Genomic DNA, 144179 nt, shown 5'->3' with positions numbered 1-144179 from the left:
GAAGGAGTAACTGCGGATGTAATCTCGTGATACAACGTTAACAAGTGAGGAGTTGTTGCTTGTGGAGGAGCAAAGAAAGTGGTTTCTTGAGGTAGAATCTTCTGTTGAAGATACTGTGAAGATTGTGGAAACAACAACAACCAAGGATTTAGAACTTAGTTGATAAAACAGCAGCAGGGTTTGAGAGAACTCTAATTTTGAAAGAAGTTCTGTGAGTAAAATGCAACCAAGCAGCATTGCATGTTATGGAGAAATCGTTGGAGAGGAAGGGTCAACCAAGTGGCAAACTTCATTGTTGTATTATTTTAAGAAATTGCCACAGCCAGTGCTTGCTCTGGCAGCACGTATACTAAAATTGGAAAGATACAGAGAAGATTAGCATGGCCCCTGTGTAAGGACGACATGCACATTTGTGAAGCGTTCCATATTTTTAAGTAGTTTTTGAAAATTAAAAAAAAAAAAGAAATTGCCACAGCCACCCCATCCTTCAGCAACCTGAACAGTCAGCAGTCAGCAGTCACCAACATGGAGGAAAGACCCTCCACCAGCAAAAAGATTAAAACTCACTGAAAGCTCAGATGATGGTTAGCATTTTTTAGCAAGAAAGTATTTCTTATGTACTTAATTTTTTAAGAAATTATTTATAAATTAAGGTATGTACATTGTTTTTTTAAACATAATGCTATTGCATACTTAGTAGACTACAGTGTAGTATAAACCTAACTTTTACTGAAAAACCAAAATATTCATTTGACTCACTTTGTTGTGATATTTGCTTTATTGCAGTGGTCTGGAACTGAACCTACATTATCTCTGAGGTATGCCATAAAGTCTTTTCCAAGCATGAAAAAATAACCTAAAGGCATTTTTAAAAGAGTGATTTTCACTACATAAAAATCTAAAACACACCATAAACAAAGTCAAAGACCAATGACAATGGGAAAAATATTTAAATCACATATGGAAAATAAAGGGCTGATATTTATAATATCCAAAGAAATTTTACAAGTCTATAAAAAGATAACTGAACAGAAGTTTAAAGAGACATGAATTGTGTATTTATAAGAGAAAAATTACGAATGCAAATAAAAATACACTTCAACAATTAAAGAAATGTAAATGAAAGCATTTTTTTTTTTGGCCTATTTGATTGGAAAATGTATTTTTTTAATTGACAAAATGTCCAGTAAGTTTTGTTGTAAATGGAGTATAAATTAGTGTATAATTTTAGAAATAAATTGGCAACATTTATTTAAAATGGGAATGTGGCTTCTTTGTGATTCAGAAATTGTATGTTTATAAAATTACAGGTTTACTCCAATAACTGCAAAGGTGTATGTACAAGGTCATTCACTGCAGCACTGTTAATTAAATGAAACACTGGCAACAATCAATAAGGTTAAATAGATTATATTCATGCATATGATAGGATAGAGTTAACAATGCTCTGAACTGATGAGATCTGCAATGGGTAGTTGCTTAATTGAAAACTTTAACATGGGGAATCATAAAAAATGAGTCATATTTACTTTCAACATAAAATTTTCACCTAAACTCTCTAAATGTAAAATCATTCATCAGTCCTTTTTTAAAAAAATATTTATTTTTTAATTTATATCCAAGTTAGTCAGCATATAGTGCAATAATGATTTCAAGAGTAGATTCCAGTGATTCATCCCCTATCTATAACACCCAGTGCTCATCCCAACAAAGTGTCTTCCTTAATGCCCTTTACCCATTTAGCCCATCCCTCCCACCCTCTTTTTGATTGCCAAGTAATACTCCATTGTATATATATACCACATCTTCTTTATCCGTTCATCAACATTTGGGCTCTTACCATACTTTGGCTATTGTCAATAGCACTGCTATAAATATTGGGGTGCATGTGCCCCTTCGAAACAGCACACCTGTATCCCTTGGATAAATACCTAGTAGTGCAATTGCTGGGTCGTAGGGTAGTTCTATTTTTAATTTTTTGAGGAACCTCCATACGGTTTTCTAGAGCAGATGCACCAGTTTGATTCCCATTAGCAGTGCAAAAGAGATCCTCTTTCTCTGCATCCTCGCCAACATCTGTTGTTGCGTGAGTTGTTAATATTACCCATTCTGACAGATGTGAGGCGGTATCTCATGGAGGTTTTGATTTGTATTTCCCTGATGATGAGTGGTGCTGAGCATTTTTTCATGTGTCTGTTAGCCATCTGGATGCCTTTTTTGGAAAAGTGTCTATTCATGTCTTTTGCCCATTTCTTCACCGGATTATTTGTTTTTCCGGGTGTTGAGCTTGATAAGTTCTTCATAGATTTTGGATACTAGCCCTTTATCTGATATGCCATTTGCAAATATCTTCTCCCATTCTGTTGGTTGCCTCTTAGTTTTGCAGATTGTTTCCTTTGCTGTGCAGAAGCTTTTTATCTTGATGAGGGCCCAGTAGTTCATTTTTGCTTTTGTTTCCCTTGCCTCTGGAGACTATTGAGTAAGAAGTATTGATCAATCTTTTGATGTTAAGAGAAGATCTTTTCTTTGAGTAAGGGTTTGCTGACTAGAGTTCCACTCACCTTTCCTGCATAAGACCTATGATGTCTCTGCTCATCTTCCCAATCTTGTGTCCTACCTTTTTCCACCTTGCTCACATTGGCCTCCTCTAAGTTGCTCCAGATGCTAAATTCCCACTAAATGGTCTCTGCAGTAGTTATTTTCTCCTTTCCTTTTTCTGCCTCTTTGCACGATTGTCTCTTTCCCATGCTTTAAATGTCATTCTAAATGTCTTTTTAGAGTCACCTTCTTTGATGACCTCAGTATATCACTAGGGATAATTTTTCTTGCAGTAATTCTAGCTTAATTGACTTATATTATAAAAATGTAATTTATTGTCTTATCTATCTATCTATCTATCTATCTATCTATCTATCTATCTATCACCAGTCATAGATCTGGCCTAAGAATACACCATAGCCATAGTTTAAACTAAATGACCAAGATTTGTCTTCTATTTTTCATCCTACTTCCTTAGTGTTGGCTTGATTCTTCTCTTCTTTCCAACGGCTGTCAACAACTCATGTAACATCTGGGTACTAAGATAAACACAACTTGACTCTGATGGTCCTTATATGGGTCTTGTGCTCGTTTATCTTAGGTCATTTTTCCAAAAGCAGAGTCTGATGCATGTGTAAGTGCTCTATAAGAAATACCTATAAAGTGTCAAGTATCTTCTGACCACATAAGAAACTAGCAACCACTAATATAGGAAATTCACAAATATGTGGAAATTAAAGAGCATACTCCTGAACAACCAATGTATCAAAGAAGCCATCAAATGGGAAATAAAAAAATCTTGAAATAAAGGAAAATGGAAATACAACATACCAAAACTTGAGGGAAGCAGTAAAAGCATTTCTAAGAGGTAAGTTTATAGTGATAAACACCAAATTAAGAAAAAAGGAAGATCTTAAGTAACTTCAGGGAACTAGGGGGAAAAAAAGAACAAACTAAGCCTTAAGTTAGCAGCAGAAATAACAAAGATCCGATTAGAAATGAAATAGAGACTAGAAAAACAATACAAAAGAAAAAAAATAGAAAACAATAGAAAAGAACAAAACTAAGAGTTGTTTTTCTTGAAAAGAGGAACAAAGTTGACAAATCTTTAGCTAGACTAAACAAAAAAGAGAGAGAAGACTTAAATCAGAAAAAAAAAAAAGCAGAAACATTACAGTTTTTGCTACAGAAATGCAAAGGATTGTTAGAGATTACTGCAAGCATTATACACCAACAAAGCCATAAGATAACCTAGAGGAAATGGATACATTCCTAGAAATAGACAACCTATTAAGACTGAATCATGAAGAAGTAGAAAATCTGAACAGATTAGTAATGAGTAAGGAAAGTGAATCTGTAATCAAAAATCTCCCAACAAAGAAAAACTCAAGACCACAGGGGCTTACTGGTGAATTCTATCAAACATTAAAAAAAAAAAAAATTAATACCAGTCTTTTTCAAACTTCTCCAAAAAGAAAAAACTGAAGAGAATGGAATATTTCCAAACATTTCACAAGCCAGCTTTACTCGGATAGACAGACAAAGACATGACAAGAAAACTATAGGCCAATATCCCTGATTAGCATAGATGTAAAAATCCTCATCAAAATACTAGCAAACCAAATCAACAGCACATTAAAAGAATCATATGCCATGATAAGTAGGATTTATCTCTGGGATGCAAGGATGGTTCAACATATGCAAATCAATAAATGTGATATTAACATAAAGGATAAAAATGATATGATCATCTCAATAGATGGAGGAAAAGCATTTGACAAAATTGAGCATCCTTCCATGATAAAAGCTGTCAATATATTAGGTGTAAGGTAATGTATCTAAACAGAATAAAGGCCATATATGACAAGCCAACAGCTAATGTATTCAACAGTGAAAAGCTGGAAGCTTTTTTTCTAAAATCAGAAACAAGACAAGGATGCCCACTCTTGCCACTTGTATTTAAAATAGTATTCAAAGTCCTAGTCAGAGCAGTTAGGAAAAAAAAGAAAAAGAAAGAGAGAGCATCCAATCAGAAAGGAAGAAGTAAAATTGTCACTGTTTGCAGGTGACATAATCTTGTATATAGAAGACCCTAGAGACTCCATCAAAAAACTGTTAAAACTAATAAATTCAGTAAAGTTGCAAGATATAAAAACATAGAAAAATCAGTTACATTCTATACAGCAACCATAAACTATCTTAAAAAGACATTAAGAAGACAATCCCATTTATAATAACATCAAAAAGAATAACATACTTAGGAATAAGTTTAACCAAGAAGGTTAAGGATCTGTACACTGAAAACTATAAAACACTGATGAAAGAAATCAAAGAAGACACAATCAATGGGAAGTTATCCCATTTTCATGCATTGCAAGTATCAATTTTGTTAAAATGTTCATGCAACCCAAGTGGTCTACAGATTCAATGTAATTCCTATCAAAATCTCAATGGCATTTTTTCACAAAAATATGAGAAACAATCATAAAATTTATATGAAGCCATAAAAAAAAATCCAAATAGTTAAAGCAATCTTGGGCAAGAAAAACAAAGCTAGAGGGATCATACTTCCTGAGTTCAAATTACGTTACAAATTATAGTTATCAAAACAGCATGGTATGGGGCATCTGGGTGGCTTAGTTAGTTAAGTGTCTGACTTGGGCTCAAGTCATGATCTTATGGCTCATGAGTTAGAGCCTCGTGTCAGGCTCTGTGCTGACAGCGCTGAGCCTGGTGCCTGCTTCAGATTCTGTGTCTCTGTCTCTATCTGCCCCTCCCCTGCTTGCGTGTTCTCTCTCTGTCTCTCTCTCTCTCTAAAAAATAAGTAAACACTAAAAACAATTTAAAAAAATTAAAAAGAATCCAGCATGGTACAGGCATAAAAACAGATACATAGATTAATTGAAGAGAATCAAGAGCCCAGAAATAAACCCACTCATACACAGTCAACTAATCTTCAACAAAGGTGCTAAGAATACACAATAGGGAGAGGATAGTCCCTACAGTTAATTGTGTCAGGAAGACTGAATACACACATGCAAAAGAATGAAACTGGACCATTTTCTAACACCATACACAAAAATTAATTCAAATGGATTAAAAACATCAATGTGAGATCTAGGAGTATAAAACTCCTAGAAGAGAACATGGGAGGAAACCCCTTAGCATTTATTTTGGCAATGATTTTTTTTCAATTTGACACCAAAAGCACAGGCAACTAAAGCAAAAATAAACAAGTAGGACTACATCAAACTAAAATGTTTCTGCACAGCAAGGGAAACAATCAATGAAATGAAAAGGCAACTTACAGAATTGGGGAAAATATTTGCAAATCATGTATCTGCTAAGAGGTTAATATCCAAAATATGTAAGGAATTCAAACAACTCAGCAGGAAACAACAACAACAAAACAAATAACCTGACTAAAAACTGGTCAAAGGACCTGAACAGGCATTTTTCCAAAAGACATACAAATGGCCAACAGGTACAGGAAAAGAAGCTCAACATCACTAATCATCATGGAAATACAAATCAAAACCACAATGAAATATCATGTTGCACCTATTAGGATGGCTATTATAAAAGTAAAAAGATAACAAATGGTGTTGAGCATGTGGAGAAAAGAGAACACTTAAACATAGTTGGTGAGAATGTAAATTTATACAGTCATTATGGAAAACTGTGCAGAGTTTCCTCAAAAAATTAAAAGAAGAACTACCATATAAGCCAGCAATCCTAATTCTGTGTATATATCCAAAGGGAATGAAATCACTATCTTGAAAAGGTACCTGCACTCCCATGTTCGTTGCAGTGTCATTCAGGTAGCCAACGTATGGAAACAGTCTACATATCTGTCAGTGGATGAGTGGATAAAGAAGATGTAGACTATTATTCAGTCTTAAAAAAGAAGGACATCTGGGGGCACCTGGCTGGCTCAGTCAATGGAGCATGTGGCTCTTGATCTCATGTAAAGATGAGCTCTTGATATAGATGTAAATAGTACTTAAAAAAAAAAGTAAAATCTTTAAAATGAAAATTACATTTAAAAAAAAGGACATCTTGCCATTTGCGACAACATAGATGATTTTGGAGGATGTTCTACTGAATGAAATAAACCAGACAAAGACAAATACTGGATGATCTCACTTAGATGTAGAATCTAAGTAAGTCAGACTCAGAGAGACAGGGAGTAGAGTGCTGGTTATCTGGCGCTGGAGGGTGGGAGAGGTGGGGAAATGCTGGTCAGAATACAAACTTTGTTATAAGGTGATTAAGTTTTGGAGACCTAATGTGCAGTATGATGACTATTAAAGTCCTTCCTTCCTCCCTTCCTCACATATTTGTGAGGGAGAGAGTGGAACAGGATAAGGAAGGGAAAGATACTGAAGAATTAAGAATCTCAGGTCAATTCTAGCCTTGGCATGATGCACAGAGGGACCATAAACCACAATGCAAGGATAATGTAGCTTTTTTTTTTTTTTTTTAGTGTTTCTTTATTTTTGAGAGAGAGCGACAGAGTATCAAAGGGGGTGGGGTGCAGACAGAGAGAGAGGGAGACACAGAACCTGAAGCTCCAGGCCCTGAACTGTTAGCACAGAGCCCTGTGTGGGGCTCAGACCCATGAACCATGAAATCATGACCTGAGCTGAAGTCGATCACTTAACCCACTGAGCCATCCAGGCACCCCAAGGGTAATGTAGCTTTTTGTGTCTATGTATCAGTCAGTTGTTGGCTGAGGACTGCTCCCAGGTTGGGCAGATTCCATCAGCCAGGGCAATGAATTCTCTGGAGACAAAGGGCAGGTGTGTGCCTTTCGCAGTCAATATAGCACCTGGGGGATATGTGTGCTGCCTGGCAAAGGACATCTGAACTGGGCACCACAGCATCTATCACACCATTGGGGCCAGGAAGATTGCTGTGCTAATTGGTTTAAGCCAGTGAGAGTCCACTTATGGAGCTATGGATGGGGTCAATCCCATCCACCCAATGTTGCTGAAAAATTCATGATAAGTGTAAGCATGGAAAATGGGGAGAGTGGATGGTGATCAGGTATCCAAGATATGTTCATATACTTCCTACTCTTAATTAGTTGTTGTCATATAACCCTGTTTATTTCCTTCAGAGCACTATCCATAGACTATAATTCTTTTAATGATTGCTTGATTGCCTGTCTGACTCCTAGAATGTAAGTTCCAGGAGGATAGGAACCTCAGTTGTTTTTTGTTTTGTTGTTGTTGTTGTTGTTGTTGTTGTTTATGGTTCACTGTTGTAGCCTAAAAATCTATTGGCATGTCTAGTACTAAATATGTTGGTTGCCTTCCAGATAGTACTCTAAATGTGCAAAGGCACCATTATAAGAAGGAAAAATGTGTAGATAAAGAAGATAATTCTACACCATTAGTTCTCTAACTGTAGTCCCCAGACCAGCAGCATCAACATCACCTAGAAACTAGTTAGAAATGAAAATTCTTGGGGCGCCTGAGTGGCTCAGTCAGTTCAGTGTCCTACTTCAGTTCAAGTCATGATCTCATAGTTTGTTTCATGAGTTCGAGCCCCATGTCAGGTTCACTGCTGCCAGCCTGTCGGTGCAAAGCCAGCTTCAGATCCTCTGTCCCCTTCTCTTTCTCTGCCTCTCCCTGCTTATGCTCTCTCTCAAAAAATAAGTAAAATATTTTTTAAAAAAAAGAAAATTCTCAGGCCCCACTCTGGACCTAATGACTAAAAAACTCTAGGGGTGGAACTCAGAAATCTCTGTTCAGTAGGTCTGCCAGATGATTTGGATGCATAACAAAGTTTGGGAACTACCAGTCTAGAACAGTTTGACTAAAATATGGGATTTATGCAGGGTGGGTAGTGGTAAATAAAGTGGTAAGAAAAATTTAGGACCATATTATTATCAATTTTAATGTAGTAAACAAGTACCCTATATGCTGTTGATTTGTTTTTACTTTTCTGAAATAAAACCTTTTGTTGGAAAAGCCATGTTCTAGACACCCTTGTTGGTGTTTGGAAGGTAGGAGTGGGTGGGATTAATGGTGTTTTGGTTTTTCAGGACAGGAGGGGATATAATATTCCTGATAATTCATCCTCACCCTTACCTTCACCCACAGGCAGCTCCTTGTCCTATGCACACAATTTCCCTTTTTTTTTTTTCAAGTTTATTTATTTATATTGAGAGAGATAGAGACAACACTTGAGCAGTAGAAGGGCAGAGAGAGAAAGGGAAAGAGAATCCCAAGCAGCCTCCACACTGTCAGTGCAGAGCCTGACCTGGGGCTCGAACTCACGAAACTGTGAGATCATGACCTAAGCTGAAAACCAAGAGTCAGAGGCTTAACCGACTGAGCCACCCAGGTGCCCCACAAAATTTCCTTTTCTTTATTCTTTTTTAAAATAAGTTTATTTTTTAGCATGATTTTAGACTTAGAAAACAATTACAAAGATAGTCCAGAGAGTTCCCATATAGCACCCTACCTAGTTTCCCCTATTATTAACATATTCATTTGTGTGGCATATTTATTACAATTAATAAGCCCATATTGATCCATTATTGATCCATTATTCTTAACTAAAGACCATATTTGATCCAGATTACATTAGTGTTTATATAATGTCCTTTTTTTTTTTTTCCTGTTCCAGGATCTACGCAGGATGCCACATTATATTTAATCACCATGTCTCCTTAGATTCGTTTTGGCTATTACAATTTCTCAAACTTCCCTTGTTTTTGACGATCTTGACAGTTTTGAGGAATACTGTTTGGGTGTTTTGTAGAATGTCTCTCACCTTGGGTATGTCTGACGTTTTTCCTAACAATTATATAGGGTTTGGCTCTTGGTTACAAGATTAACAGAGGCAAATTGTGTAATTTTTGGCACATCCTATCAAGGGTACATACTATCAACGTGATTTATCACTGTTGATATTGACCTTGATCTGAAGCCTCAGCTAGGGTATCTGTAGAAAGAGGATGGATTTATGAAATGGTACACAGGGAAAGTTTTCAGAACTTGAATTTTACTTAGATTTTGGGAAGATGTTTGTGGTAATGAAAAGGAGAGCAGGAGCCAAAACCTTTGCTTAGGGTGCTTTTCTAGTATGCGTGACTGGGCCCATGGCTGGTGTTTGACAACTACAGCAGCTGGTCTTCCAGGTAAAGAAATTTGGTCTGTAGTCAGTTTTCTCCTTGGGACCTGGGGAGAGTTCGGGCAAAGAGTGTTTCATGGTTGAAGCTCTCAGTGCCCTGGAACACAGGGGTAGAGAATGTGATTGGTACAGAGGCCCTACTGGCTATGTCTGCCAGTCAGATCAGCTAGCACAGTCCTTCCCATAATGACTTAGACAGTCACCTGGAGGTGATATCAGGACCTTTCTAGGGCCTTAGGCTCTGGAGGGATGAGTCTGGGGATATTCCGCAGTAATATCCCAGCTGCTTAGTCATTTGAAAAAGCAATGGATGCCTGAAGTCAATTAGGAGATGTATAGCTGAAATTTTCCCACAGACAGATTGGCCATCTATTTCATAAGACAAATTTGACTATAGAAAGAATCAAAGGGCATACATTAAAATATTAATATTGTTTATCTCTGGGTGTGATGGGTTTTGGGGTTGTATGAGTTTTCTAGGGCTGCCATAACAGAGTACCACAAACTGGGTGGCTTAGAACAACAGAAATGTATTGTCTCATAGTCCTGGAGGCCAGAAGTCTGACATCAAGGTCAGCAGGACTGTGTTCTCTCTGAAGACTCTTGGGAAAGATCTTTCCTTTTCTCCTCGTAGCTTCTGGTGGTGGCCAACAATCCTTGGTTTGCAGCTGCAACACTCCAGCCTCTGCTTCTGTCATCACATGGCATTCCCCCTGTGTGTCATGGCCAAATTCCCTATTCTTATCAAAGCACGAGACATATTATATTTAAGGCCCACCCTAGTCCAGTATAGCTTCTTCTTGATTATATTACAACGACCCAATTTCCATTCACAGGTCACTTTCACAGGTTCTAAAGAGACATGAATTTGAACAGGGGTGGTTGGTATTTTCTTCTTCATATGTTTCTGTTTCACTTTGGTTTCTTTTTGCAACTTACATGTGTTACATCTATACCAGCAAAACAACAACAAAAAAAACAAGCAAACACACAAAAACAAAAAAATGCAATCCCTACCACGAATACTCTGAAAAATAATAGAAACTGCATTTGGTGTAGGGGCCAGAGCTGTCCTGGAACATGCAGGAAAGGTTGCTTATGCCAATGATGGTATCCTGTGCCAGGAGGCTTCCTACATAACCCAGCCAAACCCTGGTCAAAAGACACGGAGGGGTGCTGGGGTGGGATGCCTGGGGAAATGTTTGGGCATCTCTGCTCAGGCCAGGGCTGAGGGTGGAGGCTTCTCTGTCTTGCTGTGGGCTGGGCTGCTGGCTTCCTAGATATGGGGCTTCCCCAAAGAGATCATTTAGGCTTCCTGTGGCAGCACCCCCTTCCTGAACAAACACAGGAGGGCAGCTTCAAAAAGTGTGAATGTGATAACTAAAGCCACATTCACTCTGGCTGGGTAAATACTGCCTGGGAATCAGTCGCTGTTTTCCCAAACTTTCTTAGGTACTGGGGCCCTGCGGGGAGGTGACTTCTCTCATGACAGCCACACCCCAGGTCGCCCTTTATTAGTCACAGCACATGCTTTACTCTGCTTGGTTATGCTCCCCTGACGTTCTGCACGTCCCACCATCCAGCAGTACGTGTTTACCCTTCCCCAGGGCTGGTTGGACTGAACAACATTTTGTGCAACCCGTTCTAAAGGAGCAGCTGGGAATCAGGTTTAAATCATAGATATTCAGCACGGCAGAATTAAAAATCCCTTAGACGCTTTTGTTTATGGGTGCCAGGGAGAGAGAGCAACCAAGGGAGAAAGAAGGAATTCTTAGTGTGTTTCATTTAACCACAAATTCTGTCTGCTTCCTTCAGAAGGCACTGGTGTCCGACTGATTTTTCAAATGTAAGAGCATCCTGTTTGGAGATGGGGGCTTTGAGTGGATAATGCTGGCTATTAAGGAACAAAAACAACGGGTTCTTTAAGGGGGGGGATGGGCATTCTTCAAACAACTGTTCCTAGGCCTGAAAACTCTCTTAGAATGTCAATATCAAGTTCAGTCCCACGTGACTGAGGCAAAAGGCTTTCATCCTTTTTCTACACAGCTATTTAACCCTTTACTAGGGTAAAGGACAGCCACAAGAGAAGAAATAAGACTTCTCTTCCTGATCCACATCTAGCCACAACTGATGGAGGGCTCCCATTCTGTACCTCCCCCCCACCCCCAGCGCCATTGTTCTCCTCCTTTCAGAAAAGAGAAAACAGACTCAGAGAAGTTGAGTAGCTTGCCCCAAATTGTAGCTGTTGGCAAACTTGAGCCTCCATCTGAGTGACTACAAAGGCTGGATTCTTGACCATTACATCGAGCTGCTTCTAGAGAGGGTGACATCCACCAAAGTGTCCTCAGCAGAGGCTCAGGAGAAGAGCAGGCATTCACAGATGGGAGTTGGATATGCTTCCATTTCTATCTTTACTGTTCACTTACTGTGTGACGTTCCATAGCTCACTTACATGTAAGTTTGGTGTGTTTTCTTCCAGCATTAAAAAATTCACATGAATATTATATATACGGACTTTTTGTGTGGGCATGCTTTATAGAAGTGGGATCACGCTGCGTGCATTATTTTGCAACTCAACTGTTTTTCAGTCAATATATTTTTGAGATTTACCCATTTTGACACACATAGATGTGATGGAATCCTTTTAATGGCTCTCATATTACTCCATTGTATGAATGTACGTTTTATAAATAAGTGCACTTAAATTTTCAGTTTCTTGCTATTATGAACAATATTAACATAGATATACTCAGGACTCCCACATTGCAGAGCCCTGGAAAGTTCCATTCCCATTTCTGTGTATGTAACTTCTGAAGTTCTGCAGTACATACTCGGTGTACCTTGCTGTACCTTGCTGGTGTCTCCTTCCTTCATTTTCTTTCTTTCTTTTTTTTTTTTTTGTAAACAATATTTATTGAGTGCCTAGTGAACCCAGGGCATTGTTCAAGTGCTTTGCTTGTATTAATGTATTTAGTTCTCCGCAAAGTCCTAAAAAGTATTGTTTTTACCATTCTCATTTCTCAAACAAGGACGGTGAAGGGCGTTGAAGGCATCTGTTGGCTCCGAAAGCTGCAGAGCTGGCATGGGAACTCGGACGGCCAGGCTCCGAGTGCGGGTGTTGAACCATTACACTAATTCTCCATTATGTTTCACTCTCTACTCGGTTGATGTTCACTCTCAACTGTACCCTGGAGAGTAGGGACCATGGGGGGCCGCTTATTTTGCATTCCAGTGCCCAAGCATGCCTCACCTCCCTTAGGGGCTCAATAATACTGTGTTTATCATTTTACTCTTTGTTCAGTGCTCCTTTCCTAATTCACATTTCCTCTTTCTCTTCCCCATCTAGCTCTTTCCCCTCATAAGCATCCTTTCTCCTGCCCTCTCCCCATAACATGGCTACCCCACGGCTTACAGGCTTTCAAAGATGACAAAGGCACATCACAGGTCCATCAACAGGAAAGCTTTATAACTTGCCCTATTTGGGAGAGAATATTTTACCAAAGGGCAAAGGAGGACTTGACTTTTTTCTGCCCTCAGGAGGCCCAGTTTTGCAACCCTGTAGGTCTAGGGCTGAACAGGAGGCACTGCTGTGTTCACACGTTCAGTCAAGAGTACTTCTAATTCTGTCCTTCAGCCGTCAGGCACGTAGGCAATTTCCTCTTATAAAGTTGGTGGTTGTAACTAAACAGGTGCAGATTTGAGGAAATGCAGGCCGTCTCCACTAAACCCCGGCTGCCTGTGCGATTAGGTTGATAAGGGACTTCCCCCTCCCCCCTAATGTATTCACCACAGCCCCCCTCCCCCAGTCTGCCCCGGCAGGAGCCCCCGCAGCTGGGCCCCACAGCCCAGGCGGGGAGGAACAAGCGAGTCGGGCCAAACGTGAGCAGGCGAGTGTGCGGCTCAGAGGAAAGCACACAGGGACAAGAAGGTCGAGTTCCCGCTGGGGAAGGACCACCGTCTAAGGCTCTGTCCTTCCCTTCACCCTGCCGCCCCTCCTTCCCGCCAGGCCAGCGCCGAGGGGGCGCTCGGCGGAGGGAAGGCGAACCCCACGGCCGCGTGGCTTTCCCGACGGCTACCCCCTGGGCCCCTCGCTCCGCCTCGGCCGCCCACGCGGAGAACAGCTCGGCAGATCCGCCCGCGGATCTGGGCGGCGGGACGTGCGGCTGGCCGGCGCGGCTCCAGGGAACCCTCCCCGGGCTTAGGGGTGCGGCCGAGCGCGCTGACTCACGCTCTCGCTACGTGAGCGGCGAGCCGAGCCGGGCCGGGCCTGGCGGGGGTGGGGGGAGGGGGAAGGAGGGGCCAAGCCCGCGCCGCCCGCGCGCCCTTGTGGTTCTTCGCGGGCAGCTGCGCGGGGCCGCGCCGCGCGCCCGCCGAGGACTTCACCCCCCGGGCTGGCCGCTGGGTGTCGATTTTGATCTTTACGGCTTTATGGCCGCTGCGGGGCTGTGATCTTTGATCCGCAGCGAGGGCGCCCGGCAGTTTCTGCTAGGCAGGGGCCGCCAGAATCACGTTAGGTTCGCATGGGCGCAGGGTTTAGCCTCTCCTTGCTCCTGGGGGAGTCCACTGAGGCCGGAGGCCCGGCCTCTGGGTTTGCACTTAACAGCATCTTACCTAAGCAAAGAGCCATCTAGTAGTCTACGGGCGCTCTCGCACTCTCTTTGTTTCATCTGATCCCTAAAACAACCCCGTGACATGGGAAAGATAGGAAGGGCAGGCACTGTTCAATCCATTTGACAGATGAGGAAATCAAAGTGTATGTTTAGGTATTTTATCCTTTGGTAAGAAAACAGTTGGCTGTACCTTAGATGTAGAAGTACTTAGTTCTTGGGTAAATTTTATTGCTGGAATAGCCTATTTTAGCATCGTCTTCCGTTCTCCTATGTTCCCTGAGAAGACCAGTTAAAGAGGGAAAAAGGGGTCCTGGGAGTGAGGGGGGGTGCTCTGGGGGAGGGAGAGTTTATATTAATAGGTGAAATTGTCCCGCTGTCTACACAGCTGTTACCTTTTTGGTAGGCTTTAAATGGACACAGCTGAGCTTACAGTAAGACCAGTGTTCGCTGAATAACTGGCTAGTCCTTCTCAAATACACCGAGGGTGTCCTTGGATGCCTGCCATGGATGAAGGTCCTGCTGGTGCGGTGCACAAGAGCCGACCCCGAGCACTAGGCCCACCTCTGAATCTTGAGGCTTTGGTCATTGCCAGTGACTCTGGGCAGTGTGACTGACATCATTGAGCTTCCTCGCACTTCGGGTTGCTATGAGGTTCAAGAGGAGAATGTATTCGAAGGAGTTTCCTTAACTACCATGGCCCATAGAAATGAGAGGCGGGATTCTTTTCCTTGGTCATACAATATCAGGGGTGAGAAGGGAGAGACATTGTCCACTTCAGAAAAATCCGTGTCACTCTTGTTTGCTCATCTGGGGTAAACCATGGAGAACACTGTTTCTATAGAGTCAGTAGGAACAAAAATGAGTTAATTCTCATGGAAATTTTGCCTTTAGACGCAGAACACTTGGTTACAGGATCTTGACTACAAACACAGAGCTAAGCCACTTGTAGAGAGCACACACCAGTTTGCCTACTTTGTTTTTGTCTTGATTTTTTGTTGTTTTGGAGGGGATGGGGGCTTGCCAAAGTCTTTCTAGATTATAAAATTAATACATGATTTTGTAAAAACAAACTAAAATATAAAGAAAAAACCTTTATAATCACACACACACACCAATAATGTTAGCATTTTGGGTATATTTTCCTACGTATTAAAAAAACTCATTTCAATACAATTGGGACCACAATTTGTGTTATATTATTTACCTTGCTTAATGTTATATCATACACATTTTCCCATGTCCTTAAACCTTTATTGGTCAAGTTATGAACGTATTATATTTTTTCAACCTTGTTAGAAGTTTAGGTTGTTTCCATTTTTTGACTAAGCAACACTCTAATGAGTATCTTTGTGTATAAATATTTGACCATTTTATTTATTATCTCCTTAGCATCCATTTCCTAAAGTGGCATTTTTCGCTCCAATAACATAAACATTTTCATGATGAGATCACATTGCCAAGTGGCGATTTCCATGAATGCAGGGACTGGACCGGCCTTCTTTATTGCCGTATTGCTGGTATCCAGCATGGAGTTGGTTAATGTGCAGTGTTGAAGGAATGGACGCAAGGAAAAAAATCCGGTTTACAGCAAAACTTGCCTAGGAAATATTAAAACTAAAATGATCTTTCATCCAGCTGGTTCTAAGCAGCTGAGGCTAATAAAGGGCCTTGAACTCTAAGGGACCTCCCCCCTCAACTCAGACCCCATCTCAGGACCTGCCTGAAGACTGAAGACTCTTCTGAGGGGTGAGTAATGGCGCTTGTTGAAACCAACTGCCTACCCAGAGCGCTAGTTTTTGGTGCTTAACTAGAGTAACCTCCTGGCGTTCCTCCTTCCTAGCACTTAAAAGAAAAGAAAACAGAACAAAACCCTGACTTTTCCTTTAGGGTACTATTCTGCAAATGTCTCCATTGGTGTGTATTCCCTTGCCTGGTAGATTCGTTGGCTCAGCTATGATTTAGGACGAAAACAAAAAACAAACAAAAAAAACCCCTCAGGTGCTCTTGGTTTTGATTCTTTGACAAACGAGTATTGTCAAATTGAAATACATAGAACTTGTAGCACTCTACAATTTTTTTTTTTTTTTTTTTGCACTCTACAATTTTTCTACCCGGTTTCTAAGTGTGTTTCATTGTTCCTTTGCTAATATTGCATATTATAATTTTCATAACTTTTGTTACTTAATGGATTAAGATGTGATTTTTTTTTGCCTCCTAAATGAGCTAGACTGAACCTTTTAATACAAATGTTGTGATTATCTGTTTATCTTTTTATTTATTGAGATCTTAGTGATTTCTCAGTTTGTGTGACCCTTTTATATACTAAGGATATTGCAGAGTAAATTCTTCATAATATTTTTTAACGTTTATTTATTTTTGAGAGAGACAGAGAGAGAAAAAGCTCAAGCAGGGGAGGGGCAGAGAGAGAGAGACAGAGAGAGAGAGAGAGAGAGAGAGAGAGAGAATCCCAAACAGGCTCTGTGCTGACAGTGCAGAGCCAGATGTGGGGCTCGATCTCATGAACACTGAGATCATGACCTGAGCTGAAGTCAAAAGCCAGATGCTCAACCAACTGAGCCACCCAGGTGCCCTCTTCCTAATATTTTTAAAGGGAAGCAACACCAGGAAGATCCTGATGCAACACATTATTTTGATGTATTAAACCTTTGAAGTAATTGTTTAAATTACCTCTTGCTGGAGGTTTTCCTAGGTGGAATGGGTGGTCTCTAGCCCCTGGAATGATCTAAGTAGAGGCTGTTTGATCCCTTGGGAGAAACTGAAACATCTAAATGAGAGGCTGGGCTAGTGATCTTTAAGTTCTCTTAAAACCTAGAAAGTTTATGATTCTATCATTTGTCCAAGGATATAAGGCTAATAAGGTTTGGGGCTAGTTTTCTTTCTTTACTTTGTAAAGTCTGCCAGATCCTACAAGAATCAAAGGATGATTTCTTGAGGCAATTGCCCTTATGTATATTTTTTGAGAAAAGCCCAGGGTGGTTGAAGGGTGTGAATGTGCTTTGTATTGCAGCTGTACCCTGGCCCCTTAGGACTTCATTTATCAGAAATAAACATGCATTAAGGGGCGCCTGGGTGGCTCAGTGGGTTGAGCTTCCGACTTTAGCTCAGGTCACGATCTTGCGGTCTGTGAGTTTGAGCCCCGCGTCGGGCTCTGGGCTGACGGTTCAGAGCCTGGAGCCTGCTTCGGATTCTGTGTCTCCCTCTCTCTCTGCCCCTCCCCTGTTCATGCTCTGTCTCTCTCTGTCTCAAAAATAAAGGTTAAAAAAAAAAAAAAGAAAGAAACATGCATTTTTACCAAAAGTTTTTACATGAAGAACACTGATTTTGCAATCTAATTCAATTTATGGTTTCTTCTATATAATAAGTTTAGAATTATATTTTACATATTTCTTCCTTATTAAATGTTCTTTATTATTATAGATTTTTACATATTTACCTACACGTAACTAGCATGGTTATACATAAAAACTGTGTGTACTGTATTTTATTGGTAATATGGTTGTTGTTTTTTAAGGCGATTGTTTATGTAGTTTTTGGTTAAGTGCCAACTTTGGAACTACTTTCAACATAAAAATTAACTCCACTGCGATGTCCGTGCAGATTTCTATTGCGGATGTACTTGATGGCTGAGTCTTGACACAGCCTAAGCGACATGGATTTTACGAATGCCCTTGTTATGTGATATGAGAGCTCCGTGTGTTCCGACAGCCCTTGTATTTCCTTTATTGGAGTGCTCATTACTGAGGGAACGACATATTTAATCACCCATAGGCTACAAGTTTAGGAGGGAAGGGACTTGATCCTGTTGCATCCCTAGCACTCAGTTTAGTGCTTGGCATTCTACAAAGTCTTTGTTGAATTGAATCAAATGTGATAAATCACATGCAAAAACTAGACATGAAAGTGTGCAAGAGGTTATGGACTGAGTTTGTGCTGAGAAAGCTGAGGGTACTGGGGGCCTGCACTGGGGTAATGGTTAGACCAAGCTAAATGATTTGAGCACCTGTAGGAGCTAGTGGTTACCCGGCATTTCACAGGCTTTACCTCGTGTAATCCTCACAACGTGACTCTTTGAGAGTTTTTTGTCTGTTTGTTTTTATGTTGTTTTTTACAGAGGAGGTTTAGAGAGGTTAATTAACTTTGTCAATAAGTAAATGGAAGAATTGGCATTTTCTTTGAGTTTATGCTGGCTTGGACATCCAGGCTTTTTTCTCTTGGCCAGGATGCCTGCAGTAAGAGTAAGCAGCCCGGTCTTGACTGGGGCAGAACTGGAGAGGAGAGGTGTGTTGATTTAGAAGAGGCCTTTGTTCCCTCAACCTAGGTGCATTTTGTCTTTGTATCTCTTCTCTCCACACCCTTTGGGTTCTGCATGCCCTCTGCTTCCCTTTTTCTCCAGAGGCAGGGCCCTCATGATGTTCCTCCTTATAGGGCCTCACCTTATCTTCCAAACAAGCCACACATTCTGTCCTTCCCATCCAGCTTTAGTCCTTGGTATTCTTTTTCCATTTCATCTGATAAACTCTGCTGGAAAAGAAGGGGATAATTGTTACAATGTTTCCCCTCCTCCCTATGTGCTCTGTTAAATACAGATACTAGTTGTAGGGATTCTAAATTTGGCGGGGGAGGCATCTGGGCAGAAGGGTATTTTGTCTCCAAATAAAACCATAGAAGACCCCCCGCTTAGTCTCGGAGCAGGGCACAAAGGGCCCTTAGATCTCCGGATCAATGATAAGAGCCAACATTTCATCTGTTCAGTATGTCTACATGAAGGCCTACTGAGAACTACTGTTCTAGGTGCTTAATGTAAATTAACTCTTTAATCCTCCTAACATCCCAATGAGGTAGGTGATAATGTCCACATAGTTGGTGAGAGGAGAGTTGGGACCAGAACCCTATGGGTTTGGCTCTACAGTGCTAGGGACACTCAGATCTGTTGGACGAGGTGGAGAGGCAAGGTGAGAAGGCCAGAGAGAGGGAAGTTGGGAAAGAGTGTATCAGAAAAAGAGAAGCTCTTAATGGCTTAGGAATTTGATTGAAGATGAAACAAAAAGCAAGGTCAGCCAGTGAACCGTTTTTGAAATCCATTAAAGAGGTAGTTTAGACCATTTAGAATGGGGAAGAATTAGGACCTGTGCCAAGGGGTCAGCCACAAATTGTTGAGGCCCAAAGGAGGGGGAATACCACTGGGTAGGGATCTGCCGACTCTGTGGTTTATTACAGGTAGTTTGCTATTGAGTGGAACTTGTTGGAAGCACAGCCAACCAGGAGGGAGTGCAGAAGGAGTCTGCCAAGGGATATTGTAAGGGAAGGTTCCAGGCTGGAAGTGTGAGCCAGAAGGAGGGAGGAAATGAGCTTTCCCTAGCGGGAGGATTTCACCCAAATGGAAATCCAAATATGGGTCTCCAAAAGCTGGAAGGCTGCAGGAAGGGGCCTGACCTGTCTGGGAATCCCAAAGACAAGATCATTCCTAAACTGAGTCGGGGTGGATTCCTGGGAAGCCTCCATAACATTACAAAGTATTAAGTTCTAAGCTGTAATAATTTCTCAAAAAAGTAAGTGTTTCTGGAAAAGAGATTTAGAAGGTGTGAGAGAAACATATTCCTGGGTAAGTGGCTGAAGGCAGGCAGCCAGGCCCTCAGCGGTATTCTGTGCCAGGGTGATCCGTCGATTATTCTGGTTTGCCTGGGACTATCCCAATTTTTGCACTGAAAATCCAGCCGCCTGTCAAAATACTCCAGACTGCTCACATGTTACTTCTTGATAGAGGCCTTCCCTGGTCATTGTCTGAGATAGTATTCCACCCCATCCCCAGTGGTCATATCCTGATCCCACTTATGCCCTGAAATCATCTTTGTTTATTTGCTTACTGTCTCTCCTCCAAAACTAGAATGTAAGTTCCAAAAAGGCAGGGATTTTGGTTTGTTCACTGTTATATTCCCAGCACACAGAACAAGACTGGGCACACAACACATGCTCATTATATATTTGTTGAATGAATGATCACTGTTTAAGGTTTCTAGTACTCTGCTCAACTCTGGATATACAATGGTGAGCAAAACCAGAAATGGTTCTTGCACTCATGAGGCATAGAGTTTAGTGGAGGAGAGAGAGACATTAATGACATATTTCCACATATACAAGTAAAATCACAACTGGGTTGACTGAACAAATGAATAGGAGCCTGAAGGAGAGGTAGGTACTGATGCTCTGAGAAGGTATGATGCCAGGTGGAGTCTGGGGCCCTGGGCTCGGGAAGCTTGCCCAAGGAAGTATTGATTGAGTTGAATCTGAAGGTTGGAGAAAAAAATGCTTTCTAGGAAAAGGAAATTGCACATGCAAAAGTCCTATGGCAGATTGGAGCAGGCTTGTTTGGAGAACCACAGCCATGCCCTATAGTTGGCGTGCAGAAAGCAAGAGCCGTTGTGGTACCCTGTGAGGCCGGGCTGAACAGGCAGGCATAGCTGGGCCCCTTGGGGCCTTGTGCGTTGGAGGCCTTGCTGAGGATTTGGCTATTTTTTCCTCAAGAATGGTGGGAAATCATTGAAGAGTCGCATGTGCGTGCGTTGTGTGTGTGTGCGAATGTGAGATGATTCACCTTTTGTACTTTGAAGCAAGCATTCATTTGATGGGTTCCTCCATCCCAGTGGCGAAATGGTTAAACTAGGCAGGGAGACAATAATTAAAATGTTCATAAGTATAAAAAGGTACCTTACAGTCTTAGTTCTTTTCTTCTTCTGTCTTTTGTTGGAGTAAATTCCTGTGGCCTTAATAAAGGCACAACAATGAGGGGATCAAATTTGTGGCCAACTAATTTTTTGAGGAATCATTCTAGAACTTGACACTCCGTAAAGAAAATAAATTTGTGAAGCTACTTTTTTCAAAGCACTCTTCTAGGCTCTGTGGGAAGAGATGAAGGAAACCACATGAATGTTCTACCCCTTTGGGGAGCTTAGATGTTTAATGATGGGTATGCAAATGAAAAAGGCACAGGATAGACCCAGAAACAAGTTCTACAAGACCTGCTGCCTGGAGATACTTGGGCACATGTTAATGTACAACCTCCTGAGAGCAAGGTCCGTTTCTAAATCATTTTTGTTCCTCCCACAGAATTTAGCTAAGTGCCTTGCCCGAGAGATGTGTCAAATGAATAAAGCTGAGTCTGATCACCTCAGCAGAGAACAATCAAGTCATTAAGCAGATCCGACCTCTAGCGATCCTTCCATTATAAAAAGTACTTCTAAAAAATGAAAGCTTCCTGACAACAGTTTTGTGGCCATTTTTTGGTTGCTCACTGTGTGTGTACCCAGTGCCTAGTATATTGTCATTCAGTAATATTTATTGAGTAAATGAATTTAGTAGCTTGAGTGAGAAGCTCTGGAATGATCTGAGGACTTAGTGAGAATTGGTTAAGTAAAATAATGGTCCCTCTGTATGATGGGATATTATTCAGCATCATATCTAAAGACATTATTCAGCATCTAAGTTGTCTTGTGTGACAGACAGAAGGCAGGGTAGTGAAAGCATAGGCTTTGGAGGCCCACTGCCTGGAGCGGAGGCCCAGTTCTGCCGCTCAACAGCTGTGTGACCTGGGGGGAGTTATTTAACCTCTCTGTAATGAGATTTCCTGAGCTGTACGGTGGGTATAGTAATAGTACATACTTCAGAATTTTTATGAGAATTAACGAGCCGATACGTAATGAGTTAATATATATAAAGTATGTAGGCCAGTGCTTGCTCTGTGGGAAACACCCAATGAGTATTAGTTCTAAGTGCTTTACACATAGTGACTCTTACTCCTCACAACAACTCTATGAAGCATGCACTGGTCTGATCCCCCCATATTTTAGTAAGTGATACATTACAGTTATTTCTCTGAATGTGATAGGTAGAAATTGGGACAGTTTTGTGAAGAGGAATGGCATTGATCTAATTAAAATTTTTTTAAATGTTTTATTTTATCTTTGGGAAACAGAGAGACAGAGTGCAAGCAGGGGAGGGGCAAAGAGAGAGGGAGACACAGACTCTGAAGCAGGCTCCGGGCTCTGAGCTGTCGGCACAGAGCCCGACGCGGGGCTCGAACCTACGAAGCGTGGGATCATGACCTGGGCCGAAGTCAGGCCCTGAACCGACTGAGACACCCAGGAGCCCCTGACATGATCTAATTTAGGTTTTAACAGGATCCCTGTGTCTGTTGTGTTGAAAATAGCCTGAGGAGTGAGGAAGGGGCAAGGCCAGAGCCAAGGAGACTACTTAGGAAACGCTAGCAAGAATCCAGGTAAGATATGCTGTTGGTTTGCGTCAGGGTGGTAACAGTGGAGGTGGTGAAAAGCCATCTGTTTCAGGATATCTTTTGAAGTTATAACTCCATTCCAGGATTTGCTGATGGAATGGATAGGAGGTGTGAAAAAGATGAGTCATGGGTGACTACATGACTTTGGATCCAGTCAACTGGAAGGATGAAATTGCCATTTACTGAACAAGGAAAGGCCGCAGGAGAGTGGGGTTGGAAAGTATAGTTTGAGATGCCTGTTTGTCACCTAAGCTGAGATGATAAGTAGTCAGGTGGAAATAGGAGTCAAGAGTTCAGGGGGAGAGTTCTGGGCTAGAGATAGGAATGTACAAGTCATCAGCCTACAGATGGTATTACAAACCGTGTGACTGGATAAGATCACCAAGGGAGTAAGTAGAGATGGAAAGCAGAAATCTAAGGGTTGAATCTTTAGACATTGGGAGATGAGGAACCAGCAAAGACTGAGGTGGACCAGCCGGTGAGGCAGGAGGAAAACCAGGAGAATTTCAGATCCTGGTAGCAACTGAAGAAAAGATTTGAGGGTTTTTAAAAATTTATGTATTTGAGAGAGAGAGAGACCGGGGTAGAGGGGCAGAGAGAGAGAGAGAGAGAGAGAGAGAGAGAGAATTTTGAGCAGGCTCTGTGCTCAGCACAGACCCTGACATGGGGCTCGATCCCACAACCCTGGGATCGTGACCTGAGCCGAAATCAAGAGTGGGATGCTCAGCTCAGCTGACTGAGCCATATAGGTGCCCTGAGTGTGTTGCATGTTTTTAAATTTAATCTTGGAAACATCCTTGTCAGGTGCCCCTGGATTCATGTCAGTGGTGTCAGAGGTGGAGGAACCAGGGCTCACCCAGGTTGGGCCCAAGATGCATAGTTTGTAGCAGAAATGGGATTGGAGACCAAGTTGTCCAATTCCATGTCCAGTACCCTTTTGTTGCACCACACTTCTGCACCACTGTTCCCTCTTGGTCAGAAGAGGGAGACTTGCCACGTCTATTTTATAAAGTTACTCCCCACCCCCAACCTCTAAAATGGTCTCTTCTAAACTAGTCATTCAACTTGTGTGCCTTGGAGCAAAAACCTATTTGGTATTCAAGTAAGAGCACTATAAAAGAAAAGCAAAAAAGGAAATAGGTTAGACAGCACCATTGTCAACAGCTGAATGATATGATAGAATTAGTGTGGACTGCTTAGGGATTTCAATCTGGAATTCCCTGGCCCCATGAGAGTTAATGGGAATGATTATAAGTTCTGTGTTCAGGCCACAGACGGTCAGTTGTATAGAGGTGTGTGTGTATGAGAGAGAGAGGAAGAGGAGCAAAATCTTGTCAACCTGATCAGCGCGTTTGTGAACTGACCCAGGAGTGCCTGGACTCCGGTAGGTGCTCAGGACTCTGCAGAGAGAATCCTGAGGTCCTAAGGATGAGAAGTGGCTGAGGTGGTCCCACTATGGAGAGACAGAGCAGGGGCAATGATCCATTCTCTGCTTGGTTCCTGATCTTTATAGAGAGGAGGGTGCTATGGTGAAAGCCGTCTGGGAATTTAAATGTGCCTTCGCTGCTCCACCTTCTTCCACCTGTCAGTGGCATGAACTTGGAACTGGGAAAGCAGAGTGGGACACAACGGTGAGGGATTCTTTACAGTGGCACTGAAGTATCTGTAAGAGCTGGGGTGCTAAAAAAAAAAAAAAAAAAAAGAATGAGAACAAAAAGTTCAGGATAGAAGGGATCAGCAAATAGCCTGGTTGAAACTAAGGACATGGTAAACTGGGAGAGAAAAGAATCCGTTAAGGAGCTACCTGAATTTTGGGGGAGGTAGGCTGTGAGGCAAGGCGACTCAGAAACAGGCTTTGACAGGACAGAGGGATGGAGGCCGGGATCTGTGGTGTCACCATCAGTGGCCTCTCTGGTCGTTAACAAACTAATTCCAGCTGAGACGGCACCCCCAAAATTTCCTGGGAGGGTAACCCAGGATTATTTAAGCTGGCATTGTTTCTTAGAGGGTAAGCAATTTATTTTAATTAAGACTTAATTTTTTAGAGCAGTTTTGTGTTCAGTTTTAGAGCAGCAAAATTAAGGGGTAGGTACAGAGATTTCCCACATATGCCCTGTCCCTATACATGAATAGCCTCCATCATTATCAGCATTCCCCAGCAGAGTGGTACATTTGTTAAAATTGGTGAATCTGCCCTGATACATCATAATCCCTCCAGGTCCACAGTTTATGTTACAATGTCATTATACACTCGTACAAACCCACAGACCATACACCAACCACCAAGGGTGAACCGTAATGTAAAAACTGGACTCTGGCTTAGCATCTTAGTTTTGTTAATTTGTATATATTTAGAATTTTAAGTATTTGCAATATTTAAGGGAAATTAGCCCATTTGAGAAATGGTCAGTTTTAGATGCCAATTTAAAATATGTAATTAAGAAATTGATCTAGGTTTGTGATTTTTATTTTTTTATTATTTAAAAAAATTTTTTTAATGTTTATGTATTTTTGAGAGAGAGAGACAGAGCATGAGAGGCGGAGGGGCAGAGAGAGAAGGAGACACAGAATCCAAAGCAGGTTCCAGGCTTTGAGCTGTCAGCACAGAGCCCGATGTGGGGCTTGAACTCATAGAGTGAAAGATCATGACACGAGCCAAAGTCAGAGGCTCAACTGACTGAGCCACCCAGGTGCCCCTAGGTTTGTGAGTTTTAAATTAAAACATTCTAAAGTTACTATCAGTATTAGAATATTTGAGAGACTGTAAGGTTTGTCACATTTTATTTTATTTTTTTAAAAAAAAAATTTTTTTTTTTTCAACGTTTATTTATTTTTGGGACAGAGAGAGACACAGCATGAACGGGGGAGGGGCAGAGAGAGAGGGAGACACAGAATCGGAAACAGGCTCCAGGCTCTGAGCCATCAGCCCAGAGCCTGACGCGGGGCTCGAACTCACAGACCGCGAGATCGTGACCTGGCTGAAGTCGGATGCTTAACCGACTGTGCCACCCAGGCGCCCCAGGTTTGTCACATTTTAAAGTTTATTTTATTAGAGCTGTAAGAGATTTTTAGACAATTGATGTACTTATAAAAGATTAAGTATATTATCTCTTACATATTAATATTCATGTATTAAGTATATTTTATAATTTAATAGTATATAATAATTTAATATTTAAATTATAACATGTATTATTTATATATTAAATATTAAAAACATACACATGGTTTAAAATGAGTGAGGTTCATAAACTGAATCTGTAAATGGAATCAAACATTAATTTGAAAATCTCTTAAATGTGATTAACATTTGCTACGTTTATGAAGATTAATAATATCTCTAAATTGAACTTAAAAGTTTAAGGAAGATCAAGATTAAAAAAAATTTTTTTAATGTGTATTTATTTTTGAGAGAGAGAGAGAGAGAGAGAGAGAGAGACAGCACAAGTGAGGGAGGGGCAGAGAGAGAGGGAGACACAGAATCTGAAGCAGGCTCCAGGCTCTGAGCTGTCAGCACAGAGGCCGATGCACGACTTGAACCCATGAACTGTGAGATCATGACCTGAGCCAAAGTTGGACACTTAACTGAGCTACCCAGGTGCTCCAAGATGTAGATTTTTAAGTTTGTAACTTTAGCAGATTGAGGATTAAATTTGAGAAATCAAAGTAGCTCTCTGAAATCTTTTCTGTATAAAGAGAGGGCCTTGAGATTACAAAAAAAAAAAAAAAAAAAAAAAAATCTCATCATTCTATCAAGGGTCTGGTAGCAGCTCCCAGGTGTCTTGTCCCTCCCCGTGTTCAGTAGCTCTTACTTCCAGGTAGCCTGCCCTTAGAGGACAGCTGGCTAAGGCAGGATCCCATGGGGGAAGCCAAGGGCCTTGATGTCTGAGAGCCCTGGGGAGGTAGAGGCAGCTTTGCTCCCTTTTAGCTCAAGGGCGTATTGATCTGCACCCTGGAGACTGGGCAAAAGGGCTAAGAGATATAAAGACAGCAGGGAAAGCAAAATGCGAGGGTAGACCACAGGGTAAGAGGCAGCGCTGGAAACAACAAAGGAACCAAAGATGGTAGAAGCTGTGGACACACATTTAGGAGAGGATTGTGGCTTAAGCACAAAACCAGCATGGTCACTGTCTCATTTTATAGATAAGGAAACAGACTCTAAGAGATTAATGACTCACCAAGATCTCATGCCTAGTCAGAGGTACAGATGAGACTGAGGGTTGGATCCTTTGACAACTCCTAGTTCAGGATTCTATTTAGAGCCTTTCTGGGTATCTAATGCAGGGTAAATTGTTTTACTATCTTTACTCTTGATGGTCAACATCAAGGCAGAGCATGGGTTGGTGGTTCAGGTTTTACAATTTATGTGGAGGGCTACTGCCTGACTTCCAAGGCTTTGGATAGAAATTAGTTTTTAAATATACTCACCTCCTCCCTGTAGACTTTGAAGTCTCTTCTGGAATCTGGGCCTGAATCCTGGGCCTTTCAAAGCAACCCAGTTCTGAGGGGAATATCCTCAGGATTAAGATGTCTTATCCTGGTGGAGGTCTTAGGAGGAACACCCTTTTGTTCCTCTGAGGAACCTGTGCAAAATGCCAATATGGCGCATCCAGCTGGGATAGGTTCAGGTGGGAGTGGGAACAGGAGCAGTTTGGGGAATGGGCCTAGTGGGGAATGAGGGGCCAGTCAGTGTATCCTGGAAAATGGGAGGTTTCTGAATAAGGGTGGGGATAGAAGATCTGTTTTAGCAAGGCTGCCCCTGAAAGTAAAGAAATGGGGAGAGGCCCAAAGCAGGTGTCCTTGAATTTCATCCTCCAGCCAGCTCTCTCAGGGAGGAGCTTCCAAGGGATTTCCCTGAGGTGGGGTGAGGAAGCTCTGAGTGAGTGAACATCTCTAGGGAAGAAGGGCAGTGATGCCATCAAGGATTGTATGAAGTACAAAGGGGCCCTCATTTTGCATGTTTTTCCCATGGCCCTTACCACATCTACTGTGTTTAATAACATGCTTCATAACTGGGCGGGTTTGCACAACTATTGTAGTAACCTCTCTAGGGAGACAACGTAGGCAACAGTATCCCCATTTTCTGACTGACGAATCTAAAGTCCCAAAAGGACAAAAACGTGCCTAAAATAAAAAACCTAGGAAGAGGCAGGGCCTGATTTCTGAACCTGAGCCCACTCCTCCTACGCCTTTCTTCCATTCTTCTTCTTTTCCTTCTCTTTTTAAAGGCTTTATTCGTTTTTCTTCTTTATGGAGGCAGTATATGATCCTTGTTAAATGTTATTAAATATATTAATATGGAATAAAATATAGATCAAGAAAATAAAATTTGAAAAGAAAAAATTATAATTCTGCCACTTAGAGATGATCGCTATTAACCCCTTGATGTATGCCATTTTGCATTCTTTTCTATCTTTACTCTTTTTTTTTTTTTTTAATTTTTTGTTTACTGTGGTGCCTGGGTGGCTCAATCAGTTAAGGGTCCGATTTTGGCTCAGGTCGTGATCCCACGGTTCACAAGTTTGAGCCCTGCATTGGGCTCTACGCTGATAGCTTCGGAGCCTGGAGCTTGCTTTGGATTCTGTCTCCTCTCTCTGCCTCTCCCCCACTCGTGTTCTGTCTCTCTTTCTCTATCTCTTTTAAAAATAAACATTAATACAATTTAAAAAATGTAAAGTTTTTGTTTATTTATTTTGAGAGAAAGAGAAAAAAAACGAGTGGGGGAGGGGCAGAGATGAAGAGAGAGAATCCCAGGCAGGCTCTGCACTGTCAATGCAGAGCCCAATGCTGGGCTTGAACTCATGAACTCTGAGATCATGACCTGAGCCAAAACCAAGAGTCAGATGCCTAACTGACTGAGCCACCTAGGTGCCCCCATTTTGCATTCTTTTCTATGCATACAATATATATCATTATCAGTATGGTCTCATACAACTCATAATTTTTATAACATACTTTTTTCTCCTTGTTTTCTTTCTTTTTTTTTTTTTTTTTTTGCATTGGTCCAGGGAGAGGGTAGAAAAGAGCCTTTAGAGTAAACTCTTAAAATTTTTTTTTGACCAAAGTAATGTATGTATGTAATAAAAAAGTCAAAACAATACAACTCTTAAATCAAGAAATGTTTTCCATGCCCATCCTACCCCATACTTGATTCCATCTCAGAGGCAACTACTTCTAAATCTTAAAACTTTCTAAATAACAAGCTTATACTGCTGCTTGTCAGTTTTTCAGGTTTAGATATTATGCATTGACTTCCTCTCTGTATGATGGTTTGGTTTCTTACTTTTGTGTCCCCCTTGTCTCTTACTCTTCCTTTCCTCCCTTTCTCCAAATATGGTCATAATACTGGTAATATGGATTAAATGAACATTCAGTGATCACATTTCTACAGGCGTGTAAATATCATTAAGGCTGAGCCTTATAGGGTACTGGGATTGTTCTTCCTATTTTATGTAACTCTTTGCCCCTGGAGTTAATACTTGACTTATTTGTGTTTTCATTTGCTTGGTTTACTTGCTTTGTTTTCTATACAGAGCTCTCCCACATAACTGTTAATCACATCTTGATCTATTATTATTTTTCTCAAGAGAGAAGCCTTCTAGAGGCTCCTGTCTCCCTTCCCCTGTCAGGACTGGTGGCTCTCCAGAACTGCTACGTATTTTCCTCACCATTACCTTGGACTTCCCTCCTCTCTCCTGATTTGGATCTCCTAGTTCTGACTCCTGTGTCTTCTTATGTCTTGGTTTACTCTCTTGGTTTTATTGTATATACTATCCAGCAGTGGCCTGAGACTGCTTATATGCTTTTTACCTTACTGCATATAAAGTTCACCCTTTTAATGGATGAGGAAATAAATGTTGGTTTTGTTTTCAACTCAACTCAAACCAAGAAAAGGAATTCATCCCACGTGGAGCCCAAAAATTCCTGTTCCCAGAATTAGGGTCAAATTTGTTTTCTTTTGAAATTCAGCAAGCTTTTTACACTTGGAAACTTTGATTTGCATTGACCTTAATCACAAGGCAGTAGGAAAAAATAGAAGAAAAATCTTTATCTGAAAATCCAAGCTGTGACTTTCCTTCTATCAGAGGAAAGAATGGCATAGAGTTTGCTCAATTTAAAGAAAAGGGAAACTCGAACTGAGTATCTTCAGCCCACCCACAGTCTCCCCACTTGGAGACTCTGGTAGGCGATGTGCAAATTGTCACATGTGGCTGGCCTGGCTCTTTCCCAGATTTCTGCCCTGTATGTGGCCTGTCAGCTCTCAGATGTGGTCTGTTGCTTCGTTTGCCACATTTTATTTCAGTAAAGCATACAAGCCTTGGACAGGTGCTGGGGATATTGTGGTGGCTTCTGAAATCGTTTCCCAGAAGGCAGTGACTCATCACAGGAAACCCCTTTGTTTTCTCTCTGACCTTCCCTCCGTTTCCTGCTCCACCCATCTGTGCGTGAGTTTTCACATTCCTCACCAACAGACAACAACTTATGTCTAACTTTGGTCAAGAGTGGTAAGTGGAGATAGTTTTGGGAGTATGTTGGGACCACCTCTTCCAATAGCAGTGCCCATAAGGGCAGCTGGCATGTTCTTAATGCCTTGGCATCTCCCCATTGAGGTATGGGTCAATTTCCATTCTATGACTCCTGGAAAATCCCTTTTTCTGTGTCCCTAACCAGATGGACTGTCACGTTGTAAAGGAGGTGGATTGGCTGTCTTAGGCTTTGTAATCAGTGACTGCTTTTGTTCAACTCCTTTTCTAGAAAATATACATCACTGTACACTTAGTAACAAGCATTTAATTGTTTTTGATGGATGTGAACTAACTCAAAGAGGATGGTTGCAGTTGTTGACCCACAGTGCTTCATATACAGTCAGGGTCTTCAATGGATAAGTGTTGAAATGAATCTTACAGTTCAGATTCCTACATGTTTAGAGTTAGAAGGGAAGTTAGAGACTATCCGGTTTTGCTTCTTCATTGTTTTTAAAGTTTATTTATTTATTTTGAGAGAGAGAGTGTGTGTGTGAGAGAGAGAGAGAGAGGGAGAGGAGCAGAGAGAGAGAGAATCTCAAGCAGATTTCGTGCTGTCAGCGCAGAGCCTGACATGGAGCTCAAACCCATGAACTGTGAGATCGTGACCTGAGCCGAAACCAAGGCTCAGACGCTCAACTGACAGAGCCACCCAGGTGCCTCAGCTTTTTCATTTTATAGGCAAGGATCTTGAGGCTCAATGAAGTTACTTTCTCATGGTCACCCACTCAGGTCCTGGCCTCGTTGGTCCTGGCCCTTCTGACACTGTCTATATGCTCATGCCTGCCTCTGTGGGGCTCTCTAGTTGTACTCCAGTCCCCACTTCCAATTGCTCCCCTTCTTCACTCTCTACTACCTTGGAGCCTTCAGCTGGCAGAGAGACCCTTCTGAAAGGTCTCACCCTTCCTCTGTCACTGGATTCCCTGAAGTCCCTCCATGGCCAGGCCTTTTTCCAGACTGCAGGCATGTTCAGACTACTGACTTTGGTTTCCCTTGGCTGAGAATCCATGACTTTCCATGAAGAGTGTGTTTCAAAGTAGTTCTTCAAAAATTCAATGGCACAATACTCACTAAAGAAAATTTGAAGGCACAAACAAGTGTTTTTTTAACTTTTCTGGTGTTTTCTTTGGACATTCCCCACCCTAGCCCTCCCTTCCAAAGAATAGGTTGGTTATTTGATTTGTTGTAATCATCATCTTACTCATTCAATTTTGTATCCCGCTATTTTCCACTTGTGTTCTTTTAGTATAACTCTATGGGAGAAGGATTGGGAGCAAATACTAGTCTGCTTTTTTATGAAACCTTCTATTAGAACACTGTTACTTATTTAGAAAAATAGGTTCCTCTCCTTTTTGGTTGGGCAAACAATAATGTTCATGTCCACGGCTATTTTGAGGGGACAGGAAACATGCTCCTTATATCCCCTACATCTTCCTATCTTCCCCACTACCCCATATGGGGGAGCTGGGGTTGAATTCTCTGTCACTGCCAATGGGACACTGTACTTCCTGATAGTCTATGAACCAGAACTCTTCCTCTGCCACCACATCCATGTTCAATCCTTATTTTTTTTTTTCTTTCTTAAGTAGGCTTCGTGCCCAGGATGGAGCCCTCTGTGGGGCTTGAACTCATGACCCTGAGATTAAGACCTGAGCTGAGATCAAGAGTCAGATGCTTAACCGACTGAACCACCCAGGTGTCCCCACATTCAATCCTGTCTGCTAGTCTCCATGACGGTAAGAGCTTGACCCCACCCACGATGTTGACCCGTTTGCCATCTCTGATCTCTTGTTTGTTGTGAAGGAATCTGTCATAAAATAATCATCCATGAAGCCTGCACACTGTACAACTCTGTGAAATCAGCAACCAAGTCTTCCTTAAGTCTTTTGCTTGTCTCTATATCACCAGTATGATGCCCAGCATACAGAAGACACCTAAGAAATGTACAGTGGGTGAATGAATGGGTAACTCTAATTGTGATTGCAGAATTTTGGTGACTCCAAAAGCGAAGCCATAACTGTGATGGGGACATTCTCTCCAGAACATTTCCTACCACCAGGGAAAAAACAAACTGAATCAAATACTGAAAGTCAAGAAGGCTGAGAATTATCTTGGATAGGAATAATGGTCCCTGGTTTCTCAGGTTCTTTCTTCTTACTTCTCATAGTCCACAGACCATGCATATCACAAAATCCTTTTTATCATTTAAGAATCTCAAATGCCTGATTTTTCTTTTGTTATTCTCCTTAATTTTGAAGCAAAAGTGGTTTATTTCCCAAGATAGGAGCAGCAAGCTCCACTTTAAGGGAAAGCCCAAATCTTCATAAATTTTCTTCAACACCTCAAAATCTTGGTCATGGGCTAACCTTGCTTGCGACGTAGAATTGTTTCTCGATGGAAGACTACTCGGCAGTAAAAAAGAATGAACAAAGTGGTAGATACAACAACCTGAATGAATCTCAAAATAATTTTGCTGGTGAAAGAAATCAGAGCAAACATCAGTGTATACTGTATGATTACACTTCTATAAAATTCTAGAAAACGCAAACTAATTTCTAGTGACAGATAGTGGTTGCCTTGTAGGTGGGATGGGAATAAGTACGAGGCAGGGATTTTTTATAAAAGGACACCGGAAAACTTTGGGATGTGATGGGTATGCTCATTATTATGACTGTGGTAATGACTTCACAAGTGTGTGTGTATGTCACAGCTTGTCGAGTTGTACATTGTAAATATGCAAATTTTACTGGATGCCATTTATACACCAATAGAGGTGTTTTTAAAATTGTTTCAAAGAAATGGAGTCCTCTGCCCCACCTTATATTTCCTACCTCACTTTCCAGCTTCCTCCTACTAAAAGGGCATCATACCCAATTTTGTTCCTAACGTGCAGTCAGTCCTTTGTTATGATGGACACTGACAGTTCTTTGCTTCTTCTGGAAGTAAAGAAAGTATTTAAACTGGGTCATTGTTGCCTCCCACGTGATTCTCAGCCCCTCTAGAATGCTATAAAGAAGGTTGCCCTCTTCTCCTGTCTGTAGCCATTTAGGGACTGCCCCCCTCTCCCCCGCTCCCCACCATAGCTCCAGTGACAGGTTTTTGAACAAACAGCCACTGTTTGTGTAGCTGGCACTGGCATTACTGCAAGCCTGGGTGGGCCATGACTTCCCAGACCCAATGATAACCATTCTCAGACCTTTCACATGTTTTGAAGATGCTCTTCAAAATACCCATTGGTTTGTTCTACACAGGATGGCCTGAGACAGTGACCTGCCAGTGTTTGCCTGTTCCTTCTCCTACATTTCCTTCATCGCTCTCCAAGGTGCCTTAGGATTAGGTAAGGTCTAAATTAGTAATAAGAAGTGCAGACAGATCTCCTGAGGAAGTCAGCATTATTCTAATGTTAGAGATATTTCTAGAACCTAAGGAAGAATTGGGAATAAGACCTTGGAATATACAGATGTGGGATGTCAATAACCTGCTGAGGTGTTGGCTCTTCTCTCACCTTGCATAGATAAGAGGTTCAGGGTTTAGGTGGTTGAGTAGCAAAGCCCTCAAGTTAGAGCAGGGCTACTCACACCTGTGCTGGTCTGGGAACAAGGTAAGAAGTTGAGAGCAAGTGTTTAGAAACTTTTATAGGAACATGCTAGCATAATTTTATAACTGTTGGACCTAATAAAAAAAAGTTGGGCTTATATTTTGCATGCCTTTTACTTTAAACTCTTTTTTAGCAATTTATTTTTATTTTACAAAAGTTGTAGTTCATCGTGGTTTGGAAATTACAAAGAAAATGAACTGGCTCTTCACTACAGATCATTTGAGAACAACTGAGCTAGTTCCATGGCCTCCGGAAGGCGGTTCTGGACAGCTTTCTTCCAAAGACGTGGTGGATGAGCTAGGGAGAGATGTGGACAGTGCCAGGGAAGAGGAGGACAAGGAGTCTCCCTCTGTCTGTAGTTCCTTCTCCTTGACCAAGCTACACACACATCCCTGGGAAGCATTACACCAAGAACAGCCACAGTTGAGACAAAATTGGAGGGGACCGCAATAAGAAGAGGGACAGGAAAAGCTGTGGTTATCACCTGGAACTCCTGACTTATGAAATGTCCTTTATCATGGACTTTAGGGGCAGGTGGAGGAAGCAGCTGAGAAATAAGGATTTGAGGGGAACCAGAGCTCACCACTCAGCAGTCTGGAATGAGCTGAAATTGTGAGTCCCACTCAAGAGAATTCCCTACGTTTAAGATGCTTATACAACCCAGGAGGAGGAGGAGAGAGGCTGTCAATCATTGCCCTGTAATACATGCAGATACCCTGACATATTCTTGTGGAATCACTGACTGGAGGAATCGTCCCCAAAGAAGACAGAGAGGGACAGAAAAGCTTTAATGAAAAGAGGTGGGATCAGAAAAGGGCTAAGTGTAAAATGGCTTCATTATCTATCTTAAAATGGCGAGTCTTTACCATCATATTTTAGAGCTGTCTGTGCTGGTCCCTGCTCTGTTTTTGTAGTTAATCATGGTATGAGGTGATACTCAGTTTCCCAGGGGACATGAAATAGACTATTGACCTGCTGGCCTTTGAAGCAGTCAACCGACAACCCCTTTGCTATCCCATATCCTGGAGAGGTGGTAGGATGAAGATACCTTTGTCTCGCTCGTTGCCTCTCTTACATGACTCAGTATGCCTTCCGTCACTGTTGCTGACGATGATGTGCTCCTTGACTGAGAGGAGAGAATCAGGTTGGGTGGGTTCCGGCTCTTTAATGTGAGAAAAGCTTTTGTGTCTTAGCTTTGGGAAAGAAAGGAAACACCCAGTCCTCTTGTTTTTTTGTTAAATTAGAGGGTGCTTTCTGCCTTGTAAATTCTCCTGAAATATATGTTAGCTTTGCCTTGGTGATGACGCAGACATGTCTGAGTGTGCCTGCTGTGTGGCAATGCATTATTTCTAGTCCGAAGTGTTGGGTCTCAGGGAACGTTGAGATTAGACCTTAGTCTCATGTTGGCTGGTGGTATGCCAGAAAGAGGGGCCTGCAGCATGGTGGGCTGTATCGTAAAGCAGAAGCAAGCTGGAAAACTCGGCTACATTTTCTCCTGTGCCAAATCCAAGTCAGTGACAGTGCGGTCATAGTTACTTACATTCAGGGATGCTTCGCAAGGTCTGGACCCAACTGCAACGAGTTTTAAAGGACAAGAGTAACATGAAGGCTGTTACCAGCTACCAGACGATGCTATAGTAATTTGTAAAGCCAAGCTGGCCCCTTCTGGGGCGGAAGTGACTGACTCCCTCGATCAGGGAGACCAGGCTGTGGTTCTAGGTCTTTACTTCTCCCAGTTTCCTGCCCTGAAATAGTCAGGGATGGCCTGAAATAAAATTCAACCCACATCCATTGCCCCTGAAAATGTATAATCTGTTTGGCTAACAAGACTGGTCCAGTATGAAACAATGTAAGAAAATATTAGATTGTGGCAAAGATTACAATTTATACAGGTGTTTCAAGCAAGAGGGGCTGATGTGGGTTTGAGGACTCAGGGAAGGTTCCTGGAAGAGTAGGGCTTGAACTGGCACAGAGTCCTTCCCTCCTTTGGAATGGGGTTTGCATTCTGGACTTAACGTTGGATGAATAGATAAGATCTCTGGGCCACAAGATGGGGAAAATAACCACTACGTCCTATACTTTCTGTGAGCATTAAATCCTAGCTGAGTAAGTGCTTAGTAATGTTCCCTCTCTTCCTTCCTTTCCATGGCTGCAAGGAGTTCTTCTGGGATGAATTCCTGGGAATGGTTTACCAATTTAGATGTGAAGCTTAGATTTGCAAGATTGTGATTTCTCCCTGTGGGGAGGCAGTGCCATAAACAAACCAGCAGTCAGTAACTCCTTTTCCTAACCATGCACCCAACTGGGCTAAGTATTTCTCTCTTAAACAAGGAACTCCAAGGCAGAACTTGTACCCAGAGAGATACTTTGCCCAAGTACTCACTTGGCTAAAAATACCAGAGTTCTCAATATTAATATTATGATTAATATTAATCAAGTTCTTAAGCAGTACAGCTTCCTTCCTAGCCTCTCTTCATTTATAAACATTTCCCCATTCTGCTATACCCAAAATAGGAAGTCCTAGCTCTGTACTAGAGTATAGTTTTTTTTTTTATTATTTTTTTTAATGTTCATTTATTTTTGAGAGAGAAAGAGACAGAGCATGAGTGGGAGAGGGGCAGAGAGGGAGACACAGAATCTGAAGCAGGCTCCAGACTGTGAGATATCAGCACAGAGCCCGATGTGGGACTTGAACCCACGAACCATGAGATCATGACCTGAGCCGAAGTCAGACGGTTAACCGACTGACCCACCCAGGAGCCCCTATAATTTTTCATTCTGGAAAAACAGCCCTAGGAATATGATGCCTTTAAAGTTTTTTAATCAATAAGAAATTGGTCAGATAGGGAGGAAGTATAACATGATATATAAGACCATGGACTCTGGATCCAAAGTACCTGGACTTGCTTCCTGGCTCTGCCACTTTACTAGCTACGTGAGTTTGGGCAAATTATTTAATCTCTGGGTGCCTCAGTTTACTCATCTGTCAAGTGGGAAGATACTTGTGCACAGCTCACAGGGTTGCTGCGATAGGCAAATGAGTTAAGATTTATGTCAAGCACTTAGAGCAGTAAGTGGTCAATGTAAGTAGTAAACATGTGTTGGCCATAGTGAATATTATTATGTCCTAGTGAAATGGGGAGAAGGAATGTTTCAGGCCTTGATGGATGCTGTGCCCTAAAGAAGGGGCACCAAGACAGCCAGCACTCATGGGGCCTGGTAACAATGGGAGGCGTAGAAAAGAACACTCTGAGGGAGATAGGGACCCAAGTGCCAAATCCTAATGAGGTCATGTTTGACCACTGACATTGAAATTCCCATCGGAGTGCCCATTAGAGTTGGACAGTCTCCGTTCTAGAGCCTGGAATTCCTGGATACGGCCTCTCTGCCAGCCTGGCCCAAGGCTTGTTTTGATGAGGGTGACATGCTAACACAGGACTGAGTCAATAACAGGCCCTTTGTTGTGTCTCCTGGACCTCTGGATGCCACTGTACGGACACGTCCAGTTTGGCTGGCAGCTGGCATCTTAAGGGTTCAGGTTGTTATCAGATGGGCACTCACTAAGTGGAGTCCCTCCCGATCTGGCGGCGTGTGCTTTTGCGCACGTAGCCCGCATACCTCATATCTCTGCCTGGGCAATTACATCCCAGCCACCCTGCCCCATTCCAAGGCAGCCAGAGCCAGCTGGGACAGTGCTTGGGGAGGGAGCCAGGTGTTTTTCCCTTTCATCCTTTTTGATTCCGTAGGCATTTTCTCCTAAGCTTGGCTCTAACTGCAATGTCCAACATAGAAAAACAAATCCAAAAGGCAGGAGCTAAGCTAGATCTGCGCATGGTGCTGCATTTTGCTGTTCGGAAACGAAGCCAAAAGGCACAGCCTCTGTCCTCCGGGACAGAACACCTATAAGCAGCATGTCCTTTCCCCAGCTGCTGCCCGCCAAGTTAGGGTACTACACATATCTGCATATGAGTGGTTCACTGTCTGGTCTGATGTTCAGATCTATATTTAAGCACTAGTGTGGGTTTTGGAATCCAAGTGTGTAAAGTGCATGTCTGGGCATGGTCTCTTGGCCAGGCCTGAGGGTTTTCAACCCACTCAGCTGGTCCCCAAAGCTGGCCTCTTGCATCAAAAGTGATCCCACGCAGTTCTGATGACATATGGTTTACGACAATTCACCCTGGTTTGGGAAATCTCCCTGCTAATGTTTTCTTATCTTGGCAGAGAGAGAACCATGTTAGAATACTAACAATTGGTACCATTTATTGAACACATGCCATGCCCCAGGCAGCCTGCTAAGGGTGCTTTACACAGTGATTTCCCACAGTCTTCCTGCCAGCGCCCCAGTGGAGGTAGAGTGATCAGCTCTGCCTTACACATGAGGACACTGAAACGTGGTGATGTTAGGTAACTTGCTCAAGGCCACTCAGGTAGGAGGTGGGAGTGCCAGTATTTGAACCAGGCGTTCTGATCCCCAGCACGTTCCTACTCACCATAGTGCCCACTGCTGTGGTGTCTCTCTGCATGCACATCTTCAAGGATTAATTCAATGCCCGAGAATGATCATCGTCATTATTATCATTAGTTTAATCAGTCAGCAGCATACAGAACCTTCTCCCTGGTTGATACTTTGGGCTAATCTGCTACATCCTTGATGTTGGTATAATAATGCAAAAATTAAGTTATTTCCTTATTGATTTCTATTACTTTGATCCAACAGATATTTAGTGAGCATTTATTTTGTGCCGGGTATTATACTGGACCTAGGAAAGAGGGCCATTACACAGTACTTGCTTTCAAAGAACCACACGGTAGAAAAATAAATAATCTTCCTAATTCCCAAGATGGCCCACAAGGCCTTCTGAAATGGGCCCTGCCTTCCTCCCCAGTTTCATTGCTTTGCATTCTCTGCCTTTGTGTCCTTTTGTTTGTTGAGCTTCCTCCCGTCTCAGAGCCTTTGCACCTTCTGTTCCATGAGCCTGAAATACTCCACATGTTTGCCCTCTTAACTCCTCCTCATCCTTCAGATCTCATCTGAAATCACTCTTCTTTAGGGGATTCTCTCACAATCCTATAGATTAGGTCAGGTTCCCCCTATTAAATCTTATCATAGCTCCCCCCCCCCTTTTAATTTTTGTAATTATTTAATTAATCCACCAGCTCCTTAAGGGCATGAATAATGCTATTGTTGTTCAGCACCAGTCTCGTAACACACAGTAGGTGCACATCAAGTACTCTGAAGTGAATGGGGAGTATAAACAATTTATTAGAGCAAAAACTGGGATGTGTTAGTCCCCAGTCCTCCAAGAATCAGACATCAAGACAGGATTAAACGTGCCAAGATTTTATTAGGGCGGGAAGTTGGGAGGGTCATCAGACTGTGAAGCAAGTATGATCCTAGAGTGAAGAAGGGAAAAAAGGAAGGTGGGGAGGACCATCATATATATTCTGGTGCAGCCTGGGGAAAGTTCTGGGAGGCCAGCCAAAGTTGGACGTCAGAGGAGTGACCCCTCTCCCCATTGGAACAGCGTGCTTCGAATCCCTATCGCCTTCACTGATTGGCTGGGAGCACCATGGGAGGCGTGGTCTGGCAGCAGGGCGTGGTGTTCAGAGGCAGCTGCAGGTGCTCCTTGAGTAGCTTCCTGCTCTTTGAGGGGCAAGTCTGAGGGGCTAGTTCTTCTGACTGTCATGTGACAGCTCCAAGACGAGGGGGGATGACACCCAATTGATAGAGAGGATGGAGATTACCAAATGTATGGCTTCCACAAAAGGGCGGGAAATCTTGATTTTGAGGCTCAGCAAGTATTTACTGAACACACACTATTCTTTGACACCGAGGAGGACACAATGGAATTGGCTATCCGTGGGCTCTCCTCGAACAGATTGAAGCTAGCTAAAAGACAAAGTAAGTTCACATGCCTGCTTCCTGAGCCTCAGCTTCCTTGCTTCTAAGATGAAGATAACTGCAATCTAGCTTGTGTGATGTGTGACAGGTAGATCTAGTGGCTTCTGTGAATAGGGTTGGTGCTCTGCAAACAAGATTTGAATGAATTTAAATAATAACAATTCATTGCCTTCCTCAATTTTTCAAGCTTTTCTAGTCACTTCAGCAGGGCTGATAAGTTTTCTACATTTTCGAAGAAACTTTTGGCTTGGGGTGCCTGCTTTCTTTGTAATTACTCTCATCAACAGTCCCCTGGGGCTTTTTCTTTAAGAATATTTCAAGTAGAAGAACCGCAGTTTAAATATGTGATCAGCACCAAAGGAAGATTTAGTGTCGAGTTACTACATTGAAGGAAATCTCTGGGAAAAGGCTCTGTGTACTTGGCTCAGTGAGCTCACTTCAGGGGTTGGTTTCTTAACTCTTAACCCCAAGGCAGTGTTCAGTTTGTTCTGTTACAGTACAGTCATTGGGACGTTGCTTAATCAGGTTCTTTCCATAGGTGAAGGCTGTGGATCCCTGAGGGAACTGGAGATGTGGGGTGGGGTGGATCTCCTCCCTTTTCCTCACTGCCAGAGCAAGGGGGTGGTCTGCCTTTGCCTTTCCCCATTCCTAGCACCCTTCTCATATATTCCTTTTTCAATACATTTCCCCCCTTCAGTTTGTCCCCAAATGAATCCTATCTTGGTTTCACTTGTTGGGTTGGCCTGTTCTTTCTAGGAATGGGTTTTAATTCACAACTGTTTCCCAAGCAAGTAAATAGTAAATGCAGATACTGTGCCTCAGTATTCTCGTATATAGAATGAGGGGAATAGGGGCGCCTGGGTGGTTCAGTCGGTTAAGTGTTGGACTCTTGATTCTGGCTCGGGTCATGATCTCACTGTTTGTGGGATCAAGCCCTGTGTAGGGCTCTGTGATGACAGCACAGAGCCTGCTTGGGATTCTGTCTCCTTCTCTCTCTGAGCCACCCCACCACCCCCCCACCCCCATTGTGTGCATTCATGGTCTCACTCTCTATCTCTCTCAAAGTAAATAAAGAAACTTAAAAAAAAACAAAAACAAGAATGAGGGGAATAGACTGGCTAAGGCATAAGATGTATATATGAAATGTGAACTACTCTAAAAAAAAGTATCATGGGAATGAAGAAGAAACAGGTTTTCTGGGTGAGGAGGCAGCATTTGATCCCAGATTCAGTGTTAATCGTTGAGAAAGGAGTGAAAGAGACCCCATACTGATGAAGTAGCCTGAGCAACAGCAAGGTGTGTTTGCCATGTCCCGCGGAGACAGGTTATTTGTAATGGCTGGAAGATACGGAGGGATCCGAGGACAGATGAGAAGAAAAAAGTGAGATGGTGGGTAAGCTATGGCAGTCCTTGAAAAGCTTGTTCAGGAACATCATAGGTCAAGGAGAACCATTGATGTTTTGGAAGCAAGGGGACAAAGTTTGAGCTATTTAGGAAAAAATACCTAGGTAAAGGACAAAAACGAGGCAGAGTAATACAGTAATTTAGGTGAGAGAATCATTTCTGTAGAAATGAAAATAAGAGGGCAGATCTGAGAGGTAGAATGATGGGGGAGTAGAGAAGAAGATGGTTTTGAAGGTAACCCAAGGTTTCAAGTCCATATATACTGGGTCAGGGAGGGACACCACTGAGTAGGGGAACTGAAGACGAGATGTCTGCTAAGCTGAGAATGGGGATCTTCACAACAGATCATGTTGCATTTGACGGATTGGCCAGATATGAGTCTGGTTATGATACTGGAAGTTCAGATCTGGAGATAAAGAATGTGGTCAGAGCTGAAGATGAAGATGTGGGAGTTGTCATCACAGGGATAGTAGTTGAAAGGGCAAGTTGTTTCGCTTCCTCAATCACCTAAAGAAAAGCATGGGTTTCCAGTTTTATGGGTGAGAGCAGGTGGAGGGATGGTCTCTGGTGCCGGGATGGCTCGTCCTGATCCCCGCAACACAGTCCTTGGATCTTTGAGATTCCAAGAAAAGGGCATATTAGCCTTATCCTCCTTCACTTAGCTCAGCTTCGCCTCTTGTCCCTCAGTTGTCCAGCTTCTAATTCTGCAAACAACAGCTGGAGAGCGTGAGTGAGGGCCAACTCGGCAGCTGTGTGTTGGGAATCAAGAAGGCATCCAGGATGAAGATACTGTCTGGCTACAGCTGCTGCCAAGATGGGTGTGTGTGTGTGTGTGTGTGTGTCAGAGAGAGAGAGAGAGGGAGGGAGGGAGGGAGAGAGAGAGAGACAGAGACAGAGACAGAGACACACAGACAGTGATGGGGGGTACTCATAGCCGGGAGTGGGTAAAAATTTCTGACCAACTTTCTTTTAAGGGTGGTAAATGAAATATTCTTAAAAAGTTTTAATTCTGTACCAGAGAAGATTTCACTTTGTATTTGATTCCAAATGCTAGTGATTGGAAAATCAGAAATTCTACCTTTCTGGATCCTCCAATTGCTCACGACCATGCTTTGCACACACACCCTGGCTGCCCTGGCAGCTGAGTGTGCTCAAACACTCTGCGGTTGGCTGGAAGCTGCCTCTAGGCTGGTGCCTCAAGGAGGGATCTAGAAATATGTGAAAAGATTAAAAGTTCAAGAAAAGGCTGTTGTTCCCAATCCCAGTTGAAGAGAGGCCTCTTCCTGGAAAGTGATAAGGGATTTGTGCATGTGGTTTTGTTCCTGGCCAAACGTAAGTCTTGAGCTGGGTAATGTGTTTCTAATCATAATTTGGATTACCCCTCACACTAACCAAATGCTTGGTTGTCTGAGGAGGCCAATCCTCGGGCCCCAGAGAGACATGACAAACCTCCACCAAAAAGCTAGGAAACTCCCGGCCAGTAGGCACATTCTGAGACTGGTAGGCTACAACTGCAGTCTCTCTGTGCTGGGAAAGGCTGGAAATTACTGTTCACAGTGTGTGGGCTTCTGCAGCCTGGAGCTGTCCCCTTTGGTCACTGTTGATATACTCCTCTCAGGGACCAGCTGGAAATGGCTGGCTCAGGCCAAGCTGAGCCCCTGGGGCCATGTGGGGTTTGGAGGCGGGGCTCCCAGAAGGAAGCCAGAATGAATATTGAGACACCAGTGGCTCCCAGGTTTCTCCCAGGTCTTTTTTTGGCAGATGGGAGAGAAAACCAAAGAGGTAGGGCAAGCTAAGTAAGAGTTAGCATAAAAGCCTCTTAGGGGCGCCTGGGTGGCTCAGTCAGTTAAGCATCCGACTTTGGCTCAGGTTACAGCTGTGAGTTTAAGCCCCACATCAGGCTCTGTGCTGACAGCTCAGAGCCTGGAGCCCGCTTCGGATTCTGTGTCTCCCTCTGTATCTCTGCCCCTCCCCTGCTCACACTCTGTCTCTCTCTCTCAAAAATAAATACACATTAAAAAAACGTTAGCCTCTTAGATCATCCATATTCATTAAGACAGTTACTATGAGTTTGCAGTTCACTGTCGAGGGCCACACAAATTTTGCTGATTTTGAATGTAGCCAACTTTTAAGAACAATGTCACCCAATTTGGAAATGCAGAGTTCTTTATGAAGGAAGCCCTGCACTTCAAGAGTACAAAATGGGCTAGGAAATGAGAAAAGGGTGGTTTTGCTAAGTCAGGATATGGGAGGCTTAGAGAAGATAAATGAATAAAAGGCAGGCAATTTCACAAATGAAAATGGATTCCATTTCACTAATGATGTGCAGGAAAACTTTACGTGATTATTAACACTTATGGCATACAGATGACATGGGCCCCACCCCCGCTGTGAGCATAGGACAGGATGTGAATTCTACTGCTTTGTCACCATTGAAACCTCTCTCTCTCTCTCCCTCTCCCTCTCTCTTCCCCGGCCCCCTCAGTCCCCACACGTGCATACATGTGGTGTGGTTTCAAAAGAAATGTTGGTGGTAGTTTAGAGGGCAAGACATATAATTGTTGTGTTTCTCTTTTCAGCTCTTAGGAGGAAAATACCTAAGAAGAGGTGATTAATCACTGTCTGAAAAGTGCTTTGAGATCCTCTGAAGAAAGGTAATTATAAGTATGAGACGTTGTTCCTGGATGTGTGATTACATGTGATTATATGTTAGAGTGGTGCTAGACTGCTTCAAATGCATTCCTCTCCTACATCTCCAAACAGGAGAGGGCTGGGATGTGGGAGGGGGGAGGACTAGGAGGAAGAGGAGATATTGGAACAAAGACCATATGTAGCGTTTCATGTCAGGCGGGAGGAAGCCAGCCTGGGGACCTGGGGTCTATGCAGAAGATGGACATTTGAGAGCGGAACCAGGACTTTCCTTTGTTCCCCGGGAGAGTTTGCCTTCCCACCCCTTTACAGTCCGTACTCTGTGGACTTGTAGGGTGATCTCTTTGTTCAGGTTTTCCCCAAGAAGTCAATGACTGTGTATCATCACAGGGGAAACCACCTTCAGTTTTCCAAGAGAACTGGAGGATTGTTTTCCAGGTAATTGTTACATGGATAATAACCATTGATCATTAAAACCTTTATTATTCTCTGCACTTAAGGAGCTGCTTTCCTTAGAAAGTCCCGTGTCTTCTCTCCAACCATGTCGTATTTTGAGAGGCGGGGGGCTCTAATGTGCAGTATGTAGCCAGAGTGAGGCCACCTCTCAGACTGTCAGCGGTCTCTGACCTCAGGGGCCCAGAAACAGTAGAGGGTGTTGGTTAAACCTCAGATCCAGAGCCGGCTTGAATTCTGGACCTGCTGCTCCTACTCACAGCACTTGAGGCACGTTATTCAAGCCCTCAGAGTCATGGTTTCTTCATTTGTAAATTGGTTAGGAATGGTATCTACTTCTTTGAGTTATTGTGAGCATTCAAAGAGTAATTGTACATAACACAGGGCTTCGTAGGTTGGAAGGGCCAAGTGTTTGCTGTTGAAGCTTCTGTTGCTGCTCCTACTGTTTCCTAAGAAACTACAGGCTCGTTTAGAACAAATTATTTAGAGCAAATGACTACTACTGCCATCGTTAATAAAGTCTCCTAAAGAACTAAAGGTTGATTTAAAGCGAAATGCTCAAGCAGCTAAGATTATTTTTGGCACTCTTCCACTTTATTCTCAGTTTCTCCCTTTTTGTTTTGGTTTTTCCAAATTTCTGACACATTACCAGGGCTTAAAGTTTTAGTGATGTGTTCCACATACGCCTATGAATGTAAGCAACTTAAGGTACAGATACCTCCAAGGATGAATTCAAGGAGACTGAAACTTTGACTTTTTTGTGAAAAGCAAAGTAATAAAACTTACCTACCTCTCGAACTTTGAAGCTGGACTTGAGGTACCATCTAGTTCAAACCCAGCATAGGCAAAGGACTCACCTTTGGAGGCGGGCATAGTTGGTTGATTGGAGAATGGGATTTGAGTCTTGGGTTAAGTTAGACTTAAATTAAGAGCTATGATCACGTAAAACATGGTATGACTGCTTGTGAAGCTACTTCTCCTGAACTACCCTGTGGCAATGTGCCATTGGTCTCCATAAAAAGATGTTATAAGATTGCCCATAAAACTGTATTTTGTGCACTAAAGGAGATGTAGCTGAAGCGTCCTCCTGGTCTCTTTATGAAAACACTCGAGTGGCCATACCATTCAGTTCTAAGTACCGGGAACAGCTGACACTTCTGGAACAACTGTTTGTTTTCATCTGATGAACGTCGTGAATGTTTTATGTGATCATTGATCATGTGATTAATGCTTGTCGCACTGGCTGCTAGGAAGCTCAAGGTCAAATTGATATTCCACCTCTATGAATAGAAGCCAATAGCTACTACAAATTTCAGATGTTCACTGCAGCTGAAAACTTTATAGCTCCTTTTCCTAAGCTGTGCTCACTACAGTAAGCTGGGAACACATCCTATGACACAATGGATATTTCTAGGGGGAAAAGGGAGTTTTGGTGCACTTTATATTGCATACTTTGCTTCCTTGTTGGATATTCTTGATGCTTATATGGGTATCTTAAATGTTCTGAGAAGCCTGATAGTTTCAAATCAAATACAAAGAAAAAAAACCTTTTTAAACCTGTACTTGTAAAACTTGTTTGACCGCAGAATCCTTTAAAAATGTTATCTCCAAAGTCTAGTTTTATTTGAAATATGTTTTGGGAAATGCTACCTCTCAGTAACGTGTAATCAAACCCTGTTTTTTGGATTTATGTCAGTACACAGGTTGGTTCTTGACTTGAGTCTTCCTACTTTTGCATAGCAAGGAGAGAGTTCAGGTGTGTATATTAGATCAGTCAACTGATGAGGTCCCTTTGAGCTCAAAAATTTGGTGATTCCTGATTAACAAATGAAGAAAAGTTTTTCACAAGTGTCTGCTTATGGAATTAAGAATTTAAGTTTACTGACATGAAGACTAAAGTTAGAAATTAAAACATTGTGTAATATTTCTGACATTCTTTATTATATCTAATCTAAAAGATTGCTTTAAATATCACGTTTTTAGGGGCGCCTGAGTGGCTGAGTTGGTTAAGCATCTGACTCTTGATTTTGGCTCAGGTCATAATCTCACGGTTCATGAGTTCAAACCCCACATTGGGCTTTGTGCTGACAGTGCGGAGCCTGCTTGGAATTCTCTCTCTCTTTCTCTCTGTCCCTACCTTACTCATGCTCCCTCTCTCTCCCTGTCTCTCTCTCTCTCAAAATAAATAAATAAGCTTGAAAAACAATTTTTTTAAAAAATCATATTTTTAAAAACAACCCCCAGGGATATAAAACAAAGATAAAAATTTCCTTTGAAAAACATCAAAGTCAAAAAGTTATAAAATTTTCATCTGAACTCCTGTTTGGTTGTAGAATTTAACCCCTCTCCTTGCTGTTTTGATAAAGGCTTACATAATCGGGGTGATGCAACTTCATGGTGTATCTTGAGGGGATTGTGCAACTAGGTTTACTCCTCAGACGTGTGCCCCGTGCAGAGCCTGTGATGTTCATTTCACAGGCACCTTTGCCTTTAAGATCCCTTCCTCTTCACTCTCCATTAAAACTCAACAAACAAAAACAACAGCAAGGACCTCAAACCCCAGCCACATATATATTACTTGGGTGGGAGCCTGGGACCTGCCTTAGACAACGCACTCAACTTCTGGGGTTGCTTCATCCCTTTGACCGGTGAGCTAGACCCAAGGGGAAATTTTGCGAAGGAAAATCACCTTCAAAGAGAAGGGATAGGCTGCAGGGAGAAAGCATAGGCGCTTCTGCTCAGGTCCTTGGTTGACATTCAGCTCCTTCAGCAGCCTACCTAACATGTCACCGTAAACCCAGCGGCTTTCATTGCCTTTCTGTGGAAGCTGTGCGATTTTGTTATTGCTCTGGGCCACTTGTGTCTCCGATTGTATTTCTGTGCTTTTCCTCCATGTTTGACAATGCCTACCATGTATCAGGTATTATGTCACAAAATTGCCTATGCCCCTGTCCTTGACCTTGAGGAGTTCACAGGGTAGAAGAGCAGATGGGCACTAGAAACAGTTTCCATTCAATGTGACAAAGACTCCAAAAGAGCCATGTATAATGACCAGGGAGGCAGTAACGGAGGTGACATTTGAGTCAAGTCTTAGAGAATGTGTTAGACACTGATTTTTCCATTAATAGAATTACTTTTCTGCTTAATGGCAACCAGCCTGTTAGAAGGAGAAGTATAAACCAATAACTTGCTTTGGATTAACTCAGGAGACTAACTGACAGAACCTATTAGCTAAAGGCTAGACTCTTATTTCAAGCAATTCAGTGAATGTTCAGGCCTTAATCATTTCAGTTATCAGAGGACCAGACCATCTGGAAAGTAGACTCTCTAGAACTTACTCTCAAGTTTCCCTGATGTAAAACATGTTCTAAGTATAGTCTTTGATTTTGGAAATTCCTAGGATTAGCTTTGGTGTGTGTTCAATAATACCTCGTTTCCCAATCTCATGGCAGATAGAAAATAAGTGGCATATTTAAATGGCTGTATAGATGAAAATAAAGCTCATTAGTGAAGAACTGGTTTTAATTTAAATTTCAGAGGAAATTTTGCAAAGTGCAAGAACATGAAGGGTCAGCTGGCTTCTTGAGTTTGCTGACACTGAAAGGTGGTTAGTAGACTGAGGGCTGGGCAGTCTTGTGGATTCTTTTCCAGTTACTTTTCTGAGACAAAACCATGGGTGTCAACCATGTGACATAATATCCATCACTTCTCTAGCTGTACGAATAGTTCTCTAAGTTGATGTTAATAGAAAATCTTTCTCTTTAGCAAATGCTCTTTCTTTAGACTTAGCATTTCATTTCTTCCTTTCCACTTCCCCAAAATTCAATTTAATAATGATTTTTGGCCGTCTCTGTCTATTATATCCAGAGCCCAGGGTATCCTTATCTTCTGTTCTGTCAGGGTTGACGTGGTATCCATCCAGATGGTTTTCCAGTCCCCAAATTTAAATAGGACCCTTCACCACCAAGACCATGGGGCTGGCACCACATTTGAAAGTGGTGCTTATGTTCCAGTTGCTAGTTTAAAACTTAGAATCAGGGCATCTTTTGGGATGAGCACTGGGTGTTGTATGGAAACCAATTTGACAATAAATTTCGTATATTTACAAAAATAAAAAAAAAAATAAAACTTAGAATCTGCTATTTCCAGACTTGAGAGTTTTGCTCCTCACTATCTGTGGTTGTACACTCTCTGGTGGTATTTCAGTACGTATGTATGACTCCTACCAGCCCACAAACTCATTAAGAGCAAGGAATGTGTCTCATTTGTCTTTGTATTCCATAGTTCATTACATAAAGGAGGTGCTTAAGAAATATTTGTTAAATAGATGCTATGTGTTTATCCTAAAAGTTCATAAACTGGACAGTCAGATGTAGGTTTCCCTGTGCAAGGAGTGAAAACGGGAAAGTATCATGTATACAAGTCTCAGAACTTGACTTCTCATAATATTCTTTTTTTAAAGGGAAGATCAAGGAATCTCCTCATAAGTGACATGTGAATTTCTCCCCAGTGTGATCCAAGAATCCCCATTTACTTTGTGCTCAAATGGGACATTCTACTTTAGGATCTTGTATTTGTTTGGATCAAATACTCTCTCAAGAAAGGTGAAATCTGGACTGAAAGTGAATAATCTTGCCCTCTGTGGAAGGCCAAGGCAAGTCATTTCAGTGTTTCTTGTCTAAAATCCCAATAACACAGCTACGGGTAACTGGATGTCTACTCTGTTTCAGGCGTTCAGGCATATAATCTCATTTAGTCCTCACAAGGATTTCAGGACCTGGAGGGTTAAAGTCTTCCCCAAGGTCACATAAGTAAAACGTACCTAAAACTAAACCTAGGAAGAAGCCTCCCACAATCTGGCATTCTCCAAATCTCCGTGAATGAAAATTCTAGCATCCAGGTCTTCCAGCGAAGAATCTTCCCTCTGTGTCCCACTTCCAAGTCATGCTGGTGGAATGTCCACCCGTCCATAGACACCCTACCCTGCCCAACTTCCATTCCAGCCCTAGCCGCCATCTGCTCTCCATGGACAGCTCGGTACCCACCTCAGAAGTCTACCTTGCCCTCCTCAAATCTGTTCCCCACACCAAGGCTTGAATGGTCCTCTCAGCATTCGTGTATGATATGTAATTTTTCTTGATGAAAAACCCTCCACTGATTTTTCTACTTACTTTTAGGGTAAAGACCGAAGTCCTTAACCAGGCCTACCGTGACCTGCCTTGTTTGGCCCTAGAAGACTGTTACAGTCTCTTCTCATTCTCTGGGCTTCTACTCTTCCAGCCATTCCTTCAGCCTAGATTGTTCTTTCCTTCCCTTTCATAGTGTAGGCTTGACGCCCACTCTGCTGACAGAGCTCAGCTTAATAGTGTCTTCTTCAAGGGACTTACAGGTACTTTATGGCATCGTGCGCCTCTCATTCATAGTGTTAATTTTCTGTGTACTTCTTTAATTATTTTGTTACTATCTGGCTCTCCATGAGCCTGTAAGCTGCATGAAGGCAGGGACTATGTCCATTTTCGTTCACTAGACCCTAGCCGAGAACCTGAAGGTAGTGAATAGTTGCTAAGTATTTGTTGCGTAAATTAATGCACTAACAGCTGGCAAGTGACAGAACAGATTTGAACTCAGAAGTTCAGCACCCTCTGTCTTTGGTGTGTGGCCAGGCCCCCAAATGGCCCTTATTATCAAAGGACCTCAGGTGTGGAGACAGAGAGGAAGGTAGAGATTGGGAGGCTCATGCCTCCCTCTGGGCCTGGGAGGGGCTGTTGATTGAGCTTGTCATAGAACACTCACCCTGCTTCAGCATTACTATGGGCACTTTGTATAGATTCTTGCAATTAATCTCTCTCAACAAGTCTTCGGGAGGTTAAGTAACTTGCCTAAAGTCACCCAGAAATTAGGTATGGAGCATGGGTTCAAGCCTGAGCCATTTGGCTCTTCACCCACATTTGCAAGCTTTTGGCTATCTGTCCTTGGCTTCCTTTGTTCAATGTTTCCCCCCAACTTTGAGTCCTCTGATTTTAGTTTCTGTTCTTTTTTCTTCTAAATCTCAGTTATTATTTCTTCTTTATTATGTCTCCTTTCTTCCCCCACCTCTTTCCTTGCTCTGCCTTGCTTCCTTTTCTCCCTCCTAATTCCATTAGTGATGAGAACCATGACGTTATTTACCTGGAAATTATATTTCAGGACGCTTTCTCTCAGCAGCCAGGAGCTTCAGGCACACTTTGCATCTTTGTAAAACAAAATGCAGATGAGAATTATAAATCTCTAAGCTTGCAGGCTCATACTTTCATGATTTGTTAAGATACAGTTTTAAAATCATCTCTGATTTTGAGCTTTGAATTTGGAGTAGTAAAGGTAGTAAAAGCAATATAAAGAAAGGGAAGTAAACTTCAAAACTGCCTTCTTTTTTTTTTTTTCCCTGTGAGAAGTCCACTATAAATTGTGGAGATGCTTCTCAAATAAAATTAGATTCCGCTGCTGCCTGCTGCTTCCCTCCACATTTCATCTCTTTTCTCTAAATCGCCGAAGCCTCTCTCGGGACACTAGGTAATCTGAAGAAAGAATAGAGTGTTCAGGCACCACAAGTTCTCCAGAGAGCTCAGGCACATCGATTTGCATTTCTGGGTCAGCATGATTTCACTTTCATTTAACCCTTGTACTGACCCTTGTTTTTCAACACTTTGGCTCTTCCCGCCATCTGAGAGCAAGCAATGTGTTCCACCCGTAGAGGGTAAATGTCCCCCAGCTGCCCAAAGCATGCAGACTACCCCAAATTCCCCTTTTCAAGGTTCCCGGCATCATTAAAGTCCATGCAGTGAGGCACTGGCCTGCATTGTAGGTGTCTCTGAATGCAGATTTAATCACGTTTAAAAAGGTAGTTTTGTGAGTTAATGGAAAAGGAAATGAGTAGTACAAGTTCCATAGTCAAACATGCCCATGGCTGCCATGGTTTTGCACCTCCTGCGAGCCTGTTAATCCTTGATGTAATGAGAACAACAATAGGGAAACATGGATGTTGTTGTATTCTGTCTCTCTTTTGTAGGAGTCATGCTGGGAATTCTATGAAGACCCCCAGTGTGTCAGAAAGAGGGACATGACATATTTCTAAGGCTTTAGAATAAGGCTGTTTCTTCTATCTTATTCAGAGTATAATTTCCATTAAGAGGGAGCAAAGATCCCAACAAGATTTAATTACTTGTGCCGTGATAGATAGAGGTCATTAGTTGCTCATCTACGATGAGGTCCGCTTGGCTAGAAGACCCTTGTGCAAAGGTAAATGTGCATCATAAAATGGAAAGCCTGCACAGATGTCGGGTATGAACCTGATGTTAAAGTAATTGAGGTAAAATATTAATGAAATGTTTGTCCCTCAAAGCTTTGCCTCAGTAAGAATGATTTTGTTGCCTTTTTCGTAATTAGTGGTGGTAATGACGTATCTTGACGCAGTTGTTTTAAAAAATGTAGTAACGACATTATAAAAATATGGGTAGACCATGAGAATAAAATAAAAATCACCAATATTCTTAATTCCCTGAGATAACCACTGATAGCGTGTGTTTTTTTTTTTTTCTGTTAGTTTTGGTGTGAATATAAAACTGAAGTAATGCAATAAGTAGGGTTGAAATCTTTTTCACTTAACGTATTGTGAACATTAAATATTCTTTTGCTTCTGCATAGGGTTCTGTCATATAAATGCTTTATAAAGAATTTAAACAATTATCTATTGGCAGACATCTAGGCTGTTTCCAAGTTTTTGATAATGTGTGTATGTAGTTCTCTAACGAGTACCGTTATAGCTATATTTTAAGCATATCAGTGATGATTTCTTAGAGAAACATCTAGATACTTAATTGCTAAATCAAAGAATGCTCATTCTTTTAAGGCTTTAAAATACACAAAAACACGCCTTCGGGAAGGCTAAATCAATTTATACTGGCAGTATATACCACTGTACTTATTTTCATATACGTTCCCCAACACTACATATTATTTTAATTTTTTCCCCAATATTTCAAGTGAAAAGTGGTGTCTCCTACTTGTGATCTGGACTCCTTAGTTTCTTAATGTCGTTAAACATCCTTTCGAGTGATTATTGACCATTTAAGGGGCACCTGGGTGGCTCAGTCGGTTAAGCATCCGACCCTTGATCTTGGCTCAGGTCATGATCTCACAGTTTCGTGAGGTCAAGCCCCAGACAGGGTTTTGTGCTGGCAGCATGGAGCCTGCTTGGGATTCTCTCTACCTCTCTCTCTCTCTCTCTTTCTCTCTCTCTCTCTCTTTCTCTCTCTCTCTCTGCCCCTCCCCTACTTGTGCACATGGGCGCTCCCTTTCAAAATAAATAAAATTTAAAAAGTATTATGTCCTTTGAGCATTTTTCTCATGTGTTGTGTATCTTTCTGTCAATTTGTAAGATTTTAAGAAATCTAATTAGCCTACTAATTCTTTGTCATTCTTTTGATTCGAGTTAAAAAAAAAAAACCCTCTAAATTGAAAGTGATGCAGTTTTCTTTAGAAAGAAGAGCAGCTGAAACTAGTTGCATAAACAACGTCTGCTCCGACTGCTGGTGTGTGTGTGGGTTTGTTAACTTTGTGTGTACCTCACTCGTTTTCTGGCAGATTCTCTCCAATCAAGAGTCAGAAAACATCATCTTTACAAATAGTTGTGGTTTCGTTTTGAGACAAATAAATTATTACTTTAAGTTAAATAAGGGAAAATTACAAATAGTTTTGAGCATTAGCCAATCTTCTATTTACAGCATCCATCTCCAAAGGCTTTCGTTTCAAATACTCTTAAAGGGAAATTTACATTTTCTTTTAATTCACCTGCTGGGCACTTAAAAAGAAGTTGATGTTGGATAAACTATGTCCCTTCCCCTCACCTCTCCCTTGCCCTGACTCCCTCTTCCCCTTTCTTTTTGTCCCTTTCCCTCCCTTCCTCTCCCCACCCTTCCCTTCTCCAGCCCCTACCCCTTCTCTTTAATTGGCTACAGGACCTTAAGTAATGTTCCTCTTTGCTTCTAGGCAGAAGGGATAATTGTGCCTCTACCTGCCTGAGGCAAGAGGGCAGGGGAGGTGGTTGAGCTGCCAATGAGATCTCTTAAGCATGCAAAGTATAATTTTCCTGCTACTTAAAAATGTAGATGTGCTCAGGTGTGCGCCCACTCACACGCACATGATCCTTAATTTTTTTTTCAGTTTGCCTTTCCGAATTATAAAATGTATATGTAATATTTAAAAATCTCTACCAAGACTGCTATTTTTTAATGACTGGCAGTAACTCCTTTTGTTAACTAATGGAGATAGTGATGGCTACATCTTAACCCAAAGAGGGGTTGTGTAAGGGTAATTAAACGGGCCTGTTCAGTTGTCCCTTGTCTGGAAAAGGACTGCTGTCTTTAAACAGAGCAATACAATGGCTCGTTTCCAGATTGTTGGGTGGGAGTAAGGATAATACTTTCTGTGATGAAGTTGGCATTTCCCATCTGTTGTACTTGAGACACAGGCCTCCTTCTCTCTACCAATCACAAATATAAAAACTCTGCTGATACTTTGACCATCTGGATTTCCCATCATACCCTGTTTTCACTCCTGGAGATCCAGAGCAGACCTTTGATTGATGTTTTTCAAAATTGTCTCATAAAATTAAAGGACAGACGAACAACATTTTTCTAAAATTGTGAACAGTAGAGCTACCATTCGTAACATTTGTTACTGCTTCTAGAATCGTTAATAATCTTAGCTTCAAGATTTTTCAAAAATGCATTTTTTTTTTTAAAGCAAAACATCGCCTTCTCAGTAACTGCTTATGTTTAACAGTGTCAGAGCCAAGATTAAAGTGGTGGGTAATAGTAGTCCCAAGTTCAATATTAAGTTCAGTGAGTTCCATACTCTACTTTATTTTTTTTATTTTTATTTTTTTTTCAACGTTTATTTATTTTTGGGACAGAGAGAGACAGAGCATGAATGGGGGAGGGGCAGAGAGAGAGGGAGACACAGAATCGGAAACAGGCTCCAGGCTCCGAGCCATCAGCCCAGAGCCCGACGCGGGGCTCGAACTCACGGACCGAGAGATCGTGACCTGGCTGAAGTCGGACGCTTAACCGACTGCGCCACCCAGGCGCCCCCATACTCTACTTTAAAATATTTCCGTGTTCATGGTTTGCTTTCTCTTAGAGGGCCAGATCCTACCTTCATTTGGTCATCTGGCAGGCTCTACTAATTGAATAGCTATTTGAAATACCACTTTGAATCTGTCCTAGGGTATGGCATTATTCTGAATTATTACGAAATTAGTCATTTCCACAGATCTCTCTGCACCTATCTTCCTCGGTACCAAGCCCAGCTTGGGTTCTCAGTGCTGTTTTAGAAAAATGCAGTAGGCCCCAAATTTCCTTTCCTCCTTAGTCACTCCTCAAGCAGCAGCTTGCCTATTTTTGCTGTTTCCTAATTTTTAAGAGGAATGACCGACAAGGGTTTAAGCTTTGGTTTCTCTCTAGATCCTATCAGTCTCCTCAAACACAGTAATCTCTGTTAGCCCCTGGTGTGCTGCTGGGGATTACTGGGCCCCACTGGCTGGCTGCTGCCTTTCCCCTGTAGAACTATTTGCTTTCAGGAAGCTGGGAGCTAATTCCCCTAAATGGTACGCCCTTGGAGACCCTTTAGCATGAACAACAGTGCAGAAACAGGAACTCTCATTCCTTTCCTGGCGTCAGACAAAAGGACCTGGGCGCTTAAATATCACATTTTTTATTTCCTTTTTAGTTCACCTGAGGGAGCAGGTGCAATCTTATGGCAGAATGAAGATGACCCTGGCTAGGATCATTTTGTCTGTTAACTCTGCCTCGGCGAGGAAAAGTCTTTTCAATAATTATTAATATGTTTGAAAGGTCTAGGGTGCAGGGAGACAATTAAATACACGATTTGGACCATCCACTCTGAACTATGTAGCATTACTAATAAAAGTGATAAAAGAAACCTTCATCAGATTAACAATGTGGAGTTTGAAACACATTGCTGCCTCTTCGGTGGGTTTACTTCCTTCTTTCTTTGTAAAACTTCACAGTGAGTAGCCCAGGGTGAAACTGGAACTCGGTGTGGGGGAAAGAGTCCGGGTGGAGGAACAGTCATGTTATTAAGTTATTGCAAATGTAGTGACTGGTGATTTCACACGTACGCATTCCACATTACAGGAAGCTCACACATATAAGAAACCATGCCCTTCTGGCCCCTTACCACCAAATTTTCCATTGCCTACCTCTAAAATCTAATGCTTGCTTATTTTATCACGTCAGCTGCTTTTCTATAGTGAAGAAGGAATGTGGTCACTTGAACTTCAAGGATAAGAAAGTGATCTGCATGTATCAAGCAAATCTAAAGGACAAAAGGAATTTTTTAAGTTGCTTGCAGTATAGTATAATCTTCCTTCACAATGCTTCCTTTGAGATGGCTTTTTTTTTTTTTTTTTAATGAAACTAAAATAATCTTGCCAGTGGGGTCATGGAAAATTTTACCAACTCCATTTGTTCATAGTTGCCCATCCCTTCCCATTTCTTTTCCTTCTTTACAGACAAAACTTAACAACAAACATTTGACTTATTTTTGTATTATTAAAAGTCATTTCTAAATAAAAGCTTATAAAAAATTGAACAATATAAAGGAATATAAATTAAAAAAAAACAAAAACAAACGAACATACTCTCTCCCTCAGTCTCCTGCCTCCCAGCCACACTTACTTTTTACCTTTTGGTGGAACCAGAGTCAGTTAGGGTTTCTATGAGTCCTTGACAAATGTGGTAAAGACACATGGGGAAAGAAGGAACTGAATGTCAACCCTTCTTTTCCAACACGCACAAGTTTCCAGAAGTTCCACAAGGTGAAGGGGAAGGGGGAGAGAAAGTTAAAGGAGACCAAAGAGACGGGAGAAGAAAGACGCACCTCCCTTCTCTCTTGGATGTCAGCTCCTTGAGGTGGGGTTTCTGTATGAACTGTCTTTATAAATTTATCAGGTTAGAAGTAGTTCTGCTGAATGAATGAATAAGAATGAAAAGCAGGAGCTGACTGGCTAAGGTTAGGCAGAGTTCGGTGAAATCATTTAGGCTTTTCAGTTTATCAAAGGCTTCCTTGCTTGTATTTTCTGTCAATACCTCAGGTTTTTAACCACTAAGCAGCCAGCATGTGCTGCTTGGAGGTTTAGTACCACAGGTAGTTGCTGCTAAAATAGACTAATATTAAAGATAAAAACCTGTTTGGAACAAATCCATACTTGGGAGGGGAAACTTTGAGCCATTTCTGCCATTAACCCACTGGGGGATTTGTACTTCAAAGGTCATTAAGATTCACTGGCCCGCTGCCTCCTTTTGGGGGAAAAGGGTCCACAAGGAATTCTCTAGGCTTAGTGCCCATCTCTCCGACCACCATGACCACAACTGGTTGAGCTAGGAGCCAACACCTGACCAGAAGATAGCCTTCTTTAGGCTCTCCAGGCCCCCATGAGGTATCGGAGAGTAGCACTGGGTTGTTATTAACTGAAGCAATCAAAGCCTCTGTCTTGGGAAGTCTGAACTTGAGACAGAAAGAGAGAGAGACCCAGAAAAAGAGAAAATTAGGCTCATTTACAAACAAGGTAGTCCAGTGAGTGTCAACACGGAAAACTAGAGATGTGGAAAGAGAAGGTAGTAAGCAGAAGCCATGAGGCAAGAGATGACTTTAGTAATGGAAGAGGGTGTAGAAAGCCATCAGTTAGTAGAATGAGCACGTAGAGAAAGGAATGGGATTCAGGAGATGCTTTAGGAGTGACAGGATGCTGGAGAAACTGCTATTTTATTCCCAGTGTTCTAGTTCCCCAAGAGGAGGGCCACGTAGCTCTGGAAACCATTTAGTTTGCTTCCTCAACCCTCCTCGGTATCCCTATCATGGAAACTCTTACCCTGAAGTGAATGAGTAGGCCTCCATAGTTTGCAATTTGAAAAATCCCCATTTGTAAGGAGAGCAGGTTGTTTAGAGGCAGTCACAAACATCCCCTCCACTGCAGTTTGAGAGAGACATTATAGAATGGCATAGAGATGGCCTGGCCAGAGCTTTACATGGTGGCGAATGCTCTGCTAGGGTCAACACAATTCAAGGTCTTGTTTTCTCTCTCGTAGACTTTGGATCTCGATCTCATCCATGTAGACAGTGTTGGCTTACACCAAGTAGGAGATTTTTAAGTCACTCAATGTACAGATTTACAGTGTGAGGTAGAGATTTCCAGAGATAGGACTCCCCTTTGTACAGGTTTTGGTGCTACTCAACACCTTCTCTTTATCAAAACTCTCTTTGGGCTCTTCACCCTTTTCTCTGAGCAGTACTTCTTTTCTTTCTCTTTGGGTTTCATGAATGTTTATGTTCCTTGTGGTTTGCCTTTCATTTCTCCTTATCTCCTTGCCTTCCGTGGAAATGCCCTCCATTGCCATGGTTCTCCTCTGTCCCTATGACCACTTTAACACTTCCCCAGATTTCCAATTCTCCTGGACACTTGCACCTGAAAAGCTCACCAGCATCTCAAATTCAGTGAGTTCAAATGGAAGTTACTTTCTCCCCCGAAGTTCTTCCTCTTGTGTTCTTTGCCCTTCTCTAAGATGGGACCTCAGTGGACCAGACTCAAAGTTCAGAATCCTTTTTACTTCTTTTCTTTCTACCTATGCCCAACAGCAGTTGGGCATAGCAGTTCTAGCTCTGCAATACCAGTGTCATCCATTCTCCCTGTATATTCATTATCTAATGCTGCGTAACAAATCATGCCGAGGTTTAGCAGCTTAAAAATGACATATTTATTGTTCCACACAGTTCTTGAGGATTAAGAATCAGCTTAGTTGGTCTCACGAGATTGTAGGCAGGCTGTTGCTGGGGCTTTATCCATCTCAAAGCTTGATCAGGGCTGGAGAATCCGCTTCAAAGATCACCCATGTGGTCGTTAGCGGGTCTCTGTTGCTTGCTGGCTGTTGGCCAGAGGCCTCAGTTCCTCACTGGGTAGGTCTTTCTGTAGGTCGGCTTATTACATGACAGCATGCTTCTCCCCACAGGCACAGAGAGGAGGGAGGGAGAGGGAGAGGGACGGGGGGAGGGGAGACTTAAGATGGAAGCCACAGTCTCTTTATAACCCTAGCTTGAAAATCACACCCCATCGGTTTTTGCAATATTGTACGTGTTAGAAGCAAATCACTAAGTACAGCCCACACTCAGCATGAGGGGAATTAAGACAGAAGTGTCAAAGAATTTGTGGACATTTTTACTTTTAAAACCATGCCCCCTGCTTCTTTGGTTCTACTTCCATGGTCCTAAGTCAGGCTCTTGTCACTCCTCACCAGTATTCGTTCTTAAGATAAAGGCCAAGGTATTTAATACGGGCCACTCGGCCCACATGTCTGGTTCTGTGCTTTCACTTGACTGCGTTCTATTATCTGTCAGTTTGCTTTTCTCTTTTTCTGGGTCTTCTCTCCCTCTCTCCCACGTTCAGACTTCCCAAGAGTGATGCGTTAATGGTTCAGGCAGTCAATAGCTGGTGTCACTCCAGGTCACCTGGAATGGGGACTGGAGAGCTTCAAGGAGTCTGTCTTTTGGTCAGGTGTTGGCTCCTGGCCCAATCTGCTGTGCCCAAGGTGGTGGGTGACTTAACCCTGCCTCACGTTTCCTTATCTCCAGCCACAATCCCCCCACCTCCTGCTCTGTGCCCCAGGCCTTTTTCAGGAGGTCACAAGGGCCATTTTCCCTCCCACCACAAAGCCTGTGCTTGTCCTGCTCCTCTGTCTGGCAAGCCCTTCTTTCTGGTCCCCACTTGGCTCACTCCCGAGCATCTTTACATCCCGATAGGTGTCGCCTCTTCAGGTATGACTTCCTGATCCTTCGTCTATGTAAGTTTCCTTTTGAGCTCTCCCAACACCCTGTACTTTTCCTTCACAACTCTTATTCATGTGGTTATTTAACATCGCATTCCTTCCTTAGACTGTAGCCTCCACAAGGGTGGGTACCTTGATGCTCACAATGTCTGACACTTAGTATGAGCACAGCAACTATTTATTATGTGTCTCCAGGCTCTCCTGGAGCCTCATATACATGGTGGCATGATTACTCTTTTTCCTGCATCCATGCTTCTCCCTTGCTCACACACTTTCAGTGGTCCTTGAGTGCCTGCAGGGCAGACCCATCACTCTTTTGTCCGGCATTCAAGGCCCTGTGTGATGGGGGCCAGCTCTCTTCTGGTTTTGTTTCTCAGCATTCCTATTAACGGCCCCCAAAAGTTCTAACTGAAGTGAATTACTTGCTGTTTTTAAAGCACACTTTGTGCTTTGCTCTCTGTGTCTTTGGTCCTCTTGGTCTCTATATCCTGGAATGTATTCTTCCTGAGATGATATAAAAATCTCTTTAGGAAACTTTTTATTTGTATCTTGTGCGTTGCTTGTTTAGATATAGATATAGATATAGATATAGATATAGATATAGATATAGATATAGATATATACACCTCCTGAAAATTTTGCTGAATTTAATTTAAATCACAGACATCATGACATTTCACTTTTGAATACTATGAGAAAATAAGAGCATTTTCTTTCTCAAACACAATACCATTTTTATACTTACTAATTAACAATAATCTCTTTATACCATCTAATATGCCATCTGCTTTATATTTCCTGAATGTCCCCCAAATGTCTAATTACAGTTGACCTCGTTGAATTAAGGGTCAGCCCAGGTCCACACCCTGCATTTGGTATTTAGGCTCCTGATTGACTGTTCATCACTTGTGGCTTTGGCCCCGTGTCATTTAGCTTGGCCTCGGAGATGTAGGTCTGACAGGTTTAGGGCACATCCAGCTTGAGAATCCCAGGAAGGCCACAGGTTCAGGATTTTGACTGCTCTGGGAGCAAGCTAAGTTGAGCCAACTATTTCTTCCTAAGCCCTTCTAAGAGTAAAATCTGGCCTGATCTTCTGCTCCCTGCCCCCTGTTGGCCATGCTCCAGCCACACTGATCTGCTCTCTCTTGTCACTCAGTGTACCCAGGGCCTTCACACACCAAGGCCCTCCCATTTGCTTATTTGGCTGCCTAGATTCTCTAATCCCCACTTGGCCTGCCCTCCCTCCCTTCTCTCTCCAGCCTGCCCTTCTACACACATTATTTGCCTGATGAATTCCTATTCATCCTTCAAGAATCGGTGCAAATGTTACTTCCTTAGAGAAGCCTTTTTTTTTTTTTGCCTCTCCCACCTCCATACCCAGACCAGGCCAGAAACCCCTGTTAAATTCTCTTGTTGGACCATACTTTTCCTTTGCAGCACTTATTTATGCAACTGCAATGAAATAATTATTTGTGGGATTACCTTTTGAATGTGTCTTTTCCCAGCTGAGACTTGAAACTCCACAAGGAAAAGAGCCATATTCATGTTGCCCACAGCTGTATCTCAGAATTTTGCAGAGAGCCTGATAAACATAGGTGAACAGTAGAATATTAATGAGCAGATGGATGGATGGATGGATGGATGGATGGATGGAAGTACGTAAGAAACCAGTCAAGTTTCTGAGAGAGCTTTGAAGAATGGATTAACTAGGCCAGTTGGATACTCTAGGACCTTCTATGCGTCTGGATGGGCAGTTTTGGAGAACGGTCAGAGATAGACTGCTTTTGGGTTAGAGAAGGTGAAAGGAAAGACATTTTTTCCATGGTGTCAACCTGGCAAAAGGGTGTCTTTACTTTCTTTGCATTTACTCCTGGGATATAGAGAAATCTCTCAAATCCATTCATCCTTGATGACAAATCACAAGGAAATTTTCAAGTCCCTGAAGTTTCCTGGCTTCAAAATTTTTTTTCTTTATAGGTGAGCATCTCAGAAATTGATGTTAAAGAGAGACAGAGCCTTGGATTCCACACATTTCCCTGAAAAGGACTAGATTCCACACAACAAAAAGTCTATTACAAAGCAATGTTAATCTTTTGGAGAATTTCACTAAATAACTTCCTACAGAGATCTCAGCGGTTCCTTCCATAATGTTCTGAGCAAATGTGCTGAAGCCACTTAAGCACAGTGCTTTCCTCATGATGGCAGAGCCCACAGACACTATTTACATGCCCCAGTGCCATTTAGATCTTAACTATAAATTACCGCATAAAGGTTAATAGAACTGAGCCAAGCTTTAGGAAAGGCCTTGTGCACAAAATTGCCTCATATATTGGTGGATGATAATAGAAATAAACACTAGAAAGAACAAGAGGTGTGGCAGGGATAAAAGAGCAAAGTTCTTTGAATATTACTGGAAATCCCTATCAATGGATCAGCAGGGCAGAGATGTTAATTTCTAAGGAACTCTTTTATTCCAGCAGCAGAAAATTCATTTTATGGTCATTTGTTTCCTATTGCCCTTTTGGCCTTCAATTGGTAAAACAGTCCATTTAAAATGCCTCCTGAATTAGCTCCAAGATTTTCCTTTGGTGCTGATCAGGTCTACCTCCTGAAAGAATAACAGCTAACAATGTTGGTCAAAGAGGCTTTCTACTCCCCAAACTTTAGAAATGTCCAGCGACATCTTTAAGTGAAAAAAGCCACATCTGCCTTATATAACAGTAATGTGATGGTCAAATGGTTTTGCTTCACCCCCATACATGTGCGTTATATTTCGTATCTGCTTTTGAACAGTTGCTGGGAACCTAAACATTTCTAAGTCCATGGTTCTCTCAAATGAAGCATGACAGGTACATGCCTGGGTTTGAAATGAGTTACAGCTGATTTTCTAGTCACCCTGACAATTTACACAGGAAAGCAAATGGATGGGGTTGGTAGCTTCAGCTCTGTCTCTCTCTCTCTCTTTTTTTTTTTTTGAGTCTGTCAGATTCCAGATAAGAAGGTGTCTACTCTACCCAGTTCCCCAATCTTACTGGTTTAAAGGCCTAAGTGAACGTACAGACTGTTAGCAGATTATCACATGTCAACCCAGGAGACTGAAAGGGAGAGTAATGCTCAGCATCTGGTCCTTGGGTCTCCTCCCATAAGAGAGCAGTTGCAGTGACACCTCCATCCAGCCCTCCTCTCAGCGTCCCGGTGTGAGGGCTCATGGGCTGCAACAGATTCAGACTGATCCCATGTACACCATCCATGCAAAAGTGGGCCTCCGTTCTGGAGGAGGCAAGAACGAGCAAGACCTGGCAGAGTTTCTAGGTGTCACTTCACCCATCGTGGTCTTGTGGCTCCCTGAGGAGGGGAGAGCTGTTCCACAGCTCAGAGGAAGACACTCCAGTAGGAAGTAGAGAATACTGTCTGAGACGGGGAGAAGAACTCCTGTGGGAGGGAAGTAATCACGTAACTGTGCAGCAAGACGACAGTGGTGTGAGTGACGCCCTGGCAGTTAGGAAAGATGCCCTCAGCCGCTTACGATGCCAGGTTTCAGTTTCCTCCCTAAAACAACACATGAGGACCTTACCTTTCCTGTTCTGTTTTTTAGATCAGAAGCACACACACGTGATAGTGTGGAGAGAGAGAAACACTTAAGTCAGCTTTGTTATTCTCCAAGGAAGCCCCAGATCAGAGATCAGAAACAGAAATTGCCATACCGTGTCAGCTTGAAGTCACTGGAAGCTAGGTCTGTCTCGGACAGGATTTCATAAGGCAGGCTGGGGGGAAGCAAGTTTTCTATGTGACAGAGGCTCAGCGTTCACCCCAAACATCTTGTTTTCCCTGACCTCTGGCATCCCCAAATTTATCCAAAAATTTTAAAGCTTTTTGTATTTTCAGCTTCTAAGGATAAAAAGGTCTCACATTGCATAAAGCAATGGTTTCCTTTTCTTTACTTTCTGTGTCTCTCTGTCCTCCCCCTGCCCCAACCTATTTTCTATCTGTCTGTCCATCCCTCCATCTATCCGAAAGCTACCTCTTTCAAGCTTCAGGGAGGTCCTTCCTGGTTCTAGTAACCTGAGATTTGGCAAACAAATCCATGCTCCCTTTATGAGTTTATAGATTTAACATATATCCCTTTTCAGCTTTGGTTTTTTACATTCGTCCTATAAACTATGAGCAATCTGAAAGCCCACTCACTCAAAATCACTTTTCCTGATACCTCTAGTCAGCATTGTTCTCTGTCCCTTTCCTAATTTGTTTTCTGATACTACTTGGTGCTTTATTACATGTTGTGTTAGTTTTCTAGCTGCTGTAACAAATTGCCCTAGACTTAGTGGCTGAACACGGCACGCATTTATTGTGTTGCAGTTCTGTAGGCGAGAACTCCAACAGAGGTCTCATTGGAGCTAAAATCAAGATGTTAGGATTTCATTCCTTCTGGAAGCTCTAAGGGAGAATGTGTTTCCTTGCTTTTTCCAACTTCTAGAGGCTGCCTGTATTCCTTGGTTCACGCCCCCCTTCCTTCACTGCAAAGAGAGCAACATCGCATCTCTTTGAGGCGCCTTCCCTGAGGCGCCTCACATCTCTTTCTCCAGTGCTCTCTGCCTCCCTCTTCCTTTTGAAGGACGCTTGTGATTACATTGGACCTTGATAATCTAGAAAAATCTCCCTATTTTAAGAACAGCAGATTAACAGTTTAATTACATTTGCAACTTTAATTCCCCTTTGCCATGTAGCCTAACAAAGTCACAGGACTTGGAATTAGGATGTGGACATTTTGGGGGGCTGTTGCCCAATATTGTGCCTCCCATATATTGGTACTCCTTTATAAAGTTTTTCCCAGTTTGATGTATGGAGATTTTGATCTAAGTAGACTGTGGACTTCTTGAAGACAACTCTAGGACAAAATATTTTGTTTTTCTACATTTTTGGTCTTCTGCATACCTTTTTCAAAAATGCCAGAATTTAATAGGATCTTGGTAAGTACTTACCAGCCCCTCCTAATGGCTTTGATTCTTCCATTTGATTCTATCTTTCCTGGAAGTTTGTACGTACAGAATATTCAGGCACTGGTACACTGCATTTATACATGTGGAATTTTACTGGAAGGAGTTATTGGGAGTGATTAGTAGTTAGCCTCTTCATCACTCTATTTTGGTTTTACAATGGATAAAAATATCAAAATTAGAAGTTGTGGGCATGTGTAATGAGAAGAAGATAGGAGAAACAGGTGACAAGTACAGAGAGATCTTTGGGATTCCTCCAGCAGCTCCACCAGGAGGCAGATGGTTTCTTTCATGCAACAGTGGGAGCCAGACTATAGACCAAGCCGAATTCTGATAGCCCTTCCTTCCTGGAAAGTCCCAGAACCTCCTACGGTAGAAAACAACCACAATATTTCTAGCAGATTCCAAAGAGAATAATTGACCAAGGATGTCACATTCTATCTCTAAGACTAAAGAATTTTTTCCGGCAAGGAGCTGAGAGATGAAAAGGAGCATTTTACTCTTGCTTATTGGCTCTCTCTTTTAAGTGTTGGCCCAGTTAAAATATGTTTAACCACAGGCACCACAATTATTAATTCATTTAACTAAAACCAGCTATTTGTCAGGAACTGTATTGGCCCAAAGGTCAAAGAACATTTCTCTAATAAACATTTTTATAGAGTTTACTGTGTGCTAAGTATTTTTCTAAGTGACTAAACCATCCTACTTGGTTAGTTCCCATAATAACCTCCCAAATAAGGTACTATTATTATGCCAGTTGGGGAAACAGGTTCAGGGTGGTTAAATAATTTGGTTTGGTGCTAGAGCCCGGATTCTATCCTCGTCCTAGACCTTTGGCTCTTGACCTCTACACTGTGCTGCCTCCCTTTTAGCTAGTCCCTGCTTACAAAGAGGTTATATGATAGGTAGTGATAGAGAAGACAGAATATGCAATGAGCTCCATATATAAATTGAGCTACTGCTTGTTTTTTACACTCTTCTATCCCCAGCACCTAACCCTCGGGACTGAATAAATATTTGTGGAATATTGTTGAAAGACTTTCGGGATTAATACTATGAAGTAAACAGGGGCGCCTGGGTGGCTCAGTCAGTTAAGTGACCGACTTCGGCTCAGGTCATGATCTCGCAGTTTGTGAGTTCAAGCCCCACGTCGGGCTCTGTGCTGACAGCTCAGAGCCTGGAGCCTGCTTCGGATTCTGTGTCTCCCTTTCTCTCTCCCCCTCCCCTGCTCATGCTCTGTGTCTCTCTGTCTCTCAATAATAAAGAATTTTAAAAAAACGTTAAAAATAAATACTATGAAGCAAACAAATTGGATGAGATGACAGATTCTTAAGGGAACTGACAATTTATGGTGGGTGGTGAGGGCGGGCCTCTCTGAGGAGGTAACATTTGAGCAGAGACCTGAAAATGAAAGAAAGGGAGCCATAAAAAGAGTATGGAAGAGCATTCAGTCATAGGACCAGCGTGGTCAGGGGCCTAAGGTGGGCGAGAGCCTGAGATGTGAAAATGGCAGGAACCAGTGTGTGGGGAGCAGGTGTGGAATGCGGTGAGGGGAGGATGGGCAGAAGCTGGGCACTATAGGGCCTTAGGCCACTACAATTCCCTGTGGCAGGATACTGTGTTAAGTGTCATGGAGGGACTCAAAAGAAGGGCACGTGGGCCCTGCCCTTGGGATTCTTCAATCCAGTTAGAAAGACAAGGCAAGCAAGAAAAAAAAGAAAAGATGTCTTTCAGCCACTACCCCCATTCTTTGGTGAACATCTTCAATTGTGGTTTTTATTTCTTTCCTTCTTTCCTTTCTGGTGACTTAAAAATCACTCCTCTTTGGTTCTTTAGAAGACGTTGACCCAAATCAGGGGCTGGCTTTTCACTTTCACACCTTGAAACGTTGGAACGTCTGCTTTGTTATCTGGTTAGATTTTTGTTCATGCGATGAAACTCTCATCTACAGTAATTTTAACTGGGTCCAACTAGGTCATGAGGTCCTAGAGCTAATATTTTACATCTGCAGTATTTTTCCCAAGGTTGAAATTTATCCAGGAAATATTACAGCAGGCCTGATATCAGCCAGAGAAATTTAGGCAGCTGAAATGAACCGGTAGAAAACAGAGTTTTCTTTCTTTTTCCAAAATGGCATGGTTGAAATATACCCCAAGAATACAGTGCAGGGTTGTAGTGTATTCAGAGTTGTGCAATTGGCACAACTAATTATAGAACATTTCACAACCCCAAAAAGAGATCCTGTGCCCGCTAGCAGTCATTGTCGGGTCCCTTTCCACAGCCTCCCGGTCCTAGGCAACCATTAATCTACTTTCTGTTTCTATAGATTTGCCTATTCTGAACATGTCATATAAATGGAATCAATGCAGTATGTGGTCTTTTGTGACTGGCTACTTTCGCTTAACATGTTTCAAGGTTCCTCTATATTGTAGTATGTGTCAATACTTCATTCCTTTTTGTTGCTGAATGGTATTCCATTTTATGAATACTACTACATTTTTGTTTTTCAGTTGATGAGTATTTACATTATTTCTACTTTTTAGCTCTAAGAATAACACTGCTACAGACGTTCACCTACGAGTTTTTGTGTGAAGGTAGTTTCCTTTTCTCTTGGGTTTATACCTGGGAGTAGAATTGTTGGGTCATGTGGTAACTCCATGTTTAACATTTGAGGAATTGCCAAGCTATTTTTTTTCAGAGTGGTCACAGCATTTTACATTCCCACTGGCACTATATGAGGCTTCTAATTTCTCCATTTCTCACTGCTCTGATTGTGTCTTTTTGATTAACCTAGTGCATATGAAGAGGTAGCTCATTGTGGCATTAATTTGCTTTTGTAATTATGTTTCTTCTTCTACTTTTTACAAATGCCCAACTCTCCAAAATTATGGTTTCTGAATCATTGTGGTATGAACATGCCAGTGTGAAGGAGGTCACATGGTGGCATGATTATATTGTGAAAGTGGAAATAACAGATGAACAATGAGCTCCATATAGAACCAGAGGCTTCTAAAGTATTTGCCATCCTAGTTTGGGTTTAAGACATTCTTTAAAGATTCTATATTATGGAGAATGCTGTAGTTCTGCCTGAGTATTGCAGTAGATCATTTACAACAGATATCTTCATTTATCTGCTAAATATGATCTAAGTACTTGAGAAACATTCTCTGAATCTTATCTGTCAAGTTTATATTGGTCCAAGTCAGTCTTATTTCTCCTATTTTAGAAAGGACTATCAGGGCGCCTGGGTGGCTCAGTCGGTTAAGCGTCCGACTTCGGCTCAGATCATGATCTCGCAGTCTGTGAGGTCGAGCCCCGCGTCGGGCTCTGTGCTGACAGCTCAGAGCCTGGAGTTTGCTTCAGATTCTGTGTCTCCCTCTCTCTGCCCCTCCCCCACTCATTCTCTCTCTCTCTCTCTCTCTCTCTCTCTTTCTCAAAAATAAATAAACTTAAAAAAAAAAAAAGAAAAAGAAAGGACTATCGGGAGGGAATTGAGTTGCCCAATATTGTATGGTAGGTGAGTGGTGAGGACTTATCTCCTGATCCTTAATGTTAATTTAGAAATTAATAAATCCTCAGAATCAGAAGAGATCTTCAAAATCATACATCTTCTCATAAGATTTCCCACAGTAACGTACATGATTGAGTACTTTTCAATGACATGGATGTTCTCCACTGTATATAGCAATCTCTTCTGTTGTTGGCAATTCTGATATTTCTTTTTCATGCTGAGTCACCTTCTGTCTCCATGTCACTTCCACCCACTGCTCCTTGTTCTGTGCTTTAGAACCATGAAGAGTAAAAGTACTTAATGATGCTCAGTAAATACTTGTTGAATGATTGAAATTATTATCGAAATATTTACAGGAAGTGGTCATATATTGTTTTGATAATTTAAAATAAAAATGGAAAGAGGAAAAAAAAACACTAACCTCTCTCTCTGTACACACACACACACACATACTCACACAACCCCTTCCACCTCATCATTCCAGACTTTTGTTTCCTCTTTCTCTCTCTTCTTTATATAAATTTATTGGTTTTAATATGAATACAGAAGTCATATTTTTATTGTAGAAAATTCATAAACATTCAAGAAGAAAAATCTTATTTATTAAAAAATGTTTTTAATGTTTATTTATTTTGAGAGAGAGAGAGAGAGAGAGAGTGAGCAGGGAGGAACAGAGAGAGAAGGGGAGGGGCAGAGACAGAGGGAGACAGGCTCTGAGCAGGCTCCAGGTTCTGAGCTGTTGGCACACAGCCCGACAGGGGGATTGAACTCACAAACCGTGAGATCATGACCTGAGCTGAAGTCGGCCGCTTAACTGACTGAGCCACCCAGGCATCCCAGAGTTTATTTATTTTTGAGTGACTGAGACAGAGTGTAAGCAGAGAAGGGGCAGAGAGGGAGACACAGAATCTGAAGCAGGTTCCAGGCTCTGAGCTGTCCTCACAGAGCCCTACGCGGGGCTTAAACTCACAAACTGCGAGATCGTGACCTGAGCCGAAGTTGATTGCTTAAACAACTGAACCACTCAGGCACCCCGAATGTAAGATTCTTAATGGCTGTATAGCATCCTGTAATACAGACATGTCATAATATCTTTAAATGTTTTCCTTTTGATAGACATTTAGGTGTTTTCAAATTTATAAAGAGAGTAACATTCTCTCTTTCAGTCTTCTCTTCTGCAAATGAATCGTATCTGTTACCTTAAAACCTCCTTATATGCCTTTTTGCCTCTGGCTTGTTTTACTGTTGGATGTACTCTAAATTGCCAATCTCCCTCTTCAAAAGTGCTTTGCAGAACCGAGCACCTGATCCAAACAGATGATGATGATGATGATGATGATGATGAATGTGGAGTTCAGGTGAACCAGTACATAATTTTGGGCATTGCACTGGTATCCATGTGGACCAAAATGGCAATAGTTTTTCTTGTTTCCTTTTATTGGGCTTCTAGGAACACAGATCTGCCCTGCCTCACATAGCTTAACTGCTGCTCTTTATTTTCAGTGTCCCTGACTATTCCTTTGTGGCCATTTGAATTCTCAGGTCTCTCCATTTCTGCTGCATCGTGGGTGATCTGTCCCCATGCTCTGGCTGGTCACTTTACTTGGTCTGGCAGATCTTCTTTAGCACCAACAATTTGCATCACCTTAAAAATACTCTAGATATAGGTCTAAATGATTAAATGCAAACAGCTTTTCTTAGTTGAAAAGACTTTACTTCCCAATGGATAAAAGTAAGGAAGCTAAGTGATATATGAGGTTTCATAACTCATTTGTCTTCCTCCCATTTTGCAATTCGGGAGCTAATATTGGAGATTAAATAATGGACTTCGTTGACTTCAGTGCACCTGCTGCTGAATGTGTAAATTCATCCTTTCTCATACAGTCAGACATGACTCGCTAAGCAGCTTCCAAAGTAAAAGTGGTGACATGAATAATTCTGCCTGGAAATAAGGTCAACCCTGTTCTCCTGAGATCTGCACTGTGAGCAGGGAGCAAAGAGCTACATAAACCTTGTACCTTGAAGAACTCTGAAGATCTGTCCTCCTCCCTTCCCCCCAATGCCTAAACACCAAGAAATGAAAGACAGGACAAGACATTTAAAAATCTGGGTTTTGTGGAAAGAAAGAGCATAATATATGAAGTAAGGGATGGTTGTGATGAAAAACTATTCTTGCAAAAAGTGGGAATTCTATAGATGCATAAAAAGAAGGATATACAAATAACAAAATCTGTTAACAGATTTTTTATTAATGATTGGATAAATGGTTTTTAAATCTAGATTTTAAAAAATTTTCTGCAATGACCATGTATTACATTATAATAACAACAAAATGAATTAGTGGGTTTATTTCTTGTACTTTGATTAAATTAAAAGGTGCAGATTTTTTTCTTCCTTCTGCTGAATTATTTGGATAAAAAGTAAATTTGGGTGGGAGACTGAACAAAATTACTTCAATGTTTGTTCTAGCCCCTAAGGCTTGATGAAGTTACCATCAAATTCAGTCAGCAAAATAGATCGCAAAGCATGATACAGCACAAATCACAAGTTGTTTAGATTTACAGTTGTGAATAAACTACTCAACCTAGCTGAGGTGAAAAAGCAACATTTTTTTTATAAGGACACAGACAAGGCTGATAGACAGTTGGTTGTACTTATACGGTGATACTGGTTATTTACATTCTAAAATGCTCTGTTTCTGTTGCTCTGAGACCAACCCCCCCCCCCCCCAAGGCCTCCTCACTGCCTCAGCCACCCCGGTTTATTGGTTTATCTGCTGGGGATTTCTCAGGGTTCTGTGCCCCATAACAAAAGAGGTAATAAGGCCTGGAAGGGGAGCAGACTTCGGGACTGGGTAGCAGCCATCTGACCCTGTCTTGCTTTTCTTCACTCTCCCCTTGTTAAATATTTTGAAAGTCACACCTAGGATACATAGAACTCAAGGACAAAGATTCAGCTGGACCTCGGAAGGCACTGGATCCAGGCTCTTAGAAGCTCTCCAGCCTCTTCTGTTTCTTTTCTGTATGTCTGCTCCATCCTCTCTTACTGCCTTCTCTGTCTTTGTATTTATGTGATGGAAATTATGACTTTTAACAGTTCTCAGAATTTTCACTTGATGGGTCTGGCCACTTAGAGGTCTTTCTCCCTTTTTCCTCCTTTCCTTCCAATTTCAAATGTCCAGGGAAGAAAATGAATGGCCAGTCTTCAGTCATGTGCCCACTCCTTTGCCAGACATTCATAACCCTATGAAGAGAGGAGATCATAGTGCCCAAGCAGGCCTTTCTTTTCCCGTTATAAGTACGTGGATGGGGGGGTGGATACTTCCAGATAAATACAGGAATTTTCTAGAGATCAAGGAGTGAGGTATAAAACACAAGATCCCTGGCAAATGACTATTTCTTAACCTTCCCTTGATAGGGGCTTTTTCCAACAATCTCATCTCTTCATAAAAGAGCCTCTGTGGGGTGTCTGGGTGGCTCAGTCGAATAAGAATCCAACTTTGGCTCAGATCATGATCTTGCTGTTTGTGAGTTTGAGCCCCATGACGGCCTCTGTGCTGACAGCTCAGAGCCTGGAGCCTGCTTCAGATTCTGTGTCCCCCTTTTTCTCTGCTCCTTCTCAGCTTGCTCTCTCTCTCTTTCTCTCTCAAAAATAAATAAACATTTAAAAAAAAGAGAGAGCCTCTAGGGGCTCCTGGGTGGCTCAGTTGATTAAGCATCCAACTTTGGCTTAGGTCATGATCTCACGGTTTGTGGGTTCGAGCCCTGCATTGGGCTCTGTGCTGACAGCTTGGAGCCTGGAGCCTGCTTTGGATTCTGTGTCTCCCTCTCTCTCTCTTCCCCTTTGCCCTCTTGTACTCTGTCTTTCTTTCTCTCTCAAAAATAAATAAACATTAAAAAATAATAAAAACTAAAAATAAATTTAAAAAATCTATTTTGGATTTTGCAAGAACCACTGTATTGGTAACAAATTTACTTCTAATGAAATAAGATAAAAATAAATGGGTTATTCTGCTTTGGGGCTTTATGAGTCCATTTTTAAACCATCATTCACTCAGATCAGACCTTTAATAGTCACTTGTCATAAAGTTTCTATTAATTATTTCATATTTTAGTAGATTATATATTTTTTATGAAGTTGGATTGATGGCTTTATTTCATAAACTACCGTTGTTCAAAGCATGTTTTCTCCTACTTCTATTATGATTATAAAATAACATAATAATGCCTCACAAAATTCAAATTACAGAGAAAATATTCACTCATAATCCCATTCCCTATACAACTATGATCATTTTCAATATTAATATATATTTTTATGAAGTTTCACCAGTAGTTATGTTTAGTATTGTATTTCTCTTTTTGCAGTGTTGCTACTTATTATTTTTTATTCATAATTGTCATCTCTAAAATATGAATAAAATCTATTGAGTGAATGAACATACTAAAATAATGGAATAATCTACTTCACTATTTTTGGATATTTAGATTATCTCTTTTTTCTGTAACAAAAGTGTATCCTTTCCCCCTTCCTAAAATTGTGTAGTTCTAGATGGTCCGTGAAATTCTAAGGGCTTGCCGTGCCCATAGCCTGCCTCTGAGGAAAGTAGCCACAGATAATTCTTTCTTCAGAAAGTTGTCATACTGTAGGGGCACCTGGGTGGCTCAGTCGGTTAAGTGTTCGACTTTGGCTCGGGTCATGATCTCACGGTTCATGAGTCTGAGCCCTGCATCATGCTCTGTGCTGACAGCTCAGAGCCTGGAGCCTGCTTTGGATTCTATGCCTCCCTCTCTCTCTGTCCCTCTCCCACTTACGCTCTGTCTCTCTTTCTCTCTTTCAAAAATGAATAAACATAAAAAAAAAAAGTTGTCATACTATAGATACTAGCGGACTGGGGGATCTGTGCCTGGACCAAAAGGCAGATATGTTTAGGCTGGGTATCAGAAAGGCCCATGAAGTGGCTCTGTAAGAGATTCTGCTCAAAAGCATGGCACCATATTGGATGGGGTCAAACTGATCCAATTATCTCCTATATCTTGGTAAGTATAAAGGTGAGATTACACAGAGAAATCAAGATACTCTATATACCCTTTTGGAAAGGGGAAAAGGTTACCAGTATACAAGTTATGATTCACCAAAGCCACTACTATATTCTGAATAACTGAACTGTGTTTCCCATTTGGCATGAGGCATGGTGTACTTGCCAATGTCAGAGGGCTGGGACTCAGGTTCATAGTCCAGCTTCTGATACTGTCATCCTGGACTCATGGAAGTAACCTTCCATTGTCTAATTATTTTTTTATTCTTTTGGATGACTTTCTGGGGATGAATTACCCAAAATGGGAGTAAGGAGTATAAATATTTTTATGGATCTAGATACATATTTTCAAATTACTTGCTGGTAATATTTCTGAGACTTTTTCCATGAATCTTCCACTCTTATTATTCTGTAGTTTCTGAATCATTTCACCCATCTCTATAGCTATAAAGACTCAAGTTTAGGATTCCATTCAGTAAGATTCACCATTATTTTATGAATACGGAAGTATGGTGTTAATTAGGTTGACATGATGCTCTCTCATCACTTAAAATTTTAATTTCATAACTTTAAAAAAGTTCTTTTAGACTTTTGTGCATGTATAAAAAGCAAATGTAAGCACAGTATATTGGTTAATGTATTATTTAACAATTTTTCAGAATCCAAGTCCTCAGAGCTACTTTTTGACTCAAATTCATCTTTGTTTTTCCATCACAATTCTGTCTCTTGTTCTATCATGAATATTGATAAATCAGCATTGCTTAAAAGAATTAGTAATGTCTCTAAGAATTTCCTCAAAGTCGTTGACACCCATTCTGAAAATTTTAATATTGGCCCTTTATGATCTTACCAAAACTTATTAACAGAAAGTCTTTCGACAACAACAGGACTCACATACCTTTCTCAAGTAGTCTTTGTGTTTTGTTGACTGGAATGTCCAGAGGTTACATTTGTCTAGTCCAGCCACCTGGACATGCACAGATGACACATCTGTTGTCTGACAACAATTATAAGATATTATCAATTGTAAGATACATCCTGATTTCAGAGACGTTAACATATATATATATATATATATATGTGACATGGGCTAAAGACTAATTATAGGCAAATCTATAATCCCAGCCCAGACCTCAATATAAAACTGTCCTAGGTTTCTACTTAGATGACTCTTACATATCTCAAATGTGTTTATATTAGTTCCCCATCGATGCTGTAAAAAATCTCCACAAACTTTAGTGGCTTAAGTATTAAGAATGTATTATTTTATAGTTCTGAAGGTCAGGAGTCCAACACGAGTTTCACTTGGCTAAAATCAAGGTTCAGCAGAGCTGTGTTTCATTTAGGAAGTGCTAGGTGAGAAGCTATTTCTTATCTTTTCCAGCCTTTAGAGGCCCCCCACATTCCTTGGCTTGCAGCCCCCTCCATCTTTAAAGCCAGCAATGGCCCATCTTTCTCCCCTCTGCTCTCTCACTTTCCTGCCTCTCTGTTTCACTCAGAAGGACATAGGGTCCACCCAGACCGTCTAGGATACTCTCATCTCAAAATCTTCAATCACATCTGCACAGTCCCTTTTCCATGAAAGGTAACATGTTCACAGGTTCTGGGAATTAGGATATAGACTCCTTCGGGTGGGGCATTATTTTACCCACCACAGGGTCCAAACTAAACTCAGAATATTCCTCCCTGATCAAGTTTGCCCCTCCTCCAATCTTTTCTTCCTCAGTGATTTAAACCACAGGCTGTCAGTTGCCCAGACCAGAAGCCCGGATGTCATCCTAGAATCCTCCCTCTTACTCAGTTCCCACATCCAATCCATTCTTCTTCCTGGAAAGCTTGTAAGTCCACTGAGTCCTACCTGTGTGGTCACTGCCCCGGGCCAGATGCTCCTCCTCATCTCTTACCTGTTTGGCTGCTGAGGCCTCCCAACCAGTCTCTCTGTCACCAGAAACGATAGACCTCAAAACACACCAGCGTGACATTCATGAGCCTCAGTGTTGCGTCCACTTTAGCATATGCAGCCGGGGAGAAGATGCACACGTAGTAAAATGCTGAAGGCATACATTTGGGTAGCACTTTACAAAACACTTTGACATTCTTACCAGAGTTCCTCACTTCTTCAGCCACGTGAGTCAGGTACCATTCTCCTTGTCAGTGAAGTTAAATGACTTAGACTCAGGTTTCAAACAAAGTTGCATTGCTTTCTCCTACATTGTCACCTCCTCACCCTGCTCGCTGTCATTTCAAATTCCACACGTTCAAAGACAATTCCTCCTCTGACTTCCCAGGTTCTGTCATTGAACCCCCTACCCCAATGCTCACCCACCTTCAGATTTACCCTTGACCTATTCCATCCTTATCCCACATCTAGCCAGACACCAAGACTGGTTGAAATTTCTTTTGAATTATCTCTTGCCTCTGTCCCCATTGCCTCCACTGTAGTCAGAATGTCCTGTTTTCCCTCACTGCTAAGTCAATTCGGCTGCCTTGTTTCTAGTTTTCCTTCATCCCATGTATCACTGCCAGAAATAGAATCTGAAAACACCATTTTATAATGTCACTCCCTGGGTCAAAATCCCTCAGGGGCTCCTTATTTTCTATTGCACTGACCACAAGCCCCGCTGTAATTGGACCCCTACCAGTCAAGTTTACATAATTACCACGGTATTCCAAACCCCTGTTGCAGACAGGCTGACCACCTCCCGGGCCATACTGTTTTTTCTCACCATGCATTCACCCCTGTCAACGCCTCACGCAGAATGTCTATTCTTCTCCTTTTGCCTTTCCAAACCTTGTTCCCCTTTAACACCTGACTCAGTTTACCTCACCCCTGAAGCCTTCACTCATTAACCATCCTCCGAGATCATGCTCCTTTCTAACTTACAGAGTGTGATTAGGACTTTGTAGTCAAATGCCTCCTGTCGTACATGGTGTCTCATGCACATCAGTCTTGTCTCCAACCAAACTGCAACCAACTTGAGAGCAAGGCCTGAGTTTTCTGTTTTCTTACAGATTCCTTTAATTATCCCCAAATCGGAATTCATCTCCAGTTTGGGAATAATTTATTAGTTCAATTACTTTTAATATTTCTTTAAAAAAATTTTTTTTTAACGTTTATTTATTTTTGAGACAGAGAGAGACAGAGCATGAACGGGGGAGGGTCAGAGAGAGGGAGACACAGAATCTGAAACAGGCTCCAGGCTCTGAGCTGTCAGCACAGAGCCTGATGCGGGGCTCGAACTCACGGACCGTGAGATCATGACCTGAGCCGAAGTTGGCCGCTTAACTGACTGAGCCACCCAGGTGCCCCATACTTTTAATATTTCAAACGAAGTCTACCTGACAGCTCAAGGATTTATATTGATTGATGGATAACTGATAATAGCTGAAAATCCCAACTGAATCATCTTCAGTTCTTGAAGAGGGACAGAGTATAAATAACTAACATAAACTAAACACAACCATCATGATAGTTGATTCGCAGACTATTCAGTGAGGTCTTTCTTGGGTGTCAAGTGCTATAGGAGACTCTAAAGTTGGAGAAGATGGAAACGATTGAAAGAGGGTCTGACCCACTCCCCCAATCACAGGGAATGTAGCAAGTTTAGGAAGGGTAGTGTGCAGAGCATAGTCTAATGATCAAATCAATATGGGCATAAAATGAAGTCAGCATATGAGAACAGTGTTCAAGTAAGATCTTCTGATCCAGAGATGAGTGGTTAGTTTACAAAGTGATTGAGTTGTTACTCTGAAGACGTCACAGCACTGTTCTACAAGCAGTAACACCACCACCAAAACCAACAGGAAAGCAGGCAACTCTATAACCAGAGTACCCAAGTGAGAGCGCATCCACTCTGAGAAGGCTGACCCCGTCAAGATTTCTCTCTACATGTGATCATTTTACTAGCTTTGAAGCTCAGTTTTGCAATCCAGTCAAGTGAGGATTGTTCAGGTCTTTACAGTGAGAAGAGACAACTTTCTTATTATCCAGTGATTTTCAAGGCACTGCTTAGAAAGCAGCAGAACTCCTTCCTCCACAACACACACACACACACACACACACACACACACACACACTCGCACACACACACTACATGTCAAAGTCATTAGCTATTTGTACCCTAGATGTGGAAGAAGGAATTCCCCAGATGATTTTTAAATTCTGGGGCAATTACTACATACCGTTTCGAGAGCCAGAAGTAAGAATCAATCTGCCAAGCAACTATTAGGAATGGAATTGCTTCTGCTTCAAAGTATATGCTGGATTAACTTCTAAAGTAGTTAATTACTTTTCAGATCATGCTGTGGTGTCACACAGCCTGAAGGGAAAAATGCTGCCACCCAGGCTAAGGAGGTGGGAAAGAGGGAAGGTCACGATTTCTGTTATCTTGTAGACTGTGTCTAATGGGACTAGCTTAAGAGCCAAAGAATCAAAAAGCATTTTTTTTTGTTTTAGCCAAAATAATATTAAATAACATTTATTTTTCTTTAAATAAATTAGTTGTTGAAGTGAATCAACTGCTGGTTGTTTGGTTATTAGAAAGATTTTACCTAAATTGAAGCTGCTTGTCAAAGACTCAGTAAGTAGCCGAATGTTTGGGTTGAATTACTTTCAGATCCCTTTCTGCTTTGATAATGGACTAAATTTTCCGAGCCAAAGATGGCAAGAGTACAGAGTCCCAAACTTCATTTCACTTCCAAAGTACCTGATGAGAGATGAAGAAAACACTGGCCTAAATGAAAAGATTGGGAGCACAGATGGCACATGATATGTCTGTACTGCTGTTTTACCCCTTTCAGACCCAAGACCATCTTCATTTCTCATGGCACTCTTAACTCCCACCGACTCTGCTCCTGGCTTCAGCATCCTGCCCAACAGAGTGCTTTGGGAGACCACTACTAGTCAACTGGACTGGACCTGGAGATGAAACCTATTTGCAATACCTGATTTAGCAAGAATATAAGCTCAGGATGGAAAAGCTCTAGAAATAGACACGCATTCTCAGAGCTTGTCAATGTCTGCCAAACCTAGGGGAAAGAACCTCTTTGGTTCTTTGAACCTGTGTGGTTGATCGACATTCTGATGGATTTCAGTCTCAGGATACCTTATCAAAATATTAAAGTCGAAGAGGCCAAAGTAATCCTGTTCTATGTGCTCCCTCAGGAAACTGCATCAGACATGAACAGCGCCAAGCTGAGCCCTGGGCTTCCTGCTCCTGTGTTCTTTCACCGTCTCATGCTGCCCATCTCCTGACCAGGTGCTGGGCCCAACAGATCCTTAGTGTCTTGCTTATATTGTATGTGCATTTACCTATGGACTTGTATTGATTATTGTATGAAATAATGCTATATGAAAGATGATTCATTAGTAAACTAGCAATTTTATCAATTTGTAAAATTCTCATCACAGCTTACTGCAGAGGTTAACTTGATGGTCAAAAACTACACAACCTGGATGTCTGCTGATTTTTAAATACCAGGAAGTTTAGCATCTACTCCTAATGTGGATGGAAAGAAATGGAACCAGATCTCACAGTGAAGATAGCAGTTTATATAAATTCAAAACATAAGAGAGATTATTAAATGATCTATAACAGCTTCCCAGGATTTCAGCATTTCCTATGCTTACTTAAATTTTTAACTAAAAAGAAAGGCTCAGTAGTGTTTTGTTTTTTTATTTTAAGTGTTCAGAAGAATAATATTTAAGGTTCTTTGTAGGACCCACAGAGGAGACAGAACACAGACCTCTTCTGCTCAGGTTTCTCTTTCACTAAGAAAATGGTCCTGGCCTTGCCATTGACCTCTTCCCTTTTTGCCAGGCTACCTAGTTTGACTTTTCCATTTTATGCCAAAAGCAAATAAGGGATAAATAAGGGGTCTATGTAAATAAGGGGTCTACTACTTTAAACCAGCAGTTCTCAACCTTAGCTGCACATTAAAATATCTGCTTTTAACAGTCCTGGCCCAGACCAATTGAACCAGAATCTCTAAGGCTGGTCCCCAGGCATTGCTAGTTTTTAAAGCTCCCCAGTGTTTCCAGTGTGTAGTCAAGTTTACCAAACACTGACTTGAACCAAAAGAATGAAATGTTACTGCAAGAGCATCATAAATCAGATGAAGGCCAGGCCCCAGATGCAGTTCTGACAGCATCAGAGCCACACCCCACATTGTCTTTGCTGTTCCTGGTGCATAGCACTGTAAAGTTAGCATCCTTCTGCAGAGTGTAAGGAAATCAGGGAGCAGTCCCAGGCTGAGGCAACAGATAGATGGATCCCAGTGTTCTGGAGCCAGCAAATTTTACCTTGCAAGGTGCACATGTGAACATCTCTTCTCATATTCCTAGCTTGAAATCAGCCATAGTGAGAGTATTTACACCATGGAAATTGGCAAACCCTACCAGCTGGGGCTTGTTTTTCCTTAGGGAGCCAGTGTGAAACATTTATCAATACCAAATTGTATAGATCTCTAGTCTCTGACCCTAGTCAACCCTGAGAAAGGGAAACTTAAAGGCACCCTTGGCTCATTAGCAAGTCTGAGCTTATAATATTATTGCTTCTTTAATTATTTGCTAATAAAGAGGGGGAGTAAAGTCAAATAGCAAGAATAATTAGGAGTTTGCTACTACCGCTATGATCCTGGTAGCTTCCCAGGTAACTAGGAAGGATAACAAGAATTTAATATGGCCCAATACATCCCTTTTCCTTATCACTTTTGTCTAGGTGTCTGTCATGACTTTAGGCAGAAAACCAAGATAGAGGAAAGGTGGATAGTTATCATAGTAGTTAAGTTATAGTTTAAACTGCTCTAACACAGAGACTCCAAATCACAGGGAGTTAGGCAAGAAAGAAAATGTTAACTGTCTTGGAAATTTCCAGAGGTAAATGGTTCAAGGCTGTTATGGGAGCTTTCACCTCTGACAGCTCCCAGCTCCTGTCATCACATCTGCGTACCACCTAATCAGGAGGGGAGAAGGAGTAAGGGGAGCACATACCTTTCCCAGTTAAAGACACAACCAGAATGAGTTACATCACTTCCACTCATACCCACTGGCCAGAACTGTGTCTTAATGGCTGCGCCTAACTGTAAAGGAGGCTGGGAAATGTAGTCTTGACTAGGCAATGTGCCCAGCTAAACATCAGAAAATTTACTATTAAGAGAAGGAGAGGGTGACTATTAATGGATAAGTGGGAGACTTTGCCACACCATCCTACTCATTTAAATGCAAGTTTGTGTGTTATTGTCATGGCTGGAGGTAGAGACTTCGTAGGACAGTACTTTAAAACATTTTACAGGCTACAATATCTTCTAAAGGTTTTTGAGTCCTGACTCTCCCGGGAGTTTCCTATGTTAATAGAAAACATCATCTCTGGAAATTCACCAGAGAACTTTTAGAGTTTATTTCAATGTGCACATGGGGAAATATTGTGTATTATAAAACTTGGTTATAGACTTTCCCATGTAGCATTTTACTTGATGAATTTGGGACCCAAATAAGTCTTTCAAAGACCATTTTATTAGGACTTAGGAAAACACACGGGATGTCTTTACAATCACAAACTACAAAACTGTAGGCCATAAATATGCTCAGTGTAAATAAATTGGAATTAATGTAATTTCCTGTCTTGCCCTCTCCAATCCGCTTTACATCATACTAAAGTCTTTCTTTAAAAATCATTTCTGTCGTAGCACTCTTCTGTTTAGACACCTTAGTGCCTGTGTTTTAAAGTCAAAATATTTTTGCTTGCTGTTGTGGGGCTCCATGTGGGTGTGCTGGAGTCCTAACCAAACATGTATGACAGAAAAGAGAGGACTGATCAGGTTCTTAGGAGACTTGGATTCTAGGTCTAGTTCCCCCACTATCTAGGTGGGTGACATTGGACACACCCACACTCTGACTCTGGGTAGAGCTGACCCTGAAGCTAAGATTCAGGACTGCCTAGACCAGCAAGAAAAAGAGCCTTCTTTAAAGTAGTTGCAGAAATCAGCTCCTCACATTATTCTCAATGATTCCTGCCTTCTGGTGTCCACCCCCTTGTCTAATCCCTTCACCTGGAGTGTGGGCTGTACCTGATGACTTGCTTCTAACAAAACACAGCAAAGGGATGGCGTGTCACTTCTGAGAATAGATTACAAAAGAGCAGGCTCTTTGCTCCCATTTTTTCTTTGGTTTTTCTTGCTTTCTCTCTGATGAAACAAGAGGCCGTGTTGATCTGCTCTGTGTAGAGGCCCATGTGGCAAGGAATGGAGAGCGGCCACTAGCCAGCTGCCTTGTTGTGAGTAACACCCTTGCATGGCAAGGAATTGATGCTTCTGGTCAACAGTCAGCCAGGACCTGAGACCTGCCCACAGCTGTAGGAGGGGGCTTGGGAGAACATCTCCCCTTGGTCGAGCTTCGAGATGACTACAGTCTTGTCTGACAACCTGATTGCAGCCTCTTGAGCGACTCTGAGCCAAGGAACCCAACTAAGCTGTTACCTGGTTCCAGATCCTCAGAAACTTGTGATAATGACTATGTTGATATTTTAAGCCACAAAGTTTTGGGATGATTTGTTATGCAGCAATAGATAGTAATACTGAAGACCCAAAATCATCTGAAAATGTAGGGGAATTAGGAAAACGTTATTTAGAAATTAAACCTATTAAAACAATTTAATTTTCAAAATCATGTGCATAGTAAAAGTAAATAAAAAATTAAATAAATAACACCAGTAAGTCTTGGTCTAGTAACTAAGATATTCTCAAACTTTGACCTTCAAAGAAACATGTTTGATCTTCCAGAGAATGAGGGTTGTTCTGGCACAATACAAAAATACTGTCTCCTCGAGAATTGGGAAGTAAAATATCTGAGGCAAACATTGTTATATAGGCCAAAATTTAAAGGCTTCAACCAATTTTCTGTAACTGTGATGAAAAAGAAGAGGAACCTCATTTTTATGAATATTATAGAGCTATACTGTCCAATACAGAATCCACTAGCCACATGTGATTATTCATAGATAAGTTAAAATTTATAACTGAATAAAATGTAAAATTCAGTTCCTCAGTCGTACTAGCCACATTTCTAGTGCTCAAAAGCCTCCATAGACAGTGGCCACAAAATCGGACAGTGCCAATATAGAACATTTCCAAATCGCAGAAGATTCTATTGGCCAGTCCTACTGTAAAGTGTTTTCATGATTCCTAATACCAATGCTTATGAAGTTTGTTTCACTGTTCTCTGTGAACAGTTAAACTCTAATTCTCTGTTAACAGGACAGTTAAACCAGTGTAAAATGTCCAGTGTTCCTGGCTACTCTGGAGGTATCAGCAGCTCAGCCAAACTGAAGGTATTCTGAACACATTGCAGAGCATCTAAACTGAGTGGGGAGAATTTATATTCTAAAAAACATTGGAACACTGGGACCATAAAGGACTACCAAAGACTCAGTCTTAAGGTGAGCCAGTGGGAATCACCACTTCTGATACCAGCTCCCAAACATAGGCCAACTCATATTATCAATCAGGGCTTTACTTTCCATATTTATCAAATGAGAGCAAAGGGCCAATGATCTCTCAAGTTCCTTCAAGCTTTAAAACTCAATAACTATATATATTGCTCTAATGAAAAAGCTGTCACCTGTGCAAATTATTTGGTGACTCACAGATGCAGGTTAGGAGTCCTACACCTGGTGTAAAACTGCCTCCTTGGGGCACCTGGGTGACTCAGTCTGTTAAGCGTCTGACTCTTAATCTCGCCTCAAGTCATGATCTCATGGTTCATGAGTTCGAGCCCCGTGTCGAGCTCTGTGCTGACAGTGTGGAGCCTGCTCGGGATTCCCTTCCCCTCTCTCTCTACCCCTGCCTGACTTGTACTTACACTCTTACTCTCTCAAAATGAATAAACTTAAAAAAACAAAAAACCACCTCCTTCAGGTTTCCTCCAACATCTGGTCTCCTTTCTTCTTCCTGGATGATATCAGAGCCCAGAAAGAAGAAGCGGGGAGGGAGTATGATTGCACCTTGGGAGTTCAGCCACCTTCCTCTAAAGATCAGGCCATTCCTAACTCCTAGGCACCTTGTATATCCCTCGGTGGGTCCCGTAGGGCTGTGGGAATTTCTTTCACATCATGTGACTGCCACAGGGAGGCAGGACTGGTGGTCTCTCAGTGCTTTCTCTTTCTAAGGATATTTCACCACCATTTCCACTGCCCCGGGGTTACTTCATGTTGTGGGCTAAGATGCTTGAGGTTTTCCTGAGCTACTGTGTCCTGGAAGGCAAGAAATAAGTCCTTGTGATTTGGATTCTCTTAAATTTATCTGTTCATTCCAAGTACTTCCTACTTCCTTTGGGCTCTTGGATCTTAAGGTTTGCCTGGGGGTGGGGGGTGGAAGAGGGAGCTCCCACACTGACAGATGACCTCTTGCCCTTCACCTCACTGCTACTTCATGTTTAACCCCAATGGGTTTCCACCTTACCCTGCCTCCCTACACTGTTTAGCAAACTTTTTCCTCTCAGGCCCTTAAAGAATTCTGAAAAACTTCCATATTTTTATGTTGACATCTGAACATTTTTATCTCCATTTAATAGTTACAAAAGATGTTGTCTCTGATGTATTTTCTGTTGTATGTATGCTCTAAATATATTTTTGTTAAAACCTTAGGTTTTGCTCATTCAACGTATGGAAAATAACCACACAGAACCCAACCGGCAAAGTCAGTTTTTGTTATCTATCCAGTCAGCCAAATCCGCCATGCTTTCTGTCAGGACAAGTCTAGATTTTATTTCTCAGTTTAAGTCAGTGTTTCAGTGTAAGTCCTCATGACAACCACATCACTTCTGAATTCTAATATGTAAAAACAAAGATAAATAGATGAGGCACTTAGCCGCCATGCATGACGATGCAGCCTGAATGAAATGAGGCCCCCATGGCCCTCAGTATTTTCCTGGGAGCTCACCGGGTACTGCTCCCAGAGATCCCTTCCTTGGTGGCATGCATTCTCCAAATGTCCAGTCATTTGGTGACCCAGAGGTTGTGGTACCCTTGGGATTCTGGATAATGAGAGGTATCATGTTCTTTTGTAAAGAAGGAGAATACTTGGAAAAAGCAGGTTAATCTACAAATTCTAAAAGAGGGTTAATTTTAGGAAATAATGCACATGGAAGTGGACCGTTTGGAAAACAGTTCCCTTAAAATTCCCAGTGACCATACATCCCTTAGCAAATCTTCGTGCACTCCCAGAGATACACACATACCAGTGTGAAGACCGAAGCCGTGTGAAGTTCTGTGCTCAGACCCCTGAGCTTTGTTCTTTAAACACTGAAAAAGAAAACTTTTTGAATCAGGCAAAACCCTTTTTTCTCTTAACAAAGCCTGGAATTATCTTGCTGTGAACTTAAGAAATTTAGTTTGACACTCTAAGCTGAGTAATGACTTTGTTCTACTTAAGTATTCAGCCTTTCCCTGAAGTAGTCAAACCCATTGATTCAATGAGTGAGGGGGTCATAGGACAGCACCACTTATGAGGAATGAAAATTACTTTGGTTTAATATTTCAAGGGCATCATCTTTCCTTTATCTTTCATTTGGAACAGAGCTTAAATGGACTGAGTTGTTCCAGAGCAGAGCCAAAGGCACGGAGGCAGACGCAGATTTGGAGCTGCTCTGAGGCAGATGCCAAGTTGTGAAGCAGTGGGAGGGGCTGCCCCACGTAACCCCCACGCCACTGGGGCCTCTGCCTGTGGAACCCAAGCAAGATGGACTTGCCCTCCTCCCTCGGCTTGTACCAGGTGAGAGTCCAGACCTGTGAGCAAGAGTTTGGCGAGTTCTTGTCATATGGTTAATGCTGACTCTGGGTACCTGCCGTCAGTTGTGCTGTCTGTTTCGCAGCGTCTCACTCGAGGTTTAAAGTCACCCACAACTTTAATTTTCACTAAAAAATTAGAGTGGGTGGAAGTAAAGCAGAAAAGACAGGATCTGTTAACATCATGGGGGAAAAACCCCGAACAAGCCAAGTAACATTCTCATGGCACACTAGGTAGAAAGACCTCCCGCCAGCCCCTCTCAGAGATGGCTGCAATGGTCCCAGCCTCTCTCCAACTTGTGATATGCCCTCTCTCCTCATCTTTCTCTGCAAAGCTTTCCTCCATCCCCATCAGGAGAACACAAATTATTCTTGTCTCATACAGAGTGCTTGAGCATGGGGATACCCATGGTTTTGGGGGCTTACCACACCCTAGTACCCCACAGTATTCTGCATTTCTCCCAACTCTATTCCCATCCCAGATGGAATTCTGCTGTCATCAGAATTATCGTGTTATACTTGGAAAGTAGTGAGTTTCCCATTCATTAAGTCTGGGTGAGGGTCTGACAGAATCATGCAGAAGGGATTCCAGCCCTGGCAGTAAAAAGTTGGGGAAGTTGAATTAGGGAATACTTTACTGTTCCTTCCACATCAAAACTCTTGGATTCTACCCTTGAACTTGAGATATTTTTAAATGAAAATAATATTACTATTGGTTCTAATGATGGAAGTGATAAGTGCACACTGTTTTAAAAAAACCAGATAATACAAACATAGAAATTGAAAGAATTTACCCATATTTCCTTTACCCAGAGAAAAGCACTGCCATTTACATGTTGGCGTACATCATTTCAAATTCCAGATTTATACAGTATTATTTATTTACTTACTTTATAAAGATGGATTGAAACCCACCACTTCATAACCTGTTTTTTCCCCAGTGAATATAGCTCCACATCAACAGTTATAAACCCACATCATTAAAAAAAATTTTTTTTTCTTTAATGTTCATTTATTTTTGAGAGAGAGAGACAGAGCGTGAGCAGGGGATAGGGGGGTCAGAGAGAGAGGGAGACACGGAATCCGAAGCAGGCATCGGGCTCTGACGTGGGGCTTGAACTCACAAACTGTGAATTCATGACCTGAGTCGAAGTTGGCCGCTCAACCAACTGAGCCACCCAGGTGCCCCTAAGCCCACATCATTTTTAATAGCTACCTGGATTTCTGCGGCATACTTAACCAACACCCTATTGTTGGACATTTAGGTTGTTTCCAGTTTTTAGATCATGCAGCAATAAGGGCTCTAGCACATAGCTCTTATGAAGACAGTTTCTAAAGTTTCCCTTGCCTGAAAACTTTTGAAATTAACCACTCTACCACACATTTTATGCTTACGGGAGTCTAATTTTCTTCACTTTCTTAAATTCTTTAAGATGCTGTTGTAAAGCCATTTTAGAAAATGAAAATGTTATCAAAACAATACTATGTTGTTGCATCATTAGGTAAAGGCAGCTCTTTAAAAATTTAAAAAAAGGCTTTATTTGCATATGCTCCAATGTAATATACCATGTTAGAAAATATTTCCTGTAATTATTATTGGTAAACCTCATAAGGATAATTTTTATCAATTTGCAACTCATTCTATCACTCCAGGAAAAGTTGGAATAATCTCAATCTCCTACAGGGAAATCCAATTTACATGAAGTTATATGTCCATAAAGAAACAGCTGGACTATGATCCAAATGACTGTAATGAAGCTGATGATATTTAACAGTAAAGTTTTCTGTAATTAAATTGAAGGGAGCTCCAAAAATTCTATCTAGAAAAAATTCTCAGATGCCCTCAAATCTAATGGCAGAGTTTCCTCTGCAAAGAGAATTTTTTCTGTTAATGTTTCGGGGTTGATTAATCTGAGTTTGTGTATGACCTGGTGACTATATTAGTTAGATGTACCTTTCCGGTTCCAAGTACCAGAAATCAGTTCAGGCTAACTTAAGCTAAAATGAGAAATATGTTATGGGAATACCGAGGTGTCGTGTCAATGGAGTCTTGGGGAGGTTCTGACACAAAGACCTGGAAAGTTGGGTGGCTGCTTTGGCTGGGAGTCAGCAGTACCAACCGGCTCCTTGTCTTTGCCTGTGCACCGGCCTCTCCTGAGTCTGTTGCCCCACAACTCAACCTCACTTATCCTTTACATGTCCAGCTCTCTCAAGAAGGAAAGTCAGCTTATTTTTGCCCTCTGCCTCCCAATTCCAAATCTATAGAAAAAGGATCTATAGAACGGGGATCAGATGACTCCCCATTCCTCAACTAGCTGTGGCCCGGAGGCCAGAGCACATCCCACAAGATGGCTACGGGGGAGGCAGCGGCTGGAGTGGTCACTGTGAGTTGGGAAAATGCTCTGAAGAGGTCCCTCTGAGCATGAAGCTTGAGAGAGAGGTGAGCCCCAGAGATAGTCAAACACCATTAGATTGTAGGAGTTGATTATAAACATGGGAATAGATGAAATGGTTTAGTTAATTTTTAATTGTGTGGAGTAAGGAGGGAAGGACAAGCACAGAATCCTGAAGAATATGACTTGAAAGCTGAACAAAGGAAAGGGAACCATTTCTCCCAAACTAAACCTGACTTGTCAGTGAAGAGAACTCCAGGAATGTGTCAAGAGCTGCCAAAGGCATTTGCTTTTCATTTCTGGAATTTAACAAGTTCACTGCTTGTTTCCCTCAAGGGATTTTCTAGATCCTTTGTCTGCTTCCCTTTCCACCTGGTGTGGGTTTTATAAATTTTCCACCTTGATCAGTAATGACTCAGTTGTGCTTTTTGTTCTGGTATTTCTCCACACAGGGATGAATCCAGGTTTGAATGGGACCTTGAAGTTTACACAATAGTGGAGGCCATTTTAAGAAAAGAAAATACAAAATTATAAATATAAAATAATACACAGAAGTATTTATTTAGGGGCACCTGGCTGGCTTAGGGGGAGAGTACTACTCTTGGTCTTGGGGATGTGGGTTTGAGCCCCACGTTGGGTGTAGAGATTACTTAAAAATAAAATCTTAAAAAAATACATTTATCTAGTATGAAAAGAGAAATGACAATAATTACAAATTTTTTAATGTTGACAAATGCCACAGTATCACAAAATCTAGAAATTCACATAGTTTTAAAACATGAACTCCATTAAGGGGCGCCTGTGTGGCTCAGTCAGTTAAGCGACGGACTTTGACTCAGGTCATGATCTCACAGTTCGAGGGTTCAAGCCCCACATCAGGGTCTGTGCTGACAGCTCAGAGCCTGGAGCCTGCTTTGCATTCTGTGTCTCCCTCTTTCTCTCTCTCTGCTCCTCCCCCACATATGCTGTCTCTGTCTTTCAAAAATAAATAAGATGTTAAAAAAAAAAATTAACTCCACAAAGTACCTCTAAAATACTTTTCCCCTAAATTTGTGACTTCATAGTTTTAATCAACGGTTCATATGGTAATGATTTTGCAATATCACTTCTTGTAAAGTAAATAGAAAGGTAATTTTCTCTTTCTTCTAGCATAGTTGTTTAAACTTTTAAAAATTGATAGTTTAGAACGGTTTCTTTGAGCCTCACAACCATTACTGATGATATGTCATGCAAATATTTAAGATTATTGTCAAATCTGGGAAAACCGTCAGCCTTCTTTTCCTCTTTGAGCTGTAAAATTTGGAAGAGTTTTCCATAGACTGGCTTCTGGCTCCATACATTTCAAACCTGCTTCTCCACTAAATGCATGCATCCAGCGCTGAGCTCTGTGGGGGCATTTATATTTCAGTAGAGCTCTGGCTCTGGACTTTGTGTGAGGACACCTCGCACAGGAGTTGTCAAGAGCTCAGTGTGGAGGCTGGTCTTGAACAGGCTACTCACCGGGGTGGGAGAGAGACAGGTGAGTGCATGTCTTAAGGTTGGAGAATCTGAAGAGGAGATGGCAGGAAGTTGAGGGAGTTTGTGGTAATGGCTTCAGATTTTACTTAGTAAAAGTATTTATTTTGAGAGAGAGAGTGTGCGCATGAACATGAGTGGGGGAGGGGCAGAGAGAGAGGAACAGTGAAATCACGACCTGAGCCAAGATCAAGAGTCAGATGCTTAAGGGAGTCACCTGGGCCCCCAAGTTCAGATTTCACCATGAGACAAAGGTGGCTGCGAGAGAAAGACGTTACGGATAGGGTTGCCAGATTCCAGCAAATCAAAATATAGGACATATTAAATATGGCAAGGGACATACTTACACTAAAAATTATTCATTGCCTATCTGCAATTCAAATTGAACTGGGCATTATGTATTTTATCTCACAATTCTAGGTGGGCCTTTTAAGAGAAAAGTGAGGCTCTGGAATCGTCACTGAGAGACTGAGATTGCTAACCAAGGATTAGTACAATGAGGGCCCGATTAGAATTAGACACCAGAAACCTCATGATGGTGGTGGTGGGATATTTCTCTAACGGAGCCCAGAGGCTCAGGTGCATTGGCATTCACGCAGCCTAGGATTACAGAAACAAGGTTTAAAATATATGATAAAAGATGGAATTCAGCTAGGTTTCTCATCTTTTTATGCTTACTATTTGTGCTTTCAATAAAACCAAGGCAGCAGAAATTTTAAAAAGAAAGATGTACTGATTATGGATTGGAATCCAAATCACAGAATATGTTAACATAAGAATATTTTATTCTCCACTTCCCAAACATGCCATAATATATTCACCCAAAGCAATAAATCCCAAGCTGCACGAGCAAATTATAAACAAATGATAGAAGCTGAAGTTTCCTCTCAAAAGAGGCTAAGGAACAGATAATTTAGAAAGAACAGATTTTATTGGAACGTCAATAGTTTTCATGACACAGATACTTAAACTACTCGTTTTCAGCATTCCCATATAAAGAAAATTATAAAAGGTTTTTTGGGTTTTTTTAAAGAAAAGATAATTTGACAGATGGAGTCTTTTTATGGGATCAGTAGAAGTGATAAAATTGAATAAATTACCAAGATTTTATCTCCATTTCTGTAATTCTCCCTAAAGATTTAGAGGTGGCAGATTGAATCAACTGGGAAATAAATTTGCATGTTTATAACATGTCTAAAACAGGAATTTAAGACAAAAACTTCTCACTTGTTTTCAAGAGTGGTTTGTCTTGAGGAAACTTGCTCTTATGAGATTACATGTTTCCTAACCCAGTATCAACGTTCATCAAATCAAAATGTATTACCAAAGATATGCAAACAGAGGTTTGGTGAACAGTGTACTGTCTATTATTACCATTCATGTTAAAGAACAAATAAAAATAATTATAAACCAAAAACATAGTTTAGTTGAATGAACTAAATTCTAGGTAATTTTAATTTTTATTTATTTATTTATTTATTTATTTTGAGAAAGAGAGAGAGTAGGGGAAAGGGGCAGAGGGAGAGAGAGAGAGAGAGAGAGAGAGAGAGAGAAACCCAAGTAGGTTCCATGCTCAGCTCAGAGCCTGATGCAGGGCTGGATCCCATGATCTGAGCTGAAATCAAGAGTCAAGACGCTCAACTGACCGAGCCACCCAGGAACCCCTCTAAGTAATTTTATATGTGAGGTGATTTGCTTATGAACAGGCCGGACTAGATTTTGAGTAAAATGGAGCCATAGTATTTTGGTGCACAAGATAGCTAACTTTTATGATCCCTGAGTTATGTGATCACATTACAGAACCAGCAGTTCTGCCTGCCCCGTAAGGAGAAAGTGCTGGGGGTGGGGGATGCTACATGCACAGTGTGTCTTACTCCAAGAAAAGCACCGAGGGACCAGGTGCATCTCGTCCCCCCACAGAATCCCCAGTGTTAACACCTCCAGCAGCAATGGCTTAGATCAGAAAATGAATGGGACCAGGTGCTGGGATGTACAGTTTGCGTTGAACCAGGGGAGGTGGTATCTGGAGAATCTGTCACTCCCATGCCCCTTACTTGATAGGTGAGAATCCTGACACTTAGTGAGCAGAAGTGGCTGCTCCAAGCCTCACACACTCACCAAATGAGTGGCAGAACCAGGGCCCCAATGGCCAGCGGGGAGTGAGGCAGAGGCTGAAATGTGAAGTCTTAGGGAGCAGAAACATCTCTGAGGGCCTAGTCCCAAGTCCTACTTCAGCCGACACTCTCATTTTCCACTGGTTTTTGGCATTTTCTAATTCAGGATTTGCATAAGGAATATTCTCTGTGTTCTGTAATTTTTTTTTTCTTTTTTGCTTGAATTTGTTCCATAATAACAGCTTTCTAGATGTATCAATGGGTACTTTATTTATGTACCCATTGATAAGAAAAATATGCGGTAGGCAAGAAATCATGTGGAATGGATTCATCAGTTTTTTTAAAAAGCAGAAAATCAACTCCTGCTTCCTGGTATATTTTTGGCCGCTTACCCCTCTTCCCCATTTGCAAATGTTTGCCTTTGTTCTTGTATTCAATTAATTTTGTCTTGTAAACAGTAAGCAAATCATAACATTTAGGGTTCTTTGCTTTTGTATTTAATTGTACTGCAATGTGTTTGAAGCAGAACCCCTCTCATCTCCAGCTCAATCTATGGTGGGTTAAAAAAAAAAAAAAAAAGCATGTTAGATTTATTTTCCTACTGGGTGTTTTCCCTCTTTGTGTAGGATTCCAATTCCAAATTAGTGTGGTTGCTATGTGTGGAAGGGAGACGTGTCAAGAGAATGTGGCCCCAGGGAAATAAGAAATTGGAAAGAGGTTGGTGCTTCCAAACTTTGGTGCATCTTCCTTTGAGGAAACACTAAGATATTATTTGGATAAAAGATGGCCCTAGAACAAACATGACGTTGACTTGGCTGGGGAGAGAAGCCGAGAAAGCTTGTAACTACAGTTCTCTTTTCCCTCTTCTGCCAAGAGCAGAGCATATCTACTGGCCCATCTCACCTGGCTCCAGACACATCCCACACTCACTGGAGACCTCCCCATCTGTGCTCCGCCTGCCCGGTGAGTGTTTGTGACAGCAGGGGATCTTCACTTCTTCTCTAATTGAGTGTGTGAGACCTTGGAGGTAGACTGGGCGTAAACCTCAGCACTGTTGCTTACCAGCTGTGTCACCTGGGGGAAATCGTTTGGCTCTTCTTCGCCTCAGTTTCCACAACTGTAAAACTAGGATATTAATTAGTAACTTGGAGAATTGTTCTGAAATTAAAGTTGTAAAGCACTTAGCAGTGTCTGTCGTAGCAAAGGCACCGACTCTGTGCAGCTTGCTCTCTGTCCTTCCTCCCTGACCCCCCTACTGCACTGCTGCAGTTCTGGCCAGGTTCTGAGAGCAGCCTCTCAGTTTCCAGTCCTACCCCAGCCTTTCTCCAAATCTAGGATCACATGATAATGCCTGCCTAAAGTTTTACACGCATCCCTTTGCTAGAAATCCTATGGATAGGCTTTGTTTTCTTGCCCCTCTATGCCTTCTCCACTGCATTCTGACCTAGTGATCCCATCTGTAATTGTGCCTCATCTATAGGGAAGACTCTCAAATCCTTCTCCTACTCTGACCCTTCAGACCAGTGTTTGCCCTCACCATTCCTAGATCTGACCTGCTCAGAGGATACCATATTATTTGCAATTAGCCACTTTGCACACACGGCCTGTGAATGCATATTAACATCATCTGTTTTTTGAGCATATAGTATATCCATGTCCCTGCACCAGAATACAACACAGGAGGGAAAAGATGTGGTTCCTGCCCTCAGGGACTCCTGGGTCAAAGAGGGTTCCCGTGCCAGGTACGTGCATGGCATCTCTATAAACGGGTGTCACTGGAAATAGAAAGTTATTTCCATGTAAACACTACATCATGTCCTTTAATGCTGTCAGTGGAGCCAAGAATGAACCATTGGCAGTACTATCCAGTGGGAGAGGATAAAGGAAAGGAAGGAAAGAAAGAAGGTTGGAAGGAAGAAAGACTTAAGAACAGAAAAAGAGGGAGAAACCACAAAGGAAGAGAAAGTGGGTGTATATACGATATACCACAGAAAACGTCCGAATCTTGGTATTCTTGGTAAAGGTAGAAATGTCACCGAGTTGAACTCCCGTCGGATGCTTCAGTTTCCCCTAGCATCTCCTCCCAGCTGTGTTATACTTCTGCCTGAAAAATTCCAAGGCCAGCAACTCACTGATGAATACCCCTGGAGCCCAGTCCATGCCGGACAGTGATAACTGTTAGAATGTTCGTCTAATTATACGTAGAATCTAAAATTGCTTCCTATGGTTTTTTACCCCATTGATTTTGGTTCCCTTCTGGGGCCTGAAAGCTAACCCACACTTCTTTCTGTGGCCTTCGAAACCTTTGTGATTTGGGTCCTGTCTAGCTCTTGCACTTCTTGTATATCATGTTTGCTGTGGCTCTTTTCAGTTCCTCTAACACACTAAGCACATTCCTTCCTGAGAGCCTCCTGACAAGGGCTCCTGTCTCCTGCTCTTTGCATGAAACACCTGCACAAATAGATGCACGTGAGGTCTTTTAGGTGTCAGCTCCAGTGCCACCTTTTGAGAGGAGCCTGCCCGCACTGCCGTAGCTAAAATAGCACACTCTTAGAAGGCTTAATTTGGTGATATTTAAAAAAAAAAAAAAAAAAATCTGATGGCAAAGCTCCTATATGTCCTATATGAATCAAAAGACCAATAAAAAACTGGGAAAAATATTTGCATATTACATGTTACAGTGATAATTTCCCTAAAATAGAGAGCATTTCTACAATTCAGTAAGAAAAAGACCAGTTGGGGGTGGCTCCGTCGGCTGAGCATCTGACTTCAGCTCGGGTCATGGCCTCATGGTTCCTGAGTTTGAGCCACATGTTGGGCTCTGTGCTGACAGCTCGGAGCCTGGAGCCTGCTTCAGATTCTGTATCTCCCTCTCTCTGCCCTTCCCCCACTTGTGCTCTGTCTCTCTCCCCCCCTCCACCCCCCCCCAAAATGAATAAGCATTAAAAAAATTGAATAAAAGAAAAAGGCAAATTAGGTTATTGGTCTACTATAAAAAAAAAAGAAAACAGGCAAAAGATAGGAACAATTCAAATAAAAAACAGCCCACATATGCTGCTCAAACACATGAAAAATTACTCAAAAAAAAAAAAAAAGAGAGAGAGAGCAAGAGATAGTTTCATCTATCACATTGGCAAAGATAAATAAATAATAGTATTACACCAGCAAGGCTATGAGAAACAGGTGCCCTCGTATGCTGCTGGTAACATTGTAAACTGGAACAGCTTTTATAAAGGTAATTTCATAATATTTATCAAAATTACAAATACACAAATGCTTCTTTCACCCAGTGATTTTTGCTTCTAGAAATTTGCCCTACAGATATGTTCTCAAATGTGGGAATTGATGTATGTACAAATGTACTCATGGCAACGCTTTATATAATAATAAGAGGCTGGAAACAATATATGGATCTATCAATAGGGGGATGGATAAATAAATTATAGTGCATCCTTACAATAAAATAGTATGCAGTTATTAAAAAGAATGAGGCAGATCTGTTTGTGGCACTGGAGTGCTTTGGGTGTATTTTATATTAGCTTACAGGCATTTTATATCTGTTTTTTTTTTTTTTTTTTTTTTTTTTTTTTTTTTTTTTTTAAGGATAGCCTCTAAAATTGTATCAGCTTCAGGCCCCACAAAATCTGGATGTGCTCCTGGTCCCAACACAGTTGGTTGACAAACACCCTCCTGTGAGTAACAGAGGTTCATTCTACAGTGATGAGGAAGAGGAGGATATGGGCGTGGGAGTGGGGGCCATGGTGGACATGGTTGGATCAAAATGGCGAGGTTGAAAAAGTTTCACAGGTGATTCTGATATGCTTCCTCCTTTGCAAATGCACCACTGCTGTGTGTTCAACCCACAGGTCCCCAATCCTGCCCGGCCACCCGCGCTTCTCCTATAAGGCTCTGAAACCACACTCACTCTCAGATGAAGACTAACCTTGCAGTTAAAGCCCAGGTAGCTCTATTTCATGGCACCTCCCTGCCTTGGTCAGCCTAGTTCTCTAGGCCCTTGAGGTGCCCCAAGAAGCCAGACCAGAGTTGTTTCCTCTCTCTGGCTTTTTCCATTTCTAATTTGAATGAAACACCACTACTGTTCACCGCGTGTTTATCAAAAGGGTGGCAAGAACTGAAGTTCCCAGATTATTCTCTAAGCCACTCAATCTTCTTGGAAGCAAGCAGCCTCTAAACAGTTCTTATCTTTTTAAAATCACCTGGGTATTCCCTTTCTTTTTTTAAATTTTTTTTTTTTTTAAGGTTTATTTTTTGAGAGAGACAGAGCATGAGCTGGGAAGGGGGCAGAGAGAGAGGGGGAGTCACAGCTTCCGAAGCAGGCTCCAGGCTCCGAGCTGTCAGCACGGAGCCCGATGTAGGGATCGAACCCACGAACCATGAGATCATGGCCTGACCCCAAGTTGGCCGCCTAACTGACAGAGTTTGGGTATTCCCTTTCTGTCTCTTTTTGCCAGTTATCAGATAAAGCACACTGCTGCTGGGGAGGTTTGAAGAATATTGAGGAGGGTGGGGAGTAAATGGGGCTGGCAGGAAAGATTACAGTGTCATAAATCAAGAAGTGAAGTTACTTGGGGTTTTGTTTTTTAATCACAATTTTTTAAAAAAGTAAGTGAGGCATAGAACTTTGAAAAATGGAGGGACACTCAGAAGTAGCTCTACCATATTTGGTCAGACATGATTCCATTTACTTTCCTAAATTTTTCCCCCTCCCTCCCTTCCTTTCTTTGAATGAATAAAATTGGCTAAAAATACTCTATAAAGATTTCCTTTTTTGGTTATTAATATTATTTTGGGGGTACGTCCCAGGCTCTGTGTTCATCTGCTTTGCCTTCAGACGTAGAAGACAAAGGCATCTTCAGGCAGTACCCAGCTGAAGATCTCAACGCAAATCCACAAATAATTTGAGGAAAGCAATTTAGTTTTTAAAAATTAAATCGAACCTTGACTACAGTTGTGTTGAGAATGAACACGTGAGGTAGGGCAGTAACCAGCCACTCTGGGACAGTCCAGGAAGTTTTGTCAAACACAGCCCACTCTCCTTCCCTTGCCAGTAGGAGCCAACTCAGAAGAAGGCAGACACCAGAGAGGACCCAGGCGGCCGCCAGAGGTGCAGCAGAGTCGGGGCTCTCAAAGAGGCCACACTGCTGTGGATCACACTAAAGAGAGGCAGGCCTGCTTTGGATAAAGTCTCAGCTCTTGAGTAGTGAAGCCCAGGCAGGCAGGCACATCGACAGAACCCCAGAAGACTCCATGCCCTGTGATAAGGACCAGAGAGGGGGTCACAGCACCAGAACCCTGCCATTAAGCTCCCAGGGTTCCCACCAGCTTGCCACCAGGAGAAGCTGGAGAGTGACACCAACATCTACAGTGTGTTTCTTATGGCTCAGCTGGCAGAGGCCCTGGGGGACTTCCAAGGCATCTGGGAGCTAAATGGGATACCAGAGTTCCAGAGGTTCCTGTGAAGGCCTGAAACGGGCAGAAGAACATCAGAGGCGTCTCAAATAAGATGATTAATTAAATGGGATGTCTCAAAAGGTGCCTTTTCCTACTGATAAGAGCTAGACACTGGCGAGGACACCTCAAGCTCTTTGAAGAGAAAAATAAGCCCATGTTGTTGTGGGAAGCTATGGAAGGATTGGCTTATCGGCACGCTTGATACCTACTGTTCCCACGCAAGTCCGAGCTTCCCAGACTCCCCACAACTGCTGTCAAAGCCTCTACCTGGTCTCTGTTATATCCAGCCTCCCCCCCACATTCTCTGCACAGCTGCCATAGTCCTCTTTTAAAGAGGGAAAGTGAGGGGCGCCCGGGGGGCTTGGTCGGTTGAGCGTCCCACTCTTGTTTTCAGCTCAGGTCATAATCTCACGGGTTTTGGGTTCGAGCCCCACATTGGGCTCTGTGCCGCCAGCTTGGAGCCTGTTTGGGGTCCTCTCCCTTTCTCTCTGCCCCGCCCCTGCTAGTGCATGCTCTCTCTCTCAAAATAAATAAACATTTGACACAAATAATAAAAAGGGAGAATGCAATCGTGCTCCCTCCGCAACTGAAAAGTCTCTACCAGCTCTCAATCTTATTTCGTAAATTAAAAAAAAAAAAATCTGTGGGTCGGCAAACGTTTTCTGTAGTGGGCGACTCAGTATTTTGGGTGTTGTCTGACCTGATATCTACTGTGCAGTGATGGGCTGTGCTAGGGTGAAAAAAAACAGCTTGCCTAAGAGAAAAAAGCTGTCATGCAAAGGTGGACGCTTCCACCAAGAACGGGTACGCCGTTTCAGTAAAACTGTATTTGGCCCACAGGCTGTATGCACCAAGTTCTGAGAGTCTCTGTGTTCACTCTCCCTTCTTTCTGGGATACTTTTTCCTAAGATTTTTGCATAGATGGCTCTAAGCGGTAGCTCACTCACTAAACAGATTAAAAGTATGCTCGGAGACTCAGCAAAAACAAAAAACAAACAAACAAAAAGAGCCCTAAAAATGAGAAAATATTTTGGAATGAATTTGATTTTAGATAATTTCCCCAAAAGTATTCAAGTAGTTGTATTGAGGGTGGGGGGTAGAGAGATCGGGGCTTTGTTGACACTCTTTCCACTTATTTTAAGACTTGGTTGGCTTTTTAAAGTTTTCATGACCTGGAGAGTGGGAAGGAGAGAGACATCCTAATTTTGACGTGTTCAAGTCTCGGTGTGGCCCTGCTCATGGGGTGTTCTTAGGGAAGGTTTCTTCGACCAGTGACTTGAAGGTGCCCCTCTGCCACCCATCACATTCTGCTGTTACATTTTCCCGTTGCACTTAATCACTACCTGAAATTGTTGTGTTGTGTTGTGTTTTGTTTGTTTTGTTTTGTTTTTTGTTTTTTTGCGTGAGCACAAGTGGGGGAGGGGCAGAGAGAGAGAGGGAGACACAGAATCCAAAGCAGGCTCCAGGCTCTGAGTTGTCAGCACAGAGCCCGACACGGGGCTTGAACCCACGAATTGTGAGATCATGACCTGAGCCAAAGTTGGCCGCTGAACCAACTGAGCCAGCCAGGAGCTCCTAGACTATTTTTTTTTCTTTTTTTTGAAATTGTGCTTTTTATGTGCTTCCTCGTTGGTTGTCTCCCTTTTGTCGGTAGGCCTCCGAAGCCCAGGAATCCCATCTGTCTTGTACCTCTATATCCTGCACCTAGTATAGTGTGTGGCAGAGGGAAAACATGCAAGAAAATATTTGTTGACTGACTGACAGACTCAATGAATGAATGCCTACCTGAAGGATATAAGAATGCAAGAGTAAAAGTGTTTCAAGAATGAGATCGGATCCTAAGTGAAATTCTCTGCTTGACCTTCGTAGAGCCTTAAAAGTGACTCAGAACCCAGGATGGATAACTGGATCAGCTTTAGCTAATGGACTTAAATCAATTTAGGCAAAAGCAAATCTGTCAGCTGAAGAACTTGTACCAAATCAGTTTTGGTAGAACATTTTGCAACTCCATCATGGGAAGATTTTTCAGCTCTTTATTTATCTTTTGTCAATTTGGTCTCTTTTCCCAAAATGTTTACTTTTTTCCTTCCACTTCTTAGATTTTAATTAACTTTTGGCTTATTCTCTACAGAAACATAATGTAAACATCCAACAATGAAAAAATTATCGAGAAAATCAGATTTCCTTGAGTTCTACACATGAATTTAGAAACACAGTTAAATATGAAGCACATTCATTCAGTGTATAGCAAGCATCTGATTTGTGTCAGGCACTGTGCTGGGCATCGGAAAATACCACAGTGAACATGTCCCTGCCTTCAGACTTTGGAGAGAAAAGAATGTAAAACAGACCAAAACCAAAACCAAAACAAACAAACAAGTCAAGTGTTGATAGTTACTATGAAGGAAATAAACAAGGAGCTGAGATGGGCAGAACTTACTTTTGTTAGGGTGATAATAAAGGTCTTTGTGAGAAACAAAATGTAGGAAATGATCAGAAGAAGCTAGCTTTACGTAGGGTAGGGAAAAATGTAGTCCAAGGTGAAGATACCATATATGCACTAACGCTGAGATAGGAGAGCTTAGCTTGTTTCAAGAACTGAAAGAAAAGTGGTGTGGCTGATTCACAGTGAGCGAAGAAGACAAGGCATGATGACAGCCTGGTCCCCGGCGCTTTGTAGGCCATGTTAATGAGTTTGGACTTTAAAAGCAGGGGTTTCCCAAAGGAGAATGATGCCACCTTATTTATGTCTAAGGCAAGTTGAAAAGAAGGGAGGAGACCTGAGAGAAGGCTTCGTAATGCACATGCGAAACAGAGGTGGGCCAGATGGGCCATGGCAATGGAGATAGGGAGGAGAGGACAGAGTTACAGTTTGGCAGTAGAGGAGTTATTGGTGAATTTGATGCAGGAACTGAGAGTGCTAAGCATATCAGTCAGTCTCTAATTGGGAGAACAGAAATCATTCTAGGTATTTCAAACAGAGGGAATTCAACTTAAGGAATCAGTCACAAATGTTGGAAAGATTTAGAGGAACACAAGGGGAAGGTGTGGTAACCTGGAGGTAAGTAAGCATCTGCAGGAAGTCAGGACCATTCCTAATGCTGGAGGGAAAAGAGGGAGGCGGTGATGGCACCTGACACTGTGGGAAGCCGCTGGTGCCGTTGGCCCGGCCACTGCCCCAACCACTGATGCTGTTGCTGGAGCTGCCGAAGGCTATCGGAGCCCCTAGCCGCTGGTCACTGCCACGGCCACTGCCAGAAGCTTTTAACAAAGGGGAGGGTGTCTCCCCATCATTTCATCCAGTTTCCCACCAATGCTTCCCACCGGCAGCATCTAACTTTGCCAGCTGGCAAGAGAGTCTGGGAAGTGCAGTTCACAGGATTCCAGTCGCCTCCGACAGAGCACCGCACAGAATGGCGGGAACGGTACTTGGCACCAACCGGCCAACGACCAACACATGGAAGAATGAAAGATTTGTTTCATGTAGAAAAAATAATCCCATATCCTTTACAAATACGGATTTATTTTTACAAAAACAATATGTGCCCATTGGAAAAAAATTAGCAATTAAGACAAACAATAGAATATAAAAAAAAAAAAAACCCTTTCATATTCCCACTTACTCAGAAATAATTACTAGTAACATCTTGGTCTCAATCTCTCTCTTTTTCTCTCTCAAAAAGGGACTCTTACCCTACCTTCGGTTTTGTAACCTATTGTACTAACTATATGCCATAAACATTTGCTGGACATTTCCTTTGTTCCAACTAGCTCCCAGTGTTGAATATTTATGTTTCACTAACATTTTCCTATTATAAATACATAAAAAAAGGAATTATTGCCTGGAAGCAAATTTGCAATTTAAGAAAACAGTTCACGAAGAATACAGTTGTAACCTCCAACTTGACTATTATGAGATTATTTGCTTAGGTAGATAGAGAAAACTAATTATTTTGAACAGAAGGTAGAATGCCAGGTCTTTCTCTCCCTGCTGGGGAGAAGAAACCAGGACTAAGGGCAGAACTGGAAACGCGTGGTCTGGGGAGGGAGAGGTGCTTAGCCCCACACTCTACCAAAACGGTGCTTGCCTCATCTGTCTGGTCTCCGTGAGTCAGATTTCTGACAAGGAAGCTGGTGCCCTGGGGTGCACAAAAGGGGTGCCACAGAGCTGATGTGTCCTTCAAGAGTAGAGGCTCTTTATTACGGGTGCAGGATGACCATTTCTCTGGGGTTACCTGTTAGAACGTTTCTGAGGACGAGCAGCTGAAAACCGTGACTTGAACTGGTTTTTAAAACGAGAGACTGTGTTATCTCACATTCTCACATAACTAGAAGTCCGGAGGTAGGACAGACTCCCGGAACGGTAAGATAAGCCGCTCAGTGACGTCACCAAGGTCCCAAGTTCTTTCAACACTCTGTTCCACCTTCCTCCGTGTTGGCTCCATCCTGAGGCTGGCTCTCTTCGTGGTGACTAGATGACTGCCAGAGGCCACCGAGGCCGCACGTTTAGCATAGAGAAAAACAGAGAGACATCTCCCTCCAGTATAAATTCTTTTCAGTGCAAATACTGCTACACGTTAACATCACCAGGAGCGCTTTATTAATTATTTATTTGTTGCTGTTATTTCATTATGATTAATTAATTGATCTTTATTAATTTATTATTTATTCATTTCTCATGGTGATGGTGATTATGATGTAGTATGTATTTACTTGCTATTTTAATTTTTAAGCTGCTGGACGCCTGGGCCTTATTGCTGGAAATATTAGTTTCCCAGCTGGAGGTAGTTTTTAGGAGCTGCCGAGCGAGGCTAACGTACAACCAGGGCGGAGAACCACTGGATAAGGCTGGTTTAGGTCACCTGCCCACCCCCTGGACTGACCGTTACCAGGGTAATGTCATGAACTGATTGGCTTAGAAAAGTGGATCTCAAAGTGTGACCTAGACCAGCAGAAACAGCCCCTGGGAACGTGTCAGAGATGTAAATTATTGGGCCCCACCCAGACCTGATCGGTCCTGGGAGTGGGGCTCAGTAACCTCTGCTTTAGCCAGCTTGGCAGGTGATTCTGATGGACGCTAAGGTTTGTGGCACACAGCCTTAGAGCAGTCAGGCTCCTTCTGTGGAGCTAGGGAGGAGGTAAATATGTGAACAAAATCAAGGTCTGCGAGAACAGTAAGCCCCAAGTCACTGGAGCCTGTAGCACCCCTTCCTTTCATAGTCAGCCTGGAAGAGCGGGGAGAGGGGGAGGATTAGTGACCTGAACCCCAGAGACCCCTGGTTTTACAGAGATGGTCTCCCAGTGGTGCCAGCAAGCCTCAGCCACCACCGTGGGCTGGGAATAGGACGGGAAGAAGGCATGTTCTGTAAGAGCTCAAGTTTCTGTAGGAGCTCAAGGGCTGGAAAGACTGTTTTGGTCTACCCTTTCCTGAAAACACTGTGACCTTATTTCAACCACAGTGCAGTTTCAGTAGGATCCTGGAAAAGAAAAAGGTCATTAGGTAAAAACACAGGAAATCTGAACACAGTAAAGACTTTTGTTAAAAATAATATATCAATATTGGTTCACAAATGGTGACAATGTGCCCATATCTGTACTAAATTAGATATTAGTAGTGGAAGCTGGACATAGGGCACATGAGGACTCTGTATAAATCTTCACGACTTTCCTGTAAATCTACTATTGTCAAATAAAACATTTTTAAAAAATACGATACATGAAGATGTGAAATTCTAATGAATGAGAACACTTTTGGAAAAGGTTTTATAAAATTAAGCATAAAACATTCTTTAAAGTACTCCATGTTAATAGAAACTTGACCCTGCTGTATTTTTATGATCAGTATCATGCTTTTAGCCAGAGCAAATGCTTTTAAAACATTTTCAGCTTAAACAAGAGTTGAACTGGAAAATATTAATGAAGATTCCTGATATTTCTCACTTCCCGGAATCTGCCCACGGCCTGAATTACCAAAGAACAAGTGAGAGAGGCTTAAGCTTGTCCATATGTTAGAACAATTAAGAGCCCATATAGAAAGTCACTTTCATTGCCATCCCTCTAGACCTGGAAAGGAGTAGGCTGGCTTGACTCACAGGGAATGGGACATAATCATATGCATCTTTTTTCTAAACCCAATTCATAGCAGTGAGCTGGAACATAAGTTCCCTTCAGGCACTCTCCTCTTGTTTCCCAGCTCCATTTAAATTAAATGCAATTCCTGTGTCCTGAGGGGTGAGCCCGGCAACCCGATGGACTGAGGTGAGGCTTCTCACCAAGGACTACTCAACTGCCAGCAACAGACTGTCACTGGATTTATGTGGGATTTCTGGAAACACTGGGTCATAATTGGAATGGAGCAAGGAGCAACTCCTAATTTGTAGTTTGGAAGATTACTCGTAATGTAGGCGACTAATTTATGCTAAGTTTTGCTTATCTCCTTTCTGCACCAACTATCAGTAAGGGAACCAATAATTAAAACTGTCATTGCAGGTGAGAGTGTTATAATTAAGAGTTCTAACAAAAGAGAGTACTTAAGGGCAAAAACATTACTATGCCAAGCAAGTGGCTCAAGATGAGTGTTTCCCCTGATCTTACTCCATTGGAATCTCTCTGATTTTGTCCAGTGTTGTTATAATCTCTTACTGCGTGACTTGGACAAGTTCCTTAGCCTCTCTGTGTCTCATTTTCGTCATCCTCATGATGCAGAAATATACGAGTAGCTGTTGCTCGGCGATGTCATCGGAATTAATAGAAGTAATGTTAACACTTGAACACAGTGCCTGGAATGTGGTAAATGTTGCAAAACTGTTTGATAATCAACAAATAGCACAGCCCTTGCCCACATTAAAGTCATTCACATGTAATGATCAACCTCTTGATATGGCATGGCAAAAACACAAAAGAGAATATTTGTAGCAGCTAGGGGAGAGGGAACCTCAGGCACAGCGGGACGCTGAAGGGGCAAGAGAAATGTTGCCAGTCTCTGTCAGAAATTAAAAAAGGATGTGATGGGACTCTCCCGTATTATTGGTGGGAATGTAAAATGGTGCCCCTGCTGTAGAAACCAGTTTGGTGGTTCCTCAAAAAGTCATAGGATTGCCACATGACCCAGCAATTCCAGTCCTACGTGTATATACCCAAAAGAATTGAAAGCAGGCACCCAAATACTTACATATATATGCTTCTAACAGCATTATTCAAAATAACCCTACAGTGGAGACAACCCAAATGTCCATGAACTTATGAACGGGTAAACACATGGGGTATATCCATACGTTGGAATATTATTCAGCCATAGAAAGGCATAAAGCACTGATAACACAGCATAACACGGATGAGCCTGGAAAACATGCCAAGGGAAAGAAGTCAGTCACAAAAGATCACATCTTCTATGATTCCACTTATGGGGAATATCCAGATTGAAAACAGATTGGTGGTCGTCAGGGGCTGGGGGTGGGTGGGAACTGGGGAGTAACTGCTTAGCGAGTACAGGGTTTTCATTTGGAGTGGTGAAAATGTTTTGGCGCTAGAGAGAGGTGGTGGTTTGCACAACATATGACTGTACTAAATGCCACTGCATTGTTCACTTTAAAAGAGTAATATGTTTGGTCAATTTTACCTCATTAGAAAAAAGCCCCCAAATACAGCCCAGGATGAGAGTGAGTGCTCTCTTTATTCTAGAGAAGACAGAGGTGCTCCAGGCTTCCCCTGCCACCCACTAGAGACTCCTTCGGGGCTGATTGACGTCCAGCCCCTTCGGGCCTTGCTTCTCTCATCTGGGATCCCTTTGAGTTCAAATTCTAAGGCAAAGAAATTCAACGTCCTCCTTTCTCCCTGACTTGCTTGAAAATGGATGCGTCTGTACTGCGGATGTGCCCCGGAAGACGATAGGATTGTAGTTAAATGACAGGGAAATTCATTTGTTTGGGTTAGTAATGTGAAAATATTTTAATATTATTATAATGCCACAAATTAATGGATAAATAACTAAAACAAATGTGCTTTAACAATTGGTTTGGAGTTTGCCACGCTGACGCTCGGACTCTGAGCCCGCACGCGGCTCCAGCCTGTCTGCGCCCCTCTGTGTAATCACACGCTGTGCTTTTTGCCAGTCACAGTATCTCGGGTTCTTTTGCCAAGCGCAGTGCTGGCAGCCCCAAGTTGATCAGGAGGCGCTTGATTGATTAATAGGTGCCCTTGCCGAGCAGGGAGGGTGGCAAGGGATAATATCCTTTTAGACTGCCCACATTTTGCAACCGAATCATCTGGAACAGTTTAAGACTATCAGTCACTATAACCTGTTCATAGACGATTGCTCTAGTTACAACTAGACTCTAAAATTATTGAAACATTATTTGACTGGTAAGCCAAATTTACCCAGGCCTGCGATTTCAAGTCCTGAGTCAACATGTTCATTCCGGGAGATGGGTATGCGATTTTCGGTATTTTGCTGACTGCCGCTTCCTCCATCTGCTACTACAGATTTCTGGTCCTCTATAAATTCCCTCCTAATTATTCCTATGAGCGTCAGGTGTATCTACAAAGAACCCTTAGCTAGGGGCTCCTGGGTGGCTCAGTCGGTTAAGCGTCCGACTTCGGCTCAGGCCATGATCTCGCGGTCCGTGAGTTCGAACCCCGTGTTGGGCTCTGTGCTGACCGCCTGGAGCCTGTTTCAGATTCTGTGTCTCTCCCTCTCTCTCTGACCCTCCCCCGTTCATGCTCTGTCTCTCCCTGTCTCAAAAATAAATAAACGTCAAAGAACCCTTAGCTAGAAAAATTTCAGCCAACTACCAAGGATTATCTGTCATTTTTCCTTTTTCTTTACTTTTTTTTTTTTTTTTTTTTTGTTCAGGGATAGCTACCCCTAAGGTCAACAACACACCAAACCTGCAAACACTACAAGCCACTGCCTAATAGGGCCCATATTCAAGTCAGCTCCGGCCACACTTCTCCTGGTTTCCCCATTATCTGTAATGCCCCCGGAAGAGATCACTGAATGGGCCAAAGCAGTTCCTGGCTAAGTGGGGGTTCAAGCAGAAGTGGGAGAAGGGCTTTCCTCCCTTTTGGTATCGCATCTCCATTTCACTCCTTGCCATAAGTGAACAGTCCTTCAGCTTTGACTTTAGGTTTCCTGCTCCCAGGATTTGAACATTTACGATGGCTGGATGGGGAGACAAAGCCAAGAGACAGATACCCTGCAGAATGCCCATCTCCTTCGCTGGCCTCCGAGGTTTTTGTTCTGGACCCAGCAGATCTGCCTGACATTCTTACAGTGACTTTATTTTATTTTATTTTATTTTATTTTATTTTTTAATTTACATCCAAATTAGTTAGCATATAGTACAACAATGATTTCAGGAGTAGATTCCTTAGTGCCCCTTACCCATTTATCCCATCCCCACCCACAACCCCTCCAGTAACCTTCTGTTCTCCATATTTATGAGTCTCTTCTGTTTTGTCCCTCTCCCTGTTTTTATATTATTTTTGTTTCCGTTCCCTTATGTTTATCTGTTTTGTCTCTTAAAGCCCTCATATGAGTGAAGTCATATGAAATTTGTCTTATGCTGACTAATTTCATTTAGCATAATACCCTCCAGTTCCATCCATGTAGTTGGAAATGTCAAGATTTCATTTTTTTTTTTTTTGATTGCCGAGTAGTACTCCATTGTATATATATACCACATCTTCTTTATCCATTCATCCATCGATGGACACTTGGGCTCTTTCCATACTTTGGCTATTGTGGATAGTGCTGCTGTAAACATGGGGATGCATGTGTTCCTTCGAAACAGCACACCTGTATCCCTTGGATAAATACCTAGTAGTGCAATTGCTGGGTCGTAGGGTAGTTCTATTTTTAGTTTTTTGAGGAACCTCCATACTGTTTTCCAGAGTGCCTGCACCAGCTTGCATTCCCATTACAGTGACTTTTCTTTGGGCAGATTCCCCCAGGTCCTCAAGCCAATAGACCCCTCCTGCAGCCTTTCAGACAAGTCCAGACGTGCCCTGGACCCTCGTGAAGGTTGCCATGGCTAAGGGTTGCACACCAGATTCCCAGTCAGTGTTATTAGGCACCTATTAGGTGCTAGGGGCGGGGGGTCCCAGGATGATGGGCTCCTGTCATTATGGAGCTGCTGTGGAAATTTGCACAACAGCTCCTTGAGGCTGGCCAAGTCAAGCCTTTACCCCAGTTGGTGCAGCTCCTGTTGAAAGGTCATGCTGACAGTGCCAACAGTCACTATCCTGGCAGGGAACCTCTTCTCACTAAAACAGAAGTTTTACCACGGTTTCTTATGGACCGCTCCTCCTGAACATTCCTCAGGTTCTTAGGCCACCAGGCGCTCTGTCTGCTTCTGTCCACCATGGAGCAGCGGTGTCTTTTCCTATCCTACTCTTTGTTCTTGGCCTGGATTTCCCTCTGTTGCTCCCTTGCATATCTTACCTCTAGCATGCAGAGAGGAGAGGGGTGTACAAAAAAGATGCAGAGGATTGTGTACAAAATACACAATACCTGTAAAGCCTGTACATTCTTTTGTTCAACTTAAATGAAGAACCTGAATGCAATCCAATGTAAAATTTAAAATATGGAAATGACTTTGCATGCAATTTATGGATCTCTTTCCCCTGATTCTGATCTCTGGTGTTTGGCAGGAAACAGAATGAAAAATCCATAAAGCAGTCAGCGTACCTTTGGGTAACTAAAAAGTGTTCCAGGTGGTGTCCGTCCCTCCTGTGTAGGTGTAGATTCTTGTAGAAAAAGTGAGATTGGAAATCTAAAATTTAGTCTATTTTTGAGGGGATTTACCTATAGGGCTGTTACATGAGCATGTGATTGATTCTGAAGGCAGGCTTTCAGAGCATCCTATTTCAGTAAGAAGCTTTAAAGAGAAGTTGATGGAAACATCCAGCAAAGCAAAACACGGCATTTTCAGGGTTCAATCAGATAATACCCAGCATTTTTTCATTGTGCACATCCACTCCTCCCCGCCCCCCTCCCCGTTGAGAGAGTACAGGGCTTTGCACATAGTAGGGGTTAGGGAAATGTTTGTTAATTTTAGTTAAAACTGGATTTCTCCCAGTCTCTCAGTGGCTGGAGCCTCCTGACATCGGTCAAACAGCAGAGGAAAGGGGAATAAGGAAAGGCACCAGTAAAGCTGTAAGGAGGTCACTGTTTAATATACATATTTGTTCCTGGGTTTGTTGTTCTGTTCAAGGGGTGACTAGCCCAGAACGTGGCAGTAAACTGTGCTAATTTCATTTACATTTTAAGAGTTGGGATCTAAGTTTGTTATGGGATTTTATGCAAAACATATGCAAATCGATAGCATTCTAAAAATTCCCTGTGTTCTCCAGCCCCTCCCTGAGTCACAAACAAGTGAGGCTGGCGCCGGGCAGTGGTAGACTGGGAGTGGGTGCCTGGCCCGGGGAAGGGCTGTCCCAGAGGCGGTCCCGGGGCGGGGCCTGGGCGGGGCCGGTGACGCGCCTAGTCGGCCGGCTTGGGGGCTGGACCTCAGCCTCTCCCCGCCTGGGGCCGCGGCCGCACCGGGGGTGGCTCCGCATCTCCAAAAGGGGCCCTCCGACTCTTCGCTGGGCCAGTCCGGCGCTGGGTCGTGGAACCCCGCGCAACTCCCGCTGGTTTCTGAAGGGATCTCTCCTCCAGAGTTTCGAGCAACTTTCCCCTCTGCCTGGCGCGGCGGTGGCTCGGGGACCGTGGCCGCCGCAGGTAGCTGAACCCCGAGCCACGCTCCCCGAGCCTCGGCTGCGCGCGCGCGTAGGTCGCTCCGGGTCTCAGTGCACGCTGGGGATCCCCGAGCTCGGCTCTGCGGGCGAGATGCCCCTGGGACACATCATGAGGCTGGATCTGGAGAAGATCGCCCTGGAGTACATCGTGCCCTGTCTGCACGAGGTCGGCTTCTGTTACCTGGACAACTTCCTGGGCGAAGTGGTGGGCGACTGCGTCCTGGAGCGCGTCAAGCAGCTGCACTGCAACGGGGCCCTGCGGGACGGCCAGTTGGCGGGGCCCCGCGCCGGCGTCTCCAAGCGGCACCTGCGGGGAGACCAAATCACGTGGATCGGGGGCAATGAGGAGGGCTGCGAGGCCATCAGCTTCCTCCTGTCCCTCATTGACAGGCTTGTCCTGTACTGCGGGAGCCGGCTGGGCAAATACTACGTCAAGGAAAGGTCCAAGGTAGGACGCGCGCGGGCTCCCCGCCACCGCTGTAGCCCGCGGGGACCCGGGACATTCGGAGCCCGTTGTCTGTTGCCTTCGCGAGGCTGCAAGTGAACTTTAGTTTTTAACCAAGAAGCGAGAAGTCGGTCTGGTTCCCCCTCCCCCACACCTCCTCGGAGCGAAAAATCTATGCTGAGGACTCAGGTGTATAATTCCGATGACCTGCTGTTCACTGAAATAATGGGTCTGGTGGGTCGTACAAACCGGATAAGCTGTGGGATTTTGGTCTGATTTTAATACATGGGGGTTCTCAAAGGTCCAGATGGGGGTCAGGATATTAGGAGCATTGTGTATGATCTGAGACAGGTGTGAGTTATTGATATTCTATGGCCACTTTAAAGTCACCTAATACTGTACTTCACCCCGTTCAGAGGGTATTCCTGCCAAAGCTCTCTTAAAGAATTCTGGAGCCGGTTGTGATTTTGCAATGTAGCCTTTCGTTTGTGGAGTTTGGCAGGTGTGATAAAAGTCTGACCTGGGAAAGAGGAAAGCTCCTCTTCACTTTTGAGTGCTGCCCTTGGCTGATTGCACCCAGGACACTATTGGATCATCTCGTTGGCTGGGAAAAGTCTCTTGGTCCTGAGCCCTACACCACCACCTTCCCTTTCCCAACTATCAATCGATGGAGAAATCCACTCAGAACTAATTAAGAGATGGGGGGAGGTAGTCAAGTACCTCTGGAAAGAAACCATGTTTTTGTTCACACCACCCAGAGTGACTCCCTGGGTGGTAATTTATCTTGGAAACATTTGCAGGTACATTGGCAGAAATAGGGAACGTGTAGCACCATGATATTGGTCCATGTACAAAACTTTGGGGTAGTCCATCTACTCAGTCTTTTCTACAAATGATAATGCGGCCATTTTCCGGTGGCAGTTCTGAGTGATTTGCACTTGAATTTGCGGACTGGTCAAGGGGCACTCAGAACTGTGGAAAACTTCACTATAACACAGAGAGGCAAAGCATGCTAGCACGGGAAGGAAGGTGCCCCATTCTTTAACAGTATATGCAGTATAATCTCAGTTTAAGGTTAACCTTTTGATGAAACATACCCTTATCGTCACATTTGTCTCATAGGTGTCAGGGACACTGCTAATATAGGGCAAGTGGTGAAGACTGGAAATGTGTAGAAACGAAGGGGTTGGAGTGGGGGGAACAGAGTAGGGGAGAAGCAGATTGCTGTATGCCTGTCAAGCCAGGAGGACATGAATAGAATGTGTGAACCCACAGTTGTTAATCGGACGCAAATAAAGTAAATGTTAGGAGAAAATGCTGCTTTCTAAATTTTATTTTGATTTGGGGAAAATCCAGAGTTACCTGGACTGTATAGAAGATTGACGTTCAAGTGTTTCTTTACTCTTCATCTGTCGTTTGGGTGTGTGTTAGAAAGCTGTTTGTCTTGGTTAGCTTTGTTTTTGCAGTGACTGACCTTGCTCACCGGGCTGGGAATGGGGAGGGGGGAAGGACTAGCCTCAGTGTCACAGAAGTGCTTGTTGCTTTAATCTGGAAGAGCAGATGGCTTCTTATCAGTTTTACAGTTTCATTTAAACTCAGGTGCTAAGAGTCTTACCTCCAGCATTCTAGGAACATACTGTGTTCTGAGGGAGGTCAGAATTAATTGGTAGAAAGACATCACTAACATATTTCAGAGTTAAGTATTTGTATTTGGCTTTGATTTGAAGGACAGTGGTTGGGTTTTAGGCTAGATTTCAGGCAAACTGAATGAAAAACACTGTGTACATCTGGATAAGGAACAAGAAAGATCTCGAGATAAGATTCTTTAGTTATAGATTATCTTCTGGGTAGAACAAGTCACTCCTCAGTTAACCCTTTCAGAAGGTGACTGTGAATTGAAAGGAGAAATTCATCTTTTGTCCATACCTAGATTTCCAGCTTTTCTTTGGTTGTCGTGGCACAAAACTCTTCATTCCTGGCCTTTAGAAAAATCACCTCTAGACTGGGATACTCCCTGGTCAACTGGAGCCCACTGTAAACCAGGCTTGAGCAAATTTTATTAAGAGTCAAAAAAATAAAAAAAGTTTGATTTGCTTGTATAAGGAATTCTCCTTAGCTTTGTGGCCTTGGGTCTCTTGTTTGATGTCCATTATTAAGGCATGGTAGAAAAACAGTCCATTAATACATGATTTATATTAGTTTCAAGTTAGTTTAACTTTCTCCTCTTCCCTCAACCGAGTGCCTTACTCTGTGCCATTTCCCAGATTAGCGATACAGCCCCAGTTTCCTGCTGCATCCTCCAAGCAGGTTTTCAGTAGAAACTAAATTTTTAAAAGGCACAGTTTTTACAGTTATTTTCAACATTTATTTGTAACTTTTTATTAAGGAAAATTTCAAACATGTATATAATGTGGAGAGGTTAGTATAATGAATTATGCTCCTAGGACCCATTTTCAACAATTGCCAATTTATACATTTATTTTACACCAATTTCTTTTAGATATTTCTTGGGGCTTGTCTGTTAACCCATTCATCCTAATTAAATACTTTTTTTCCCCTGGACTTTTAAAGGTCATTGAATAATGCAAGAATGCCCTTTATCTCAATGAAGCAAAAGCAAAGGCATTGGGAGTAAAATAGAGGTATATATATTGGACCTAAAACTGGAATTGTGGAAGAGTATGGAAAGAAATACTAAAAGGTTCCCCCTCCCTGCCAAGAAAGTTGTCACCAGTCAGAGTTTATCTCCCTCCAGTTTGTTGGAGAAAAATCCAAGGGTGCTGGAGACCCTCTGGGGAAGCGGGTTTCCTAAAATGTGCAGCAGCATGGCGCCCCCTAACTTCAAGCATGGTCATTGCTTTCAGGCTATCGAGATTTCTTATCTATTACTCCCTTTTGGAGAATTTAGACCATATCCAAGATAAATATTGGTCATAATTTGCTCCTTTTGCTTTGGCTGCCTAGATCTTGAAAATGGCTGTTTTCCAGAGAACGTGTAATTTATGGAACCAAATGTTCTCCTGCTTGAAGCATCTCACTGCAGACTCACTAGTTAGTAACTTTAAGAATAAGAACTACTTTTTATTGAGCAGTTTGCCCTGTCTGGCACTGTGCTCAGCACTTTATAAACACTGTCTATCTGACTTAGTCTTCGGAACCACAATCTTCAGCACACTGAGTGATTAAATCATTTCCCCAAGGTCGCAAAGGGAGCCAGAAGAAACCATTTATTATAGGTGTTAGGGGTTTAGGCTTGAGCTCAGTAACTTTGTGGCCTTAGGTAAGTTGCTTAGTTTTCGCCAAGTGTGAAATGGGGGATAATAATACCTTAAAGCTTTTCGGGGGGAAGGAGCATTAAACAAGATAATGTACATAAAATTCTTAGAATTCCGTGCCCCCATAAATGTTACGAAGCTGTAACCGGAAGATTTAGAATTCTTTCCTTTTCTTTCTTTCTTTTTTTTTTTTTTTTTTTAAGATTGAGAATTCTTACCTGGAACTTCCAGAGTTTGTGTTCTTGACTATAATGCTTCTGCTTTTTGTCCTTTCATTTATCTGGCCCGCGTACACTCTGTGTGGGGTACTTTGCAGGGGGTGGGGATATAGAGGTAAACAGGCATAGACGCTCCCTCATGGAGCTTCTATGCCCATGTGCTTGTGAACGGTAGGATTCCCTAGTTCACACCTGATTAATTTGCAAGCTGAAAACAGCAAAAAGACAAAACCCAAAGACTGGAGAAGAAAGCGTGGAGTGCTGTGCTCATGTATTTGTTAACAAGGTTGGTTGTTAGGATCCCTGACTGGAGTAGTTCTGGACGATGGGGTCATGGGAGGAAGTTGTACTGTGAACAGATAGATCAGTCCTGAGCCGGTCCAGACAAATGGTAATTCAGCAATAAGTTACGAATAAAAGAAAACATGTTGCAAGGTGGTGGGTTTGTTCGTCTGCTGCTGAGCAGTAGCAGTTGTGGCCCACCCTTCTCGTGGTATCAGGAATGTCTTTTCCTCAAGGGGGCTTATTATCATGGTTGAAAGCTGCTTTAAATAAAAAGGGGATAAAATACTTCACAAATCAGGATATATCTCAGGACCCTAGTGTAGGAAACACCATCAGGGTTCACAGAAGACCAGAATCACGAACTTGGAACCAGAAAGTCCTAAGGCCAGCTGGTGTGTTAGTTTTTTTCTCTGGAGCTTTATATGGCCTTTGTCTTTGCTCCGCTCTGGATTTCTTCCCCAATCTACTTACCATCTCGCTTTGGCTGCTTCTCCATGCATATGGCTCAAGATGGCGGCCCCACAGCCATCTTGGAGGCCACCTCAGCCTCAGTCTGAGATCAACAGAGGCTTGACTAACGTTCTGGAATCCCTGTTTTCATTCTCTGGAGTAAAGTTTGATGGTTTCACCTTGGCCCTGGGGACCTAACAGCCTGGCTTGAGGGTGGTAGTGGGGCATGTAGTATCATGTGAAACAGTGGTTATCAGGGCCCATGAAAGGTCCCGTTCTCAGAATATGGTGTTTGAGGACCAGACACGATGCGTGGTGTCTCTGTAAGTAAGATCTTAAAAGTCTGCCCGTGAATAAGGTACTTTAGGGGGGAGGAGGCATGGAGTTTGAAGCACTGGAATATCTTCTTGTAAGGATGTGAGGAATTTCTATAAAAGGTTTTGCATTTAAAAATAACTTAGCTCCTGGAGGCAGGGTATTAATTCAAGGAAATAATTTATAAAATACAGCCTCAGTTGACAGTGAAGCAGGTTTCCCCATTGGGTGAATTTTTATCATGTTCCTGGTCCATTTTGTTGAATGACACTTAGGAGCAAAGAAAAGACAATAGGGGTGCATGTGTGTGTGTTTACCTTATAATTTCTTTTGCTCAATTTTGGGCCACTGGCCCCTCCACCACAACCTTACCTGCTTTGCGGTGAAGTGGCAAATCAGCGGGTATCAGTTTATTTATTCACAAATCATTAAATGCCTTGTGCTGAGGTAGACCTGTGCATGGATTGACACAGGGAGGTAGAAAGTGATTACAGAACTACCTGAAGAAGTATGCTGAAAATAGAAAGTGAGGTGAGATAGTTTTGTGTTTTTTTTTAATGTTTTTATTTTTTGAGGGACAGAGACAGACAGAGCGCTAGTTGGGGAGGGGCAGAGAGAGAGGGAGACACAGAATCCGAAGCAGGCTCCAGGCTCTGAGCTGTCAGCACAGAGCCCGACGTGGGGCTCGAACCCACAAACCATGAGATCATGACCTGAGCCGAAGCCAGATGCTCAACCGACTGAGCCGCCCAGGTGCCCTGAGAGTGGGGCGAGATAGTTGTCACTAACTTTGCTTTCTCTTTTTCTGGTTAAATAGTCCACTCATCCAGTGATTTGTCATTTTTGTTTCTCTTCTTTGGGCTTTCAGCAACATCTCTATTTACTTAAAATGAGAAGTGACCAAAATACACTTAAAGTAAGTGGCCCCAAATACACAGAACTTTAATAATACAGGTTTTTGAGCTAACGAGGTATGAGAAATCACACCTGTGCGGTCTGTCAGTCGTTCCTCAGGTAAGGTGTTTTTATATTTGGAAAGATGAAGCCTTATACAAGCCCTGGAAGGAGGGATTGGGGCGTGTCTTGGGCCTGAGCAAAGGTGCCTTAGAGGGGGGCTCTCCTGGTTAGGCTTGCTCCATGAGTCAGGTAGACCAAGAGACAGGGTCGTTAGGTTAATTCATCTGCACCAGCACATGATTTGGGGATTTTAAATATAATTACGACTTTAAGTTAATAAACATCCTTAAGTGGAATTATGTGCATCCACCCTTAGGTGGGATTATGTGCATTTGACTTTTGGGTGTCATGAATGATTTCCCTTTCTGACCTTGCTCAGCTCAAGCCAAATTTGTAAATTCCTCCCTGTATCCCGATTCTGGCTAGAAACATTTCAAATTTGTGAATAGCACGCAGTCTTGCATATTACAACTGCATTCTGAAAACACACCATGTATGGAAGATTTCTCTGCTGAAGCTTCAAAGTGGGGTGGAGTTAACCCATAATGAGCAGAGCACATCTGAGAAGCATCTCCAGGCACTTCCAGCATCGTGCACTCCAGGATAAAACTTGGAGGACCTTGCCTGTGGGCCACGTTTGCTCAGTTTGGCAAGACCTCCGCTTCTGAATCACCTTTGTGGTCTTGGGTACAGTAAGTGACATATTGACCCAAGTCTACTGAGCACCAAGGAGCAGCTTACAGGTTAGCACTATAGAGGAGGTTATTAATTCTTTGTTAATTATTACAGCAACAGATTTGCTAATTCCTTTGTAGTATCACTTTGTAGTTGTTAACTAATATTGCTCTAAGAAATGGGTGTCATTTTTCTCTAGTGTTTGTCAAATGCTGCCGTTCTGACTGTAATGATAGCTCAGATGTCTTCTGCTGGGCAACTGCCAGGGGTGCCCAGCGGGTAGTGGAATCCAGAGGCACTGGAATTGTAAATGCGACAGACAGATCATTTTATGTTGCCAGACTAAGGAATTCGGTTTTGGCAGATTGCCAGGAGCCGTTGATTTGGCTCTGATTCAGAGCCATGTGTCTGTTTACCAAGCAAGATTAGTTAGCTTGGTTCATTATACATACAATTTATACCCCGTTTCCAGCGATTATTTCAATCTTAAACCAACATGGGACTTGCCTTAATTTTGTGTCTTCTTTTGATAACGATTTGTGGGTTACATTCCTATTCTTGGTTTTGGTGTGCTGTTAGTGATTGAGGGTTATATTTTTCACTCCCTCCCCCAACTCAATCCCAGCCTTCCAGACATGTGGGTTTATAGTCGTATAATGCAGGCTTTCAGATCTTGTACTGGATTCCCTCATTCGGTACCTACTTACTGAGCGTCCCTCATGATCAGTGTCATGTGATTATATATACCTCCTTATTAGGCCAAGCCAGCTTTTTATTCTGTAGGGGAGATAATAGTGATCACTGTTTCTCAAGTTCTGGAATAAAAGTGCCTGTTTCCTAGTAGGTATTATTTTTCCTTCCAAAATGGGGCCACAATCCTATTCCCATGTAAAAACAGTTCCAAGATACAAAGACTCAAAGAACAGGATAGTCATCCTGATTAGTTCTTCACTGGGAAGAAAACAAAATGAAAAACTCAATTCCAGCTGTCAGTGACATCTCTTTTTGGTTCTACGAGGGGGGACGTGAAGTTGTTTTGAAGTATTCAGGGTACTACTCTTCTGAGCATTGTTTGGGAGTAGTAAGGACATGGCTGTTTGAAACAGACTGAGCATCTCTTGGAGCGTGCTCTGTGTTCTCGGGACGCAACACATCGAACATAGATTCTGCCTGGGCCCCTCCCTCGACGTTCCCTCCTATTTCTACCTCATCGTTCTAGTTAAACCTGAGGGACTATTACTCAGAGTTTCATGCCCCACACAGAATTGACAGTGAGTCTTTTGTGTGTCTGTGTGTGTTTGGGATGGCTTCGTTCCGCCTCATACTGTTTTGCAGGTTAATTTGAATGATGGGAGTGGATAAACAAAACCTTTTATTTATTTTATTTTTTTCTAAGATTTTGTTTTTACATCTTTACACCTATTTTGGGGGCTCACACTCAACCCCGAGACCAAGAGTCACATGCTCTGTGGATGGAGCCAGCCAGCCAGGCACCCCGAAATAGAATCTTTTTAAAACACAAAATATTGGCGGTGCTGCCTCTGTGGCGCAGTCGGTTAAGCATCCGACTTCAGCTCAGGTCATGATCTCATGGTCTGTGAGTTCGAGCCCCGCGTCGGGCTCTGTGCTGACAGCTCAGAGCCTGAAGCCTGCTTCAGATTCTGTGTCTCCCTCTCTCTTTGCCCCTCCCCTGCCCACACTTGTGTGTGTGTGTGTGTGTGTGTGTGTGTGTGTGTCTCAAAAATAAATAAACATTAAAAAAATTTTTTTTTAATTTTAAAACAAAATATTCAACACAGGCGGGAACATGCAGTAAGTATTATTGGTCAAAATTTGGCCTATTTTGTACTGTTTTGGCTTTTTGTCTTTGTTTTGTTTTAGGTTCGCTGTGGAACCTCAAGGTTTGTGTTTTTTTTTTTTCTCTTAACAAAATTTTTTTTGCTTTCATAGTAGAAATCCCTGAGGAGGGAATTATTTTCAAGAGACTTATTTTAACCATAGATCACCTGCCTTTGTTTCTCATTCTCCCTGTGATCCATTTTAATGTGATTTTGCCAGAATGTAAGTAGTGTAAAACTCAACACTAATCATGTAGTCTCCATGCATTAAAAAAAAAACAACAACCATGCTCTCACCCCGTTGTCCACTGTACGAGCTGTGAACTTCTTACCCTGTCATTTAAGGCCCTCCATGTGACCTCATCTGACCCCATCTGCTTAATCTCCTGCTGACCCACTACCTTCCGTCCCAGTCCCTGAAATACTAGAAGCTGATGTGCCAGGCCCACTGAGCCTCCCTATTGTCTTGTGCTCTTCAGAATGCGTCTTCGGTGCCTTTTCCCTGAAGTCTTCCCTTCTGCAGCCTAGAACTCTGTGGGTAGCTCAGGCCAAGCCTCCCCACTACGTGCACGCATACATGAATGTATTTATTTACCTACTTACTTGCTTACCCTGCCGTCCATTTACTTATAAATTCCTCAACGGCAGACACTGGTACACTTGATATATATATATATATAGTCTCTTACAGTTCATAGGTGTTTGCCTTAATTTCATCTTCAAAAGGAACTTTGATTTCAAAGGCTGTCAGGGTGTCAAAAAAGCTATGAATATTTTGTTAGGTGAAAAAAAAAGATTTTGCAGTGTGGCCCCTAATTTCATGTCAAAGTGTTTAAATATTTTATTACGTTAAACGTTAATGTGCTGTGAAGGAGCATCTCAAAGAAAGGACTTTGGCTTTATAAGGTTTTTTTTTTTTTTTTTTTCTCAGTTCTGAAATTTTTTTCTTGGCCCCAGGGGGTAAGGTCTCCAGGTCATACCCAGATCCTGGCAGCTCATACCATAGGGGTCTGGCTCAGAGAAGCAAGAACACCCAGGACCGTGAGGTTCGAGCCCTGGCTTCTGATCCTGGCTCTGGCAAGTGGTGTCTCGGGACCTCAGTTTCCACTTCTTCATGAACGAGATGGATTTTTTATTTTTATATTTTAATTTAATTTAATTGGGAGCTACCACTAGACCCTAGGATGGGTACTTTACATTTTATTTCAGTGACCTGAGCCGAAATCAAGAGTCAGACGCTCAACTGCCTGAGCCACCCAGGCGCCCCTAATTTTTTTTCTTAATTGGTCATTTATCTTCTGACTTTGAAACAAGTCTGAAAACCTTGGCTGGTTTTGTGATCTTGGGCCAATCAGTTTTCTGAACCTTACTTTCCTCCTCTAGAACATGGATACAATATTTAACTACCTCCAAGATGATAGGGAGTTAAATGAAAATTGAGACTAAATTTCCATCTGAGAGGGCAAATAGGTGCTCTCAGCGCCTCTTATTTGATTCCCGAAGAGACTCCTACCAGCAGTCACACTCCAGCGCTGACATGACAGTAATCCTCAACAATGCTACAGAGTTACAATTGGAATGTTTCCTGCCAGCTTTAGGAATCACACTGCAAAGCCTGTGCCAGAAACTGCCTGAGGAATTCTCTCACTTCCTGCTCTATGCACCGCCCCCTCCACCAACGACCACCCTCCCCAGATTCACTAGTGACAGTCGCCTCGTTATGCTTTACCTTTTATCATCCAGGGCGAGGTGTTGCACAAAATCTCTTGGTTTTGCCACAGAACAGCCATGGTTCTCGAAGTGTGCTTGTTGGACCGGCGGCATCAGGATTACCTGGAAATCTGCTACATAAATATGAGTTTTGGGGCCTTCCCCCCCCAAACCTAGTGAGTCAGAAACTCACGAGTCTCCCAGGTGCTTCTCACACGTGCTAAAGTTGGAAAAGCGCTGAGTAAAATAAGAGGAGGCCAAATAGGGGTGCTGCTCTATCTTCTTATACTTTCTTAGTAAGAAAATCAAAGTTCAGTCATTTGATCAGATGTGAGCTAATTCATTGCTAGAACTGAAACATACAAGCATGTGTAGTTTATTCGGGAAATTTTTGAGAAAAAGCCACCACATGTTATTAACATGTTCACACATTGTTTTTGTATTATTTGTATCCGTTACCTTAAATTTTCTAGAGCCAGAATTGGAGCGAAATGGGGAACCGATTCCCTCCTGTTCACGGTGAACGGAGGCGGAAGGAAGAGTCTTTGGGAATGAACTGCAGGGTGTTGCTTTCCTTCCTGTGTCCAACAGTCTTGCGAGAAGTGGGAGCTGAAAGCACCAGGAGGAAGGGGGAAGAATACTAGTGATCTGGGATGAGCACAGACTGGAAGCACAGATTGCCTTGATTTCGTGCTCACTCTTCTGTGCTCCCCGTGGACACCACACAGAAGTCTGAGGTGGTCCCTGGCCCTTGTCCCGTGGGAGACCTGGGAAGGCTGCAGTGAGGAGCCCTTTAGGGGTGGGGAAGGGGGCGGGGGAGGGGAACACGGACAACTGAATCCAGCTCGATGGGAATCAAAGGCGCCACCGGGAGGAGGTTGGGGACTAGCAGCTCTTTGCCTCTTCTGATTGCTTGCCTTGGAGGCCTTCGATTTCCCCGTTCAAAGTTCGAGCCTGCGTTTGGTAAGTCACGGGAGTCATCCGAGGCTCACCCTTGCTGCTTTATCGTGGAGTGGAAGCAGGCGCTCTGGAAATAAGAGCACCTGTTTTCAGTTAACAAATGTTTCCTGATATTTTAGAAGCAGTGTTTAGTGGTGGAAAGGTCACGCTTAGTTCTATAATGTTCCATGAGTTACTTTTGGTTTCTGATTCGGTTTCTATGTTTGTAAAATGGGGCTTGTATATATATCAGGAGAACATGGGGAGAATTAAATTAATGACCCCTGTCCCCCGAATTCAGAGCCAGGCACTCCTTTATTTCTAGTCCCCTTGCCGCTCCTAAAATAGTTTATACTTTATTCTCAGAGGAGCCTTTTACCTTCTACTCCTCTAAGTTCCTCCTTCTAGATCTTACCCCTCCTCTAAGCCTCAGGTCTGTGTCCAGTGTATTCTAATTAACATGATTTCAAGAAGTTCTGTATTCAGTGAGTTCCAGTTCACATGGAAGCAGTGGATTTGTCTCCTAAACAGGCTTTGGCCGTGAGGAAGGAAAATTCATCTCATCCCTGGGATTCCTCTGAGTTTACCAGGTGCTGCTCCTTTTGCAAATACATTTTTGTATTTACATTAAAATTTTTATAAAGATATTTTTAATTTTTTTATTTGCATTTTTGAGAAAGAGAGCTCGTGCAAGTGAGGGTGGGGAGAGAGAGAGTGAGTCTCTTAAGTAGGCTCCATGCTCAGCACAGAGCCTGTCTGTCACGGCCCTGGGATCATGACCTGAGCTAAAATCGAGTTGATGTTCAACCAACTGAGCCACCCAGAAACCCCTAACATTTTTTCTTAAAAAAAATTTTTTTTAATGTTTACTTATTTTTGAGAGAGAGCGTGAGCGCGGGGGAAGGGGGCACAGAGTGAGAGGGAGACACAGAACCTGAAGCCGGCTCCAGGGTCTGAGCTGTCAGCACAGAGCCCGACACGGGGCTTGAACTCACAAACCATGAGATCATGACTTGAGCCCAAGTTGGACGTTTAACTGACTGAGCCACCCAGGCTCCCCCTAAAATTTTTGCGTAATTGGTCATTTATCTTCTGACTTTGGAACAAGTCTGAAAACCTTGACTGGTGCTGACCTGAGCTAACAAGGAAAGGTCCTGAGAGGCTGATTTCCTCCCGTAGAACCTGGGCCTGGAAAGAGCAGCCTGGGATGACTTGGGCTAGTTGTTGAGCAGTTGCATCCTAAGTAGATGTAGGCCCTGCCAGGGCTGCTAAGTGTTTAGAATGGGAGTGAATTTGTCCTCCAGTGGGAGTAACTGAAGCAGAGACCATGTGGACCGCTGGTACTTTGAGGCAAGATTCAGAGTCAGTTTCCTCGGCTCTGTGCTTTTTGTTAACCGCTGCCCACCCTCCACCACCTTGGAGCCTTGGTTCCCAGACTCCGTGCCAAGCATGCTGCTTTTTCATAGTTGGTGATTTTTTTCTTTTTTTGCATTTTACAATTTTCTATGATTGTGGAAAGAGTTATAGGCAAGGGTGAGAAGGCCTTCAAATGCCTCGGGTAGAACTGAAGATCTCTGTTCCCTCAAAAATGGATGAACTGGTTAATGTTGGACATTAAGTAAGCTGTGCAGATAGAGCATGACTTGCTGATGATGGCCTCATGCTCTGCGGCCAGACTAACTGGGTTCAAAAAGGAAAGTTACCTAACCTCCTCGTGCCTCAGTTTCCTCATCTGTAAAACGGAGATAATGATGGTTCCTGCCTTATGGGTTATTATGAATATTGAACAAGAGATTATTCGTGGAGCTCATACAACAGTGCCGGGCACGTTGTAAGCACTATACAAATGTTTGCTTGGTAAACAGATGTGTCTACTGAATTTCGTGCGTTCTAATTCTAACTGATTTGCCGTGTGTCATTTCTTTCATTGAGCAGATATATCTTCCTAGGTGCTGAAATGCACACGCAAATATAAGATCTGGTTTCCTAGAAAGTTCTTTGACTTTATTTTTTCAAGCATATTTGCAGTGTTCCTAGTCAATACTCTGAAAATCCAGTGGGAATTGCAGGTGAAGTGTTTTCCCGGTTTTTCTTGGCTTAACAATATTGTTCCAAGGCATTTTTCATGATGTGTTTTGACTGGTAACTTTTTTTTTTTTTTTTTGTATATTATCCATTTATAAAATCTTGTCTTACCAGTTACATTTGAGTTATCATAGATTCCCTGAAATATGTTAGGATTCATTACAGATAAGACTTTAAGGACAGCCGCATTTAATTTTCTGACAATCCTGCAACCACAGATGTTTTCAGAGACTTTAGAGTGCTGCAGGTAAAGTTTTGTTTTTCTGATAAGGCTATTTCTCACATCAAAAGAAGTTAAATATTGTGAGTCCCTACCCCCAGATCGCCTCAGGGATCACTCATGAATTTGTTTTTCTAGACAACAAAGATAACTTGTAGGTTCACCTGATAACTTTCAGGGTTAATGACTTCTACTGAGAACTTGTGAGCAGAGTGACTCAGGACAGACAGCTGCTGCTTACCTTCCCCGTAATCAGGAAACTAAATGGGATGGTATGTGTAAAGCACCACCCCAAAGTGCCACCTGGCTACATAGGTCCTCGGGGAAATGGCAGCTGTTACAATATGGGGAAAGGTATCGGAAAGGATATGGTTAAACGCCCGTCTTAATGTCCTTCACCCTGAGTCTGGCTGACTTTTGCCAATTTCATAAGTGCAAGGAAGCCCTTATTCAAAACATTTCTCTGGTGACTGGAGTAGTGCCGGGGGAGGGCTGTCCTGTGCCGGTTCCCTCCGCAGTCTGCCCTGCGGTGTGCTCGGGTGTGGGCTGGCTGCCACCCTCACGCAGCGCACGTAGCCCTGTCACTCAGCCATCACCCTGCTGGCCCAGAGCCAGGCCTCCGGGGGGGGGGGGGGGGGGGGAAGGGCCGCCTTTCCAAACCCAAACAGCCTGTATTGATATGTCGATGTTCCCCGGCCTGTTTACTGTGCTTAATTGCAGAGCTCTGGCTGAATCCTCTCCAAGGAGAGGAATTAACCACAATTCAGAAAGGAATGACAATAGTTTCTTAAATTCTTGGCCTTGCAGAGTTTCAATAGCTTCTCTGGGGAAGATGATTCACTCAAGTTCATGCACGAAGTGCAGGATTCCCTGTAATAGAATCTTGATCTAGTGCAGTTAGACTTTACAAGGCTGTGAATCCCCTGTGATTTTATATAGACTTGTGTGTGTGTATACGTGTGCATATTTCTGGGGTCGGGGTGGGAGCCTAACTCTTTAATGTAAGAATCTCAAGGGGTTTTGCCATCCGGTAAAACTGTCATCGCTGAGCCAGGAGAACTAAATCGAAGGTTCTAAAGTCTGGGTAGTTGTTGATGGTTTGAATGATCCCCAAACTAGAACCGAATTCCTCGTAGAGCAGAACAAGGACACTGATGGAAAGGTCTGCCTGGGTTTTCAAGTGAAGATGGTAAATTTCAGCCTTTACAGGCATGATGCTCCCACCTGACCTGAAGGGCTGGGTAGATGCACATCACCAGAGCAACCAAGAGTTGGCTATACCTTCTTACTTTTCATTTTCAGAATTACTGAAGCTGTCACATTTCAAAAAAAATTAATGCACGAGGGGCGTGATGATTATTGCTCTAAACTGAAGGGGAGGTTTTGTGTAGCAGTGTTCTGGGTACATAGGTTCAGGTAGAGGCATTTTTAGTGTGGGTTTAGAACAAATGAGGAAGGCAGAAGTGGTTCTCCGTGTACAAGTCGAATAACGGAAAACATTTTAATGAATAACTTGAGGTTTGTTGAAAGGCTTACTTGCCTTACAGATGTATTTGTCTGGACTGTCTGGTGTTTTGCTTCTTCTGATTTGTCTGCTCGGACAACTTTGGGAAGGGGAACATGGTAGCTTGGCCACAGCTCACGTTATTGCCCACCAAAAACATATTTCCTATTTTCCCCTCGTTTTGTTACATCGCTCTTTAACTAGAGGCACTAGGAGGAAGGAGGTAGCTAGGTTTGCTCTTAACCAATGAGACAGATAACAGGCAAGATACCAAGATAACTAGTGACAGTTTGCACAGAGTTTCCTACTTTTTTCTCTAAAGTATCTCCATTATCTACAACTCATTTCTTTAGGTCAATCTGGATGAAGTTGGAATGAATGTATAAAGATTCTAAAGCACTTTTTATGTTTATGAGCTACTCATCATCACCTGGAGAGCTTTTGTTCAGTTTCAGATACAGGATGGGACTGGCCAATAGTGTGAACTTTGCAGAGTGTCATTTGTTGGAAACTCTTGGAGAAAGCTTTGCACGGTTGCCTTTATCTTGTCAAGATGTTTTATGAATAGTGCACAGTGGGAAATTAAGTGACAAGAGTGGGTCCTACAAAGTACCCTTAAAGATTACTTACCCCGGAACCAGGAAGACTGAGAAAGTCTAAAGCAATAATCCCAGTTTGCTTTCTTCCTCCGGATTTAAGTGACTTGCCCTTGAAAAGGATTTTTGTGGTTCTCTCCTCTAGTCCTTGTCAGAGCCAAATGGAAAATGACATTTTGGCTTAATTTATCCTTAGTTTTTCTTTCTTTCCTCCTTTCTTTCTTTCTTTCTTTCTTTCTTTCTTTCTTTCGGAACAAAACTTGCAAAGATCATGCCTCTTCCAGTTTTTCTCTCTAGCCTTCCTTATGGTATACCTAGAGCAGTTTGAAGACTTTTTTTTTAATTTTTGCTTTTCTTTTTAAAGTTTATTTCTGAGAGAGAGAGGGGGTACATGAGTCTGCTTGAGCTGGGGGACAGGCAGAGAGGGAAGGAGAGAGGATCCCAAGCAGGCTCCACACTGTCAGCACAGAGCCTGATGCCAGACTCAGTCTCAGGACCGTGAGATCATGACCTGAACTGAAATCAAGAGTCAGACGCTTAACCGACGGAGCCCCCCAGGTGGCCTTGCTTTAAAGGAGGAGTTCGGTTTAAATAAGGAGTTCAGTTTTAGGGCTAGTGCCTTTGTTGCCGTGGTTAACAATCCCCTCACCACCTCCCAAATTACCAGATGGGTCCCCTTTCTCAGAGGGTGTGTTAGTCAATATAGGACATAAAATGTACAGACACGGGGCTCCTCTGCTCTCTGTCCTCATCACATGTGTATGTTAAAATATGTGCTGAACACAAACCACCCAGGAAAAGTAACCCTGGGAGTAGGTATAGCCTTCAACTCCTCTACCCATAGCTGACTAGAAAAATGGGCAAGTTTATTGCCTCGGTTGTTGTCACCCAACTATAAACTGGGCCCATTTCTAGCCAGAAGGTTTGAGCTATTGTGTTCTCTACTGTGGTGAGCTGCTTGGCAGTTTTTCCAAGGTGAAGAAGGTGCATGGTCTCGTGTATTTCTTCTCAAGTCTTTACACATTGAGTTCTCCATGTTGTACCGTGAGATCATAACCTGAGCCAAGGTCAAAAGTTGGATGCTCAACCAGCTGAGCCACCCAGGTGCCCCGAGTGGCTTGACCTCTTAGGAGACCGCAGACAGTGACCTCATAGTACAGCCTGATGTAGTTTTTTGTGGCCCCGATTTTACAATTGGGATAAAAGCTATTCAGGAGAGTTTATGCGCAAATCTGGTTCAGTTGCTTGCATCCCTCTGAAAATCTGAAGATTTGGAAGAGGGAGCCTTCATTGCAAAGGACAGCAGATTCCCTGGCTGTAGGCAGCATAGCACACGCTCCGGAGTTCTGACACATATATGCCTGATTGGCTTCAATCATTTATGTTACTTGGAAGCGCCAGAAGCTATTTGAGTTAGCCAGTCCTGGATTTGAAGCTACAAAACGCTTAAGTAGAATTGGATCCCTGAAGAAGAGGTAGATACTCAGAAGCCCCAGTTGAGGGGAAGACAACTGTGCACGCCATCAACTTTAAAAATAGCTAAAGGGGAGCCTGGGTGACTCAGTCGTTTAAGCATCTGACTTCTGCTCAGGTCATGATCTCATGGTTTGTGGGTTCGAGCCCTGCATCAGGCTCTATGCTGACAGCTCAGAGCCTGGAACCTGCTTCAGATTCTATGCGCCTCTCTTTGCCCCTCTCCTGCTCATGCTCTGTATCTCTCTCTCTCTCTCTCTCTCTCAAAAATAAATAAACATTAAAAGAATTAAAAAGAGCTAAAGAAGCAGCGTTTAGTGTATGCCAGGCCTTGTGCTAGCATTTTACATGGATTAACTCCTTTAATCCTCATAAGCCAATTTGACAGATGAGAAAACTGAGGCATGAAGAGGTTAAGCACAGGTTATCCTGTACTTAGGTGGTATTTTATTCAAAGTATGCTGTGCTTAAGACCATTCATAATTCAAAACAAATCCTTACAAAGACTGAGTGGTATTTCTGCCTGCTAGTTAGGGGGAGTCTAGCAGTGGACCAAAATACCAATATAAAGGTCACTCAGCCACGTAGCTTTGAATTTATGCTATTCTTGCCAATTTTTTTAAAAAACGGATTCACATCTATTGCAAATTTTACAAATAAAATGAGCTGATTAATATTTTAATTTGTGAAGTTAAAATTACATAAAAGGCCCCTTTATTACTTAAGATCAAGTCAGACTGGCGAATCGGACTTCAAAGTCATGAGCAATGTGAAATATGTTTCCATAAAAATCTAGGCTGTTGGTTGTTATTAGAAAAGTGATGAGTCTTACTGGAGGCTAGATGGGGGCAGACGCACCCCCTTCCCACCTGTGGGTCTAAAATGATCATCATTGCTGAGTGGACAGTGGGTGTTGATGATGGCACTTTTTGAAAATGGTTTATGCGTACAATCAAGCTGTGGCTGATTTCAGTCAAGAGTGTTCTGTGTAGGCATCAGAATGGAAATCTTTGACTTTCACTTTTCAACCTTGCCTTTTGGATTGATGAGATATGGCTTTTTATGAAGCCAGCTCAACGATAACTCCCAAGAGAACCACTGTTCTCTTTTCTGCCCGTGGCATTCGGGGAACAGATTTTGTTACTTGGATTTGGCTATTAAAGTTCTATGTATCTGTGTGCATCTTCAAAGAATGCATACACAGTTCCTGCCTGAACATGGCCACCTAGATGTCTAGAGCCAGCTTGGGTGGGGTTCACCCCTCTGCTCATTTCCTTTTGCTACAGAGCTCTGGAAAGGCCTCCTGGAGTGGTTGAGGGCTGGGGAGGGGGGTGCACAGTGGGGTCAGAGGAAGGAATGGTAAGTGCATAAGGGGACATGTGGGTTTATTTACACATCCAAGAATACAACTCTAGGGCTATATTGTACATGCTATTGTGGACCGCACTAATATGTTATTAAACTTCTATAAATTTCAAATATTAATCCAGTCAGGAAGTGTTGGCAAATAAAAGGTCCACAATAAATGAGTCATCCTCCTGATCAGTGTCCGTGTTATTGCTTGGCATGTTGGTCACACAATAATTCAAGTACTCTGGCCCTGTTCTTCACTGTTCGGAAGCATTCTCCTCCTTTATACATTATAAATCCCTTCCCAGGCTTGATGAGGTTTAGATAGCAATGCAGTTGAACCGGTCAGTTTCCGGGGTTTGTTTCTGCCCCGTGCACAAATTGGCACAGAAATGCACGACTAGTTGTTGAAGTGAGCCTTGCTTCTCAGCATATCCTTAGCCTCCTGGTTCTAGACTGTATCAGAGACCAGCAAATAGTTGGGAATGTGCCCAAGCCAAGACCTATCTCCAATGGCTCTTGTCCAGAAAACACTGATAAAATTGGCCTATGTAGTTTCGACAGGCCCACTGAGGCCCACAATAATTTCCTTCCATTGTTTCAAACTTGATGCTGTGGCTTCAGAAACCAGGAGAGAGGGTGAAGATTCACCCTGGCCAGAAAAATGTCCTCCATTCCCCTTCCTTAAGCAATCAGATACTTTTCTGGCACTGAGGGGTTTTGTGCCTAATGGAGTTTAGGGATTATGCCTGGTGTCCCAAGTCCCTGGGATGTGCTAGCTCTTTTTTGGTGTATATGTTTTATAGATGCAGCAATTCGTAAAGGATGTACTTCTGTGCGTTTGTGTCTGTTTTTTTTCCAGTATTTAATACAAACTGAATTCTGAGGCAGATGAGTGCTTCATTATGCCCTGAAGAACCCTGTGGCTCCTTCTGGGGTTGCTGCTTAGATAGAGTCTTAGACCTTCAGAGGCCCTCCAACCCAAGCCCCTCTTTATAGAAAAGACACTGAGCCTGGGATCACACAATTAGTTGCTGAGTGAACCAGATGGCAGGCATCCAGACCACTGACCTTTTCCTTAGAGTAGAGCTGTTTAAGAATATAAGATTATATAGCATTGATGGAGCGCTTCCTCCTTTCAAGACTTCACAGTGGGGAGAGGCTGAGATGGTGGGGAATCTGGCCTATAATTGTTTGTGGCTTAAGTGACTTTCATTATTGGCTCAGTGGTGGCTCTTATAATCCTAATAGCTGCTTCCAGGGATGAGTAATTCCCTAGTCATTATAGGGGACTTCATTTATCTCTTCTTCCCAGCCAGGCCCATCATTTCTGCCTGCTGCCAGTTAGCTTTCTCCAAGCCATCCTTTGCCTGATGGTACCACATTTGTTAAATCTTGATTGCAGGAGCCTCAGAATTCCACTTTCTGAACGAGGTTAGGGCTAACAGCCTAACTTCAGCTCCAAGATGACATTGCGTTGACATTTTAGATGTTCAGAGGCAGGATGTGGGGATTGATAGCTGCACGAGGGGGACGGTGATTTAAGCGTTAAGATCATTCTAAAGCCGAGTTACTCTTCAGCCTTATCGTTGTTCTAGTATGTAGTGTGCGTGAAGCCTTTGAAGCTACACACTTCGTTCATGTTTTTGTGCTACAGCTGGGAGTGACTTGGCCCCACAGCACTGAAGCTGATCCTTCGAGCCACTAGTGCATTAGTTTGGGCCTCTCTACGTGACTGATCATTTTACCAGTGAAACAACCCTGCCCTTTATGAGGAAAAATACCAACTGGATCACTACATGTATGTTTGGAGATAGGTTTTTAAAATGACAAAAATCTCAGGATGCCTGGGTGGCTGTCAGTTAAGCATCCAACTCTTGATTTAGGCTCAGGTCATGATTTCACGGTTTGTGGGATCGAGTCCTGCATCAGGCTCTGTGCTGTGAGCATGGAGTCTGCTTGGATTCTCTCTCTCTCTCTCTCTCTCTCTCTCTGTCTCTGAAAATAAACTTTAAAAAAATAAAATGACAGAAATCTCTATTGATCTAGGTAGAATGTAAACTTACTCTTCAGAGGAGAGAGCCACTTGCTAATTCACTTACCAAATTTTATTATTTTTAAATTTTTAAATTTTTAAAATATTTATTCACTTTTGAGAGAGAGAGAGAGAGAGAGAGAGAGAGAGAGAATATGAGTGGGGGAGGGGCAGAGAAAGAGAGGGAGACACAGAATCTGAAGCAGGCTCCAGGCTCTGAGCTCTGAGCACAGAGCCTGATGTAGGGCTCAAACCCACAAACTGTGAGATCATGACCTGAGCTGAAGTAGGATGCTTAACTGGCTGAGCCACCCATGCACTGTGCGCACGCACACACACACACACACACACACACACCCCTTATCAAATTGTAAACAGACACCTTCCATGTGTCAGGCACTGTTCTGGGCACTAAGATGCATTGGCCAACAAAACAGGAAAAATATCCCTTCCTTCATTTTATGTTGTCAGTTCCCATATCTTCCCTGCATATATCTCATCCCTATGAAAATGTTTTACTTATTTATCTGTTTCCATCCCTATGAAAGTATTTTAGAAATAAGTCAGTGTCCTGTGGAAAGAACTAGCTTTTGCACTTTGCCCATTTTTTTCTACTCCTTGCTATAATTTTCCCATGGGACAATTGGAGGTTTGGTACCCTAGTAATAGTAATTCTTTAATAGTAATTTTCAGTAGGATTTGTCTGTATGGCTTTCTACTTTATCCCTCCACCTGGCTGATACAGGTAGTGCTTGGACAAAGGAAGAAAACTTCAGGATATCATCTGATGTGATAATTATCAGTAGGAGAGAAGACCATAGGAGAGTATTGAGAAACACACTAAGATGTGTCTGTGGCTTTTTTGTGAATTGCGCCTGATCACACTGCCTGTCCTAACATATTGGGGCATAGCTTCCTTCTGATTGACCCTTCCTTTCCTGTTCTTTCTGTCCTAAGCATTTTATTGAGCAAGCCTGATCTTTTCACCCTTTGTGGTTGGTTCCTGTCTCTTTGTCAATGCAACCATCACCATTGTTCTAAGACAGCAGGTGATTTGGTGATTCAGGAGCACTTATTACACCAGGCATAATCCCTAAACTCCATTACCTAGCGATTCTGATTTTGTGGGTCTAGGGTGGGAGCCCAGAACCTGCTTTTGCCAAAAAAAGATTGGAGAAAAGCAGGGCATCCTGATGATGTAGCTGTATTACGGTCTGAAACGTTCTAGAACTGTGGGAATATGGCTGAACCACTTTCCACTTGGGCTGAGCCTAAGGTATGACTTGGCTGTTAATCTTATATGATGAAGAGTCTAAATGTACGTACTGTGCATGCAGTTAAGGAGCCAGCAACCGCCTGTAAATGTCACATAGCACCCAAGGAGACTTCTGTTACTCAGCTGTTCCCCAATAGGAGTGGATTGTCTCAGCTTTGTTAACCAGCTTTCTTGGGATTTCTCCATAGGCAATGGTGGCTTGCTACCCAGGAAATGGAACGGGTTATGTTCGACACGTAGACAACCCCAACGGTGACGGTCGCTGCATCACCTGTATCTACTATCTGAACAAGAATTGGGACGCCAAGGTACTTTGGACTAAAGGGAGTAGAGTATGGGGTTAGAAACTATAGGAAGCTAATTCAGATGACTTAGAGAAGGGTTTGGAATTCATAATTCCCATGAATGAATCTTTTCTACATCACCATTTCCCTTTTTTCTCCTACTGTGGTATTCGTACTTAAGTTGACGAGATGAAAATAACAGATATCAAATTAATTTGATGGGAAGGGGTGTAGGGGAGGTCATTACTAGGTTATGGGAAGGGTGGTTGATAAAGAGAAGGTAATTTAGTATTTTAAGAATGGGGATCAGTTCTTTTTTTTCATCTACTCCAGAGCTGATAGGATTTTCAGTGCAGACAGTAAGATATATACTTTTCCCTTCCAGCAGCAACATTGAGAGAATTCCACAAAAATAGAACTAACTGTAGGATATAAAACCCTCCCCAAGCGAGGTTTCCCACACAGTCCTCTTGGGGTGATATGTTTCGTTGGTGGCCGCTTGCCATGGCTGTCCTTGGTTTGTGAATGCCAAAGGCTTTCTGGCTTTTTTTTTTTTGAACATATAGATAGAGATATGAAATCTGGTTCCACGCTTACAAACATTTGTCTGGAATTTGTATGCTTTCTGAAAGCTAAGGATGATTTAGGAGTCTGAGAGGTCAGAGAACTTTTCAAGCTCATTTGGCTTTTGAACCTTCTGCATCTCCGTTTCCTGTTCGTTAGGGCAGATATTGGTTGTCCTAAAGCAAAGATATTTTATCTGGCTTCAGGAAAACAAAACCTGGGAAACCAGTGAATCAGAAGAGACAAGGCTCATCTCTTCTCCCTATTTGGTAACATGACTGGAATATGTCCCTTAGTTGTCTTTTAAAATCGTGAAAGGTAGTGTTACAGGCAAGAGAGTAATCATGTCAGTGATAATAAATCACAAAGTATGAAATCATTCAACAAATATTTGAGTGCCTGTTAACGCCAGGCATTGTGCTGTGCGGAGACATTGATGTGTGAGACCTGAATTCTACTTTGATATGGTTATCCTAACAGGAGATTTGGGTGTACGTATTTTTAAAAAGTAGTCCGAGGAAGAGAGCGATACATTTAATACAAGGTGCAGATGAGGCGGTCTGCGTTCAGAAAAAAGAGCATGGAAGTTCCAACTGATGAGATCACCTAGGAGTTGGAGGATTTCAAAAGAAAACTATAAATTCTTTTTTTTTTTTTAACTTTTTTAATGTTTATTTATTTTTGACAGAGAGAGACAGAGCGTGAGTGGGGGAGGGGCAGAGAGAGAGAGGGAGACACAGAATCCGAAGCAGGCTCCAGGCTCCGAGCTGTCAACACAGCCCGATGAGGGGCTCGAACTCACAGACCGTGAGATCATGACCTGAGCCGAAGCCGGACGCTCAACCGACTGAGCCACCCAGGCGCCCTGAAAACTATAAATTCTAACTGAATGAGATGTTCTGTGTGATGACTCTCCTAGGAAGTTCGTAATATTAAGTTGAGCCGTATGAAATTGCTGGTGGGTTTTTGTAGGTCAAAACCTGTCAAATGTTGGCAATTTTGTGTGATTGGACCTAACCGCACTCCCACTTTGTATCCGTGGATTTTGTGATGGGGGTAGGAAGGCTTCATTGGGTATGAGGTGGTGCAAGAGGTATGACCAGATAAGTCTGAAGTAAAATTTCGTACATGGTGTAAGGCTGAAGAGAGTCTGGGGAGTAATATACACCGGGAGTGGAGGTTGGAAGATGGCATCGTTTCTAGATGAGGCTGAAATACCATTGTTAGTTCATTATGTGTGAGTCTAGGAAATAACCCATCTCCTTTGTGGCCTTCAGCTCCACGGTGGGGTCCTGCGGATATTTCCAGAAGGGAAATCGTTCATAGCGGATGTGGAGCCCATTTTTGACAGACTCTTGTTCTTCTGGTCAGACCGCAGGAACCCACATGAAGTCCAGCCTTCCTATGCGACCAGGTAATAGCCAAGGCCATGATTCCTCCTTAGAAGCTTTTGGTACAACTCGGATCCCACAGAATTCCCTAAACTTGTGTCCTGTGCATTTGAGGGACCAAGCACACCCCAAAGCTGACAGCATACCTCTTTGGAGGCAATAACAGTTAAAGGAGAAACTAGATTCCTTAGGTTCTTTACAAAACCTAATGTCAATTTGAACTGTTAACAAATTGTTTTCCATTAGGTGAGCATTGTGGATTCCAGATTTCCCACAGTGCTTTTCTCTTCTTTCTTTGCCACTTCTACCTTAAACAAATTTAACGTTGAACTGTCCCTGGAGAATGCTGGCTATCCCATATCAGAAATTCTCATGGTTAACTCGGGGTGAATTTACACGTTGCCAATCGCAAACAGAGAAGGAACCTTGAAGAAGAAAGAGGAATTTGTTCCTACTTCTTTTCCTTTTTACCCTTTCCTTTGCTGAAAATTGGTGTGGGCCCACTATACCCATCCTGTCCCAATAATTGGATTTTTAAAAGCCCCATCTTGGGGGGCGCCTGGGTGGCGCAGTCGGTTAAGCGTCCGACTTCAGCCAGGTCACGATCTCGCGGTCCATGAGTTCGAGCCCCGCGTCGGGCTCTGGGCGATGGCTCAGAGCCTGGAGCCTGTTTCCAATTCTGTGTCTCCCTCTCTCTCTGCCCCTCCCCCGTTCATGCTCTCTCTCTGTCCCAAAAATAAATAAACGTTGAAAAAAAAAAAAAAATTAAAAAAAAAAAAAAAAAAAAAAAAAGCCCCATCTTTAGATCAAGCATGAGATTTTCAGAGTAACTGAATAACTGAACTTGTATCATTTAGGGAGCGCCTGGGTGGCTCAGTCGGTTAAGCGTCTGACTTAGGCTCAGGTCTCACGGTTTGCAGGTTCGCACCCCACCTTGGGCTCTCTGCTGTCAGCACAGAGCCTGCTTCAGATCCTCTGTTCTCCTCTGTCTCTGCCCCTCCCCGGCTTGTGCTCTCTTTTCTCTTTCAAAACAAACATGGAAAAAAAAAATTCAAAAATAAATAAATAAGTAAATAAACTTGTATTGTTTAGTATTAATCTAGAAACTCTTGACATAACCCTAACTTCGGATTCTGCCTCTTATTACCTTTGTCTTGTGGCCAGAGCTGTTAACCAGGTGCAGCTGGAGTGCTGTGGGGGTGCAGTTTGCAGGGGGAGTCGCAGTTGGGGGCAGGGTAAGAGAGAACTTGGGTAGGGTAATGACTGAACCCTAACAAGCCTAATTAAATTAGAATCACATGTGTAAAGTATTTAAGATTTATAGCTGTTCCCCTCCAGAAATCACCGATCTGAGCCTCACACAGAGTTGCATATTAAATGTCAAATTGGAATGTGCCCTAGGTGAGCAGGTAACTAATTCTACCACCAGAGCCTGCTTGTGGCTTATTTAATGGGGTATGATAATTGGACCCTGTCATTTCTGCCAGAATTCCCTCGTCATTCCCCAATCCCTAGATGACCAAAGTCACAGGAGAAACATTAGACGTTGATGGGAAGCACCTGAAAAAATTTCGAATGCTATTCTAGAAATTCCAGTAGCTAATAGTAATTATAAAGTGAAACTTTTTGAAAACTCGCGAATGAAATGACTCCTATTACAGTCTAACCCATAGATGGGATTAGATGGGATAAAGCAAATTAATGAGAACACAGTAGAAAGCTTGAGGGCATCATTATTCCCTTGTATCTTTGCCTTAGTATCCAAAACTAGAGAAAGCCAGCCAAGAGCTTTAAGTGTTCTGTCATTTAAATAAATTGCTCTTCAAAGGTTTACTCAACTGTCACCTCCTCTTTGCGCTGTCTCCAACATCTTGGGTCTCCCAGTCTTTAGCAGAATGACACCCTTCTAGTCCTTTTCTGTGTAGATCATCTTGACCCGATACATTATTTGTGAAGTGGCCTGCCTCCCCTGTGAAAGCCTGCGCTCCTTGAGAAAGGGGCAGATGTATTCTCATGATCATTTGAATTCCCATTGCTCAGGATAATGCCTGGTGCATACTTGGAATTCCTCACGTGCTTTATTACATTTAAATAGAATTGAAACCAGAGAAGTTTATTTTAAATTAAAATTGGGATGGACTTCTAATAATAGGGACAACTTTAAATGCTGGCTTTATAAAGGACTCTGATGTGAGATTCATAGCATTTTAATTTTTTGGTAGTGTTTTTAAGCTTCTTTTCTTATTATATCTGCTTATCTTTCACAGATACGCTATGACTGTATGGTACTTTGATGCTGAAGAAAGGGCAGAAGCCAAAAAGAAATTCAGGAATTTAACCAGTACGTGTGCGAAAATTTTCTGTGACTTTTCATCAAGTCAGTCTTTGACTTTTATTTACGATTTTTTGTATATATTCTAATATACAGTTGACCCTTGAACAACGGGGCGGGGATGGGGGTGGGGGCGGGTGTTAGGGGTGCCGACCCCCCTGCAGTTGAAAATCTGCATATAACTTTTGACTCTCCAGAACTTAGCTACTAATTGCCTACTGTTGACAGGAAGCATTAAACATGAAGTCAACACATATTTTGTATGCTCTATGTATTTATGTGCTGTATTCTTACAACAAAGGAAAAGCTAGGGGAAAGAAAATGCCAATAAGAAAAATCCAAGGGGGGCGCCCGGTGGCTCAGTCGGTTGAGCCTCTGACTTCAGTTCAGGTCATGAGCTCGCCCTTCGTGAGTTTGAGCCCCGTGTCGGGCTCTGTGCTGACAGCTCCGAGCCTAGAGGCTGCTCCTGATTCTGTGTCTCCCTCTCTCTCTGCCCCTCCCCTGCTTGTGCTCTGTCTCTCTCTCTCTCTCAAAAATAAATTAAAAAATTAAATTAAAAAAAAAAAAGAAAAGAAAAGAAAAATCCTAAGGAAGAGAAAATGCATTTACAGTACGGTGCTGTATTTGTTGAAACAAATCTGTGTATGGGTTCAACAAACCTTGAACCCATATTGTTCAAGGGTCAGCTGTACTCTGTTCTGTCTCAGCCTTGGCTTAGCTTCAGATGTAATGACATCTTGATGGGCTTAATCCTGAACCCCTGGCCTGGGCTCTGCTGGAAAAAATCAGAAAAAACGCAAAGGGCATTCATCCCCCGTGAATGTCCACTGATTGTGTGACAGGTTATAATACATGGGAAATAGTTAACTTTTTTCGTTAATGTTCACCCATCAAACATAACATTCAATTTGGCCCCTGATTTTGGCACATTTCATAGGGGATCCCGTGGAGGCCAGTTAGAATGGTTGATTTATTCTATTGGTGTGGGACTGTGACTCTGTCTACAGACACTGGGCTCGTGTAATACAAACCGAATATGCCTTAGCACCATTCCTGTCCTGCCTCCAGTTGTAGGCCAGCATTTCGCAAAATCTGTCGTATATCCTGCTAGTCTGGCCAAGTTGGTTTTCGAAAGGTAAATTTCTGGCCCCTTAAATGTATTACATACTATATTCCTCTCTTGAAGAGTCACAGTGGTCATTGGCATATTAATCAAGACAAGCTAATCTAAGATTAAAATAAAGATATATGTAACATTGCCTAACCCATGACCCATTTGGACTGTAGTTCTATCAAAAACCAAAGAAAACACATTTTGCTAAGTGCTGTCATGGGGCACCGTGTTCAACTTTGTATTATAAGATGGGAAGTTTTCACTGGAAGCTATTTTGATGACACTTGGGACATTAAACTCATCAGATTTGGCTCCTTCCCCTCTTTATTTTCTTTCCTGTCCCCAACGCAGGGAAAACTGAATCTGCCCTCTCGGAAGACTGACTGTGCTCTGAAATCCACTGGCCTCATTCGTTTTAGTAATGGTTCCCGAATTCTCTTTAAGAGTTGAGATCCAAAGAAGGCCTCTTCGGTGACTCAGTGACAAGAAATCCCCCTCCTGCTTGCATCATTCACATCCCTGTCTGACGTATGGTACTTTGTGTTTTCTTGCCGAGATGGCATCCACCTTCAGACACTCTCCTTGCAAGATGAACTCATTTGCTAACGCCAGAAATGCCTGCAGATGACCTAGCTGGCCAGCGGTTTAACTGATAGATTTGGTAATACTAGCTATCAAAACAAGATCATGGGAGCATGGGCAAGGGAGTGAGTCTTACTTGCACTTTATGTACACTTCCTGATTTGAAAGGAGGAGGTTTGCCAAGAAAAAGCAACGGTGACAGATGCCACAGAGAGGCATCATTGAAGCCTTAACAGCAGGAAGCAGAAATTTGTGTCATCGGAACAATTTCCAGATGTTCTTAATCCAGGGCTTTTGGGGTTTCTGGAGAATTATCACAATCTAATGACATTATTACCTCTAGAAAGGGCTGCTGTCATAGTCATCAATTTGTAAGTATCCTGTGGGTGGACATTCTTTTTTTCCTGGTCCTGCAACCTGGACTTTTCTGCCTCTGCCCCATTTTTCTGACATTAGGACTTTCTGATCAAAGATGATACACCATTTATTTTTTATTTTCACTTCTTACTTGGAGGACCTAATTCCCCAGAGGCAAAAACCAGGCATAAATTGTTCGGGTTACTTTGTTGAAGTGGATTTTGAATTTAAATCAAAGGGGAAAAGAACCTACCTGGAAGGTAGTTTGGAGACCACAACCTCTAAAAACGGTATCGAAAGACGTGCGTCTGCCGATACACAATAATCCTCAAGTATGCATCGTGAACAATTTGAGAATGGCAATGGTGTTAGAAATGTAGGCCTTCCGATGTTTCAGTTTTCCCTTTTTAATGAGCTCACCCTTCTTCTTTAACAGAATGAGAAAATAACAAAACACGGGGCATTGTATTTTAAAATTGAAACGGAAATAAAACAAAAAAATCCTGAAAAGCTATTTGAGTTTGTCCACATTTTCTGTTCCTAGTAGCCTTTCTTCAACAGAATTGACTCTTCAGATCCACTGTGGTTGGCAATATGTCCAGAATCATGGAATTTGCTAGAAATGTGGAAGATTCCACTACAGTAGAGCCACAGATTCCACCGTCTCAAGAACCCTGTATTGTGCACCTATTTTGCGAAAGTTACTCTTCCTGGTTTTCAGTTCCATTTTCATATTTTAAAATCCCTTTCGTTTCTTGCTTGCAAATCTCATGAACATTAAAGAGCCAGAAATATCTTCTTTTGTCATTTGCAGATATATACACTTTCCAAGAAAGAAGCTTATTTTTTTTTTTCCGTTTCTGGTTTTGGAAAATTTCCAGATAAGGCTTGTCTTCATTCTCACAACTGCTCTATTTTTTTTTTCATAGTACTTATCATCTTCTAACTTACTATGTAATTTACTTATTTATTATGTGTACTGTCTTATATCTTTTCTCTAGAGTGTAAGCACAATGAAGACAGGGATTTTTGTATGTTTTTAATCAATGGAATGTATTCCCAGAACCTAAAATAGTGCCTGGCACATTAAGGGCTCAGTAAATACTTGTTGAATAAACTTGGTCTCCTACTTTAGTGTCTTAATGGTTTGATTCATTTCCTCCACCTTTGGCAGAAAGGGCTCGCTAGAGTTTTTTTGTGCATATCTTTCTCTCGTTGACCTGCAAATCGAGGCTAAGAGTTTTAGAAAGCTTTGGTCATAGTGTCATTCTATATTTGTTTACCTGTTGGAATAGGTCGTTGAACACTCTGAATCTGAAAATTGAACAAAGAAGAATTCTGCCCTTTAATAGCCTGGGACTATGGGAGTAACATAAGAATAACTTCAGGGGCGCCTAGGTGGCTCAGTCGGTTAAGCGTCCGAGTTCGACTCAGGTCACGATCTCGCGGTCCGTGAGTTCGAGCCCCGCGTTGGGCTCTGGGCTGATGGCTCAGAGCCTGGAGCCTGCTTCGAATTCTGTGTCTCCCTCTCTCTCTGCCCCTCCCCCATTCTTGCTCTGTCTCTGTCTCAAAAATAAATAAACGTTAAAAAAAAATTAAAAAAAAAAGAATAACTTCAGATAGGACAGGGTGCATCCTTCAACACTTTTGGTGAAATACATCAGTAGGAGAAAAGAAAGAACATCATCTACTAGGAATTTTATATTCTATAAAATTGTAACTTTTTTCCATGGTTGCTAATGTCATGAGGATGCTAGTGACAAGATTCTGAAGGAATATCCTGTCATTCCAATAGTATGTCTTGTATCTTTCATTTTAGTCAATATTTTGACTTGCCAGAAGATCTGACCTCTTAGGCCTTGCTTATTTCCTTCAGACAAAGGTCCTATAAACTAATAAACTATAAATGAAATCAATTTTTAATGCACTGATTTTTTCATGGTTGAATTTGAGCCCTGGAAGATTTAACCTGGAAAATAAAACTTTAATAGGGTCTGCTTTTTGCTCCTGTCTTTGACAGCCCACTTAGGGGAAGACTTAACCCTGCTGAAGAAACATTATTTGGCAAATAATTTGATCAATTTCCTTTATATTCCTGGCAATGAAATGTTAAGAGCCTACCTCAGTGTTACGTCACCTATATAGTACAGAGCCCTTGGCAGGAGATTAAATTTTGAACCAAAGATACGACTTCATGGAAATAAAAAGTCTTACCTAAGTGCATTAAATAGATCTTTAGTAGAGTAGTTAATACCAATTAAATGGTAGGCTGTCCGAATCATGAATTATCCACTCAGACATGATTTTGTTTTTCTTCTTTAAATAACTCCGGTTTTTTAGAGGTTGGGTCATCCTACTTTCTTTCTGTCATTCAGTCCTGAAATTTCCTGTGTTTTAGAAAGCCATGATGGGAAATGCCATGCTGGGTCAGCAGTTTGTATGAAATAGGAGTTTGGACATGTCAGGTGCTTTTCTATTTGATTAACTATGAGGACTGGCCCAAAGGATGTTCTTGGTCAAGTTATCTTAAATAAAAATCATCCCAGATCGACTTAGCTTCAGTCTTAAATCCTTTGAATGACATGAAGAGAATACTACTGGTTAACAAAGTGGTTAGAGACTTGCCAAAACAGACTAAATAGTTCTTCTCAAAATGAAGCTGGGTATCGTGGAGCTCTGTTGGATCGTATGTGCTGCCTTATATTAAAGAACCAATCGGGGCGCCTGGGTGGCGCAGTCGGTTAAGCGTCCGACTTCAGCCAGGTCACGATCTCGCGGTCCGATCTCGCGGTCCGTGAGTTCGTGCCCCGCGTCAGGCTCTGGGCTGATGGCTCAGAGCCTGGAGCCTGTTTCCGATTCTGTGTCTCCCTCTCTCTCTGCCCCTCCCCCGTTCATGCTCTGTCTCTCTCTGTCCCAAAAATAAATAAACGTTGAAAAAAAAATTAAAAAAAAAAAAAAAGAACCAATCAACTTTCAGACCCACTTCACTCCTCTCCGAATGTGATTTTTTACTATATTGCTGATCCTTCATGTTGATAGGTTAGGTCCTTTGAGAGGCTGCATTTACCATGGCCTCTCTCCTTTACATTTATTTACAAGGCCACGGTCAGCGGTTAACGAGTCTTGACACAGAACAATCGGTAAAATGACTACATACTCAGAGAATACCTATATGCCAGGCCTGTGCTACACGCTCTCACGTGTTTCTTCTTTGCAGCCAGTGGGATACAGCTCTTCTCTACACGTGAGAAAATGTTCTCAGAACAGTTAGGTGGCTTGTCCAAGATCACAGGTTAATGGAGTAGCACAACGTGGTTGGGTTTGACTTGGGACTTCCAGCTCCTAAGTATTTGTTGTCTTTGGTATCTCCTTCCCTCAGAGGAGATGGTAAAACAAGAGAGGAATGAGTGGAGTAGGGAGAAGGGGAGCTTTCAATACTAGCTGCTTGCATATTTACGTAAGTATTTGGTTATCCACAGGGGTCTAGTGCCCAGCCTCCCAAAGGAATGTCAGTTAGTGTAAACCACATGAACAGAAATCACCAACTTCATAGTTGAATTCTCCCTTGACTTTGTAATGGGTTCTTTCCTGCCTGCCTCTCAGGATCGTGGAGGAACTTGGGGTGTATGTCCAATGTTGGCCCCTCGGGCTCACGCTGGGCGTGGGCAGGATGGGCGTGCCATCACCCACATAGCAGAGTTATGCAGGGTGGGCCACTGGGAGGGAAAACAGAATGGATTTCCTGGGTTGCCATGTGGAGGCTTCCCAGCGGGCCACAGTGTATCATCGTGACATTTGGGCAGCGTGTAAACTGCTACCCTCCTGTCCCTGTTTTGAGGCACTCTGGGGGAGGAAAGCCGAGTTTTCTTTTTCACACACCTAGCTTCCCACTCTGGGGTTGAGGTAGAGCTGAGATGTCAGTGTAGTTCTGTTCCTGACAATTCTCCATCTGAGAAATAGAAACTAAGGGAAGAGACTGAGCAAGGCTCTGTCATCTTAGGAATGCTTTCATCACCTCTGAGTGACATTGAGTGGAAATTTATAAACATTTTTAATTCTCAAAGGCCCTTGGACAGTCTCTGCCGAATCTTTTTAAGGTGGCCTCTAAAAGGATGTCATTTTAATTTCCTTAACCCAACTCTTTTGCTTACTTAAATGCTGTGCGTGCTGAAAAAGCACCAGATTTCTTTCTTGAATCCTGTTTGTTTGACCTTTGATAAACTTAGCCCTTAGAAAAGTCAGCTTTTTTGGAAGTGGTTGCTGCTCGTGCTCCTGAGTGCTGAGATTTTTTTCAGAAAATGTATGAAGATGATTTTGTGGTTCTTTTTTTTAAAATTAGAGCAACATCTCAGAGCGGCTGTTGTGTTTTATTGCCACAGTTTTGCCTTGCAGATTTAAGAGCAGTTGTGGAATGAAATTCATCATTTTAGGAGCAGATCAACACTGGGTCATTAAACATTAATCTAACAAGTAGACATTGTTTTGTGCCTGTTCTTTGAGGGAGAACAGCATATCCCTCATGACAGATGCCTGGCGGATGTACAGGAGGAAGGTGACTTGGGATTGAGAAGTGGAAGAAGCATTTTATCTATCATTCGTGAACTTCCAGGGAAATGGAAGTTAAAAGAGAACAGGGTCTGGGTTCTGGGTGTGGTAGGCCTGTTGGGAAGGCAGCTTTGGGAATAGCCCAAATTCCTGCCAGATCTCAGATGAGCTGTAGGTGGGTGGGGGTAGGGAGGCGGGCAGCTGTTCCCAGCGGGGCCAGGGCTTAAGTACTTGCCCACAGTCTGGATTTTGAAAAATTCACTGGGGACAAGGTTACCTGCCGTAAAAATGCCGGGAAGTAGGAATTCCCCAAGAACCTCTTCCACAGACCTTTATTTTTTTCTGAAAGTATAATAAATGCACCTGGGAGGCGACAAAGAATAACCGATTTGGAAAAGGTACAGAGGGGAAAAAAAATAGATCCCTGCAGGAGAAACAGTGCATTGGCTGGTTTCTCATGCGGCCCTTGAGGGCTATCGCCTGTCCTAGAAAGGCCCTCCCCCAGCAGGGTTGGCTCCTTTGCTTGGTCATTTCCTCCTATTTTTATGCTTATTCATCCTGTGGCCTGCGTTCTCCTTGACGTGCCTATTTCCCACCTTCCCGCCCCCCCCACCCCCCCAGCCCTCCTGCGAAGAGAGATAACATTCTGCGGACTTAATTCTCATCTGATAAGTTTTATTTTTAACCAACCCCTACATCCTTTCTTCTTCGCTTCTTATTTTCAGGAGCCCCCACGCTTCTTGGCCTTCCCTGGTGTTCTCAGAAGGTGTGAGCCTAACGTCTGGTTACAATATACGGCACCGGGGGTTGTCCATCCTGGAGCAGCCGCTCAGGGTGCTGGGGACCTGGCTCAGCCTGCAAGGGGAGGGAAACTGTCTCCTCTGCACACGTTCCTGTTTTTAACTGGGCCATCCACTCTTACCTTCTGCTTCCTCTCTGGGCTGTCTGTACGTTTCCCTTTGTCAGTACATTTATGTTATCTTGATGAAGGAAACACGCTTTAAACAACAAAAAAAAGACAGCTGTGACTTGCCGTGATTAGCGTGGACCTTCTTCCGTCCGCAGTGGCCTTGCAGCCACTTAGGGGTCCCACAGCGTAACGAAGCCATGACTTGACATGATGGTCCTTGGATTGAGATGAATGAAAGCAGGCAGGGTCCACCCGGTTGAAAGGAAAGGTTTTCGTCCTGGTTTGTTGGTCACGCGGCCTCTGATGGAGGCTTTCCCAAGCAAGTATGCTAGGAGTAAACCGATCTCAGCTATGGAAGCATATACACAGACTTTATTTTTCTTTTTAGCTTTTGGCCCGCCACTCCCCACCCCTCCCCAAATAGGACTAAATATGGTTATGGCTGAAAGTCTTCCACATAACAACACGAGGGTGAAGAGGAAGTTTTCAACCTGGAGAGGGGAATGGACTTTGCAGTTACTGTGGCTGCATTCCCCAGAGAGGGTTGTGCATGGGAATGCCGCTCAAGACTTGAACTTCATGGCCTCCAACTGCATTTTGTTCTCAATGGACCAATTGTCTCTCAAGTGTTGCGTAGCTCTGTCATGCATCACGTATAGTCACTGCATTTCCTGGAACGCCATGGAAACCCTGGAAATGAAAGCCAGAATAAAAAAGATCTGTGATACGACTTTATAATTTCACAGGATGGAAGACGATTACCAAAGGATTTAAGAATACTGCTAATAAAATGTAAGCACTTTATCATGGCGTGCCAAGCGGGGTCCCGGGAGGAAATAGATGACCCACACAAGTTAGGATAATTGGAGAAGAGTTGAATGGAGGCACTTTTTACCAAGGTGGAGAGGGTGTTAGGGAAACCAGAAGAGTTTCCCTTGCTATAACAGCAAGTGGGATCACCCCAGGCATGAAGGGGTGTGGGGAGGCGGGGAAAGAAAGTGGTGACCAGAACCAGAGGCAGGGTAGAGAGGCTCCCTGACAGGGGCTGGGATCTTCACTGGAGGAACCCAGCTGGCTCGTGAGACTCTGCAAGAAGGGAGCCAGGGGAATAAGCCCCCCAGTCCTGCTTTTTCCTCTTCAGACCTGCTGGAGCACACCCTTGGCTAAGCACATCTGGAAGTCAGCAGTCAACAAAGCCTACTGACAGAGGCACCGGTCAGGCTCCTGTGGCCCAGGCAGGGACATAGGGGTGGAGAGTGTGGAGGGGCAAAAAGAAGTAAACACAAATGGCCTCCAGAGTTCTGCACGATCCAGCCCCTGCCTACCCTTCTCTCTTACGGCCTGTGTCTTACTACTCTTTGTTTTCTGTGTTTCTGCAACACTAACGTTCTCCTGTTCTTCCAATAAGTCAGGTCTGTTCCTGCCTCAGGGCCTGTGCACTTGTTTCCTCTGCTTAGAGCATTCTGGCCCTACAGCTTTGCCTGGATACTGATGATCTCAGCTGCTTAAAGAGGATTTCTCACCCTCCTGTCTCACCCTCAAGTCATATTCTATCTCACTAGCCATTTCTATTTTTACATTTAAGAGAATAATGGAACAGGGTTTTTTTTTTTTTTTTTTTAATGTCAATATTTGCATTGTGACACTGTTTGTTTAAACTCAAAACGAAAAATTTAGATATTAGCTTAAAAATATGCACGGGGTACCTATGTTTTACAAATTCCATCTGAGTCTGTGTAAAAGTGGGCAGGACTGGTAGTGCCCAAGGGCTCAACGGGAGTTGTGTGAAGGAGTGAGTGGTCCTCTGCCTGTATACAGAGGCAGCATGCCTGTGGTTTTTACCATGGCCGCCAATGCTGTGTGTCTTTCTCCACAGGGACCTATAAAATCTCCCCCAAGAGCTTCAGAGAGATTTTCTCCCAGCTCTGATGGCCACACCCTGACTCATTCTAACTCGTGTGGATACAGACCAACCAAGGATTGGTTCCACCGAAGGATTTGGAACGTGTGCCAGACCAGGGTGACTTTCCCTTTCAGAAGGGCCCACCCCACCCCTTTCAGGCACCATGGGAATCGCAGGGAGGCCGGAGGCACCAAGTCTGGGTGGGAAACATGTGACGATAACTTATGGTAAGCTCTTGCAGCGTCATCTCGGCGAGGGAGGGGTGTGAAGGCATTTCTGATGGCTTTCTTCCAACTGCCACGACCATCCTGACTGAAGCTAGAGGCTGGGACACATGCGCTGGCATCTGACAGGGCAGACCATTCTGATGAGTGGGGCCTCTGCCGTACAACTGTTGGGTGTTTTCAGGATCATCCCTACTTTTGGGGACAGATACATCAGTTCGGGTTTGGAGGCCAGGATTTTGCTCTATATTCTGCTGTTAACTGCTGGTGGACAATTGTTCACCCTCTAGGTAGCAGTCTCATTGGTGTTGAAATTCAAGAGCAAGTGTCATGGACATCCAAGAACAGGCTAAGAGGAGTGGAAGTCTCATTGGACTAGCTCTGGGAGCCTAGAAAGTAGCCAGGGACTAAGGAAACTCTCAAGGCAGCCACACCCCTCACTGTCTCTCTCCTGCTCCCCCTTCTCTTGGCTGGAGAGTCTCTTCTGGACCATGATACCCTGGCTATGTGCCATTCCAGCTGCTTTCGGTTTTCCAATTCCGAAGAAAAAAACGCGAGTTGCAAAGTTCATCTTTTGGGGCCAGACCAGAAGTCTAGACTGACCACCCTATGGTCAGGCATTTGCCAGTGCTGTGGATGGAGGGCATGGGGTAGAATCACGTAGTTCCCTATAAGGCTGTTTCTTCAGAAAGGGGATGTGGGCAGCGCAGGCCCTTCCAAATCGCACAGGGTCACACTCACTCTTTTCATCTTTTTACAAAGCA

At 42.6% G+C, this 144179-nt stretch overlaps 1 protein-coding gene, 1 long non-coding RNA gene and 1 other non-coding gene across 3 annotated transcripts; all 3 read left to right on the top strand.

The window, feature by feature from the left end:
- The first annotated feature begins 325 nt into the window (after positions 1 to 325).
- LOC123584508 lies at positions 326 to 432 on the top strand. The gene has a single exon (XR_006705476.1). It is a non-coding gene; the product is annotated as a U6 spliceosomal RNA (small nuclear RNA).
- Positions 433 to 31746: 31314 nt separating this feature from the next.
- LOC123583536 lies at positions 31747 to 85397 on the top strand. Its single transcript, XR_006704928.1, has 6 exons — positions 31747 to 31861; positions 33377 to 33462; positions 43609 to 43683; positions 77715 to 77808; positions 81803 to 81984; positions 84122 to 85397. It is a non-coding gene; the product is annotated as an uncharacterized LOC123583536 (long non-coding RNA).
- Positions 85398 to 107313: 21916 nt separating this feature from the next.
- On the top strand, positions 107314 to 136962 carry EGLN3 (egl-9 family hypoxia inducible factor 3). Its single transcript, XM_045450666.1, has 5 exons — positions 107314 to 108011; positions 129398 to 129517; positions 131335 to 131471; positions 133716 to 133789; positions 135246 to 136962. The coding sequence occupies exons 1-5, from the start codon at positions 107655 to 107657 to the stop codon at positions 135275 to 135277; spliced, it is 720 nt and encodes a 239-aa protein (XP_045306622.1). The 5' UTR covers positions 107314 to 107654; the 3' UTR covers positions 135278 to 136962.
- Positions 136963 to 144179: the final 7217 nt, after the last annotated feature.

The sequence above is a fragment of the Leopardus geoffroyi genome, chromosome B3 (genome assembly GCF_018350155.1).
Source record: "Leopardus geoffroyi isolate Oge1 chromosome B3, O.geoffroyi_Oge1_pat1.0, whole genome shotgun sequence".
NCBI classification, from domain to species: Eukaryota; Metazoa; Chordata; class Mammalia; order Carnivora; family Felidae; genus Leopardus; species Leopardus geoffroyi.
The sequence above is the reverse complement of the archived record's forward strand: the minus strand, read 5'-3'. Positions and strand labels throughout refer to the sequence as shown.

What these genes read in the sequence shown, in the direction of transcription:
- EGLN3 (XM_045450666.1), top strand. Translation starts at nt 107,655, where the DNA reads ATGCCCCTGGGACACATCATGAGGCTGGATCTGGAGAAGATCGCCCTG. An exon ending in ACGTCAAGGAAAGGTCCAAG is followed by an intron (nt 108,012 to 129,397) that starts GTAGGACGCGCG and finishes ATTTCTCCATAG; the next exon opens with GCAATGGTGGCTTGCTACCC. An exon ending in CAGCCTTCCTATGCGACCAG is followed by an intron (nt 131,472 to 133,715) that starts GTAATAGCCAAG and finishes TATCTTTCACAG; the next exon opens with ATACGCTATGACTGTATGGT.